This window comes from Diospyros lotus, chromosome 4 (genome assembly GCF_014633365.1).
Source record: "Diospyros lotus cultivar Yz01 chromosome 4, ASM1463336v1, whole genome shotgun sequence".
Taxonomy (NCBI): Eukaryota; Viridiplantae; Streptophyta; class Magnoliopsida; order Ericales; family Ebenaceae; genus Diospyros; species Diospyros lotus.
In genome coordinates this window covers 8303505-8421918 of record NC_068341.1, presented here as the reverse complement: position 1 = coordinate 8421918, position 118414 = coordinate 8303505, and the positions used below count along the sequence as shown (strand labels likewise).

The window sequence follows — 118414 nt, the reverse complement described above, 5'->3', positions numbered from 1 at the left end:
TATAACCACTAATCAACAAAACTTGAATCTCTTGATGCACTGAATAACACTAACTTCGTTCAATTAGTATTTGTTGGTTACCACCAGCAAGGAAAACATCCACATTCATAATTGATAATTATGATTGCTTCCATAACACAGTAACAAATTCGTCAACGTGCACCAGAAAGCACGGGTAGTGTGGGCAGTAGATAAATTTCAACTATTCTACATAATATCCCACGCGAAATAGTAGTCTTTCATTCAACTTTTATATTTTTCACAAAAGCAAGCATCATAAAGTTCCAAGGGCCACTTAGCAGGGGAAAAAATCCAAGGGGGCCTGATCCAGCATCCTTATTTGAAACAAGACAAAGGCACCCAAGTGACTTCAACCTTTCTGAGTGTAAGAAGAATTGGATAAGGAAACACAAGTCCAAACATTCTGTCATTGACTGAGGAGTTGTGGAGACCGTGGTTGACATGGTGGTTTGAAAATTTGAAATAATTGTGCACCCAGCACATTGAACTCAACATACAGACTAATAACCCTGAACCACCCCCCACAGAGTTGAAAAGCAGACCCCTAACATCTGAACCTTGAACAACTGTAAAATTTCTATTTCTGTAATAGCACCCATTTTTGCAAGGTATCCACCGCAACAGAAATTACAAGCATTCTTCTCTGGTTAGTATTTTATTCTCCTCTTCATTCCTTTCAAGTATTTTTGTCATAAAACAATGCATACATACTATAGAATCATTTAAAGTGAGCAGGGCAAAAGAATACAAAATATGCAGCCTGAAGAGACAATATGTCTTAATTGAATAGCCTAATAGATTCTATGTCTTAGCAGATGTAAATGGGCAGAGCTAAGGCATTAGACTACTAAGCCTAAGAGCATAATCTTACCAGGCAGGCAAGGCATTAGACTGCAGTTGGTAAAAGAAGAATCTCATTCTCTCTCAATTCAAAAGTAAGAATAGAAAGTGACATGGGCAAGCTTTAAACTTAAAGTATAAAACTAAATGGATTATTTTAATAAGTTATAGTCCTAATGGACATGAATTTATCGCCGGAAGCTTGATCAACTCCTTGGCATGTATGTTGTTATCACATGCCTCTCAATCTTTCATTCCAACTTCAGCCCATTCGATGTTGACTCTATAATATCATAGAAAGTATTTATTATAGGAAAAGCCCTGGGATCAGTTACAGGCATTTCAATTGTAAGTAATTTGACATCGGGTTTGGAAGTCTTATGAGCATATAATATCCAAAATCCAGTCGTCATTGCTGTCAGACTAATTAGAAGAACACTGTAATTTTCTCAAGAAAGTAAGAGATCAACTTATAGGGATGAAGTCCTTCATCCTATCTATGCTGCAACCTTTCCTCTACACTCTTGTTGATCTTTTTGGGGGTGAAGTGTAGCCGGTAGCCCTGTTGAATTTTAGGGGTTTTTACAGCGGATAGTTCAGTTGAAGTCGGGGAATGCACAAGGCTGCAACCCCCATATCCTCTTTTTGCTGCCTTCTAATATCCTTCACTTATAGAAAGAAGATAGAAGAACATAATAAAGGGCTACAATTGGAAAATAAAATATGTCTTGCTTAAAAAATATTTAAAAAAAATGCATATTTCCATCTATAAAAATATTATTGTAGGTTCCAACTACAACACATGCTTCGGAAATACAATGAAGAGTAAACATAAGGAGAAAATAAATAAAATATGGTTCCCTCATCAACAGGGAAATACTTTGAAGAGTAAATGCATACGCCATGATTCTGAACAGCCCCTATTTTTGTTTTTCTTTTCCGGAAAAAAGATAAAGAGCAAAAAAGGAAAAAACGAGACAAGTATCTCCGATTTCATCAACAGGGATAAAACAAATTTATCCCTCCCTGATATGCTTTCTAATGAAGGGGAAAAACTGTGTCTGTCTCTAAAATTTTAGTTCCTTGGAAAGGTCCCTCTCATGTCTAAACTTGGAAATACAATACATGACCACCTATCAACAATACTAACATCAGTCAGAAGTTCGTTATTGTTCACTCATCAATGCATGAAGATCCACCACTCCATTTCCCCTACTAGTGACAGATAAAATGACAAAACTATTTTGCAAAACCAGTGAAGTTGCACAATGGGAAGCTAACTTAGGCAGCTTAAGTTCATAAACAAAACTAGTAACTTAATGTTGCAGAATTGTAAGTTTAGATGCTCAGAGAGGAACCTTTTCTTTTCTTTTCTTTTTTTCCCAACAAGTCTCATCCAAGTGAATCATTGCAGCAAATTCCACCAATAAATTGCATAGATTTGCGATGGGGAGTTTAATACAGTGATATCATTGTGGCTGCTGCCCTGTTTGGCACTAGCCTTTTTCCATTTTTTGCTTAAGGAAAAAAAAAACAAAGGTATTTGGCTGCTACAAAACTTCATCCTTTTTTAGCCTTCTCCATTGAAATGCAACGGGCAATGATACAGACATCTCAGTCAAACGATGGGCATTCATATGCATATATGATGTAGAATAAAAGCAAATGCATATGAGAGAGAAAGAAAGGTGGACCATGGTGATCTGGTGGCTTGATTCAGATTTTCAATGGCTACCAATTCTTTAGATGTTGCAGTGGCTAGAATGTTAAGGCAACATTGGCCGCACCTCTCTCTTCTCCTCAACAGCAGCATGTTACAAGCATGAACTTTGTAGTGCTCTCCCTAGAAAATAATGGAAGAGATAAGAAAAAAGGTGCATCCAAAAACCAATGAGCGCCAGATGTCTGACAACCCAATTAAAATTATAACTGAAGTGCATCTAAGCATGGAATAAAGATAACAGTTGCTGAATTCAGTGTTAAATAGCATGACGCATGACTTGGCCAGTATTATAATAGTTAAAAAACAAATTCAGATGATCAATAGTCATTTTCTTGTCTCTCTTTACAGTTTGAAGATTGAATACTACACAGAAAAGTGACAAAACCCCAGGGAACATAAAATGAATCGAATCCAACAAAAGTCAAGTCACATTGATACCAAATGATTGCTGGAAATAATAGAACAATTCATGTAGAGACACTACTGCACCCTCACCCTCCAAAAATGTTTAGCCTAGCTTTAGAGTGGACTTGTCAATTACAAGCAACAATTTCTGGCATCACTCTGCCTTCAACAACCCACTAGGTGGGATGCCATCATCCTGCCCAAAGGAACAAAAAAAATTGAAAGAGTTCTCAACCACGAGGGAAAGCAGTGAATGGGCTGTTTAGTTAAGTGAAGAAATTTTAAATTGCGTACAAACTCTTTCTTAAATAAATAGAACTCATTGCCAAGATACAGAACTAAACAATTTACTTTTAGACGTTCTGGTATAAAAACACGACTGGTTCAAGGACACATGATGTTTGTGTTTCCATAGATAATAATATGGATATATTTGATAATTAACTCCTTTAGTAACTAGCAAGGAATTTTGGAATCTATTTTAACCTGAAATGCAGTTATCATATGCAGGAGTCCAAAATACAGCTATCAACAAACGCTTGAAGCTCATTTTCAACTGACAAGTCAAGGAAAAATTCAGGCCTAGAGAGAAAATAATTCTACTAATGTCAGAATGATGGGTAAGATGTTCAGAACATGCTTATCAAAACGGCCATTTTTTTAATAACTATCTTTTGGTAGTGTCCTAACAATGAATCCTTGGTATTAAAAGATTAGCATATTAATGCTAAGTCTGATCCATCAACAGGTATATTAAAGACAAGAAGAATATAACACTTAATAATTTCTTTCATTCTGATAAGAACAATAATAATAGAACAAACAATAAAAATGAACTTTGTCTCCATAATCCAAAAAGGGAAAGTAATGTTTTCGACAAAAAGGTGTCTCTACAAAAGGCTCCCCACTTTGCAGGGGTTGTTTTTTTACACAACCTTACCCTTGCTTGCGAAAAGACTGTTTCTACAACTTGAACTCGGGCGGATCCAGAGGCGGATCTGGGGGAGGGCTGGCCCCCAGATCCGCAGGTCATGCCAGCCCCCCTTCCCCCCAAATGGGCCAGATCCGCAGGCACATCCACGGACGAATTTGGGAGAGGACTGAGGCTGGCACAGGCTGCAACCTTACTATTGCTTACCAAGGCTTGCCCTCAAAGTAGTGATTTCCATAAGAAATAAAAAATAAAGTAAAAAGCAATGGTGGGATGCAATACTCATGCCATGAACAAAAAAGAAGTACAAATAACATCCTGATAACATGTTAAGGACACAGGTGAAATCACATTATAAAGGGCCAAACTACTTATTTTGCAACTGAGTATTAAAGAACACAGACTAAGCTTACATGCACAATTTATCTAGGGCAATTGCAGAAACATAAAAGGCAACTAATTTTGTCAACTAATTAAGGATCAATTTTGCATTGTGCATTTCTTTTGAGAATGTCCCAACATATGGCAGCGACCACATTGGACAACTCTCTTGGGACGCTTTAAACTCTCCACACGAAGAACCTTCTTTTTGGGCCTTCCAGGAGGTCGTCGGGTCTTGGGTGGGCGTATTGTAATATCAACTTTAGCACCTCCACCCTCAGCTCCCTCACCAGGCTCGTTCCATAGGCTTCTCTCTGGAATTGGATTTATCAATTGTGAATAGGTTTCACGGTAGCTAGCTATTGTGAAACAATGCTCAGCAAATAACTGGGTGTCTTGACCACAAGATATGAGTGCTGCAGCAGCATGTGCACACGGCAAACCATAGAGTTGCCAACGTCGACAAGAACATATTCTACTTCTTATGTCCACAATATTTGTCCGTTCAGTAGACACAATTTCAAATTCAACTTCATTTGCACGAAGTACTTGATAGCAACGAGAATCTGCAATTGCTTCTAAAATCCTCTTCTCAGCCGTTGGTACAAGAATTGAGGCCCATCTCAAGCCCATATTACGACGCTCAGTGAACCAAGATAACATCTGAAGGCGGATGTGTTCCATCATCTGTACAATGGGTAGTTCATGACACTCAAGGGCCCAGTTATACAATATTTCTGTCACCCCCAATGTGAAGTGCCCATATCGCACCCCCTCAAAATAGGCAACAGCCCACAGTTGGGGTGGAAATTGCTGAAACCATTGTATGACATCTTGTGATATTTCTACCATCTCAGATATCTTGCTTTCAAACTCAATTGCTGTAAGGGCATAAACAGCGTTCCAAAAGATGTTCACCAACTTGGAATTCTTAAATGTATCACGAAAATTCTCACTTATGTATCTCAAGCAAAAACCATGAAATGCACTTGGGAAATGAGTCTCAACTGCCTCAACGATTCCTGGTTGCCTTTCAGAAAGTATTGTAAGTCTTGGCATGTTGTCAGTATTTACTCCAAGAAGCTTTCGCAATTCAGACATAAACCACATCCAATTCTCATCGCTTTCCACATCAACAACAGCAACAGCCAACGGAAACAAGGCATCATCAGCATCAACAGCAGCAGCACAAAGTAATGCACCCAGATACTTCCCCTTCAGGTGTGCTTTGTCAAGTTCCAAAAGTGGTCTACAAGCATTTATAAAACCGTAGATTGATGCTCGGTAAGATATGAAGAGCCTTTGGAAGCAATTTTCTTGTCCAGTGGCAAAAACCGATGCAATGCTTCCTGGGTTAGTTTTCCTTATCTGTTCGCAGTATGCTGGAAGAAGGCGATATCCTTCTTCAAAAGTTCCATGTAATGCAGCCATGCTGCGCTCCTTGCCACGCCAAGCTTGCATGTAAGACACAGCAACTCCATGCTGATCACGAATATCTTGCAAAATTTCCTTGGGTTTATACCGCGGGTTGTCCCTCACCCGTGCTTCAACAGACCTGGCAACCCATCCAACCGAGGCTTGCTGATGATGAAGGTTGCGAACTCCTTCACATGTATGCTCTCCATTAAGGGTTCTAATTGAAAACGTAGGAACCCCCGGGCATTTTGCGACATGTACACGCCAGGGACAACCCTTCTTTGAGCATTTGGCAATAAACCGGCTACGATCAGATTTCACAATCCGAAGATCAAAATGCAATGCTATGGCAATGTCCTTTAGGGTTCTTCGGCAAGTCTCAACATCAGGGAATTCCTGCCCAATAACTAAAGAGTAATCTGTCAAATCAAGAGACGATGAATCAGGAAGTACGGTCATCGACTGATCAGCCATACATAAATATACCCAATACACCCCTACTCCAGCTCCTTATTATTCAAAACTTTTCATCCTGCCGCTGTCAAGTCCTCAACGGTACGGATTTCCAAATGTACAGGGGTGGTGTTGATTTGCTGCAACAGCAAGAAGTAAACGATTAAATCTTCGTTTCCCAAACAAAAGAGGAAATTGATGGAATTCATACGAGGACAACAGTAAGTGCTCATTCGAGTTAAAATTTGGCGTTCCAATTATAGGTTCTTAATTTCGGACCCTGTATCTGTATGAGAGATAGAGAGAGAAGATAGAATCACCTGGCCGCACGTATGAGCTCCGCGATCTTGGCCCGAGATCCGACACCCAATATGCGGCGGCGGAGATACAATTGGAAGCGCCGCTGCGACGAAAACGGGGGAGGCTTTGGGGTAAATATAAGAACAAAACACATGCAACAGAGTGAGATATAAGCGTTTTCGCCGTCAACAAGAGGCTCCGGTGACGATGGCCGGTTACAATTCAGATGGGCACGAGGCCGATGCTTCTTGCTCTGTGCCCTAATTTTCCACAACGACGAAGCTCGCTGTGTTTCCTAATGCCTTCCCCAATCTCATTAGTGTGCGATGACTCATACATTGCTTCCCCTGCTCATCGGCTCTTCTTCATTTTTTAATCTCGAAATGACAATTCTACCCTCCCTCCACCCCTCATTAGACCTGGGAAAAATGTAAATTCAGGTTATACACGAGGATAATGCTCGTAAAATTACCCTATTTAAATTGTCCTTTATCTTTCTGCTTTAAAGCTATGACGTTGGAGTTCTCTTTCTAATTCTAGTTTTTATTTTTAGTTTTTATAAAATATAAAACTAGTGTTTAATTACTATTTTTAATTTAAAAATCATGGGAAGGATTTGAAAAAAAAAATTAAAAGAATGTGATTTATTTTTTCTTTTATTTTTTTTCTCCCCTCAACCAATCTCTTAATAACGTTTAAGGTCTCTTACTAACATTAAAAAGAATAATTTTAAAATTTATAATTATTGTGATTCTCGATCTCTTTTTTATATTTTATGACTTTACATTGTGATTCTCCATCTCTTTTTTATATTTTATAACTTTATATTAGAAAAAATCATAAAAAAATACGAATGGGTGGAATCAAAGTTTATAAAACAACCATATACAAATTTGTTAAAAAAGATGTAGACCAAAAATCAAATTATGTCATACATTAAATTGAAAACTAATTATTAGGTTTGGAATTTGATATTAATTTGACACTAATACTATTTGTTCAATTTAACATGTTATTTAATATAACAAATATAACACACAACTAATAGAAGGTTATAAAATCATCAAATTCCACAACTATTTAAATTTTTTCTTTAGACAAATTAGTGGGTAGGTACTGCTAAAATTGAATCAACACGAAAAAGTTCACCTTTTTGACTAAATACTCATTCTTAATTTTCAATAATTGTATGGATATCATGAATGGGGTAAACTTAGATAAAAAAATTAAATATTGGATGAAATCAATGATATGATCTTGGAGTTTTTTTTGAATGGACATTCCCATTAAATAGCCCATATATATTGTTCTCTTGGTTGTCTCACAAATGAAAATAAACATTATCGAACAGTGATTATTCTAAACTAACGACAAAAAACTTAACGTTCTTCTTTTAAAATTCATTATGTAATTAACAGAGAAAAAAACACATATCTTCCAAATGAAGAGATAGATTTTGTCCAGATATAATATTTTTAGAAGAATAAATGAGTTTTTTTCCTATTAATTTTATAATGAATTTTGGAAGAAAAATATTAAGTTTTCTGCCGTTAATTTGAAATAATCAATATTTGGTGATGTGACTTATTTTTATTGGTGAGACAGTCGAGATGATAGAGATGTGGGACAAGAAATATGGGTTCCCCATTAAATGATCCAATAATTTATAATTTTTTTATACCTTTTCATGTGACACATAATTAAATATTGAAACGGATCTAGACCCATACATTTAATTATATCACTTTAATGGGTTTTCTCAGTCTTATCAAGTCATTCTTCACAATTCAAAATTTTAATGAGTGATAACTCATTTAGAATATGATATAAACAAATTCTAACAATGTGTACATGAACAATATATCTAGAGTTATACTCTATCAACTTGGGAGTGTGAACAAATTATGAAAAAAAATTAATGATGTAAATTTAGAGTTACTTACAGGCTACAAACTTGGCCAGTAGAATTATGATAAGTATATTCATAATACTTTAATCATTAGTTGTGGGTTACATTAATTAATTCTAAAATTTGTAATGATTATTTGATAAACAGGTAACCGCCTCTGTTAGTTGCCTTTGGCACCTTATAATGTCTTTGATGGCCACCTTAAAGTGGCTTATCTGTTAAAAAGGTTAATGGTGCTAAACGTGCACTTTGGCAACTTATATGTAATAATGTAGAGATACATGTGTGCTGTGGTGCTTACACATAAAAATGTTTAATAAACATACATGAAGAATACATTTGTTGTTTTGTTTTTTTATTTTAGTTTTGATGATTAAAAATAATATTATTTGAATAATAAAAATGATTGTCTAATTGATTCGTTTCTAGGTGCACCCGAATTGTTTTATAAGCACCTACATGAAAATCAATTTCGTCATGAAAAAAAATTCATCTAATGCCAAAATATTGTTCTCAAAATTCTTGATAGCATTTGAAAAAAAAAAAAAAGTTTTATCATTTAAAGTTGATTTATAAAAAATGGTATTTAAGCACTTGAAAAATAAAATAATTATTTTAAAATGTAAAAGCCAAGTTGTCAACTACATATGAGGTATAATCGACCGCTTGAGGCTTTGTTGTCGACTAGCTGTCCAAGACAGTCAACTAGGTAAATGCAAGCTCTCGATCATGTGCAATCGGCTACTACTGCATGAAATTCGGTCGATCGATTTCATTCTAGTCAATCATTTTGTCATGCTTGTCGACCGTTTATTGAGGGTTTGCTCAAATCGGTCGACTGTCTCTTAACCCTGTCGACCATTTTCGTCTCATGTGTCTTTAACGATTAGTTTTGCAGATTATTTATGACGAACAACGGCTCCATCAACAGCTATTAAATTCAAATAGTTGATGAATTTCATAAATACCAGCCTAATAGTGTATTTAAGGGATTAGAGAATCCATTGCAAGTTTGAAATTCTACAATCTCATTCAAGTGCTCAAGTGTTTTTAAATTTTCTCTCAAAAACTTTGTAAATCAGTTTGCATCTATTGTTCAAACATCTGTATTTATTTTTGAGAAACAATTATAATTGAGAGATTCATTTTTCATATTATCTCTTATTGTAAAATCATTATATATTGCATGGCAAAATTGTTAAAGAGCATACTTGAAATCAAGTAAGAGGTTTTAATGGATGCTTTAAAATCTTTATTGAGAAGTTAAGGTAGTGGATTGCATCGATTGAGCCGAACTACTACAAATCGATTGTGTGATTTTTGTATTTTTTATTTCATTCACTTTAGCATACTTATTATGTTTAACTTAGACTAATTGAGAAAGAGTCATTGGATAATTTTTATTATATTTGTAGTAGTAAGAATTTTCTTGTTGACAAATATAATAATGAAATTGACATTCTAACCACTGAATTAAATATACAATCTAGTAGTAAATTATTAACTTCTCTAAGAAACTTCAACTTAAACTTCACATTCAATGGATAATAGTTGAATGTCACATATTTTTTTTGGGGGGCAAATTTTAAATGATAACACCAGTAAATATAAGAACAAAGTTATTTTTGCTCAATTATAAGTGACATATTTCTTAATTGCAAGTGCTTACTTATATAATAGAATAAATAGATATTACCCCACGAGCATAGTCCAACAGTTGAGACCGTATATGTGTTGGTCTCAAAGAGTTTTGAATTCTAACTGTTATATAGTCAGTCACAGGTCCAGTGTTCAAATTTTATTGTTGGGTTCTGTGATTTACTTCTCCTGCAAAAATCTTGGAGCTGAACTGCGGGAGGCCCTTAAGATGAAGGATTTCACCTTTTGCTCTCAAAGAATAGATAGATATTAAAACTAAAAGTTTTAAATAATTAAATAAAAATAATAATATAAAAAAACTGAATTTGGTAAAATAATCAAGATTTCATCACATCATTCAAGATTATTTGATTTGGTTAAACAATTTTTTATTTTATGAATGGTACAATAAAATCAATACATTATAAATTTTAAATGACATAATTTAAATAAATACTCACCTTAAATGTAGATATCCAGTTATACATGCCTTGAATTAAGTATTTATTCATCTTCAAAATATAGATCAAATGATCGGACGGATAATATATCAAAGTTGTCAATTTAATGAATTACAACTTTAATTCTCGTCCTAAGTACAGTAAACAATTTATCTCGTAACATGAGCACCAGAAACCGGGTTCCAGTTACAGTATTTACTCGATTTAAACCTACATATCTTTCGCTTTCAATGAATGTGCGATGCAGCACGAAGCCGACATTAAGGCTGCTAGTAGCACGAGCACTGAGGAGCGCCAACTTGTTCAGTCTTCCACGCGGCAACTGCCGTACGTTTGGTGGTCTGCCGCAAACACCAAAGCACAGCCACTCACCGTTCATCCATTTATCTTCTTATCCCTTTGTGACTTCGTCTGGTAAATTTTCCCCACCTATGTTAGCTTTTTGGTTTCTTCAGTATTAGTTTTGTCAATTGAACGTCAATTTCGATTCTTGAAGCGTTGAGTACATGTAGTTTGCTGACGGGTGAATTAGCAGCAGCAGCGGGTGATAATATAAAAGCAAGGTGTCCATCAGTCTTGGAGAATCAAATGCACGAGATAGCTGCTTTTTCATCTGAAAATGGCTCATCTGCAAGCGAACTACTCACCAAACCTCACGTCCAGAGCAATCTGCCGAGAAATTTCATTCAGATTCAACGCGGGTAGCGACTGCTTCAGAGTGAGTCTCCTCAACCATGGAACTGTTCCCAGAGACAGAAGAAGCAGTAAGTTTCCGGTTCTCCGCTCTGCCGCATCGGCCGATCAGGGCGTGGAGTTGGGCGGAGGGAGAACGGACGAGAAGCAGGGAGATGAAGAGGATCAGTTTGGGTGTCTGGCGAAAGAGCATGGATGGAAGGTGAGGAGGTTGGCCGAGGACCCAGATGAAATGAGAATGGTTGCTCAAGTTCAGGCCGAAGCATTTCACGTCCCTATGTTTCTCTTCAATGATCTTTTCTTCCTGTTCTTTCAGGTCTGCCCGGCCGCCTTCGTCCATTCTGAACATTAATTAATGGCGGATTCACATTCCATGAATTGGGTTTCATTCAATCTCTCGTGCTGTTTCTTCTTTGCAGGCTGAAGTGCTTTCAGCACTTCTTTACAGACTCAGGAACTCACCCCCAGACAGGTAAATTAAGCATTAGCCACGGATTCTTCCTCCGTTATTGAAGAAATCAACACCTGACTGGTAGCTTCAAATCAACTGGATGATCTGGTCTTACGCAGATATGCTTGCTTGGTTGCCGAGCCCAACGCTGATTCGTCCGGCCAGCTCGTGGGAGTGGTAGATGTCACAGTCCTGAGAGACGACGCTGTTCTTGAACATCTCCCTGGAGCAGAAGAGTATCTCTACGTTTCCGGAATAGCAGTGCTAAACAATTTCAGGTGCAGCTAGTTAGTTAGATGCCTCTTATTATGATGTGATACATTAACAATTAAAGTAGAAACTGCTTATTTACAAGCTATAATATACCACTTTAACCGAGCTATATTTCCTATATCTATTACCATCTCCGGTTCACAATTGGACTAAAATTTACTTAAAAGACACCCAATTTCAATCATATCAATTTAAAAACTTAACAGATTACTTTTGAATATGGTGAGAGAGTTGTGTGAACATTGATTGATGAACAGGAGGAAGAAAGTGGCGACTGCATTGCTGAAAGCCTGCGACGTGCTGTCTGGTCTCTGGGGATTCGAGTATCTGGTGCTGAGGGCTTATGAAAATGATTGGGGAGCTCTCAAGCTGTACGGAAACGCGGGCTACAGAGTCGTTTCCGGTGATCCACCATGGATGACCACTTGGATCGGCCGCCGCCGCCGCGTTCTTATGATCAAACGCACCATTAATGATTGAGTTATCCGCGCATATTGTGTTGGGAAACAGGCCAAAGTGCACATAAATTTTTTTTTCACTTTTCTTTCATTTTTTTTTTTTTGATAGCAGCTGCTGTTGATTCCTTTTAGACTGTAATTGTAATTGTATTGTGAGGTTGAATTTTTGTATCTGCACTTCCACGAGTGATGGCAATGTGAAGCAGTTTGGAAGGAGGCAGGGGCGGATCAGGGGGAGGGCTGGCCCCCAGATCCGCAGGTCTCCCCCCCCCCAAAAAGAAAAAAAAATGGGTCAGATCTGCAGGGCAGATCCAGGGGAAGGAGGGAGAATAGCCCAAATGGTTGCATGATGCGTTCCGGGAGATGTCTTTTTGCCTTCGATGGCTTGGTTGGTTTCTTGACCAATACCATATCGATGATTAGTGTGATGATGGAGGAATTTATGCTATTATTAATGAGGTTCATAATAGGAGTTTTATCCATTGCACTTGAAATGGTCCGACGAATCTCCAATTCACTTCTCAATCATCAATCACATCTGCTCGTTAAATAAACACCATACTGCTGGTTCTTATTTTTTAATTTTTTGGTAGATGAAAATGGGAATAAACACCATACTGGCTAGTGCAAAATGAAAAGAACAACCTCGAAGCATAGTTCCGTCGTCAAAAGAAGGACATTTTGGGGTGTTACTTTTTGAGCCTTTAGATTCTATATTCGAGTCCTGACTAGGGGAAAAAACTCAGCAGTCAGAGCGATATTGAAAATTGAAAATCGCTTGCCGTCCTCACGTTTGTGGTGAAAGACTAGGGATTGAACTGGGTGCTGAGTCATCTAATTTACATCTTTTACTGATATCGTGGGGCCAAACAACAGAGGGCCTTCATGATGGTGCGTTAATAAAAAAAAAAAACTACCAAAAAGTTTCTCCATCTAAGAATGAAGACCGTCAATTAACAACAATATTGGGCCATTTGATGGGAGTAGTACTAATACTGGGCCTTTAAATCCAGGACGAGATGCAAGACGGGCCCCTAGGTGGGTCGTATAGCTCTCTGTTGGCTTGACCTGATTTATCGTATTTAGTGTCGTGTTGTGTCGTCTACTCGCGCGAGTGAAGTGTTTTTATTGGCTTTGCCCCTCTTAACGCGTGGGGCAATTGCTATTCAAGCCAAAATTTGAGGAGACAATTGTTAAAAATCATTTTCAACAGGGTCTCCCTATCTATCTTGTCACTTCTCAAATTTTTGTTGAGCTTCAAATGGCTCGCTAAAGTTGAGGATCGATAAATTGTTCTCTATTCTTATTGTCCCAACAACTCTCTCCTATAGATCTGGAATTAGAAAAAGACGCTAGTGACAAGTAGCAGCGACAGTGGCGATAAGCAACAGCAACGTTTACAAGCAAAACGGAGGCTGGGAGTGAAAGGCTAGAGTCAGATAATGAGGAAAAGAGCGATACAAATGTAGATGATGAAGAGAGTGATGTAGATGAAAAGGACGAAAAGAGTGATGCAGGTTTTCAGGGTGAGTGGAGGCCGAAATTTTTAGAAAATAGGTTTGTAAGATTTTGATATTTTATTTATTTATCAATGTATTGGATGATTCAGATTGTATATTTAGTTATTGATTTGTATATTTAATTATTAATTTTGTTTATGAGTATATTTAATTATTTTGTGTATTTTATTATTAATTTTTTGTATGTATGAAAATTATAGAAAATGTAAAAGAAATAAAATTGAAGTTTATTAAAATAAATAAATTAAATAGAATAAAATAATTGAAATATATATAGTTGAAATAAAAATAATTGAAATATATATAGTTTTTAAGATAAAATAAAAATAAAAAATAAATTATATTTATAATATAATAGGAAATGGGACGAGGAGATGGGCAAAAGCTCGCGCTTTTGTTGCTAAGCTTGGGAGGCTGGCTTGCGCTTGCGCTTGCTCTTGCTCTCCAACCTCTTCTGCCCTGCTGATTCCTCAAATCCTCTGCGCATCATCCTGCTTTCCAGTTCTCCTTCATTCATATTATATATAGACGTATTTATATATACGCATCTGAATTGGCGTGTTTGAGTTGCAAAAGTCGAATAATGGAAAACCTAGCCCTAGTTTGTGCTTCTTCCCCCAAAATTGCACTGGGGGCAAACCCTAACGATGGGGTATTCTTAGCGAACAACAGATGCTCCTCGTTTGGACTTCCCCTTCTACTTCGTAAGGTTGCCACCAGAAGAACCGTCACTTTGGCTCTCTCGCAACCCCAGTCTGACCGCGGTCCAGCTCCTCCTCCTCTGCGACTCCCCAAAGCCAATGGTGCATCTTCTGCCTCTCTCTCTTGATTTTTTGTGCGTATTTAACTGAACTAAAGTTTCTGGAAGACAAGAAAGTTGGCGTCTTTGAGTTGTTTTTTGTCTGTATGAATTATCCAATTTGAAAGTAAGATAGGTTAAAATTTGGTTATTTCCTGGTGCGAACTGAACGGGCTTGTAGGAAAAGGGATTAGTTGTTCTACACAGGTATTTGAGTTTTTATGGACCTGTTCAGTACATTTTTAGAGGAATTTAGTTCACAAGGAAGTTTCAAGCTACAGGAACTTAGAAGTTGGGAATGGGAAGCAGTTTAATAAATACACTTTGTAACTGATCGAGTTAATTAGGTGTTGGGAACGTTAATAGGATCCAAGCTTTTGGTTAATGCCCAAGTGTAGCTATAGCCAAGCATTACGACCACAGAATAGTGGTACATAATCAGATAAGCTCAAAGGCTTTTCTTAGGATGACACTTGAAATTGGAACCTGTGCTAGAAAGCCTACTTGATCTTGAGGCGGGGTTCCTTGTATAGGTTTGTTAAATTATTAATTACCAACTCATCTAAAAGTTTTAGCTTAGAGAAAAGGGGCAACTTTATCTTTTTGTTTTTTATTCTCAACATGTCTTTCATATTTGGCCAGCCTTCACTACATAATATGGCCAAATACGTGCAACTATTCAAATACCAGATTTGGTGAGGTTTGAATCCAGAAACTTTATTGCCTTTCATATCAATGATAAATTGTTAATTATCAACTTATTGAAAAGATTAAACTGGTTGAAAGATAGGTAACTTCTTCATTGTATTATTATTTTTACTCATGAGTCATGACAACATCATATTTGAAGTGGGGTCTAGCTTTCTATGTATAAGGCTTCCCTGCAATTCTAGCTCTTATAATAAAGCCAATATCTGCTTGGGTCTCTCTCTCTCTCTTCTTGATAGAAACAAGTCATAGAAAGAATAGGAGGTTGTCCTTTATGTATAGAACCCTAGGAAAAGCGATGCATTAAATATTCACAGTTGAGGCTCTTTAGGCCTCCCTCCTTAGAGCCTTGTTACTTTGTCTTTTTCCTTTCTCAACCAACCAAGATGACTCTATGTGTTGACCCTATGAAAAGATTTGTTCCCTTGAACACCTTATACATGCAGTTCGCAAGCAGCCATGATCAGTTTCAGGCCAGTAAGGAATCGATAAGCCTGATTCATGATGTGCATTCTAGGATTCAGGATTTTAGACACATCAGTTTGTTAGGTGCTGAACATGAGCAGATGGATGATGCTTGTGCTGTCTGAAAGTGGTTTCGTATTCCTAAAGAATTATTTTAGGAGGAAGATAAATTCTAGATGCAGTCCTAATGGTTAGTGAGGTCTTTGATTTTAGATAATGCACGGTAGGTTTCTGGGTTTCCTTCCTGAGTTGGACACAAAGCAGATGTATAATCATTTCAACTAGGATTTCCTTCTTGATATGCTGGATAGGATGAGTCAGTGGATCAAGCATTGCAATTCTACTGTTAAATTATGGTTCTTCCTGTGGTGCATCACTTTGTAAATATGTGCTGATGCATCTACTCATCAATTTCTTGACTTATCTTTTCCATTTCATTTTCTTGTGCTTCTGCTCCTTTGATACATACTTTCTTATACAGTGCTAGAGAAGGTAGGGAGGGAATGTTTTGCTAGTGTTACTTCTTCAAATAGCCAGGAAACATCTTCAGTTGGTGTTAACCCACAGCTTGCGGTGCCACCCCCATCTTCAAATTTGTAATGATATCCTTTGTCCTTTTCCTCTTTTATTCATTATGCTTTGATTATATGCATTAACTAGACACGCTAAATTTCTTTGGGCTTTTTGGATTCTGAGTACTTGCACTAATGTGATGTAATCTTTTGCTTGTTTTTCTAGTGGGTCTCCACTATTTTGGATTGGAGTTGGTGTGGGGCTCTCAGCACTTTTCTCGTGGGTAAGAATTAGATTTTACATAATCTTAGCATTTTTTTTCTTCCTCATTTCTATGTGTTTGTTCTGACAACCTGAATTACTTGGCAGGTTGCAACAAACTTAAAGGTGAGTGTCACACAACCTATCTAGAATTCCACTGCAGGTATTAGATCTTGGAAATTAATGGCATATGCAAGTGGGAAGAAAAATTTAGTGCCTTTCTTTAAACATCTCAACTCCTTGCATGGGTCCCATAAAGACTAGTTGGCTGATCTGTATTTTCTGCTTTAGCAAGAAAAGAAATATTGGATGAGGTAGGCAATGGTTACAGCAATTGATTATACATTTCAGAGGTTGAAATTTATTTCTTTTGCTTCCTACATCTGTGTTTCTGATGTCAGCAATTACAGCTTCTGTTAGCCACTTGTAATCTCCAATTACATCCAAAATCTCCTTGTTTAGCACCTAAATAACTGTTGATATTTACATCTAGGATGGTCACTTGGTGCTTGTTCTCAGTTCATATATTGCCAAGTGAGAAATTGAACAATGAAATAGCATTCTTCTACTTTTGATGCCAAACTGATATTAATAATGCAGCCTACAATTGGTTTCTAGTGGGATATGGTATGTAAAACTTTTAGTATTATAATTTAGAAAGGTAGAAAAAGTCTTGCAACTACATATTTGGCAACCAAGTGGTGGAATTTCTCAATCAGTACATTTTGCTCAAAGGCTAAGGGCCTGTTCTCTTTGCATTTCAATTTTTAATTTTGAGTTTTGAATTCATTTTCAATTTTTTGTTTTGGGAGTCTATTTTCAGAAAACTGAAAAAGCATTTGGTTTGTTATTCTGAAAAATTATTTCTTAAAACAGAAAAGTAGAAAACGTGTTATGTTTGGATTTTTGAGAATAATTTTTGTAACATTTTATTCAATGAATTTGATTATTCAGAGCCACTCTTGCTGCCCCTACCTCCATCTTCGCTGCTTCTCCAACCCTAACCCCTCCCTCCCTCTGCCACTCCCTTCTCGTCCCCCCCTTGATTCATTTGCCTTTGATCCCATCTTCTTGGCCTTCCTCTCCCTCGACTTTGACTCCGCCGCCCTCTCCTTTGGCTATGCCGCCCCCTGAGCCAAGAAGCTCAAAGACAACATCCGTCTCCTCGAGAAATAGCTCCGCTTCGAGGTCCTCTCCTACCACCCCAACCTCCTCTTGCAGCTCTCCTCCATCTGAGATGCCGATTCCTCCCTTTTTGCCATCTCTACGCTCTAATCTTTCGTACGTCGTGTGCGCTTCGAGATTGTCACTCCCCACCTCCAGATCCACGCCAAGACGCTCCAGCTCTCCAATCTTCATCAGTCCACTCACACTCCAGCTCTCTCTAAATTCTTCCCTATTTTTGTCTAATTCCCCTCTCCCATCATTCTGTTCTTGATCTTACTTCAATCGGATCCTTTCGATTCCCAATCCAACCCTAGGCTAAAAATTAGGTTCATGACAAATTGTATAAGAGTCAACGATTATCAGTTGTGATTCCGTTGATTCTAGTGGTGAATTTGGTTCAATCACGTATTGGAGGCAGATCCGAGCCATTAGGATCCTAACGATCGTGATCAAATAGGTGAATTGTGGTGACCTACCGCGATTGGTTGGGAATTGTGGACTGCCGATCCACAGCAGGTGGTGCGATTAGGGCCAATCTAGTTAGGAGGCGGTGTTAGAGGCGCTTCCTAGCAGCAACTCTGACAGCAGATTCAACAGAAATTATCAAGTGGCATGTGAAGGTGAAACAGATTCCAACGGATTTCATGATTACGACAGATCTGAGTCCTAAAGAAGAAGTTAGTGGTTGACTCGGGGTTGGAAATTCAGAGGTTGCCCGACTTTTGGAGGTTACTTGAATGATGTGATCTATTTTTCAGATCCGACCGTGACGTGTGAGGAGATTTCGGCTAACCTAGCGGCTGGATCCAAGTTGCTGCATGTGGTAAAGGCAAACAAACCTAGGCGATATTGGCTGTTGCTCCTTAGCGACGGACCTCAACCATTGCTCCATAAGTTTCGATCACTTCACGGTCGGCGATTCTAGAGCTGAATTTTAGCATGATTAAGGTCCAGATTGTGAAGGCGGTGCATACATTGTCCGATGGTGCTTTCGACAACTATAGAGTAGTCCTTAGCCTTTGGTTTCTTCTGTTTGTGCAAGTCTAACTTTCCTAGGGCAGAATTCAGAGAACTATCTGTCGAATTTGAAGGCAGTTTAGAGCCGGTGATCCTCGGCCATTGAGTTGTGGAAGCGTGACAAAGCAACGGAAGTGTGGTGAACCTTGCTAAAGTGACCGAGCAGTGGATTTTTCGCGCTTTAGATTTAAGTCGGAAGGAAACAAGGTTGATTGGAAATTGATAGCGAGCAGTCCAGGTGGTTCCAGGGTGCATTCCGATCAATTATTGGTTGTGATCTCTATTCGGAATCTGAAGGCAAATTCGATGAATTGATTATTCCAGAGATTGGTGAATTCAACGGATCTGGAAGTTCCACCAAGTGACCCTCGGCCACTAATTTTAGAGGTAACTGCAATTTGCCAATTATTGGGACAATTTTAGAGGTGATTGTGGTGAGGTAATCACAGAAGGGAAGTGTGGGATTTAGGATGAAAAGAGATTCGGTGACTTGGCCTGTGGCTTGTTCCAACCGTGAGATTTTTGCCATGACGAGCAGCGCACGTATGAGACCATTGGAATTTCAATTGCAGCAGAAGAATGTTGCATTTTCAGTAGGATGTCTTTCTCGTGAAGCCTTGGGAAGCAGTGCGCACATGAGATAGTCGGAACCTCAATGGCAACAGAAGAAGGTTGCATTTTCAGTTGGAAACAACTGGAATCATGAACAGTTTGGCCAGAAGAATCAGGCATGGGAAAAGTTGGATAATTAGTTCAGTCAAAGGTGCAAGGAAACAAGCATGGCACATGAATCGAGCAAGGAATTCAATCGTATGATACACGAGCAATTGTAGGAGTTTGCGATGATACTAACTAAGAAATAGCACTACAGCTTTCCTGCTAAATTCTTTGATGATTATCGCAAGAGTTTTAACAACGCGAAATTCCTAAAAATGGAGCCGCTGGAGGAGAAGTGCAACATCAGAGATGATACTAATGGTGAATGGTGTTATCCAAAGGGAATCAGTAACAATCAGATAGATAGGGCAACAAATGCAAAGGGACAATCTGATATATTTGAAAAAGAAGTTCATGTAGAGGGAAATTCTAGCAAACACAAGGAAGGAGTTGTTGAATTGTTTGCATGGAATCAGGAGGTTCCGACTAAAAATTCAGTCAATATTAAGGAAGTGCTGGAATTGAAGTAAACTTGTCAAGGGTAGCGCAAGGTCCTGAAAAAGAAAGGAAATTGGATAAAAAGATCTGTGCAGACCACATTTTGCAAGAGCAGGAAATTAAAAATTTGGATAAGGATCCTGACCATACCAAAATGGTTGGAGTTTCTTTAGATCGTACTAGCCAAGTTGGTACCTATTTTTACACTGCATCAGAAATTGAGGAGGGGTGGCCAAGGATCGATGAAGAGGCTGACATGCACAACTTAAAGGCTGTCTTCTTGGAGGTGTGGCAACCATTTGGAACAACTATGGAGATCTGTGAAGACAACATGTTACAAGTGCAAGAAAAGCAAAAGAGAAGGAACGCAAAGGCAAAGAGGAAGGTGCCTAGAAGGAGAAAGAGGGAAAAAGAGATTAAACAAACAGTGAGAATAAGAATTGGTTGAAGAAACAATGGCTTAGTAGTAATAAGTTTCTTAGGGACAAGAAATCTTTTTGAGGCGGGAAGAATTGTCATAACCTTAGGAGCAATAGAAGGGCAATATTGTAATAGACTTATAATAGTTTGTTAGGAGATATTTGCAATTTGTTAGGAGCACATGGATGCTGTTATGATTCAGTTAGTAGTCAAATTTGCCTATAAAAGGGCTACTGTAAGAAAAGGTGATTATGATTGAATTGATATTGAATCTCTCATTTTTTTTCTAGATTTTTCTCAAATCTCCCTCTCGTTTCTCTCTACTACTCTCCCTCATTTCTCTCTAAGGGTGTGCTTGATAGCATGGAAATTTCGTGGAAAATGTTACATCCGATGAATTGAATTCCATCTTTGCTATTTGACATACTGCATTTTTCATGAAATTGAATTCCATGGTACAACCATTTAAAGCACGTTTTGGCCTATTTTTCATGGAAAAATGCTTCTAGCGGGGGGGGGGGGGGGGGGTTGTTGTCCATGCAAGTTGGAAAATGTTTTATTTTCCAACTAAATGCTATCAAACACACTCTAAATTCATCCCCATTTATGTCCAATTTCCCTCTCCCATCATTCTGTTCTTGGTCTTACTTCAATTGGATCGTTTTGATTTCCAATCCAACCTTAGGCTAAACTCTAGGTTCATGACATAGTGTTTGTTAAAATGGATAAAATAAGGTTACATCAAGATAAGTTATCTTGGAGATAACTTATTTGTAAGGTCCAAGATAACTTATCCGGCGGGACCGGGGGGGGGGGGGCAAGGGATGATCGTCGCTAAGGTCGCTGACTTGCTTGCCCTCCTCAGTCACTCTTTCTTGTTGCCTCTCTCTAGTTCTTTTGCTCGCTGACGTCGCCTCGGCCTTGCCTGCTCGCCCCCCTGGCCCTCTCGCCCTCGGTTGTCGCTTGCCCTTGCCGGCTCTACTCTTGGTCTCTCGCTTGTTGCCTTTCTGGCTCTCTCGACTCTCTCGCTCCGTCGCTCGCCGGCGTTGCCGCCTCGGCCTTGCCCTCACCGGTTCGCCCCTTCAGGCTTCGGGCCTTCCGTCGCTCGCTAGTCGATCGTTGCCTGACTGACTCTCACTTCGTTGCTCACCCTCATTCAAAAATTTTTCTAGCTCCGCCCCTGGGGAGGGGGGGAGATATAAATTTATTTGGAAAGTTCAAGTTAAGAAGTCACATGATTTCTTTCCAGATAAATTTAACAAATATAATAGAAAACACTTTTGTCTGAAATGCTTTCCATATCTTACTTTTTCTGGTCTATATCTTGGTTAACAAACACTATCTCAATGAAAATCTCACAGTTCTCGAATGGCCAGCTGGTCACTCGGCTTTCATTTGAGACAAGTCCAGTGCCTTGGTTTGTGATAATTCTTTTTAGCATGGGTGGTTAATCTAATTTATAGTTTATCTTATTTCTTGATACCCCATCATCCAAATTCTCCAACTTTACCCTTCGTTCTTGGTTGGATTTCATAGGCTTTGGTTGTTGTCACGACCTAAAATTAGAGGCCGTGATCGGCACCAACCCCTAAGGAGCTATATGCTCCAATAGGAGATGGTAAGCCTTACCATATTCAAAACCTGCTGACATTAAAACATCTTAACTAAGTTACAATCCAATTCCATTACTCTAATAGAAACTGAAGTGCCCTCTGGGCCACATTCATCATGTAATTACAATATTCACAATTTACCAACTCACAAAAAGAATGAAACCTTCACTTCCCAATGCACAATTCCCATGAGATGAGGTGTATGTACTGCAATCGGAGCGTGTCTAGGGCATATGTAATAGAATTGTCACGATGACTCTTACCGTCAAAATTGATAGCAACCTATAAAATTTGAAATATCAATGGGTAAGCCAACCACCGGCTTAGTGAGGGGTAAAAAACATTATAATGGGGGAAAGCATAGTCTGTGCAACAAATTAGTCTCCATGCCATGTCAAGCTCAATATATATAACAACATAATAAGTGATGATGAATAAACATGCACATCTAGGAGTTAACCATTTAGAACCAAAATTCACATATTCCATTTTCTTGGGGTGGACCGTACTCTTACTCCCAGTATCACTTCTGCGGACCGTACTCTCGCCAGATATAAATATTGATGGTAGATCGTACTCTTGCCAACAAAGGATGGATCGTACTCTCAACCACGTGTATACGTGGTGCACCGACGACTAACATTTTCTGTGGTTAGCTACACAAGGTTCTAACAGTTACTCCATGTAATACACATTCCACACTATCATTTAACAATAATAAGTGCCATATGCACTGATAAAGGCTGGATATGTTGTTATTTTTTAAGTGCCATATGCAATATATATCCCATATAAGTATCAACATTTACAGTCCACAATATTGAGTCATAGTCTTCCCAAATGAAATTTTAAGGAAATGCAATCAACCACACGTGTAAATATGTGCAGATCAGACAAGATGGACTCTACTTTCCCAAATGCAGATAAAGAATGAATTCATGCATAGTATATAGAATACTAGGATAATGGAAGATATGAATGCAACAATTACCACCATAATAGTGAGGCCCATGTTTTCTATTTGGAAAACACCCTTATTGTGAAGAAAATAGTGAAAAATAATTTAGTAATGTTTTCTAATTATTAATGTAAATTTGGAAGATTTGAAAACTGAAATTTCATTTTCTATTTGGAAAATTTCTTATTTGAACACTATTTTTCAGTTTTTTGTTTCTTGAGGAAAAAAATTCTACAAAACAAGGGCTTGTTTTCTACAACTAAACTAAGATGTTTAAATGGAAGCTGTTTCCCTAACTTCACCAATTTGCCTTTTTCATTTTAGGATGTGTTACAACCCATTTTCCCACTACTTGATCATTGCTAGTAGAATTAGACACTCAAATTCAACCCTTGAACATTTCATTTTTATGATTCACTTAGGCACTCAGATTCAACCTTTGATATTTTGTTTTGTTGTCATTTCTATGATTCACTTCTAATTTAGAATTGGCTTTGTACTTTTAACATTGGCATTTTTTAAGTTGTTTGTAAAATTCCTTTTGGTGTCTATATATGGATTTATTTAACCTTGCTCTTTCTCATATTGTTGTGTAATTCACCTAGTTGTGGTTTGATTCTTCTTTCAGAAATATGCAATGCAACAAGCTTTCAAAACTCTGATGGGACAGATGGATTCACAGAATAAGCAAGTCAATAATGCTGCCTTTTCTCCTGGTTCCCCTTTTCCTTTCCCTTTTCCAACTCCCACGGCATCAAGTCCAGCAACCTCGCCTCCTTTTCCAACTTATCCACAGCCAGGGCCATCTACTTCACCTTCTCCAGCTACCTCTCCATCTGCTGTGACTGTAGATGTACCAGTGACCAAAGTGGAGGTACCTCCTCCTACGGATGCAGAAGAGGAACCAAAAGTGGAAGGCCCAAAGAAATATGGTATCAAATAATCTTTTTCTCTAGTTATTATTATCGTTTTTATTTTTGTTGTCTGCATGAAGAAAACAGTGCCAGCCATGACAATACTTTAGGGGCAGTGATTTGTGGCGAATGATCTTGTGTTAGTACTCTTGTTTCTTAATAGAGTGATGGTTTTGAGATTTTCTGTTGATGCTTTCTAAACTTTGTGATACTTGGTGCATACTTTAGAGGTGTAATTGATCAGGAGTTTTAGGTAGGATTTCTATCTTCTCTTGTGATATTTCTTATTATTATCATTTTCTCTCATAAAGATACATTGTGTATACTGTCCCATATGTCTACTTTCTGACAGAATCTTCAGAAATTCAGTAGAACCCTTGTAACTTAGGCTATAAAAAAATTGTATGGTCACTTATTATTGTATTTAGCCCAATTCTTGAATTGTTGTGGTTAGGTTGCTGAGCTATTCTATTCGGATGAAAAGCTACTTCTACCATGGAAAGTGGCTTATATCTGCACACCAGGAAATTGTCTACAAATACGCATACGACCTGCTAGTTGTTTGCGCCTGCTGGTCTGTAGGATATGGGCATGCTTGAATATTTTTTTTTCTTGTATGCCACCTTATTTACATGGAAGTCTAGAATTCATGTAGCCGATCTCACATAGTGGGATAAAGGCTGGATATGTTGTTGTTGTTGTTTATGCCACCTTATTGTCTATGGTAGAAATGTCATTGATAAGTAATAGATGTCATTTCAATTGTGTTTGGTCCAATTCTTATGTGAACTTTGAATATCTAGTTGCTATAGATTCTAAAGCTATTCATATTTTCAGCTTTTATAGATGTTTCTCCGGAAGAAACATTACCGAAGAGTCCTTTTGGAGGTTTTGAGGAAACAGCTACATTAGAATCATCAAAGAATGCTGAGCTTGTGGACCAAGTAAGAATTCAAGTTCAACATTCCTTGAGACTGAAATTGTTATAGATGGTATTTTGCCAATTAAATCATTCGAACAAGCAAGTAAATAATCTGAACGTTAAAATGAAGGTTTCTCAGAATGGAACTGCTTCTGCATCTGAGGTTGGTGTTTCTCAAGGTTCATCATCAACCCGTAAGTATAGGCTAAGTTACAAGGGTTTATGTATTATTTTCATTTACAAAAATATAAATATAGGCTTTTCCTCAATGTAGTTTATTGTTTGTACGTTGATTTCCAATACTAGCTGGTATTATCAGGCATGCTATCTCTTGAGTGTTTGTGACACTCATTTAATTTACTATCCAGAGCATTGTGGTCTCAGAATGATATTGTAATGATACATCTGACAGATGATATTCTGTTTCAGCTGTATAGCTATATGGAGAAGGAAATAAGCTAATGGGAAATAAAAAGAAATAGAAGTTTACTCTATGGATGGTCCATCCAATCAAAATCAGAACTGAAGTTCAATTATGTAGGGCAGATTAGTAAAATGTAAGACGTTGCTGCTTGCAATTAGGTTATGGTGGCTTAGGATCTTCAAAATTCTTTGGGAATTTGCCGACAGACATTTAGTTTGAAACTTTGTCTTCCTTCACGTCACAAATTCACTATTTCAGGCCTTAGTAAGAACCAAAAGTGCTTCATCAATTTCCTTATTCCATCTTTTGGTGACATCATTGTGATGGGACCTTAAGAAGCTAACAAGTTGTTTTGTAAGTTTATATTCACATTCTTGCAATAACTACTCTCTCAACTGTATCTGTTTTGCTTGGGGGTGTCAAAACAGGTAAATAGGTCAGGATTGGGTCAAGTCACTATCTGGTTGTGATCTGTTAAGGCTCAACCCTAATTTGATCTGTTAGCTTATTGGGTTAAGAACCGTCAACCCTAACTTGGACGTGCTAACATGTACAAAACAAGTTGACTCATTAATTTGTTTAAGTACCTATATAAATTTAAATACTAAGCAAAATATTAAAACTAAAAATAAAATAAAGCAACCCACAAATTACTAATTAAGCGATTAGTTTCGTTCTAATTCTTCTGAACAATCCAAAATAGTTAAGACAAAGCAAGAATAGTACATCCATTATCCATGACATCACTTGGAAAATAATCAAAATATTGCCTTGTTATTGGGTCGATTCCGGGTTTTTTCTAGTTGACTTGCTATCAATCCGAATCCAATAAGCTTTTATTGGGTCAACCCAATAATCACCCAAACCTGTTAAAGGTCAACCCAAACTCACTAATTTCGTGTCGAGTTTTGGTTGGATCATCGGGTTAGGTGATCTGTTGACAACTCTAGTTTTGCTTAGACATTCACCAATGAATTAGTATTGTTATGGTGCTTTAGTGCCCTTTTACAAGCTTTTTAATCATAGTGTTTTTGTAATATTTCACTTGGTACGCTAGGCAAAATTCTGATGCTACATTTGATAGTGGACATGATAGCATGTGCACTTTCAAAGCAATGGTAGCAATAGCAAATTTGCTCCTTCATGACTAGAAGTTTAGGGGTTTGAGTTGTGGAAGTAGGCCTCTTTGCATCTCAAGGGTAAAGCTGGAGCTTGGTGCACTAGGGATGCCCTTTAATTGTTTGTGGGTTTTGTTCAGACAGTCAAGCTTTCCCTTGATTGTATAATGTGTATGTGTTTTATACTAGTGTGCCAACATTTGCATTTTCCTATTCCATCAGTTTTATGCCTGGTCATGTGCTGTGTCATTCTTTTTGATTTGGAAGGGGAAAGAAAGAAATCCCTACAAAAATTTATGCTACTGATTAATGCAAAGACTAAAAGATTGTAATAACGGCTTATTCACTATTACTGTAATTGAAGTTGGAAATTCAGTGTGTCACCAGCCTTTCACCTTGCTTTATTAATTATATACATGATTTTTTAGTTCTTGTATTATTGTTACCTAACTTTGATATGTCTTGTTTTCTAGTTTTTACCTGAAGGGCTTATCTTTATTAATCTATTTTTTGATAGGGGAAAAAAGTTCTGTTTTGTCAGTGGAAGCTTTGGAAAAAATGATGGAAGATCCAACTGTGCAGAAGATGGTTTATCCGTAATATAACTTGTGCTTTTATATTTAATTTTTGCTCCTTGTGGCATTAATTTAAGTCCTGGCCTTGATATTATTTTTTTATGAAATGCAAATTTTTATTGCATTATTCTGTCAGTTATTGATGCTTGCACGATATTCTGGGTATATATGTAATACCGTTGATGTCTCTGGCTTGTGAAAGTGGCTCCTACTATGTTTCCATGTTTTCCCAGCATCAGTTTTTCTTATTATTACATATACATTGGGTACTTTTCTTGATCTAAAAAGCAAGGACTAGTTCTTCCCCACGAGGATGTACGTGTGCCCAACTTGTGTCACACGAGCATACATTGGTTTCGTCTGTCCTTATCCTATCAGATGTGTGGCAGATACGTTCCATCTCTGTGCCTTTTTTTGTAGTTTTTTCCCCAACCAGAAATGTTGGCAGGTACACTGTGGATGAGCATGTACAAGAAATAGGAATCCTCATAGATATTGTGCACAAATTCTGCCATTGTCTAGGATTTCAATGGAGGATCAATGTATAGAGCCATAAATTTGTGGATTTGAAAACAAAGGGAAATTAGATTGTGTTTATCAATCAGAGAACCAATCAGAGGGAGGGAGTTGGTGCTGCTGGTCTCTGTGGGGCAACTTCCTGAGAGATTTACATGTCTGAACGCTTAGACTCTTGACTGAGCCTGAATTGAATTCCATTAATAATTCAAAGTTTTTACTGTGTAAAATGCTAAAAATTTATAGAGGACCATGGAGCAGCATATTTGCTACTTTTTGGAATCTTGACACCTTTTTTGTTTTTTTCTGGTCTTCCCTCTTTCTGCATGCCCGTGGACATACACAAAAGGCTTAAACATGTTGCTATTATCTACATTACCTTATGGGAATTGATATCATGTTGCTTTCTGGGATAGACCACACCTGATAAGTGCTTGGTTACTGTTTCCTGACCTGGCTATTTTTGAGTAAAAGTATGCTGTTGGTCAGTCTTAAAAAATAAATTCAGTGCTGTTAGCTTCATGATAACAACATGATATTCAATAGATCCATAGCTAACCATCAAGGCTAGATCAATGGTCCGGAATATCCTGAGTTAAGATATCAATATTGATGTAACATGGGTGAAACAATTCTTTGTTTGATCTCTTTCCTATTCTGCTTCTGCCCACCTATTAAGGCAGGAATTCTCGTTGTTTAGGTCATTCATAAATTGTTTTCTTCAACATCCTCACATGAGATGTAGATTATTGGAGGTTATTCTCTTCTTTCTTATGACCATTTCTATTTTGAAGTTAATATTACTGAATTTTCTGGCCTCATAGGCTTGTTTTAAATTATTTCCATCTTTGCGCTGGCAATTCTTCCGCCCTTCTTGTGGACGAAGTTTGATCAGATCTTAATATTTTGAATAATATCATAATTCATTTTCTATCCTTGCAGATATCTACCAGAGGAGATGAGGAATCCTGATACATTTAAATGTTAGTCCAGCATTTCATTATCTCCATCACTTTTTTGTCTCTTTGGAAAATATGGATGTTGTTATGCTCTTTATAAGAAATGACTATTGGAAAAAAAAAAATCATTGAACACCTTGGGTCACTGCTAAAAACTATCTGAAATATTCCCGTTTGTTGCTACCAGTTTTCTGGAGCAACATATAAATGTCTTTACTGTTGCCTTTTTCTAAGTTAAGTTAAAGGATTTGTAAATTACCTTTGATTACAATGAATGCAAAATTTGGTGGTTTTCACATATATTCTTTACTTTTTACTGCAAGAGCTTGTTCCTGGGTTCTTGGTCTAGTTTGTCAGTGATGGAGGACCAAAATCTACAGAGTTGAGAATTTCGGGAAAGTCAACTCTTGGCACAAATTTACAAATAGAAGATTGGAAGATTTTCTGTTTCCTAGTTTTAGTAATTCCCTTTTTCCTAAATGGAGTTTGTTGATAACCTATACAAACGGTTCTTATTGTATTCTAAAGTCAGAAGAGATTTGTTCTCGGTAGTGTTTTAAGGCTTGAGATTTGTTCTTAGCCTTGTCCTATATCAGTCACTCTTCTGATTTATTTGATTTAGGTTTAAACCAGTCACAACATCTTCCCCGTAGGAAAAATTTATCTCTCATCTTTTACTCTGCCTTGTCCCATATCAGTCACTCTTATGATTTATTTGATTTAGGTTTAAACCAGTTACGACATCTTCCCTGTAGGAAAAATTAATCTCTCTCATATTTTCTTTTTCTTTTTTGCTAGTTGTTCTCATCTATTTAATACTGAGTGAAATTCTTCTATTAACTTTATCATTACTGAACCTATGTTTGTGACAGGGATGCTGCAGAATCCACAATACCGTCAACAGCTAGAAGACATGCTGTCAGTACCCTTTCCTCTTGTTTGAATCATTTTAAAGATTTTCTTGATATATCAAGTATGTGTATTTTGTACTTGCAGTTCTCCTCGTCAGTTGGAGGTGTAAATGCCTGATCACTGCCCCCCCTCCCCCCGCGCCCGTCCTGCCCACACACACACACTCTTTCAAACAACAACAAAAAAATAAAAGAAAACAGGAGAAGGGCTGATAGAAATCGGGAGGAATCTGTTGTGAGTTTTGATGGCAGTAGCAGAAACTTCAAGTTACTCGAGGAACTTGGCGTTTTAGCCAAGTAACAAAGACTGGGTTGAATAACAAGAACAGGACAATCGCGTACAGGGAATATTTAGTTGATTAATGAAAGGAGATACTTGACTAACTAAAGAGGGAAAATAAGAAACAAGCAACTCGCCACTAAGTGATAATGTGATGCAACCACACTTAGATAAAGAGCTAGGAATTCGGCACACTTGAACAACAAGTGATAAGAAAGAACTGAAGTCGAGAGACTATCAGAATTCAAGTCAAAAGTTTAATAATCCTAATGACCAGTCTTGTCTTCCCTTATATAGGATAGAAGCCCATGACTTACATTGATTGTTTCTGGGAAATACAGCAGATACCTTGGAACCTTGGATAATTTTAAATGTCTAGTTCCTGGGAAATCATGGGGAATATAGGATAGTTAATACTAGTGGCATGGGAAAGATGAGAACTTGTTAATGACAGGTTTCTAGAAACCAGGACCAGCTGCTTCTTTCAATTCTGCTCTGAGTGCTGATGAGCTGTCACCCACTGGAGAATGACCATGCTGTTGGCGAGGGAGATGCTGTCAGGTCTTGGGCCAGTCTTAGTTGGGTTGGTGAAGTCTGTGGGCCCATTTTTGCTTAGGGACAGATTTGGGCACAGTTTTGGTGATGGTCTGGGATATTGGGCCTTGATATGTATCAAGGGCATTCTTTTTGGCTTGTTATTCTTGGAGCATGCCAATATACTAACTCACCTATTTATTTCTTATCGTACTTTGATCCTTTTATGTGCTCCCTGTTTATTGAATTTTCCAATCATTTATCTTAAAGATATAGCATCCATGACTAGTACATCGCACCCCTGGCATTATAAAATTCACATCATCTTCCTATTTTATGCATATTGGTAAAGATCCCCCCCCCAAAAAAAAAAACAAAAAAAAAAAACCCCATAGCCTCCCACCATGAAAAATTAACTTATTTAAATACCCATCCTACCTTTACTCTCTCTCAGAAATGAGAAACCTAAGTTCTGTGAGCTCTTTCTTTATAATATGTACATATACCCCCCCCCACAAACCCAAAAAAAAAAAAAAATCCTGATGTGGAGGGTGGTCCTCATGGGTGGTGGAGTTAAAGGTTAAGTTATTTGTACAAAGCCTTAGGACATTTGAATTGGTGTGAGGGTGGTCCCCCTTAGGACACTTGAAAGTTCGCTGAAATGGACACCATTGAGATCTCTGATGTTTGGGGGTGAAATCCTACTACAGATTGCGTTGTGGAGATATTTCCTGGCAGGGCTTAGGATTTCCCACAAATTCCTTATAAGGTTTCTTTTTTCCTTTCTGTATGTGTGTGCATGTGCCCAAGCCAATTGCACACTCTCCATCTGATAAATTGATTATAGGGCGTCCTAATCCTTGTCTATTGTTGTGGGATGTTAGAAACACAGTGAATCTCTGAGCCATTTTCTTTTGAATCACTTGTTAAGAGTGGGTTGGAGAACTACAATTTACCTTTGATTAATGAAGGCTAAATTCAGGAAAGTATTACAGCAAAAGTCTCTCCGTCTTTCTTTTTTCGTTTGAAGGATATTAAATAAGGGTGAATTGCTAGATACATATTAATAGATAAGGTTTAAGTTGTCATCATAACTTTTTCCCCCCAAGAGTAGTAGTTGTGGAAACACCTTATTGCAAAGGGTGCAAAAATGACCTCACGAAATTGGTTACATTGGAATACTATATGGATAGTCTTTCCACTCTACTGATCTTTCTTGTAAGTCGAGTGGTATTTTGAACTCACAGTTCTTGTGCTGTCAATCTTGTTATGCTTGATAATATTTTAGAAACTCCGCAGCCATCATTTTTTTCATATATTTATGTCAGTCTTTTGGAACTAAAATTGCTGGCTTTTTTTTTTTTTCTTTTTTTTGGGGGGGGAGGGGGGTGTTGTGCTATTATCTTTCAAGTAGTCACCATATACCGATGCGGTTACAATTTTTTGCTAATGACCTAATACTGTTGTTACAATATGCACTGTTTGTTCCCTCCAACCAAATTTCTGTCTATCCATGGTTAAGTCTATGCATGTGAGGGGCAGTGTTAGAAATAACAACATAGCAAGCCTTAATCCCACTAGGTGGGGTTGGTGAGGGGCAGTGGGGTCAGTGTAATAAAATTTGAAATAAATTGTTGGTTCCATTTCCTAATAGCTGAAGTTTTTGGGACAAGTGGAAGTGTTAACTTAACTGTAATGAAATAAAAAGGAAAACCCTGCAAGAATAATTGATGGTCATTCATTCCATACATTTTATCCTGCATTCTTGACATGAACTTGTAATATTTTTTTTTGGCAGAAATAATATGGGGGGAAGCACTGAATGGGATAACCAGATGTTGGATTCCTTAAAAAACTTTGATCTATCCAGTCCTGAGGTGAAGCAGCAGTTTGGTAAGTTCCCAAATGATATTTTCTTTACCAGTTATGCTGATTTTGTATGTAATGTAGAAGTTAGTTGAGAATGCAGATGTATTTTTGTCCTAATGTACTTGCCAAAAGATAAGAAATTTGCTCCTTAAGGCTCTCTCTCTCTTCAAATTTGCTTTTTCCCATGCAATTTCTTTCTTATAGAGAATTTTTTTTTCCTCCAAAATCAAGTATTATATAAAACAGCAATCTCAGGTATTACTCCCACTATTAAACTCTTGATCTTCAACCATCTCTATATATGGCCATATCCTTTATAATAAGACCATTATATCCCATGTCATGTCTAATAGTTTTCTACCAAGATTGTCTAGTTTTCCTCTCTGTCTTTTGTTACAAGTTTTCTCCAGAAACAAGTGTTGAATATTGGAAAGAAATTCAACATTGTTTTGACAATTGGGGAGGAGGTTTATGTTTGGGATAAGGGTTGTACAAAAAGGGGTGGTATAGTAAATAAGCCAAGATGCATCAGTGCATTGCCATATAGAAACTCACTTTTCAAGTATATGGTCCTTCTGGTCCAACAGATTGGGGAAGGTGGGTTTGTTTCAGTTCTCTTGAAGCCCAAGTTAGTTCTTTCTGTATCTCAACGCAACATTTAGTTCTCTTTTATTTTTCTGGGTGGTAATTAAGTTCCTTCTACTCTTAGTTATCTACTTCAAGTCCAGTAACTGGCACAATATTTTACCATGTTTTGTGCACAAACCATGTAATTCCTTTTCTTGCTGAACCCCAAAAATATTGTACAATCTTTTTGTTATGGAAAATGATACAATTTTCACAATAACCCAGTTGGTTCAGCCATGCTGGAAGTACATTGGCCTATTTCCAGTTGGTTCCATTTCTGAGTAGTGTTCCATGAAATACATTTTTGAGTTGGGAAATGGAAGAGGTGGCACACATTGACCTTCAAGGCTTGGACACTGTGGCCAATTGGTGTCATGATGTAGTTCTCATTTGAAACATTTTATTTTCCTGAATGTATGGCAGGATTTTTCTGCTTGATGGTGTTGGACTTGGCTACCCGATATATATTTTTTATACTTTGAGCTAGTTTCTTTAGTAAAAATATCCGTGAATAGATTAGTCAAGTTTTATGGATGCCTCAGTAATTAATGATCTTGCATATTGCTAATTGCTGTTGAGAACTAAATTTATTTTGATGTACTTTATTCTTACATTTTAAATTTGCAGATCAAATTGGGCTTACACCTGAGGAAGTTATTTCAAAAATTATGGCCAACCCTGATGTTGCCATGGCATTTCAAAATCCCAGAGTTCAAGCAGCCATCATGGAGGTAATCCCGTAATTGATGCTCTTTAGTTTATTCAACATTGCTTTATCTAACATACACAATTTTTTGCAGTGTTCGCAGAACCCTTTGAGTATAGCCAAATACCAGAATGACAAGGAGGTACTGCTTAAACTTTTACTTGCATTCTTTTTGACACCAAAGTTTTGTTTATTGGCCAAGCAAAATTAGGTCGGAAAAAGACAGAAAAAAGTTGCTTTCTTTGTTCCAAGGATTTTTCATATTCATAAAAATTGATGACCATTGTTACATGTACAGAACTGGTTTGTCTAATGATCTAAGGTTTCACGGCTCGTACTTCCCTTGAGAAGGGGGAAGAAGGCAAAAATACCAATATATTTCTGTCATGTTTCTGTTCACGAGCTTTTGTTGCTTCTGCATACTCCTTAGCGTTGGTTGCTCTTGAAGTTTGATAGTACCTCATCATCTGCTTTTTAATTTCTCATCTCAGGTTATGGATGTTTTCAATAAAATTTCAGAGCTCTTCCCTGGGGTGACGGGTCCTTGATTCTCTTTAAGAGAGCCTGAATATTCTCCTCCTCCTCCTCCTTGTAATTTAGTCAGAAAATTTTGCAAAGCCACCGTATAAAGCATGCTTCTCATTCTCGTGGCCGCCACATATGCATATATGAAGATAAATGTATTAGGCTTTTGATCCCATCTCATGTGTTAAACAAAGCTGTAAGAAATGCTAGCACAGTTCTTTAAAAGGTAGGTGCTAAATTTCTAACCCTGGGTACTTAATTTTCAAACGTTACGAGGTTTTGGAATTAAGTGACTTTTTACAAGTGTTTGTTCGTCAGGTAACACTTAAACTTTCTATTCTTGTAATTTATTTTTTGTTGACTATAGAAGCATAGCTTTCAATAGTACGTCGGTCGAGCTGTGCTGAAACCGCCATGCAGTTCCAGATTTACATATATTTTATTGCTGTTTTTGCCCCGTGTCCGTCTTCTTTAGCTTATGATTGCATGGAGGGGGGGGGGGGGGGATGAGATTGACTTGACTCAATCATTTTACTGTTTCAGTGGGGGAGTTAATTTGATGAATTTGAAGTTTTAAATTTTTAAATAAGATTGACAAGATTAAATAATTCTAATTCAAACACAGCTTAAAGAATAATAGATGACAAGTACATTAAATTGTTTATGCATGTTATGATAGTCAAATATATACGAGAGGAAAGGACCCCAGATTGGATTGGATTGGATTGTTGTTCAAATGCCCAAATTAAAATAATTAACAAGCCCACTTGAGATAAAATACAAATAATGGTAAAGAATTGTAACAACTTTATAGGGTGAGTGCAAGCTATCATAATTTATTGTTCATGTGAAAAGGAGATAGCATGGCATTACAATAAGAACAGAGATTAAATAAGCAAGTAGTTGGCTAATATTGCAATTTGCAAAAGATATCGTCAACCTACAATTAGTTAATTGTGAGATCACCGGACATCTGGAATCTATGCGCAAATTTGGCATTTTTTGTATCGCACATGAATGTTGAGAGCTACGTTCGTTTTGTGAACACTACTACTACAACGTAGTGTGAACTATTATTTTGTTGCTTTGAACTTTTACTTTTGTCAATAAGCCTCATAAAAAATTTGTAAGGTCAACATAAATCGGTTGATAAAAGAGCATGATAGTTGGTAGTGGTACAAATTGAATATGAATATGGTAGTCAATTTTGGTATAGATTGGATGATCGATTCCATCCAACTCTAGCACTTGATTTTCAATCTAAATTTTTTGTGAATTTTGGTCTCCACCAGATCTAGGGCTGGCTGGCTGGCTGGTTGCCCAAACTAAATGAACATCCCTAAATATGTTAAGTCACTGAGAGAATTTGATATTGTGGATTGAATTAGTGTTAGAATTAAAAGGTCAAAAAATATAAGATACTAAATAAAAAAAAACAAACAAGGAAAATAAGTGAAAACAGAAAATAACAAGAAGACGCAGGAAAAATAAAAATAAAAACAGGGTTGGGCATCATTCGTTATCACAAAACAAATCCAAAAGAAGCTCTGAAATTTGATGGGTTGGAAGTATATTGGGATCCCATGGGCTTTACCAAATACCAAATATAGATCAGATGTGGTTGGACTAATAATATTTTCTGATAATAAATGGAAAATTAAATGGTCCACAGTGTGTTGAGATGAGATGTTTTCAGGCTGGCAAGCAATCATAATTCATAATTTATGGTGTTAATGTGAAAAGGAGGTTGGCAACTTAGCAGCATTACAACAAGAACAATATATAAGATTAAACAAACCTAATATATATAATATATATTATATATATTTTTGGCCAATATTTACAACTCAACCACACCCAAAGACTCCGTGAGTGGAACAATTTTGTATGGTCATCAATTAATGTCCAACGGCCACGTTGGTTTTGTGAATGTTAATGATTAGTTCAGTGCTTTAACTTTTTAAGGGTAAAATTTATTATTATTTTTTGAGGTTTTTTAAATTACATCATTTCTTTTTTTTATATATATATAAAATAGCATAAATTTTCTTTAACTAAGTATTAAAATTGATAATTTTACTTTTATATTTAAACAATTTTGTCTCTTTCTTTATCTTGTTTCATGATTCTTTTCTCTCTCTTCTCACTTGGCTTCCTTTTTTCGACAAGTCTCAAGTTATTTGATTTATTCCGCCCTTTCAATAGTTGGTCAATAACTGGATGACGACTCAAGTTAACTCTCTCTTTATTTTTATTTTTTTTACTCAAATTTGCAAAAAACGAAAAACACAAGAGCTCAATCGAATCTAGTTCTAGATTTGATATGATTTTCGTGTAATTGTGAAAGGTAAAAAAGAATACAAATTAAATATGATTCATTTAAACCCTTGATCTTGGTTTTGTGGAACAATGAAGAATGAAGAGAAAAACACAAACTATATCTAGGTTCATTTGAACTCTCGAATTGAGTTTGTCAAGTCATCTGAGTTCTTTCAAATCTACATCGAAGATTTGATTTATTAACAAGAAAGAATCTATGTCTTTATCATTGTCGTTATCATGTTTTTTGTTGCCATCATATAACCCTTCTGAAGGATCACGAAAAGGAAGAAACTCTCCTATAAAGACGAGGGTGAAAGGAGACAAAGTGAACTACTAGAGCTTTTTCTTACTGCTAAAATATGAAGAGACAAGGAAAGAAAGACAAGGCAAAAGTTGGTAACTTCTTCCATAAATGCAAGGGACAAAGAGATAGGGAGGGAGGGATTAAGGGTATTTTTGGTAATTGATAAAAATTAAGGAAAATTCTATTTGCAACCATAACTTTTGCTTTTCACAACTACTATAGATAAAATATTAAATTTTAATATTGGCAGCCACATTTATTACTTTATCCAATCATTTATATACCAAATATACCCTCCAAACAACCATCCCTCAAAAAACATACTCCACGCGCATCCAATCTGTTTTTTATAGCATCAAACTTTGGTCTTCTCCTTATTCTCCTTCTTCGCCCATCAAACCCTGTTATTCTTCTTCTTCAGACCACTCTCATAGACCACCACCGACCTCTCGTCGTCGCCCACTTCGCTTGCCTCGCCCACCTTAGAGTTCCCTGGAATCACAAAAAATGCCCTCCAGTTAGGGGTTCCTGAACCGTGGGGTTCGGGAAACCCTGTACCCCCTCGAACCTCGTTGTTCGGGAACCCCTAACCCCCCGAACAACGAGGTTCGGGGGTATGGGGTTCCCTGAATCTCGCCTTTCAGGGGTAAAGGTTCCCCTAACTTACCTAATTTGCATAGTAAAATTCGGATCAGATTATGTTGAGTTACTAATATCAAAAATTAAAATTATATATATATATATTATAACTATATTTTATAAAAAAAATTATTATATATATACATACATATTATACGTATAGTTATAGTTATAATTATATATATATAATTATGCATAATTATATTACATAAACTATTATAACTATAACTATTATAAAATATGTATACATATAACTATTATAAAATATAAAATATGTATAATACATATAAAATACATATAGTTTATATATCTAAAATATGTATGTATGTATATAATAGTTTATGTAATATAATTATGTATAATTATATATATATCATTATAACTATATATATAATTATAATTATAACTATATATTATAATATATAAAATATATATATATATATATCTCCTGAACCACACCCAAAGACTCCGTGAGTGGAACAATTTTGTATGGTCATCAATTAATGTCCAAAGGCCACGTTGGTTTTGTGAATGTTAATGATTAGTTCAGTGCTTTAACTTTTTAAGGGTAAAATTTATTATTATTTTTTGAGGTTTTTTAAATTACATCATTTCTTTTCTTTTTTTTTAAATAGCATAGATTTTCTTTAAGTATGTATTAAAATTGACAATTTTACTTTTATATTTAAACATTTTTGTCTCTTTCTTTTCTTGTTTCACGCATTTTTTCTCTCTTTTTGCTTGATTTTTTTTTTTTTACAGGTCTCGAGTTATTTCATTCGTTCCACTTTTTTAATAGTGGGCTAATAGTTGGATGGCAACTCAAGTTAACTTTCTCTCTATTTTTTTTTTTTTTACTTGAATTTGCAAAAGATAAAAAACACGAAAGCTAATTCGAATCTAGTTCTAGATTTGATTTGGTTCTTGGATAATTGTGAAGGGTAAAAAAGAACGCAAATTAGATATGGCTTATTTAAATCTTTGATTTAGGTTTTGTGGAACAACGAAGAATAAAGAAGAAAAACACAAACTAGATATAAGTTCATTTGAACTTTTGAACTGAATTTGCCAAATCATCTGAATTCTTTCAAATCTATATCGAATGTTTGATTTATTAACGTGAGAGAATCTCTATCTTTATCATTGTCGTTGTCATGCTTTTTATTGCTATTGCAGAACTTTTTTTTTTCTCTTGCTAACATAACCCTTCCAAAAGGATCATGAAAGGAAAGAAACCCCCTTGTAAAGGCAAGGGTGAGAGGAGACAAAGTGAGCTATTGAAACTTTTGCTTGTTGCTAGAATGTTGCTGGAAGAGACCAGGGAAGAAAGACACACAAAAGTTGGTAACTTCTTTCATAAGAGCAAGGGACAAAGAGATAGGGAGGGAGAGATTAAGGGTATTTTGGGTAATTAATAAAAATTAATAGCTATTATAATGGTAGAGGGCAATTGATCTGTGATTTTAAAAGTCGAGGAATATTGGTGTAATTTTTAAAAACAAAGAGATAGTTAATGTAATTTAGACAAATGTTAAATTCATACATGAAATTCATCAAATTTTTAACCTTTGCTAGTAAATGTTTGTCAACTAAATTGGCATCTAGCAATTGATGCAGGCTGAACGTATAGACTGAGATTGTTAACTTTGTTATGGCATGAATAACCCAAAATACAATAACTTACGAACTAAATCAAGTGAGGAAGAATGTTATTAGAGATGGTTTCTAACAAGATTTCGAGAACTAGAGGGTGGGGATGGAGGTGAAAAGAACTGTAACAAGGTGGGATTTGATTTCTTCATGCATATATATAACTATAAGAATAAATGGATATTCATATTCACCATACATCCATGAAATAGAAAACGTGAGAAGCAGGCAAAAAAGATGGAAGAGATAAAGCAGAAAATGGAGCGCGTCTCATTGCGTAGGAAGAAGCAGTCTTTCTTTGTCTCTGTCGTGGCTCTTGACCACACTGCTGCTGCTGCCGCCGCTGCCATTGACCTTCCAATCCAACCCAAAAAGAAAAGACCTTTCAAATGACTTGGTCTTTGGTCCTCAAAATCTCTCTTTCTATCAAACCGCGTTATCTCTCATCTTTGATTCTTCCTTCTCCCAGGACCTAACCCACCTTCAAATTGCCCTAAAACTCACCTTCTTCTTAATCACAAACTCATCTCACCTTTATCATCATCTGCTTATTCTTCTTCTTCTCTCTCTCTCTCTCTCTCTCACCATGAACTTTTCTTTCTTCAAGCTCTTCCCATGTCTCTTCTTCTCAGCCAAACCTTCTGTTTCCTTTCTCTAACTCTCTCCTTCCTTTCCCTTTTCCAGTCCGCCCATTCTCTCTCCACTGTAGCAATCTCTGAAACTGGCAGCCTAACACTGATCTGCGCATCAATTCATTCTTCAAACCGCCAGAATTACCTCAACTGTACCAGTTTTCCTGACAGAACACAAGTTCCTATCTCCTTCCTCAACACTTCAGTATCAGGACTTGTGGCCGGAAATGGCTTCCTTTGTGGCTTGAGCTCGCTGACCTCTCCTCGACCCACTTCAGTTCTGGTCTGTCGCAGAGCCTCCAACGCCAGCCATGGCAATATATCCTATAAGAGGATATACAAAGGGCCGCTTCTCAAAGATCTGGATGCCGGAAACTCTCACATTTGCGGCGTAGTGAACGAGACTAATCGCCTGGAGTGCTGGCAATGGCGAAGATTCAATTCCAGTGTGAGTAAACCTTGGAACTTCTCATCCATTGCCGTAGGAGAAAATTTTGTTTGTGGGTTATCCAAATTGGGAAACATCAAGTGCTTGACGGAGCAAAACAATGAAGTCAAGAGCACCGTCGCCGGCCACGAGCCCGCCGGAAACTACAGTGTGATTTCCGCCGGATTCCACCATGCTTGTGCCATTTCTCTGAATGGCAATTTGGATTGCTGGGGAGATATGGCGGCAGCAGAGAAGAGAAGGCCAGATGGCTACTTCACTTCCTTGGCCTTGGGAGATGGCCGGAGCTGCGCAATGAGAGATAATGGAACAGTGGTTTGCTGGGGAGTAGGCGATTTCAGTTTGCCGGAGAGTTTGCGAGCCACTGGCTTCATTGCCATCGAAGCCAAACGCAGGATTTTCTGTGGAATTGTTCTGTCGAACTATTCATTGTATTGCTGGGGTAGTGAGACTCTGGATTCAAATCCAATGGTGTTTGAGAAGGTGGTGCCGGGGCCTTGTACACCTTCATGCCCTTGCAGCCGCCCTTTGCCTAATTACGACGACTTTTGCAGCCAAGGCCTAATGGTCTGTGAGCCTTGCGCCAGCCGGCCTCCCGGTGGAAGTCCGCCCCCTCAGGGAACCACCAGTGGCGGCGGCGGCGGCGGCGATTGGACCAAGAAGAACGTTGCATTCCTAGTGGTGGGCTGTCTCGGGTCGACCATGTCATTGCTGATGATCTGCGGCTACTTGTTTTGTAAGTACTGCAAAGTAAGGGGCTCCCGGGTTCACGACTCTGGCCCGCTGGACGATCAAGAGGCCAACCCACCTCGGCAGGGCGGCCGATCTTCCAATTTTGAAGCTCCACCGCCGGCGGCAGCCACCGGCGGGCCTGTTCTAGACAAGCGGCTGAGCCATTTGGCCAGTATTGGAAGTGGGAGCCACTTGCAAGAATTCTCCCTGGAGGTTCTCCATCAAGCCACAAACACTTTCTCTGATGAGTACAAGATCGGCTCCGGCAGCTTTGGCTCAGTCTACCACGCCATACTAGACGACGGCCTCGAAGTGGCCATCAAAAGAGCCGAAGCATCTACCACTCAATTCCACTTAGCCAACACCAAACGCCAAGAAGAAGATAAAGACGATGCCTTCGTCAATGAGCTTGAAGCCTTGTCCCGCCTCAACCACAAGAACCTGGTAAGGCTATTTGGGTATTGTGAAGACAATAACGAGCGAATATTGGTCTATGAGTACATGAAAAACGGCACACTCCATGACCACTTACACAAGCTCAAAAGCTCACCTTTAATGTCATGGCCTAATCGGATCAAGGCGGCGCTCGACGCGGCCCGCGGGATCGAGTACCTCCACATGTACGCCACCCCGCAAATCATCCACCGCGACATCAAGTCATCCAACATATTGCTGGATGCCACGTGGACTGCCAAGGTGTCCGATTTCGGGCTGTCCTTGATGGGGCCATCGGATGAGGAGTCACACCTTTCGCTCAAGGCTGCCGGCACACTTGGATACATGGACCCAGAGTACTATAGGCTGCAACAATTAACAGCCAAGAGCGATGTGTATAGCTTTGGGGTGGTGCTGCTTGAGCTGCTATCTGGGTACAAAGCCATTCATCAGAATGAGAATGGGGTGCCTAGAAATGTGGTTGATTTTGTGGTTCCATACATAGTTCAGGATGAGATACACAGGGTTTTGGACCGGAATGTACCGCCGCCAACCCCGTTCGAGATCGAGGGGGTGGCTTATGTGGGCTATCTGGCTGCAGACTGTGTAATGCTTGGAGGGAGGGATAGGCCAACCATGACAGAGATTGTAAATAACTTAGACAGAGCTCTGGCTGCATGCTTGGCAGCTCCATGGCAGTCATCTCCGTCCACAACTGGGTCGCCTGCATAAAATTTGCAGTAGATATTGTATTGTTCGTGTAATTTCATCGTGGGTTCACATTAGATCCATTGTGAAGTGATTTAATGTTCTTGGGTGTCTATACAAAATCAAATTCACACGATGCAAATTAATTTGGTTTTGCAATATAATTTTGAACGTTTTTGAGGCACTTGGTTAGGCTCAAGGTTTTCCGTACCTACCCCGCCAAGAATGTATTCAAATGTGCATGACAGCCTTTTGTTAGTTTGAAAGGGAAATCATATTTTACTTGGTCATCTAAATGAAAAGTCAAAAGTGATGAATTCAAATCCAAGATTTAATTTAGAAATTGTCTTTGACCTTGATGAGTTGGCCCTTGATATTAACATGGTATAAGACCCCTTGCCCAAATTATAATTTAGAGGTCTAAGCATTAGTTGGAGGGAAGCAGGACCGTTAGACCAATTATTATTAAAACAAGTGGGTGAAAAGAACCCTACAAGTCTTGCTTGGCTTCTCAATACATTTCTTTACTATTAGTACCTTATTTAGCTTCTAGAAAGACATAAAAACATACCAGCTACTTCCAATCAAGCCAGTATGAAGTTCGATTCAAACAAAGGAACAATAATAAGCAAAAGATATTACAACTCTTGAGGAGCATACTTCTTTTCCTCTTCTTCTCGTCCTCCTTTGGCATCAACCCCTCCACCCCAATAAAAGAACATCAAAATATAAGAAAACGAAATGCAGAGGGTGAGTTCTAGATAAGGAAAAGTAAAAAAGCAAAACTACATGAGAAGATTAATACATCTGGTATTTGTTCATCCATAATCTTGGGAATGTACTTTGGTCTGATGGGTAAGACATATATGATGGCAATTGCCACATTCTCCTCTTATCTTTTTCCACTTTCCTCTATAGCATGTTAGCAAGCGGTGAAGAAGGTATTTTACTATTCTATCAAGCGTTCTTATCCTCAAGCTGCTACTGATCCTGATGTAGCCTTCTTTTGCTCAACAAGTTTTTTCAGCTCGATGTCAATTTGCGCAAACACATCATCTTTTGATGCATTTCCATTTACCTGAAATGAACAATGACCAACCAATTTAGGCTTCAGAATGAACACAGCCATTCATCCGAAGGAAGAAAATGAACACACAAAATCACATAAACACACAGTGTCAGGGTCACACACGGAAGGCTCAAACCCATATTCATAAAAGACACTCTGCTTGTCCCCTATTGAGTATTGCTCTACCTCCAGCTTCTGAGACCATGGATTTCAGTGAGAAGTAGAAACTTCATCAATAGTCAGAAGAAGCAAAGTGTTGGAAAAGTGACCATCTATTAGAGTGACCTTCCATGAACTCTTGTCCAAGAAAAGCGATTAAAATTCCTGAGTAGCAAGGCCACAGACAGATGGCACTGGATATAAAACATTACTTACAAGTCTTGATTTGTAATACTGATATCAGATCAACCCTCAACTCTAGAAATAATCTGTTTTTCATCCTTCTAAACAATATGGCAAAGAGAGCAACTTGGCATCAAGAAGACTGTCTGAGAAATCCTAGGTAGAAATAATCCAATTATCATTAAACTACTAAATGGTATGCCATAATAGCGAACATATCAGTATATATTCTAGCTTATTAAATTGCAAAACATGCCTCAGACTTCAAGAATGAAGTGAGTGCTTTCAAAAAATAGCTCAAAGAAGTTTCCCTTGCTCCATTTTTTCTCTTTGTTTCTATCCTTTCCTGTGGACATACAAGGAGAGAGAGAAAAAAAAAAATAACATACCCGGACAGTTATGTCCTCATACATGGAGAGTACAGATTCTACATTTCGATGATGAGTTTGCAATCGCAACTTTACCTGAATAAGATCAGTATCAACAATAAAACACATTGCGAATATAGATAGGCAAACCAAAAAGAATTGGAAATGTTGTCAAATAAACACTAATGCTATGTCTGGAACTAGGATTTATGGAAGAAAAAGAAAAGGAAAAAGAATTTTCTAATGCACATGTAAAGTTGCATATTTATATTATTTTCCTTCCATCAAAAACTTCTTGTTTCTAACAGAAAGTAGAGTTCTCCACAGTACACAAATTCAAACTAAGGGAAGAAGTGTTGTATTTGCCTTTTCCTCTGTGTCATCAAAGCGCTGGGTAAGTCGTGCAGCAATTTCTTCAGTCTCTGGTGGAGAATACTTCAAGTGGTATATCCTACCGGTGACAGGATCTAACCTACGCCCAACCACTCGCTCAACAAGATTGTCCTCAGAAACCTGCAAATGAGTTATTTATATGAATTATCGTTTGTCACAGACAAAAGCTAAAGAATAAGTTGAGCAACTAAATCAAGGTAAAGGATAACCAGATCCTGACATCACAAACTAAAACTTGCGCAGACCAGATCAATTCTAGTAGCTTATGAGAACATATACTCTACAAATTAGTCAGATATTGTTTTTGGATACAATGATTCTTGGTGTCCCTTCATGACGTGATAATTCAATGTAGCTGCCTTGTTATCAAGTAGAAAAATAACAATAATGAAACCTCACTTCAAGAAGGATGAATATGTCTGGCTGAAATCCAAATCCTTTAAGAGCAGTTGCTTGGGATAAGCTCCTTGGGTATCCATCCAAAAGCCAGCCATTTTCTTGAGAATCTGATTGTGAAAGGCGGTCCTTCACCATCTAAATGATCCATAGGTAAGTAAAGGATTTATAAAGAAAGAGCTATAAAATCAACCCCAAAAGAGGAAAAGTCTACCATAACAACTATTTCATCTGGGACCAATTGCCCCTTCTCCATGAATTCCTTTGCTTGCTTCCCATTTTCACTCCCAGCTGAAACTTCAGCCCTCAGTAAATCTCCAGCCGCAATATGCACCAAACCATACTGCATATAAGAGCATGGTTTGTTCAATCAGTTTTCTTCATCAGTCAATTCTATGGTGAGAAAATCATGCAATACCAAAACTTCACCACACAGGCTGGTGAGAGAAAACAGATTATCACCTTCAAAGAAGAAAACCAAGAAGATATTGCTGACTAATTGAGACACAGAAAAAAAATGAATTAATGTTTTGTTATGGATGCTATGCTGTCTACATGAAACTTGGAGTATTTTATACTTTGCTAAAAATTAAAGGTTTGAGTGTAGGGCGAATCCTCTATAAATTTAGGTAAAATGTAGAGCAAATCCTCCATAAATTTAGGTAAAATACACCATGCACTCCTGTGGTTTTATATAAAAACAAAAGTACCACTTGCATTTCAAAAACTACACTGAATACCACTACTGTTCAAAAGTTGCAACAGATCAGATTGCCCCCTATTGTTAGATAGTTGTTAGTCAGATGCAACAGAAAATGATGGTGTCACCAATTTTTTGAATGAACTGCCCAAAATGCCCTTAGTGTAGGTTAAATGCCCATCATACCCTTCTAAAGCCCCAGAACCACCTGCAACACATCCATGGTGACAGGCTCAAGCTGAAGGCGAGATTGAAGGCATGGTGTGACAAGCTGAAAGCATGAGGGATGAGAACCATGATAATGATGTTTTAACAAGCCAACTTTTACAATGTCACAGTGACAATGAAGACTAATAACTTTGTAGGTCATGATTGAAGAGAAATCAATCAAAATTTTGGTGCTGAATTAAATTTGCAGCTTTCTTTTTTTTTTTCTTTTCTAAAGTTGCAAATAGTTGTTGAGCTTCACATCAATAAAATGTAAGATACAAGGTTCAATTCAACATCAGAATAAATAAATTATTGGTTTCAACAAGGTTCACAAAATGGGTATGTTAGTCCGTTGTTGCACAAATTGCAGAGACAAGTGATAAACACATAAATAAAAGGTGTGAAAGAAATAAATGAGAAACAAATAACAAGACTAGAAAAATAAACAGAAGCAAAAAGGGTGTCTTGATGTTGCGGATCACAGGGTGACTGGGTGCTCATAAGTTGTGAAGTGTGAATTTCTTCAACTAAAACTAACTGCCAGAAATAATGACAATCTTAAACCAAACCAGTTTGGATTATCAAGTGATATGTTTTAACCTTTGAAACTTGTTGCCCAGATGTTAACCCGAGAGAAGGGGGGGGGATCTATTATGTTTGTAAGATATGAAAATAAAACACATATATAACCAAGAAAAAGAGAGATTATAGAGATTCAACTCTTTCAAGCCTACATCCATCTCTTCAAGGTAAACCTTGAAGATTCTATTAAGTGGAATCCCTAGCTTGTAACGAAACTAGAAACCAATACAATCCCTTGTCAAACCAAGAAAACCTTCTTGTAGGCAAGAACAAGTCCTCACACCAAGGTGTGAATCCCCTCACTTAAGAGAATAAATACACCAACAAAAAATCACTATAACTTACAGAGCTTTGATTACAAGAGAAACAAAGAAGGTGTAAATGAAGATCTCATTCAATCAATGCTCCAACTTCAACAACACACTTTTTTGGCCTTGAGATAATTAAATGTTCTCACAAGTGTTTCCAGATTTTTGTACATCTTTGTGGCTCTACAAATTTCTTCATTTATTGGGAAAACGAAACTGCCATAAATCAATCACACAATAAAAACAAACACAAGATTTTACGTGGTTCAACTTCACGACAAGCCTATGTCCACCATCCCAAACTCCATGGGATGTCTTATTAGATTCACCAAGAATTACAAGTTTTGATGGACAAACTTGACAAAACCCTCCCTCTCACACACCACCCTTGTACCCAAGTACACCCCTTTGTTACCCAAGCCTCTCTCTAGAATGATGTGTTTCTCTCACATAAAACAAACTCCATGGGATGTCTTATTAGATTCACCAAGAATTACAAGTTTTGATGGACAAACTTGACAAAACCCTCCCTCTCACACACCACCCTTGTACCCAAGTACACCCCTTTGTTACCCAAGCCTCTCTCTAGAATGATGTGTCTCTCTCACATATGAAATAAAGTAGGATAGGACCTATTTATAAGAGGGAGCCACCTCCCTATTTTCTATTCCTACTTGATGTGGGTTTCTGTTAATTCCTTTTCCGTTTGGGATTTGGGGAGCCCCACGACAATTCCTCCCTTAACCCAAATCTCCAAACACCTCAACAACATCACAAAAGGAAACCTTCTTCTTCACTTTTTCAATCTTGTCACTCTCGGCTCTTTCTTGCAAATGGTTGCCATCCAAGTAACAAATATTATTCCTATCTCTTTTTCCACAAAGAATCAAGTTGCTACCCTTGTATACTTTGCATCATTTTCCAACTCTAAGGCTATGTTTGATTGCATTACCTAGAAAACAAAAACCACCCAATCTCCTTAGAAAATGAATTCCATGGAAAGAAACTTTAAATGCTTGTACCATACACATATTTTCTATAAAAAAGTTAAGGGTGTTTGATTATTTCTATAGAAAACATGTGTAATATCACACATGATTAGAAAATTTCTATGGCAAATGTGTGCTATCAAACACAGCCTAACATACTTGTACCTATGCATTGTCAACTTGCCCAATGAGACAATGTTGACACTTGCCATAGGTACGTGCCTCACGTTATAGAATGTCATGACTTTATCATTGTGGAGTTTGAGACTAACACTTCCCATGCTCTCAATCTTCAACTTTTGATTGTTCCCCACATTAATAGAGCCAAAATCTTCATTGGTGCACAAAGTCTCAAACATACTTAATCCTTACATATGTGCACAAAACAGTAGAATCCAACACTCATCACAAACAATCACATTATTCTCAATATAATCATTAACAACATCATCACTGTTAGCACTCTTTGCTAAATAGAAATCTCCATTTTCACTAACAATCACATTATTCTCATCCTCATCCTCAACCATTGTCTTGCCCTTCATCTTCGCCTACAACAATTTCAAACTCTTCAAGTCTTCCTTCAATTTCTAACAACGGCTTTGGATATGGCCTAATTGGTTATAATAGTAGCATTGTACATTGCTCATATTCTCTTTGTGTCTCTCAACCGAGAATTTGATCTTCTGCTTAAGCCACTCTTAGATTGAGTCCTCCCTTGCTCAAAACTCTCCACAACTAGTACACAATCTCCTATAGGCAAGCTGTCGCTCCTCATTATCCTCTCATTCTCCCTTAAGTTGGCAGTTGCCTCATGCAGCTTCAAAGTAGTTCTGCCCACCATCATTGCCTGTACCAAGGACTTGTGCAAAGTGGGCAGTGAGGATAATAAAAGTAGTGCCTGTTCTTCATCCTTCAACGTCTCATTTGCATTCAACAATTGACAAACTAGTTGGTTGAACAAATTAATGTGATCATGGAGATTACCACCTTCATCCATCTTTAATGAATACAATTTCATCTTCAAGCACAAACGGTTGGTAAGCAACTTCGATGCATAGATACTCTCAAGCTTGTTCCATAATGCATTTGGTGTGGTCTCCTTCAACACACTATACTTAATCTCAGGAACAGAGCCAACAGAATTGTACTCGCAACCTTTTTTTGTATTGCTGTCCAATCAGACTCCTTCATTTCTTTCGGTCTTTCATCCTCTAAAGCAACATCGAGACCCTGTTGAACCAACACATCTTGGATGGTGCTCTGCCACAAGGGAAAATTCATCTTCCCATCAAACAGCGAAATCTCAAATTTTCCTGCTGTGGCACTTGAAAACTCCTGCCTTGCTCAAAATACCATCATAAAAGCTGAATTTGAGAAAACAAACCCCAAAATCGAAAGCAGCTCATCAAAATTAGGGGGAAGGGCTGTTTGACTTTTTTTGCTGATGTGGTGTTTGACCAATGAAGCGGCAGTTTAACCTTCAACCAGTTGACTTGAGGGGTGACATGCATACTGACTGGATGATGATGTGTCTAGGGCTGATGTCCGCAAGCTGTCCCCTTCCTCTAGCAACTGAATTCAACGGCTGAGAATGCTTTGAATTCAAACGGCGATATCTCACAATCCAACCGTCCGATTGACCTGAAACTTTGCAGACTACTAAAACCAAACCTAGAGAATCTAAATTTGAGATTTGATTGATCTAATCTCACTCTAGTGATGACAAACGGACAAATTGGCTGAAAAACTCCTCCCCGCAACATTTCCCTATCTAGCGGTCTGATCTACAAAAAAATTGGGTTTGCAACTAATACCACTTGTTGGGAAAACAAAAGCACAATAAATCAATCACACAATAAAAACAAACACAAGATTTTATGTGGTTTGGCTTCACGACAAGCCTGTCCACGATCTCAAACTCCGTTGGCTGTTTTATTAGATTATAAGTTTTATGGACAAATTTGAAAAAACCCTCCCTTTCACACACCACCCTCATACACAAGTACACCCCTTTGTTACCCAAGCCTCTCTCTAGAATGACGTGTCTCTATCTCATATAAAATAAAGTAAGATATGACCTATTTATAAGAGGGAGCCAGCTCCCTATTGTCAAATCCACAAGGAACTGGCAATGCTTGAGAATTGATCTCTCCCTGTTGGTAGAGATCTCAATGAAAACGAGAAGAATCTTGTGAAGTAGAGGGAAAGAGAATTAGATAAATAGAGAGAGATAGAGAAGGATAGAAGAATTGAGAGGGAATCAAGATTTCATTCAAATTCTGGATGATTCCAATAGTAGGGTCGGCCATACTTTATAGCCTTCCCTCACATGCTACATCACCCGCCAAAATAACCGCCTAAGAATCACACATCGTTACTGCCCATATACAATGGTTTATAGCGCCTATTACCACTAAATTCTATAACCCCCTAGGTACATGACAAATACCCTCCTCTTGAGACATTTCTTGTCCTCCAGAAATGGTTAAGTGACTAGCAGCTTTGGAAAACTGCTTAAGTAAGTCCGAGAGGTACTCCCAAGTGCTATTATCTGGAGGCATGCTGGACTATTGCACCAACACCTACATTATTGGGGCCCCATGTTGATAGATGACTTTGTGATCTACAATGGCAGTCGGTACTAGAGGCAATTCAAAGTCTAGGGGTCTCTAAGGTAACTGGGCATTGGCCGATTGGTTCCCTATCAACTTCTTCAACAACGATACGTTAAATACAGGGTGGATTTGAGTTCCCTCCGGTAGCAACAATTTGTAAGCTACATTTCCCAATTTGGCCACAATGAGAAAGGGACCAAAGTACCTGAGACTCAACTTAGAGATAGGGCCGGGAGGTAAGGATCTGAGATAGGGTCCCTTCAGCTTCAAATAGACTGTCTCTCCCACATTGAATGTTCTCTCACTCCTTCCCTTGTCCGCCATTTATTTCATTTGATTCCGGGGCATGGCTAAGTCCTTCTTCAGTTGCTGAAGGACTTGTTGCCTCTGCTACAAGTGTTCATCCAGCGCAACCACACTGGTAGGGCCAGGTAGCTGGAAATAAGGGGGTTGATAACCAAAAAGGGTCTCGAAGGGTGGCATTTTAATGGCACTATGGTAGGTGGAATTATACCTCCATTGTGCTACTGAAATCCACTTGTGCCAGCTCTTTGGTGTGCAAAACACAAGCACTTGAGGTAGGTGTCATGTACTAACAAGATAAGGGGGGTGCTATTGTAATTACAATACACTAGAGGTAGGAAGTAGCATATTAGAAAGTATGCAGTAGAGAGTTGTATTTTTTTTGTTACCGCATTAGGTAGCTAGTACATTCCCAGCAACGGTAATCTGTTACCGCACATGGGGAGGGATTGGGTCAGCTATATATACAAGCTGATCATTCCCCCATCATTATTGAATGAATGAATACTCTCTCTCTCTCTCTCTCTCCCTCTTCCTTCCTAAACTTCTCTGTTCTTGCTCTTGATCATTCAAACAATCGAGTAATTTCAGTTAGACCATCGGGAGCTAACATTTGGTATTAGAGAAGTGCTCTTAGGCGTCGATCGAATAGGAAAAAATTATCACCATGGCCAATGGAACGAGGATGAAGCAAATGGAGTCCCTGCTACAGCAAGTAACTGTAGCAATGGTGGAGATGCAAACAAGAATGGGGACTCTCGAATCCTCTGTTGGAGCAAGGGTTGATGCTCGGATTGATTAGGCGATAGAAAGGTGGCGAGGGGAGAACCGAGAACAGAGTGCTCTACTTCGAAAGCAGATGATGGAGCAGATGCACTAGTTCATAAGGATGTTTGCATCCCAACAACCGGTAAGACTCTCACTTGTGTTTCCTCATAGGGAGAGATTGGAGCCTATTCTTCTCAGAGTGGGAACAAAGCACCAACCAGTGGGGACGTCAAAGTTTGAGTTTTAAGTGACAAGAGAAAACATACGAGAGATGAGGGTAGGAGCTCAAGCTAATCGTAACCAATCGAGCTTTCCTATGCCCAAATTGGAGATCCCACTTTGGGACAAAGAAGATCCGAGATGGCGGGTAAGGAGGTGTGAGCGGATGTTTGCCCTACGGAGGAGGGCAAGTTGCTAATGACTTATGTGAGAGATTTGGAGACAGGAGTATGAGGGATATAATTGAGGAGTTCAACAAACTCAAGCAAAATGGTACAGTGCAAACCTATCAACTCAAGTTTGAGGAGCTAATGTCCTTAATGATGGTGCACAATCCCCATCTGTCAGAAGAATACTTTGTATCAAGTTTTATTAATGGCCTCGGGGATGAAGTGAGGCCCATGGTGAAGATGATGCAACCTGTGACAATCAAGCAGGCTACAGAGAGTGCAAGATTGCAAGAAATGATTATTGAGGCACTGTTACATAAGCAGAGTTGTCAAGTGAAAGGCGTGATCTCCGAGGGTTGGTAGTCCAGAAAAAAGGCATTAAGAAAGGAGAATAGGGCACAGTGGCAAGGGTGTCCTAGCATTACCCCCCTGTAGCCCCTAATCCAACAGATGGGGGGAGGTTAATAGAACAAAGACGTCAGGCGGGCCTATGCTATAGATGCAGAGACAGATACTTCCCAAGACATAGGTGTAGACTCCAACTCTTGTTACTGGAAGGGGAAGATGATGAAGAAGTAGTAGCAGAAGAAAACTTCGAGGCTAAAGGGGAGGATAAAGGAGAAATCTCCTTACATGCACTAAAGGGATTGACACACAATAAGATTATTAAGGTGGAAGGAAGGGCCCGCAATTGTCCCTTAATGGTACTCATCGATAATGGGAGTACCCATAGCTTTTTGGATGAAAGCATGGCAAAGAAGTTAGGGTGTGAGGTCTCGAATTCTCACCCTCTTTCAGTGATAGTGGCAAATGGTAATAAGGTTTTAAGTCAATCCTCATGCTTGGGGTTTTGTTGGGAGATGAATGGGGAAGAATTCGTGACAGATTTGAGATTATTGAAGTTAGGGAGATGTGATGTGGTGCATAGAGTGGACTGGATGAGAGGGGTGAACCCTATTAGCTTTGATTTCAATAAAATGGAGGTGACCTTTGAGAAAAAGGGGAAGAGAAGGTTCTAACTGGCAGCCAAGAATCAGGAATGTGAAAGATGATATCAGGGAAGAGGCTACAAAGAATGCTCAAGAGCAAGTTCTCCCAAGTGGCACATCTGTTCTCCATCCATGCCTTGGGAACCACCGAGGGAGGGTAAGAGCAAGAAGGACAATTGGCAATAACTATGAGCAGCCATTGACATGATCAGTGGAAGGTACACAAAACTAACTCTCTCAACATGTTGTTAATTGAGTTTAGGGACCTCTTTTCTGAGCTTAACTCCCTTCCCCCTAAGAGACCCTGTGACCATACTATATCAACCTTAAGCCCAACTCCAAGCCAATTAATGTGAGATCCTAGTCATAGCCCATTTGCATCACTCGTGTTACTTGTCAAAAGAAAGATGGTTCATGGAGATTTTGTGTTGACTATCATCAACTCAATGTCATAACCATCAAGGATGAGTTTCCCATACCCATTGTGGAAGACTTACTTGATGAGTTGAAACATGCATCCGTTTTCACTAAGCTAGACCTCAGATCAAGGTATCACCAAATTCGGATGGAGCCTCAAGATATTCCTAAAACTGCTTTTAACACTCACTGAGGGCACTAAGAATTCAAGGTAATGCCATTTGAACTCACCAACGCTCCAGCTACCTTTCAGGTGTTGATGGACCAAATCTTTAAACCCTACTTGCGTAAATTTATTCTAGTATTTTTTGATGATATTCTAATTTACAATCCCTCATTTTCTAAGCACCTAGACTGCTTGAAAACCACCTTTGAGGTCCTTAGACTTGATAAATTGTATGCTAAGGAGTCAAAATGTGCCTTTGCACAGAGACATGTGAAGTATTTAGGCCATATAATAACTAATGCAGGGATGCATAGACCCTAGTAAGGTAGCAACAATGGTGAAATGGCCAAGGCCTCAAAATGTTAAGGGATTAAGGGAGTTTTTGGGTTTGACTGGTTACTATCGCCAGTTTGTCAAAGATTATGTAGTAATCAGCCAGCCATTAACAGAACTACTGAAGAAGGATGGGTTTCAGTGGAATGATAAGGCAGAAGAGGCGTTCTATAAACTTAAGCGGGCTATGAGTGAGGTTTGTGATCAAAACAAACCACAAGAGCCTGAAGTTTTTTACTACAGTAGAAGTTACATACACAGTTGTAGAGTAAGAAAATGATCAAGTTAATGAGCTTGGATTATGTAATGCAATACCGGAAGGGGAAGGTAAATCTGGCTACAGATGCATTATCTAGGTGCTATGAAGAAGGAAACTCTGTTGCCCTTACAATAGAGTAGTTCCAGATTGGTATCGGGAAGTGGTCTCAAGCTATGAGACCGATGAGAACATTCAGGAGCTTCTACAGCAACTGGTGGTGGATCCTAATGTCAAGCAGGGATATACCTTAACCAATGGCCTTATCAGGAACCAAGGAAGGTTGGTGATAGGGAAGGATGAGAATTTGAAAGAGGAAGATTGTAGAGGCACTGCACAATTCATTGATAGGAGGACACTCAGGCATAGTTAATACCTATCACAGGGTCAAGCAACTCTTTCACTGGCTAGGGTTAAAAATGTATGTGGTGGAATTTACGTTGAGTTGTGATGTTTGTAGAAGGTGCAAATCAGAAACTATGGCCACTCCAGGGTAGTTACAACCCTTAGATGTACCAGGAGGACCTTGGGAAAGTATCTCAATGGATTTCATTGAGGACTTACCCAAGTCAAAAAGGCGAGACTGCATTATGGTGATAGTGAATAGGTTAAAATATGTCCATTTCATAGGCCTGACCCACCCTTACACAGCTTAGGAGATAGCTAAGGTGTTCTTGGATCAAGTGGTAAAATTACATGGAGTCCCTAAAGCTATAGTATCTGATCGGAACAAAATTTTTACCAGCCTATTGTGGAAGGAATTGATGAGCTTGTTAGAGATCAAACTCAATATGTCAACGGTCTATCATCCGGAATCTGATGGCCAGACCGAAAGAGTAAACCAATGCTTGGAGACATATTTGCATTGTGCTTGTTTCCTACAACCAAAGACTTGGCATAAGTGGCTTGTGATGGCTCAATGGTGGTATAACTCCAACTACCACATCTCCATCAAGGGATCCCCTTTTGAAGCCATGTATGGGTACAAACCACCCTTGCTGCCAGAATTGAAAAGCTCCTCTACAGTGGCAGCTCCAGATGCTTACCTGTAACAAAGGCAATAGTCCTTTCAAGTGCTCAAGACGGAATTAGCCAATTCAAGGAATTGTATGAAACAATTTGCAGACAAAAGGAGAAGTGAAAGCGAATTCCAAGTGGGAGACTTGGTATATTTGAAGCTTAAGCCAGGCCATCTGAAAGCCCTACTTCAGAAGCCTAACTCAAAAGCTCAACCTGAAGTTTTATAGGCCATTTCCAATTTTAGCACACGTGGGAAGTGTGGCTTATCAACTACAGATACTGGAAAACTTCAACATATATCCGGTCTTCCATGTGTCATTCCTTAAGAAGCTAGTGGGGGCGCAACAAGTCGGTCCAACTCTACCCTACTTTCCAGAATTCTGATGGCAATGCAAGGGGGCCTAAGGCTATAATTGATAGAAGGGTCATCTACAGACAAGGGGCTCCCATCGTTCAAGTTCCCGTCCAATGGTCTAACCTCCATCCCGACAACAACACTTGAGAATATCTCCCAGATATTCTCAAGCAATTTCCTCAAGCAGGAGGTCTTCTTAGCATTTCTTGAGGACAAGAAGATTTTGAAGGGAGGGGTAATTGTCATGTACTAACGAGATAGGGGGGTGCTATTGTAATTACAATACACTAGAGGTAGGAAGTAGCATATTAGAAAGTATGCAGTAGGGAGTTGTATTTTTTTTGTTACCGCATTAGGCAGTTGGTACATTCCTACCAACGATAATCTGTAACCGTACATAGGGAGGGATTGGGTCAGCTATATATATGAGCTGATCATTCCCCCATCATTATCGAATGAATGAATATTCTCTCTCTCTTCCTTCCTAAACTTCTCTGTTCTCGCTCTCGATTATTCAAACGATCAAGTAATTTCAGTCAAACCCTCAGGAGCTGACAGTAGGTTTCGAGGCATTAGTTGACTCTCTAGGTTTGCCCATCAGTTTGAGGATGATAGGCAGAGGAGAGGTTTAGCTTAGCTCCCAGAGATTTCATTAGTGATTGCCATAGGAGGCTGGTGAAAACCTTGTCTCAGTCTAACATTATAGTCTTCGGCACCCCATGCACTTTCACCACTTGGTCTAATAAGACCCAAGCTACTTTTTGTGTTGTGTAAGGGTGAATGAGGCCCATAAAACAAACAAATTTGGAGAATCTATCCACCACTACAAATATGCAATCCTTCTCTTACACACATCACATGCAAGGACAAACTTCATCACCTCCTCTTTCAACTTAGGCTAGCTAAACAGTTGCTTCACCTTGTGATAAGTATTTTGGACTCCTAAATGGCCACCAAGAGGGGATTCATGTAAGGCCTGTAGTATCCTCTTCTTCAGTTCTGTGATGTTTCCTACCACTAGCCTACCCTTGAATCTTATCACCCCATGTGCCAGTGTATACCCCACCTTACTTGTAGGAGCAATTATCAATTGCTCCAAGAGAGCCTTGCCTTGCTCATCCCCCTCGTAACTATTGGCCACCTCCTGACACCACTCTAGAACTAAAGTTGAGATGGAAACAATTGTTCCCTCTTCATGGCATCTAGACAAAGCATCTGTTGCAATGTTCTCCTCCTCTTTCTTGTATTGGATTGCATAATCCAGGCCCATTAATTTAGTTATTCCCTTTCTCTGCAAGTGAGTGTTAAGTTTCTGTTGTAGTAGAAACTTCAAACTCTCATGATCGATTTTTATGATAAATTTGTTCCCCTCAAGGTCATGTCTCCATTTATCCACTGTAAAAATAACTACTAACAACTCCTTTTCATACACACTGAGGCCCATATGTTTTGGGGCCAATGCCTAACTTATAAATGCTAATGGTTAGCCTTTTTGCATGAGGACCACCCCTATGCCCATTCCAGTAGCATCTATCTCCACCACAACTGTCTTGCCAAAGTCTGGCAAGCCGAGCATTAGGGTTTCACTCATAGCCTTCTTCAATGACTCAAAGGCTGCCTTTACCTTATGATCCCACCCAAAGTTGTCTTTCTTCAACAAGTCCGTAAGTGGCCTACTTATGCCCCCATACCTCTTTACAAATCTTCTATAACAATCGTCATCCCCAAGAAACCCCTCAAGGCCTTAACAGTTGTCGATCTCGGCCAGTTGGTCATGGCAACCACTTTTTTAGGGTCAGTACTCACTCCTTGACTCGATATGATATATCCCAAATATTCCACTTGACTTTGTACGAAGGCACACTTTGATCTCTTAATCTACAGCTTGTTGAGCTTAAGAATTTCAAATGTAGTCCTCAAATGTTTTAGGTGGAGGTCAAAAATAGGGCTATATATCAGAATATCATCAAAGAATACAAGAATAAAATCTCTGAGGTATGGCTCAAAAATATAGTTTATTAGGGATTGAAAGGTGGTCGGAGCATTGTTTAAGCCAAAGGACATGACAAGGAATTCATAGTGGCTCTGGTGAGTTCTAAATGCGGTTTTGGAAATGTCAATAGGATTCATTCAGATCTGGTGGTATCCGAATCTCAAGTCCAACTTAGAAAAAATAGTAGCATGTTTCAATTCATCTAGTAGGTCATCAATGAGTGGGATGGGGAATTTGTTCTTGATGGTTATGTCGTTTAATTGACAATAATCAATACAAAATCGCTAAAAATCATCTCTTTTTTTTTTTACCAACAGCATTGGGGATGCAAAAGGGCTGTGGTTGGTCTTATAAGGGACTTGTGGAACATCTCCTTAACCAATTTTTTGATCTCTGTTTTCTAGTTAGAAGGGTAACGGTAGGCACGAATGTTAATGGGTTCTATGTGGGGCTTAAGGTTGATGGCGTGATCAATGGTTTGAGTTGGGGGTAGAGACTTAGGCTCTACAAATAAATTCTCAAATTCAACTAGGAGCATATTAAGTAGATCAGAATGATGTACCTTAGTGTGGGATTGTGGGGAACTTCTGATGGTTAAAATGAACTATAACATCTCGCATTGAGTGATAAGAAGGACCGTAACAACTTATCCTGATGGATCTACGCAAACTTCCTAGGGGTCACCCATCCTTAAGCTTCCCCAGTTTAAGCACGCTTAATCCGGGAGTTCTTTGCCTACATTCAACCCAAAAGGTATCCTGCTAATGTTGTTTCCTTCCTTACTTATCCTCAATATATACTACCCTTCTCTAGGCTCTTGGGGTATTACATTCTCCCCCCCCCCCTTGAGCACATGACGTTTTCGTCATGCAACCTTACAACTGGTCCCAAATCTTCTCCCTTTTGGGGGTTACCATCCTAGAAGCTTGCTAGAAACCGCTCCTTATATAAACCCTCGAGTCCCGACGCCACTCCCCGCCCTCACCGAACCGCCTTCACCAAGGGTTGGCTCTGATACCACCTATAACATCCTGTATCGAGCGATAGGAAGGACCAGAACAACTTACCCTGAAGGGCCTACGCAAACTTCTCAAGAGTCACCAATCCTTAAACTTCCCCAGCTTAAGCACGCTTACCCCGGGAATTCTTTACCTACATTCAACCCAAAAGGTATCCGGCTAGTGTTGTTTCCTTTCTTACTTATTCTCAATATATACTACCCTTCTCTGAGCTCTTGGGGTATTACATGAACTCCCCTTTGATGCCCAGCTCCTCCTCTCCTTCCTCGGTGGCTTGGACAGAGAACAACTGAGCCATTTGGTTCATCTTGTGCTTGAATAGCTTCTATAACCCCCTGCTCGTAATCATCTTGCATATTCCCAATTCATTGCTACCTCTTAGTGTCATCTTCCTTCCCTCCTTTGCGAAGGTCACCTCCATTTTGTTAAAGTTCAAGCAGATTGGGCTAACATTTTTCATCCAATCGACCTCCAATACTACATCACATCCCCCTAATTTTAGTAGCCTCGAATCCCTCTCCTTGCATATCCCAACAAAACCCTACACAAGCAGACCTGTTCATCACACCGTCACTGTCAATGGCTGAGTGAGAATTAAGGGGCATTTCAACCTCTAAGTCGTACCCTCATCCAAAAAACTGTGGGTACTCCCACTATCAATTAAGATCATTAGCTTACTCTCCTCCACCTGCCCCTCTATCTTAATTATCTTGTTGTTGGCGAGTCCCTTTAGGGCGTGTAGGGAGATCTCACCATTGTCTTCATCTTTTTCTTTTTACATGTGTGATGCTTCCCCCTCTTCCACCAAATCTCTTTCTTCCCCTTCTAATAGCAAGAGTTGTTTCTTGCATTGATGACCCACGTAATACTTTGTCTCCACACTTAAAACAGAGGCTCGCCTGTCTCCTCTATTCCAAGGTCTTCCCTCTTTGGGGGTTGGGGGCCGTTAGCGCCAAATTCTTCATGCCCAGAGATCCCCTTTCCCATTCCTTGGTATAACTCTTGTCAGGCAATGAATTCATGGGACAACACTCTTATTCACTACCCTCTGCTTCTTCATCAATGCTTCCACTGCCATCTCATGCATCCTAGCACTATCAACAATGTGCTTGAGGGTCCGAAGTCTTAGCACCTTCACCAGGGGTCTCAATTCCTCATTCAAGCCACTTATAAAGCTTGAAACCAAATAAGCCTCTGTTAAGAATGGGTTGTGGTTGAGCATTAAGGCCTTCAACTCCTCAAATCTTAGTTGGTACTCCATCACCGTTCCCATTTGCTTGATTTTGTTAAATTCTGCAACCAAGTCCGATAGCCCCGATCCCCGAACCTTTCACAGAATTCTTATACGAAATCTTCCCATCTACAGAATTCCTGGACCTTGGACCACCCCTGGTACCAAGCGTCGCCTGCATCGTTAAGGTAAGCTGTTGCTATTGCCACATTTTGCCTCTCGACCACTCCATACCACTCGAACACCCTTTCACATCTCCTAACCTACCAGCGGGGTTTACCCCATTGAACAAGAGAATTTCCAATCGTGGCATGGGTAAACCATGCAGATTGTAGCCTATTGGCACCTCCTACTGCCATTCCCATCTAGCCTCCCCTGGCTCCCCTTGATCTTCTCCTCTCACCGAAGTCTCGGTGGTCCTCTGATTCCTTCCTCTCCCTGGCATAATTGGATCCGTTCTGCCTTGCCTTGGCAGAATCGACTCTGCTCTCTCTCAAGGGGGAAAATCAGGTGAAATGCTTACTTGATGTTGCCTTGCGAACATCACCATAAATCCTTGCAACTCCTCTCAAATCTGCGTTACCGCCACATCCAACTTCCTATCAATGGCGACGATTGCCTCATGGTTCCTATCGGATCCCAACTCCAATTGGTCTACCCTGGCCTGCAAATCCGCCATCGTGGATCCGCATTGTTGCACTTGAGCCTCCAAGTTCTTCATCCGCGTGCCTTTAGCCATTGTCATTTCCTTCGTTCGTGAGTCCCAGAATTTGGCTCTAATACCAAATTGTTAGATCCACAATGATCTAGCAATGCTTGAGAATTGATCTCTCCCAGTTGGTAGAGATCTCAGTGAGAACGAGAAGAATCTCGTGAAGTAGAGGGAAAGAGAATTAGAGAAATAGAGAGAGATAGAGACGAGTAGAAGAATTGAGAAGGGAATTGAGAGGGAATCAAGATTGCATTCAAATTCTGGATGATTCCAATAGTAGGGTCGACCACAATTTATAGCCTTCTCTCACATGCTACATCTCCTGCCAAAATAACCGCCTAAGTATCACACATCATTACTGCCCATATAAAATGGTTTATAGCGCCTATTACCACTAAATTATATTTATTATAGTATGCCCCCCAGGTACATGACACCTATTTTCGATTCTTACTTGATGTGTGTGGGATTCTATTAATTCCTTTTCCACTTGGGATTTGGGGAGCCCCACAACATCATTTATAGACCTCAATTCTAAAACTAGCTATTAGAGATAATGGAGTGGAGGAGACATCTATGAGTACTTCAACAAGGACCACCTCTTTTTCATTAATGATTTTCCAAAAACCTATAGCCATATATCTAAAAGAGAAGACAACACTCTAGAGAATTTGATCTTACGTTTGGCAATGGATACAAATAAAAGTGGGTGGTAAACTGTTGATATTTTGGGAACCATATTACTTTTTAGACAATCGTAGGGAAAAAAGGTTATTTAACTAAAATGGGAAAGATTTGGCATGGTGTGAAGAAAAGTTTGGTCAAACGATAATTCTTTGCAAAGGAGATGTTAATATATGTATATGTAAACAAAAGTGCGAGATAGGTTAGCATTCAAAGTTCTCTTTTGGATATAAGATCCTTTGGATCATTTATAGAAAATCAACTGCATTCAAACGTCTAAAAACGAGTGTTTAGACTTCTGAGTGTAGCACTACCTAGGTTTGGACTTTTGAGGTTGAGATTGAGGAAAAATCTGAAATTTTCTATCTTTGTTCAAAGGTTTGTAGGTTATGCTTCAAACGTCGGAATCACTGCTGTAATCAGGGATTGTCATTCTGCCCTAGTTTGGACATTTGAAGAGCATGTTTCAAACATCTAAACTTTGACTGAGACCAAGCCATGTTTCTACCCTTGTTCAGTTGTTTGAGGGATGCTTCTCAAGCATCTGAACGAAAATACTTCTTCTAGACTTTAAGAGTTTTTATCCCTATTCAATTTCAGTTTTGTTATCATCAAAATTTATTTAATTTATTAAGTACCCTTGAGTCTATCACATCTAATACCAAATAGAATTGAAACAGCTGTCTTTCTCATAGTCAAGTTGGCCGCCTAGAACTAGACTCTCTGTGACATGCCATGACAAATCCTCTTTTTAAAATTTAGAGCCACATAATCCCAAAATTCCTAATAAACTCTATACTGAGGTTTATAATGTTACTACCAGGGTAGTGGTTACTCTCACTCTTTCTCAAGCAGGGTTATTTGGCTTCCTAGCAAACTACAACACTGACCAAGTGTCCTACTTGTCCACAATCTGATTTGGATTGCTATGAACCCATGATCATTCGAAGAACCCAAAGAAGTGTTCCCAATGCAAGTAGACACATTTAATACTTGTGAGGACCGTGTGATTCACACGAACCTAGGCAATCAATTGCCTATCGCAAGAATCTGGATGGAACTTTTAATTGAAAGAATCCAGTATAGGATACAACAGGGCCAGCAAACAAAAGGTAACGGGTTGGTTTTGGCAGCGCTGAAATGAGCATATATTTATCATTTACTTTGTGCTCCCTCGTGGAAATTAATTTATGCATAAAATAACAGGTACGGGCGGACCTAGATGTAAAGAAAGAATGGAATCAAATGAATCAATGGGGAAAGACTGTAATGGAATGAAATGAATCAATGAGGAAAGACTATCTTAAGTTACAAGAGGAATAATTTGTACACCAGTCAATTTATCAGCACAAGCTCAGCTCATTTTCCTTCACTGAAGAGGAAAAAAAGGGTAAAATATTTTGTATCAGGATACCATCTTTTTGTTGCTCAGATACCAAAGGTAATATATGGGAAGAATAACCTACCTTCTTAGATATGAGCTCGCATTGAGTCCCTTTACCTGAAGCAGGAGCCCCAGATATCATCACCTTCAGAGGTTCTGGCTTATTGCCGAGGGATGAGACGACCTGTCCTCAAAAGTAATTGAGAAGAGAGATGTCACATTGCTGTTTGGTTACCAAGAAAATCGAGGAAAATATTAGTTTTTCAGTTGGTAAGAGGATTGGTCTAACAAGGGACAACTTCCTAGTACTTCGAATTACTTTTCTTTTACTTCTCCTTCTCTTGAATGTCAGCAGCAGAAGCAAACACAGACAGGACACAAAGCCAATTCGAAAAATTCTTCAATTTAGCAGGGGCAAAAATAATCATTACCAGGAAATTAGGGGGCTTCCTCGAGAGACGACGCGGGATTAGGTTTAGATCGTAACGGAGAGACAGAGACGGACGTGAGGAGGACAGGAACAACTGTGAGCATTGATTGGATCTCGAACTCGAAGAATGCAACGAAGAAGAGGGAGACACTGCAGCAGCAGCAACAGCGCTTGAAGGAGACGATTTTGCGTGAGAACTTGGCTTTTTTGCCGTCACTGGGAAACTCAATGACGAGCAAGCCATCTCTTCGTCTCCCTCTCTCTCTCTCTCTCTAGCTGTTGCTGCTGTTGTTTAGCGTTTATTAAGAGATCGGCGGCGGGGACAAATCATCTCCCCAAAATGTGGCGCACGACGGATTATACTACTACTGCTACTACTGCTGCCCGAAATAAAGATTGATTGGATAGTAAAAGGGTAAGTGATGTGCGGGTATAATTTAATAGGGTGTGAGTTTTATTTTTTCATGGTCAAATATTAAATGTTTAATATGTAATTTATTTTTTTTTATAATTAAAAACACGAATATTTAGGTCATATAAGGATAATCATCTTAAAAAATAATATTATTCATCTTTATTATAAATATAATAATATAATAATTCATATAAAATTATTTATTTAAAATAAATAAAAGACGTGTAACAGATTTTAAAATAATATTATTTATATATCTAATTTTATGTTTATATTGACTCTCTATTAATTAATTATCAATACACCTTTTATTTTAATAATTTAATAAAAAATATATTGATAATTAATTAATAATATATCAATCTAAATGTGTAAATAATATTACTTTAAATTTTATTTTTATATTTTTTAAATAGGTATATAATATCAATTAAATACTCATCTCTAGTAAAAATAAATAGCATTACTCAAGATAGAATTATCTTTTTATCAAGATCAACCATGAACCATGGAAGCAACATGGAACTGCCTTTTAACCTTACTAATATTTTTTTAACTTTTTTTATGTTAATGTATAAGAATTCTTTTTTAAATGGTTAGAATTTAAACATTCTAATTCTTATTATACGAACTTTTAGATCAAAAACTCTCTAATTCTATTCAAATGTCTTAGGATTTTTTTGTTTAAATATCTCAATAATTTTTTAATTTTTGATAAGGTTCAAAAATTAATCTTCACATGCTTGAATAAAGTTTGAAGTTATCTCTTTAATAGTCTAATTGGCATTAAATTGTTCTTGTCATATTTTTATTTAAGATGTAGATATATATGACTTTTATCTTATTTGTTTTATATTTAAAATTAAAAATTATCTTGTTAGTATGAAAATATTTTAATCATACATCTTTAAGCCAACATATCACAATTAACAAGGGCGTTTTTTTTATTTTTAGTTGAGAGATAGTTAAAAAAGTTAATGAGATTTTAATTAATTTACTTAACAATAACTAAATTTATTGTTTAGTGACTATATGAAAGTTTAAACTATAAAAAACATAGGTGTTATTTATTTGTAGAGCTCTGATGATTGGTGACAAAATGTTTGCGAAGTTGAAGAGAAAAGTTTGACAACTCATGGTGGCAATGGATTTGTGACGATCAACAAAGGACTTGTGATAATCAATGACAACAAGTTTGCAAAGTTGAAGAAGAATGATTGTTGGATGAAGTTGAAAGGTCTACGATAATTGATGAAAGACCTGTAATGATGGTGACAAAAAACTTGTGAATCTAAATAAGAGAGATCAATAGAGAAATAGAAGAAGAAAACAACGATCAATGACTTAGTGATGGTGACGACATTTGATTTGGCAATGGTGGACATGAACGAGACAATTGCAAATAATGTGAAGAATTAGACTGCAACAAGAAGAAGTGAAAAAATATGTGTTTGATTTTGTGGATAAACCAACTTCAATATTGGGACATTCTATGGAAAAATCGTGTTTATTCCTTGAAAAAACTTTGGAAAACACGATAAATTTTAACAAAGAAAAATATCAAAAAATATATATATATTTTTTATTTTCAATATAAATTTGGAAAATAGGAAACTAATTTAAAAAAAAATCAATTTAAATATAGTTTCTAATTTTTTATTTTTTTAAAAAACTACTTCAGTTTTCTATAAATGAACAATATGTAATTTTCATGAGAGGTCGATTTATCAATTTATGAAAACTCAAATTTTGAATCAAATTCCATTTTAAATGATTCTTAAAATTATTAAATCATAACCACCGACCACTCTTTTTCGATTTAATGATTTAAGTTGGTTTGGTTTTTTTCTCACTTATTGTTAATAGGTATAAATTAAAAAATAACTTATTTAATTATTAATTTTTTTAAAAAAATATAAAAGACATACTGAAAAGTAAACTAAGTTTTGAACACCAAATTCAGTTTTTGAATAAATAATGGAATAGATTGATAAATTATTTAAACAATTAAGAGATAAATTAATAAAAAAGAAATTCACAAGCGTGGTTAGGACGGGATTATAAAACTGCCAGACCACCACAAAGTAGAAGACGATACGAACCGTGGTTGCTTACTCCCGTAGAATGAATGTTGTTTGACCGCGATAGACTTTTGCTCCCGCCAGAGCAACCTCGAGACCTTCCAGTACCGATCGCGGGGCCGGTAATTGCTAATGCCACACCCACGCCCACACGCGCCATCTCCGTCTCCATCCCCAGTGAATCCCAGTCCCTTCTCGAAAGATCCGAACCCCCGGATAAGTTCACAAAGCCTCTAGAAGCCCTGTCTGGTCCACAGCGGTTATGCTTATATATGCATATACATACATGACAAAGGAAGAAGAGAAATAGAAGATCAAGCAATAATTAAGCGGCCTTTCAACGAAGAGATCAGTATTCTATGGCGTCTTCTGCAACACAAGTGTACGTGCTCGGACAATCCACTTTTCCTTCATTTTCCCGGCTTCCAAACGGGCGATGCTCCTCATCCAGCACCGTGTTCTTCGGGACTAAGTTGAATCCGAGCGCGGGTTTTGTGAAGTCGAATGGTATTGCAAGGAGGGGGCTGAGGGTTGTGAGCGAGAAGGTGGTGGGGATCGATTTAGGGACAACAAACTCGGCCGTGGCGGCGATGGAGGGCGGGAAGCCGACGATAGTGACGAACGCTGAGGGGCAGAGGACAACGCCGTCGGTGGTGGCGTACACCAAGAACGGGGATCGGCTTGTGGGGCAGATCGCCAAGAGGCAGGCCGTCGTCAACCCCGAGAACACGTTCTTCTCCGTGAAGAGGTTCATCGGCAGGAAGATGTGGGAGGTGGACGAGGAGGCCAAACAGGTGTCGTACAAGCTCGTTAGGGACGACAATGGCAATGTCAAGCTCGACTGCCCTGCCATTGGCAAGCAGTTCGCTGCCGAGGAAATCTCAGCACAGGTAGACCCCCATATTTCTTGTAATTTTGTTTTTTTTTTTTTTTTTATCTCTGAGGCATCACATTAGTACAAAAATTGAATTAAAGAGCCATAAGTTTTGCGACTTCATCACGTAACTTATCATATCATATTTTAGGCTCCCTTTGTTTGGGAGCAGGAAAAAACACGAAAGTCAATTGAAAATAATTTCCAGTCGGTCAACTAAAAACCCAGCCTTTAAAGCTGAGGTAATTTGCGCAAAATGATTTTTCATTTGCAAAAGAGAAGTTGTTTATCGAAACCCTAACTCAAGGCCGCCACGCACTTGTTTTGGCTCTCTCGACATATAGTTCTTCGCTCTCCCTCTCTTAGTCTGCGTCACCATCTGCCTTGCTGTCGCTGTCGTGTTTGCGTTTTCATTTGCGTCGCTGTCTGCGTCATTGTCTGGTTCTCTCTTTGTTTGGCAAAACTTTCTCAAGGGAGATTGTGCATTGGGATCGACACCATAAGAAGCCTGTTGTCAAGACGTTATTTAAATTTAAACTCGTGTTTTTTTTTTATCTTTATGTAAATATTTTGAGAACGATAATATTATAGAATTTATTTATGATTATTGTCGAACTTGTTTGGATGATATATGATATTTTTATGTTTGATCTTTATTATTATTATTATTTTTTTTTATGTTATACATTTGATGATAAAGGAAAAAACATTATAATTTTTAAGTGCCAGCCAAACACTTTTTTAGCAAAATTTTTGGATTACAGTTAAAACAACAAAAAAACTCATTTTTAGAAAAAATATTTTTAGGAAATTATTTCCTTTAAAAATTGTTTTTCTTCAAGGAAGCATTTGCTCCCAAATAAACAGAGCCTTAATAAAAACATCTAACCGGAGCATTCGGAAGTTCATAACTGAAATATGTGAAAAAATTTTGCAGCTTGTTTCTTACATGAGTTAATTGATGTATTTAGGCCCTTTTAAGGTATTATCCCGCTGAATTCCTCTCTCTTTTGGATTTTTGATTCAGTTATTTTCAGTTCCTCTGTTTTCAGTTAATTGATATCTTCTACCTGGTCGGGCTAGCTGTATTTAATGCCATGCGGATGGGTTCATCTGTATTCCACATACAAATTTCATAATACTTAATGCTTGCAAGGTTTTATCTTCTAGAGCCTCTACTCCAATCTTATTAAGTATAATCATGGTTCTTATTGCCTTTTTTTTTAATTTATTTTGTAATGTATACAAATTTCCTTATTGATTTTGTAATTTGTTCCTCTCTGTATCCTAGAATAATTGGAGAAATTTCGTTCTTGATTTTGTTTCAAGTTCCATTGAGGCCGAAAAATGTTTTGTTGTTAGGTTCTTAGAAAGCTTGTGGATGATGCATCAAAATTCTTGAACGATAAAGTTACCAAAGCCGTGATTACGGTACCAGCATATTTCAACGACTCTCAGCGAACGGCAACAAAAGATGCTGGCCGTATTGCTGGGTTAGAAGTCCTGCGCATTATCAACGAACCTACAGCAGCTTCATTGGCGTATGGGTTTGAGAAGAAGAATAATGAAACCATTCTAGTATTTGACCTTGGAGGTGGTACATTTGATGTTTCAGGTATGATGCAAATTTATGAACTACTTGGATGGGTCCTCTTGTATTTTACATTAATTTCTGTGAATCTTCTGTTGTGCAGTTCTGGAGGTTGGAGATGGAGTGTTTGAGGTTTTGTCTACCTCTGGGGATACCCATTTAGGAGGAGATGACTTTGACAAGGTCTGAGCCGCAATCCAAAGTTATAGCCTCCTTTCCTGTTGCTTTCAAAGTTGCTAAATTGCAATAATGCATGTCATGCAGAGAATTGTTGATTGGCTTGCTGAAAATTTTAAGAGGGATGAAGGCATAGATCTTTTGAAAGATAAACAAGCTCTTCAACGGCTCACAGAGGCGGCTGAGAAAGCAAAGATTGAATTGTCATCTCTGACGCAGACCAGTATTAGGTATATTTATTTCTTCTTCTTCTTTTTTTTTTGCATTATTTGGGATGCCTAATATCTTTCTTCAGGATCACTGACTAATCTGTTGGTTTTGCCAGCTTGCCGTTCATTACTGCTACTGCTGATGGACCGAAGCACATTGATACGACCCTTACAAGGGCCAAGTTTGAAGAAATATGCTCAGATTTGTTTGACAGGTATATTGTGTGCCGATGTATTTGGAAATGGAATCTCTGTTGAGTTCAATAATATAAATTTGCTAATATTTTAAGATGATATTTATAATCACTATGAGCTGGAGTTGGGAGACAAATGGTTTGCACTTAAGATTGTCCACTAAATTTCATATCAATGCAGTTGATATATATTTTTCTCAATTCAAGTTGTTCATAAATGGCATTCAATTTCGCAGGCTTCGCACACCAGTGGAAACTGCACTTAAGGATGCTAAACTCTCCTTCAAAGATATAGATGAAGTGATTTTGGTTGGTGGATCGACACGTATTCCTGCTGTTCAAGATCTAGTCAGGAAGCTGACTGGAAAAGAACCTAATGTGACAGTCAATCCAGATGAAGTTGTTGCTCTTGGGGCTGCCGTTCAGGTTTGTTCTTTCTTGACAAGATCGCTTTTGGTTCCTCATTCCCCTTCCCCCTGGAATGCTATTCATCTTATTTCTTCAGGTTTTAGACTCTTCTTATTTATTGTTATGAAGTGACACTTCAGCATTTTAGCATTCTAACAATCCTGTATCCTGTTTTCAATCCAGGCTGGTGTCTTAGCTGGAGATGTTAGCAACATTGTGCTCTTGGATGTGACTCCACTGTCTCTAGGTTTGGAAACCTTGGGTGGTGTTATGACAAAGATTATTCCAAGGAATACAACCCTGCCAACCTCCAAATCAGAGGTCTTCTCCACGGCTGCTGATGGGCAGACCAGTGTCGAGATCAATGTCCTTCAAGGAGAAAGAGAGTTTGTGAGGGACAATAAATCTTTGGGAAGCTTCCGCTTGGATGGCATCCCTCCAGCTCCTCGCGGTGTGCCCCAGATTGAAGTCAGATTTGACATTGATGCCAATGGCATCCTTTCTGTCACAGCTGTTGACAAGGGGACAGGAAAGAAGCAGGACATCACAATAACTGGTGCTAGCACATTGCCTAAAGATGAGGTATGACTCGTGGGACTCTTATTGTGATACTGATACTGATACTGAATGATAAAAGGTTCACAGGATGAGTAGATTTAATGTGGTTATGGATGTTGCTAGAGTAATTGGTGTTAAATAGGGGGTGTGAATATATTGCTCGTTTATTAGGTTTTTAACTTTGCCCTGCTAGTACTAATGGCTGAAAATGCAAATCTGGCGCTGCTTACCATAAAATTGTTTCCCAAATTCATTTTCCTTAATTTATAACAATTTTTGGAGAACAAGGAATTTGAATAAGTACATTGCTAGGTAAATGCATGTTTTTTATTTTTATTATTATTTTTTTATTTTTGATGAAGTTGCTTATCAAACATCTACTAAATGTGCATTCTCTGTTCTTTTTAAATGTTAGCTGTAAGGGGCAATTCCTGAATGTTATATTGACATTTCAGCCATCATAAGCCATTGCATTTTTTTTTTTTTTTTTTAACATTGTTCAACCCCGTGGGCACTGAGGCAACCTAGGTTGCACCCCTTAAAAAACAAGAAAAAACGAAAAAGCTAGTCTTGTTAACTTGCCTGTGGCTGTGAGAAAAGAATAATTTTAATGTTGAACAAAAGTATTAAAAGGACTGAATATTATGTAAAGAAAGAGAATGAACATCAATTAGCTGTAGCATTGTCCCATTATGCCCCAGTTCCTATTATGTAATTAATGTATGTCCCTAAAATGTTTACGGTGTTAGGTTTTGTTTTAAACTCGAGTGAGACAAACAGCTATATCTTCTTTTTGAGTTGTTTTATGGCAATTGTGTTCATATAGGACTGCCTTGCTTTTTTAGCGATAAAAGGGTTAAGTTACTTTTGAAACCCTTGTGAGAATTTCAATATTTTTGCGCATATTTGGCTTGTTGAATGTATATGTTGGGTCACTGTGTTGCCTCATGAACACACCTTTATTTGTTTCTATGCGATTGTGACGCCTGTCTCTGTATTTCAATTCTTTTACTCCCCCTTTTCAATTGGTTTGTGGGGATTAGACTATTAGGTGTTAGTATTAGTGTTCGTTGAGAGACGTTCACAAGTTTTATGGGTCTCTCTGTTATAAAGATTTATGAGTCTCTTCAGTACAATTCAATTACCTAAATGGAAAATCTAAGTGGAAGGTTGAATGACTTGGTCTGCTAATTAGTAAAATTCACCGGGGTCACCCCCTTTTTTTATTGTGTTGTATAAAATTGTTAAGTGGTGCTCATTTATACTATATATGGGTGAACGTTGCAGGTGGATAGGATGGTTAAGGAGGCCGAAAAGTTCGCAAGGGAGGACAAAGAGAAAAGGGATGCTATAGACACAAAGAACCAGGCAGATTCTGTTGTGTACCAAACAGAAAAGCAGCTTAAAGAACTGGGAGACAAGGTACCCGCGCCAGTTAAGGATAAGGTGGAGGCCAAGCTGAAAGAACTTAAGGATGCCATGTCTGGTTCTTCGACTCAAGCCATCAAGGACGCGATGGCCGCACTGAACCAGGAAGTTATGCAACTGGGACAGTCCCTTTACAGGCAGCCGGGGGCTCCTGCCCCCGGCGGCGATAATGCTGGATCGTCTGCCTCAACCAGTAAGTCAACAGATGGAGACGGCGATGGGGATGTGATCGATGCAGATTTCAGCGAAAGCAAGTGAGACGGGCCAAGGGTGGGCCTTTTTGTCTGATTTTCATTGGTAAATAGTGTGAAATTTTGTGGGGGGAGGGCATACAAAGATGTAGAATATGTGTATATAGTTGGCATGTGGAATAGTTTTGTGGCATTGATCCAAAGGATTAGCTGTTTAATTTCTATCAATTCCCCCAAAGACATATCATGCAACTTGGTGACTTTTTTTAAGCTTTTGTTTATTTCCCGCCCCTCCTTTTATCTCAAATCGTTTTGTATTGTCCTAATACGTTGGAAACTTGGGCGTTAGATGTGGGACTCCTGTCTATCATCATCTCCTCCCATCATATCTTAATTTCTCCTTTAAAAATCGGTTTAAATCAACATTACCTTTGTAAATTGGTTGGTTGGCTCATTCTATATATTTAATAAAATTTACATAAAAATTACGAATACGAGAGTTGTTAGGGGATAAAAATGCTTTTTGATCTCTCATCAGCCATCAATTACCTTCATTTACTAATAATGCAACCCTCATCATTATTCTTCTTAATATCTCACTTAATTCAGATTGAAAATAAAAATTTTAAGAATTCATATTATTTGATATCAAGGTGATATGTTTTTTTTTAAATTTTTTTGGGATATATAATACTAAATGCAAGTTAATAAAAATAGTTATTTTTATAAATTATAAATATAATTTCTTAACAATTAATTATACTGGTATTGTAAATTTGAATACTTTGGACATATTGTAAAAAACTATTTTCTCAAAACCCAAAAAACACAAATTATGAACATTTTATGTTTTAATTTTTTAAAAAATAATATTACAAATTTATAGTTTTGTTTTGAGATTATGCTATTTGTATATTAAAGTTTATATTTTAAATTATATATGCTCATAAATGATTAAAATATTTTTTAACTTTCATAATAAACATTTTAGTCATACCTCGAGTGACCTCGGCCATCATTTAAACAGTATTTTTATTTTGGAAAATACTATTGGTATACCTTGAACTACACCTTAGGCTACATAAAGGTATTTTAATGACAAAAAAGACCTTGACCTACATCTTAGACTACATAAAGATATTCCAGTGACAAAAAAGTCCTCATGAGACCCATAGAGGCGCGTGAGACGCATGTGAAGCGAGTGATATTTTAGTGAGTCTAAAATATACAAAAGTGATGTATATATAACATGATTCTTTTATTTTATTATTCTAAGAGTAGAAATAGCATTTTCATTTGTTTTGACTTTGAGGTTACCGTACGGCATGGGGTTGATGGCGAAGCAGGAAATTTACGCAGACGAGTGTGTGTAGGACAGGGGAGCAGGTGGGGGAGCGTAGATCATTCATTCATTCATTCAAAGTCGCAACGGACTGTGTGTTTCCATTTGACCGAAAGAAGAAAAACATATAAAACAGAAGGTTCCAAATCCAAGGGTGAAAAAAGCCAAGTCAAAGGTCGCGGCTCGGGAGTGGAGTCCTGTCAGGACTCAGGAGTGAAGCCGCAAGCAAGCAAGCCAGCCAGCCGGCATTTGCTAACTGCTGAGCGTTGAAAAGAAGCAGCATTAAATTGATGCTCGCAAATTCTGGTTTTTTTTTAGGGGATTGGGTTTCTGCTCCTCCCACATTTGTCTCCTTCCCCATTTAAATTCCACTTCACATCCTTCCTTTCTCCCCTCCTACTCTATCCTCCACCGCCTACGAATGCTAATCGCCAAGCCCTAGCACAGCTTCCCCATCTCAAGCCTTGCCCCCCCCTCTTTTCCGCTCTAATGGGTAATAAGTTCATTTGCATGATGAAGAAGGACGGCAGAGACGGCAACGGATCCAAGAGCAAGAGGATGTCTGACCGATCGCAGCGCAAACTGCGCGCAGAAGAGGAGTTGCTTCACAGGCAAGCTCTTTCCATGGCGATTCAGCAGCACCAGTTGTCTCAGAGGTTTGAGGGCTCAATGTCTCGCCGCATCGGAGGCTCCACCAGTTCTCGCCGCCGCAAACTCTCCGATCCCTTCTCTAACGGCAAACAACAGGTGCGGGGTCCACTTTTGGGGGAATGATCACTTTTTCTTTCCCCTCTTTTCTCTTGATTGATTAATTGATTTTCTGTTTGTTGTTCTTTTCGATGGTCGGATCTGTGATGATGAGAAAGAGAGAAAGGGCTTCCAACCGTTTGTTAAAAATTCCAAAAGGGCGATCTGCTAAAATTTTGATTTTTATCATTGAAGCTCTTTTGCAATTTTTAAATTTAGTTTTATTGTCAAGTGAATTTGCACTTTTCGTTACATCTGTAAAGAGAGAGTGGGGAAAAAGAGCACGAAAAGGTACTTGGAGATGCACCTTTTCATAGTAGCCACATAACTTCATTCTCGTAGGGTCCATATGCACATACATAGCGGATTTTTGATGAGCTCTTATCTACCGACCTATTTGGCACCATGAGAGAAATCTTCTGAACTCTCTAATTAGGTTCTGGCATGTCAATGTCGATTAAATTCAGGGTCAATCAATCTTGGTCAACAGGTGGTTGGTGGATTGCATTCTTTTCCTTTCCTTTTTCTTTTTCCTTTTGTTGGTTCCTTGTGCAAATGTCATGATGTGGAGCAGATGTGAAAATTGTGCTAAAGTGCATTTACGTTGGATCCCATCCTTGTGGTTGAATCCACAAGATCACACGCTTCCCCTCTTGTTTGAAAAAAATTATACTGATGGGGTTGTTGAACCAGACTTGTTTTGGAGAAAAAAATAAGAGAGAGAAACTGAAACTGGGTTTATTAGATTTATCAAATAAGTGAAAAAATAATTAGTTCTGGGTGGTGGTGTTACCTATATAGCCCAAATTATACAGATAATGGTTCTGAAATTAGATAGAGAAATTTAGAGAGGGGGCCTTGCATAATAGGCAGAGATAGTATTGGGTTAGTGATGGTTAAAGTAGATGTTTGACAATTGACAGCAGATGGAATAGAAAAGGGCTGTGCCAATTGAATGACAAGGTGATGGTTGATGATTGTGGTCATTAGAGTGCGAATTATTTTTGTAAGACGTTCTTGCTTCTGTTAGGCAGCACTTAAAGTTTTGGTTTAATGGTTGATGTGATCGAGGCTTTGTGTGACATGTTCCCAGCTCATTTTTGATTAATTTGGGATGAGGAATTGTTGAAGGTAGATTTTTCTCTCCCTTTTAGAGGAAGCTGTTTGGTCCCCTTAATTTAGGTGAAATTTTCGTGACTCTGAACTTTTCTCCTCATTAGCATCTTTTGCCATGCTATATGGTCAAATCTTTATATAGGGATTTATTGCTTTAAGACCAAGAAAAACTTGGTAGAACCTTTTAGGCATGACATGGGTTGTGATGGGCTTCCAAAAGATATGATCACAGAATCAATGTAGCTGACCCCATCTAATGGCTCATCCCAAACAATTTGTAAAGAATTCCCAGTGAAGTTTCACTCACTTTTATTGGTTTTAATGTTTTATACAAAACTCTGCGTGTATTACATGCTTCTGTTGATTTCGCACAAAATTCAGTCTGAAAACATCACAGCCTGGAAAATGTACCACATCCTATTTCTTTATGGGTTCTGTAACGTGCAGTGATGGTTCTTTACAATGTAAAACAGTTGGTCTTGTCTTGCATTCTGGATTTTGTTGTGTAAGTTATTGTTTCTACATGTTCATTCAATGTCTAAACTGCATCCTTACAGCTACCAGAATTTTTGGATAGTCTAAAAGCGAAGAGATTTGTTTTAGTACATGGAGAGGGCTTTGGAGCATGGTGCTGGTACAGAACTATTGCTCTGATGGAAGAATCAGGATTAATTCCAACTGCCTTAGATCTCACTGGATCTGGTATTGATCTGACGGATACAAACAATGTCACTACACTTGTGGATTACTCAAAACCATTAATAAAATTTTTGGAGGATCTGCCAGAGGATGAAAAGGTATAGAATTCCTGTGGAATTTCTCCGATTTCTTTCATTTTCTTGACAACTGTCATACTTATATTGAAGTACAATGTATTTACTGCTTGTGTAGGTTATCTTGGTTGGGCACAGTAGTGGAGGTGCATGCATTTCATATGCTTTGGAACATTTCACAAGTAAAATCTCAAAAGCAGTTTTCCTCTGTGCTACAATGGTGTCTGATGGGCAAAGGCCGTTTGATGTTTTCGCTGAAGAGGTATGATGTCAATGTTTAAATGAGCCTTAAATATTGAAATAAATTCTAGAAAATCTTGGAGGGTGGTGGGCTAGAGGAAAGGAAACAAACTTACAACTTTCACGAGAGGAGAGGAAGGAAATGCTTAGATATATATTTCACATTCAATGTTTGTCTTACATTCAAATGATGCAGTACATAGGTATTTATAGAACTCAAAACATCCCTGCTTAAATGAGATACTTCTCCTATACACTTAAAAGAGTTCTAGTTGTTATATGTTCAGCCTTCCAACAGAGAACAGTTGACCTCATTATCAAAATTAAATAACTCTAGATTATGCCTTTAGATGTTTTTGAATAATAGGTATATTTTCAACGTTTGAACATGCCTTAAATATTAAAATAAGTTGACCTTATTATTGAACTAATGATTTGTATTCTTATCATGCTAGGGTGCCTCAGAAGAAACATTTTCATTTATCAAAAATATGCAGTTGACCCTATAGTTTCTAAAGTTCATAGCCTCAAAATTTCAACTACAATAATTCATGAAGAAACCAACTCCATTCAACAGACAATGGTTGATAATCTTATTTCTTAACTTTAAGAAGAGTTTTGAAAGATTTGTGCAATACCACATATTTAATATAAAAAACACACATATACATAGGCATACGATCATATAATAATCTTTTTAGTAATTAAGTGATTTTCCATAAATTAAATATTTCAACATTTTCAATATATGTACAACCAATGCTACAGTTGTCCTCCTAGGATACTTCTTGGCTCCTCCATGCATCTGAAATTGGATTAGCCTTCCTTACAACAGCTGCTGAGAGTGCATTGTGAATGAACAAATTTTCTTTAACCATCTTATTGTTTATGTAATTTTTCTGCCTGCCATGGCCAAAATCTCCTTCCTTGTTCTCTATCTTCTCTGCCTTTGCTGAAAAATTTGCTTCTACCATCTTATCCTTTCTGTAATTCTATTGCCATGATTCCCCCACCCCACCCCACATCTCCTCCCTTACTCTCTACATTCTTTGTACCCTAAGAAGCACTAACACGTCCATAAAGGCATTTTATTATTTCAACACATGCTTTAGACACCACCATTTAACAGGACTTTTTAAATGCGGGTGGGCACTCATCCAAACTTGACTTGCCCTGTTGTTGTTATTTTTTACTACTAGACATTTAATGGACACTTGGGAGACTTGCATTTGCATCATCTTAAACAAGGTAGAGCCTCTTTATAAGTTGACAATCAGATTTTAAAATAAAACAATATGAATCTGCATTTCTTATACCTTTCTCCTTTTAACCCTTTGATTTTAAGAATTTTGATTTATATAGCTTTTCTTTGAATAAAATTTTCTAAAACATGTATATGCTTTTTATCATTCTTATTTCTTGTTATATGGAATGTGTGCATTCTCATGTACATTTATAAGATATGTAATTTGTTATCTGATGTGTCCATTGATTTCATAATTTTTGAGAAATTTATTGTGTTTTTGTGCTGGTGCAGTGTCATGTCCTTATCCCATGTTTGCAACCACGCCTCATAGTTTGCCTCTCTTTAACATCTCCGACTCAACCCCAGTAAACAGCCACTGTCAGTTGCCATCATCTATGAATTATCATCCTGCATTGCCTATCAGTTATCATTGCCCAACAACCACCTAGACATAGACAACAAGAACAACATATCAAAAATTGATCAATAATCAAATCAAATTCTTCAGACATGGATCACAATTCCGTCATCATTATCCATTTTTTTAGCATTAAACCAGAAGCAAGACTCCACATTCTTAAGGTTTTGCCCTTCTCTCTCTAACTGCACCTCTCAATCACATGCGCAACCAGTTATTTACATGTTACAAATTACATAAACTTGAAGTTATTAGGATAGAAGTCACTGGAGTGTTAAAGTTTCCTTGGTGACACTAATGTGGGACATGACGGGTATTGCTTGCCCTGTAGTTACATGGTGGAGTTGTACCAGGCTGCCACTGTGGGGGTGGGTGTCAGTCATGTAGTTGGTCAGTGGATGATAGATATGATGTTTTCTATTCTATTTTTTTTTTTTTTTTTGGGGGGGGGGGGGGTGGGGGGGGGGTTGTGTTGGGGGGTCTGCCAGTTACTTAGTTTTGTTATGGGGCTGTTTATGGTGTTGGTCACCACTGTTGGGCTGTGATTGTATTGAACAGAAGAAAGCAGTGGCAGCAACAGGAAGTGTTTAGACTGACATTTGCGATCTGATGGTGGTGCTATTTGATTTAATAGCAATGACAGTTCAATATACTGGTGATGACAACCGTTGGGGTGGTGGATGGTGTTCCTTGTTCAAGTGCTAGGGTTCCATTCTCCATGTATTGTCAAAAGTGTTTGTTACAGACGGTGATTGTGTTCTTTTGGTTGTGGCAATGGTAGTGCTCGATTAGTAATCTGGCTGAGGTTTGCGGGGCTAAATTGGCTCCAGAGATTAGGTTAAAAAATGTTGTATCCCACTGAATTAACATACTATTTCAAATCAGCACAAAATCAACATTTGAAGAATCCATAAAAACAAAACCGGATAATCAGCCACAAGCTTAGTGACTGATTTATGAGGGCGATAATCATTAATGAACAACAAAACAGAGGGGAGTTCAATGCAATTTCATGCGAGGGGAGTATATAAAATAGTTTGGATGTTATCCTCCATTTTCATATGAGAAAAAGAAATCATTTAGCTTTAAAAAAGTATGCAAGTATTGTATTTTGCTTTATCTGTTTTCTTTTTTCTGAACAGATATGATCTTCAGCAAGTATTTTAATCAATGAGAATCATAAAAAAACTTGTTCCTAGGCTTCCTGGCAATTACAACTTTATGATCTCCCCAGGTTATTTAGTTTCTGGAGGTTGTACTGTCTGAACTTTTTCCCTCGAGTACAGAACAGTATGCTTTTCCTGTAATGTGTTTTAGATCTGCATCATCATTATTAAAGTTTCCACCCTGTTTTCCACTCTCTCTGAAATAAGAATAAACTGGTCTGTGATTCATTTCCCATCAGAATGTGCCACACTTGGACCGTCGTTCAAATCAACTTAGGAAAGTTCTTTTGGCCCGTTAAGAATATCTTTGCCAATAGCGGTCCCTTTGAGGCAATTGTTTTTCCTTGAATTTCTCTGATCTACACATTCTGAGAAGCAAATTCTGTCTGCAGCTTGGCTCTGCTGAACTGTTCATGCAGGATTCAAAGTTCATAATTCATGGGAATGGCAAAGACAACCCTCCTACTGGCTTCATGTTTGAGAAACAGCAATTGAAAGGGTTATATTTCAACCAGTCCCTTGGAAAGGTATTTTACAACTCGAGCCTGTTAATTTTGCAGTAGTTAGTCAACGTAGAGAGTGTAGATCTGCATAAGCATATGTATCTCTTACTTGCATAAAAGAACAATCGCAATCTTATTATTTGTTTGGGAATATTATTTATGAAATATTTGATGTAGATTGCCTTCAAAATTCTTAGCGTGCATGTTGTCCTTGAATGTAGGCCATTTTACCCAAAAGATAAACAAAAAAATAAAAATAAAACTACTTGTACGTTACAGAGTTACAGTAATGTTTTTCAGGTCAATGGAATTAGTAGCATGCGACTCTTGGGTACGAGAGTTTGATTAAGCTGCTGTATTGATAAAGAGTCTGATGGCCAGGGGTAGAGATTAATCACCTACCCTAGATGATCCCCTCCACAATTGGAACTCTTATTTCCATATATAATAGGATGAGAGAGGATTTTCCTTATTTTAAAGCCATTCATTGGCGATTGAAAATTGATTGACTGATAAGCAGATACTACAACAACTAGCAATAATGAAATGATGGGCAAAAAGATGGTGCATTAACTCGATCTCATTATATTTAGGCCACACGAGCATCAGGAAAAAGAACAGTGCATTTGACAGAATTCTTGCATCTTTAGGTTTGATTCACTACCATATCAGGAGAAAGCTGGATAAATTTGTTATTTACTGTGATTGTTTTCAGGATATTGCTTTGGCCATGTTGTCCATGAGACCGATCCCTCTGGGTCCGATGATGGAGAAATTGTCACTATCGCCAGAAAAATATGGATCCGCTCGTCGATTCTTCATTCAAACGCTGGATGATCATGCCCTTTCACCTGATGTTCAAGAAAAAATGGTGAGAGAAAACCCGCCAGAAGGAGTCTTTAAGATCAAAGGCAGTGACCATTGCCCTTTCTTTTCGAAGCCACAGTCGCTGCACAAAATTCTGCTTGAAATTGCTCAAATTCCGTAGCTAATCAAAACTTCATAAGTTTTCCAGTTTTTTGTTTTTTTGTTTTTTTTTTTCCAGAGATAAATTAAATACCTAGATTAAATTGCTGTAAAATGTTGAAGGCCAATGCTTGTAGGATAGCTATAGGTGCTGCTATATTCCTTGTAGTTTGTTCTTTAATTCCAAACGTGGTGAATGCAACTGGTGAATGGCAAATGTATTCCATTTGTTGAAAATATCCTTTAAAATTAAACTCTACATAATCATAGAGTGAGTGTTTAAACCTTTGTATACTCAAGGAAATGGTTTTATTATGGCAACATATTTGGTTTGCCATTTGTCTCTTGATTTAGAGAAACGGCTTTTTTATTGGAGGCATAATACTGGAGAGGGCCTAATATATTTGGCATGAACATAAAACTTAGATTCTTCAGCTACAAAGGGAAACTCTTAATGGTCTGTTTGGCTGCGATAATGTGGTGTCAGAAAAGTGTTTCCGCGTAAACTAATAACAATTTTTCATGTTATATGGTCATTCGTAAAAATCAATTGTTTGCAGATCCCCGGTAGGTATGGAATATCTCAAATTGAAATATTCATCCATCTATCATCTTAATTATATGCAAAATGGAAAGAAGTTGAACCCTAATTAAAAATTAGAATTAGATGTAGATTCTTACCAAGTAAAAGGTATAAATGCATAACAAACATAACAGTGATTTTTTGGGGCATTTTAATCCTAAATATCAAATAAATATCAGTATTCTTATAACATTTTAATAATCCTAAAAAGATAAAGAAAGAAATGACAAGAGGGAAGCCAGCAGGCAGTCAACCTCCAAAAAAAAAAATGCCAACAGACCACAATTATTGTGTAATTACTACTGCAGAAGATTACAAGCAAATATGTATGCACTAATTAACTCCCTTCTTCTTAACCAGCAACCACCCTCCCCTATTTAATCTGATAAACTCCCTCTCCTCTCTTCGCCCCCAATTCATTCACATCTCTCTCTCTCTCTCTCTCTCTCTCCACACAAACAAATTAAAAGGCCAGAGTGCTTGGCAGCCATGGTTCATGAGATCGTGAGGTTTTGTTTCCTGGGCATTTTGGTGATGCAAAATGCAGTTTCGGGTACTCATCATCATCACATGTCCCTGCAGCAGGAAGCAGCTTCGCCTTCGCCTTCGCCTTCGCCGGCGCCGTCAAGAAAGGTGGTGCCGGCCATGTTCATCTTCGGAGACTCCCTCATCGACAACGGCAACAACAACAACATCGCTTCCTTCGCCAAAGCCAATTATTTCCCCTATGGCATCGACTTCCAAGGCGGCCCTACCGGCCGCTTCTCCAACGGCTTCACTATGGTCGACACGATCGGTGAGATATATCTCCCCCCCTCTGTCTATATATATATATATATATATGCTGGGATTAAACCAAACTTAATAATATAGGGTGGTTGGGACACATTCTTCTTCAGCTATTGTTTGTCTTTTCCTTTCAGTTTAAATCTGATTCATCTCCGGATGGAAATATGCATCCATGCTATGTGATGACTGATGACAAGCAAGCAAGAAACTCTATTAATCCTGTAAATGAACTTTTGCCTTCTAAATTTATCTAGACAGATATATATGCATGGGCTGACTACAATGTTTTGAAATAATTTTTTTGAAATAGGTTTGAGAATGAGAATCCATTATGATTATTATGTTGGAGGACTTTTGCTTGAGAATATATCCAATTAATGAAGCATTATATTAGGTTGAATAAAGATTTAAATGTTATATTGAACTGCGTTTAATTAATAATAATTTTTTTTAACTGCGTTTAGTTATAAATTCTTATAAATTAACTTTGTTGGATATTTATTATAGCCCCTTTTAATTTAATATGTTGAAAATATCAATTCGTGATATAATAAACAATATAATATTTTAGGAGGTGCCAAGCATTAATTTTTTTTTTTTTGGTAGAATCTATAATAATGAATGTACTATTTACATGTTGATTTAAACTTTTTAGACCTTATACAAAAAAAAATAGTTCTCCTATTCACAATAAATATGAAAAATATGAAAAGTGAAAAATTCGAATATATTCACAATAAAAGCACCAAAGTTGTGAAAAATATGTGTGTTTCTAAGTTATTTAGATGGATTATTTTAGAAATGTTAAAATTGTGAACTTCCTTTTTTTAATTTTTTATTTGGGAACATTACATTTAAACATTAAATCAAAATTAGCTTAATTACGAAAAATTTCAAAGTATTTCATAGACGAGGTTGGGAGGATATATATGGATTAGAATCATATAAAAGATGTGAAATAAAGTTAATTAATGCTTGATACAAGTAATACATGCCTTCTTTTTTATTAATATATACTAATTTAAAAATGCACATTAATTAATTCGTCAGCTCAACTGTTGGGACTGCGTCTAATCCCTGCTTACTCCGAAGCTTCTCCTGCCCAAGTCCTTCACGGCGTCAATTACGCCTCCGCCGCCGCCGGAATCCTTGATGACACCGGAATGAACTTTGTAAGCCCTTCAACTTAATTACACCAATGCCAGACGTCTACTTAATATAATGATATGCTTGATAATTATAGCATGCAATAAAATCATCGTGTATATACGTACGTACCATACTTAATTACAAAGTGATGTTAATTGATATCTGTGTATCTGGTAATTAAACAAACCAACGTGCAGCTGGGTCGAATCCCATTCAACCAGCAGATCAAGAACTTTGAGGACACTCTGCACCAAATAACAACAGAAGACCGAGTTCCGGCGGCTGTATTGGCCCGGGATCTAGCCGGCTCCATCTTCTTTGTGGGCATAGGTAGCAATGACTACCTCAACAACTATCTCATGCCCAATTACGAGACCAGCAAGCAGTACAATCCTAAGAAATTCGCCCGCCTCTTGACTGAACAGTACTCCCAACAGCTCACGGTACATACAACTCAATCTCATACTGGTAGTTTAGGTCTTGGATATATTACAATCCGACAGTGACAGTCACCTTCAGCTACGTAACATTGCAGAGGTTGTACAATCTTGGTGCCCGGAAATTTGTGCTTACTGGGATAGGGAAGATGGGGTGCATCCCCAGCATGCTGGCCCGAACTGCCAATGGCAGCTGCTTTGAAGAAGTGAACCAGTTGGTGCAGCCTTTTAATGCCAATGTCAAAGCCATGGCGGATGGCCTCACCTCTTGCCTCGCTGATTCTCAGTTTATTTTCATGGACGTTCGAAACATTTTCGAAGATATCGTGGCCAAGAAGGACTCCTACGGTACAAAATTGAATGATGATGATGGTATCATACAAATTTTTTTTACCCAAACTATTGATTTTGACGATTGTTGTAATCCTTGCAGGATTTAGGGTGACAAACTACGGGTGCTGTGGAATAGGGCGATTCGGGGGCCAGATTACATGTCTCCCATTTCAAATGCCATGTGCAAACAGAAAACAGTATATGTTTTGGGATGCCTTCCACCCAACTGAGGCAGTGAACATTCTGATGGGGATAAAGGCTTTCAATGGAAGTATCCATGAAGTTTATCCTATGAACATAGAGCAGCTTGCCGCCATCTAATCAACCACCTGCCTGTATTAATAATAATAATAATATATATGTGGGAATTTAATTTGTGTTCATCAGACGGGGTCCGTTTGCTCCTCGCCCTCTTCAGTTTCCTTGCTCTGTTCTAGATGTTGAAGGTAGGAACTTTTTACATATTTGTAGTGCTTAAGCCAACAATTATAAACCCATAACCTCGAAATTATAATGTAGCAAGCATTAATTACTAGCATCCTAATCCTAGAAATATAAATAATGTTGAATTAAGCTCAGAATCCACGAAAAAGATAATGTTTCATATAAATAAATTATGCACAAGTCAAAATAGTAATGAAAATGAAAGAAAACGAATATAGCAAAATTTATTGTGGTTCACCTTTTAAATTAGGGTTACGTCCATGTTAAACTTCAGTGAAAAATATTTATTGCACTAGTTAGAAAAAAATTTAAATTACACCCTTATTATACAAACAATAATCCTCACTACACATTCACTGGTTTCCTAACAAAACTTGCCCAAAGATTACATACAAATCAAAAGGTAGTCCTATGAAATCAAAAAAATAATAATGAACATATACAAACGAGAGAGAAAATCCTAAATGAAAAATCGATTCTATCTCTTGCTTTTTGTTCTATTCCAATGCACCAATCTCGAGGAATTGGTTGGAATTAATAAGTAGAAGAAGCGATGAAGATGAAATTTGAGAATCAGATCAACGACCTCAAATTTATTAGGTTAAATGACAAGATAGTATAAAATAAATCAAACGAGCCATGAAACGACGAGAGGGGTTGCCGTTTGGCCTTCCGAGCTCATTGGGCTCCAAAACGACATCGTTTTGGAGCAGGCAATGAGCGGTTGTAAGATGACCCTCCATCCCCTTATCAAAACGGCAGCATTTAAGGGTTGATGCTTCACTCTACACAACATAGAGACATAGGGTTTACAAAAAGTTTATAGAATGCTCAAAATGTAAAGAGAGGAGAGAGACAATCGTTGTCATGACCGGCTCTTTTTTACCTGAAAATACCTGGACTATAGAATAGAAGACTGGAAACCCAAATGGGAATTATATTTAAATGAGATTCATATGATGTGCACCCTTCCTTATCTACGTGAACTAAATGTACAAATGTCATGCAGTACCACTAAATTTAGAGTGATAGTACTGAAGTTACCGAAGGCCAATAACCCTTACAATTTCTGTTATACATCGACCCAAGCAGGAATCAATAAGAACAACGACAATGTTAATGAAGCAGACGTTTGTGTTGGATCTGGACCTTTGCTTATGCATTTTCTAATTTGATACACTAATATATATTTTCTTGGTCATGCAAACAACTAAAATGATGAAAACATAGATGGAGATGGTCAGCCAGGCCTAGGAGAATAACTTGGAAGTTCTGGCAGAAAGGATGATAGTTCGTAATCCTCCGATAGGGGCCAGGAAGGTTATCAGAAGGCCCACAACAATTGAAATCTGCATTCATTAAACAAAAGGTCCATTTAGTGGTACTGTATGTATATATTTACTTGCATTCGTTTTGTTGAATATTCATTTTTTAATTTAATTAAATTAGATCCTGGACACGAGTTACGCAGTGAGAGTGAGACTGAGTGTGAACATAACTAGTAACCAACAGTCAGTTTTGGAGTATAAGTAGATAAGCTTGATAGTATATGCATATTGATTAGAAAATATACATTGATTAAAATAAGCAGCTCTCAAATTCATCCAATACCACGTAGAATTGAATAAAAATAAATAATATCCCAGCCAGCCCTGTGGACAATTGTTTTGGTATGCTGTACTTACCCCTGATGCAGTCCAATGACATCTCTCAGGTTTCTCAAAGGCCAGCTGATGGGTTCCAGCCTAATGTTAAACAACTTCACATTAGATAATTAGGCTACCTAACATGGCTAATGTTAGTCTATCTATCTATTTTCCTAACTTAAGCCTTTTGGGGGTAAGCCTTTAAGTATAAATACCCCCCTCTCATAAGGTTTGATTCATCCCATTTGCATCCATTTGTGAGAACATTCAAAGTTTGAGCATTTAAGTTCAAGTTAGAGAAGAGAGGCAAGGAAGTAAAGGCTTCAAAGTGAAGGTGTTTTGTGAGTGCCACTATATTGTTGTATCACTTGAAAAAGAGTAGAGTGTGTGATGATATTTTTATAATTATCCTTATTATAGTGGAATATTGCTCGGATTTTGCCCTGTGATTTTTCCCTCAATATTGGAGGGTTTTCCACGTTAAATTTCCGTTTCTTGTATTTTCTGCTTGTGTTCTATTCCGTGGTGGGAAAATGTGATGATTCTGAGAAGCTTCCGCGATTGTTCGAATCTCTGTCCGATTTTTCCCAACAAGTGGTATCAGAGCTCTTAGTTACGAAAATATAAGTCTTTTCAGGAAATTCTTAGTATGCTCTGTGGTCGCAACTTTGTTTGATCTTCCACATCAGAAAAGAATTGTCTTGGCTAAAAGCATCTTTCTTGTATGTCCGGTTATTGGATTTAAGTGTGGTATAGTGGAAGTGCATATCTAGGAAAGTTCTGGCTAAGGAAAGACTTGGTACTTAAGTGTGTCCGTTTGTGACCCACCTCTCTTTCTTGGGAACTTACCTAGTGTACTATTCACGTACAAACACTATTCTAATATCCGGTTACTATTCATAGTGAATAGTAAGAGCCTGATGGAAGCTAGTACAAGCAGAATGATTAGTCTGAATGGAACCATCTATCACATATGGAGGGGAAAAATGAAAGATCTTATTTATGTGAAAAGTTGGCATCTACCGGTATTTGCTATACAAAAGCCCGAATCGAAGACCGATGAAGAGTGAGAATTCGAACATGCCCAAGTATGTGGTTTTATTCGGTAATGGGTAGATGACAATGTGCTCAATCATATTTGTGATGAGACACATGCCAAATTGTTGTGGGAGAAACTTGAATCTTTATATGCTCGAAAGACCGGCAACAACAAGCTCTTCTTGATTAAGAAGATGATGAGTTTACACTACAAGGAGGATAGTACTATCTTTGATCACTTGAGTGATTTTCAAAGAGTTTTGCAGCAGTTATCTTCTATGGGTGTAAAGTTTGATAATGAGATTCAAGCTTTATGGTTGCTCGGTACTTTACCTGACTCTTGGGAGACATTCAGAATGTCTCTTTGTAACTCCGTTCCTAATGGTGTAGTGACGATGGAACTTGTTAAGGGTGCTGTTTTGAACGAAGAGATGAGGAGAAGATCTCAAGTTTCGTCTTTGCAATCCGAAGTTTTCATCACTGAAGATAGAGGGAGAAGTAAAAGCAAAGGTTCTAAAGGTAAAGATAAGGCCGAAACAAGTCAAGGCTTAATTACAAAGATGTCAAGTGTCACTATTATGGCAAATTGGGACACATTAAAAAGAAGTGTTTCCAGTTCAAGAAAGACATGAAAAAGGGCAATGAAGAAAAGAAAGATTGTGACCACAACGATACAGTTGCTGCTGCTGAGCTTGTCATAGTTTGTGATAAAGAGGTCATTAATTTTGCCTGTCAAGAGACAAGCTGGGTCATTGATAGTGGAGCTGCCTTGCATGTTACATCAAAGAAGGAACTCTTTTCATCTTATACGCCCAGTAATTTTGGGGTGGTAAAGATGGGTAATGAGAATTATTCAAAGGTTGCTGGCATGAGAGATATCCACTTGGAGACCAATAAAGGAGCACGACTGATTCTCAAGGATGTTAGGCATGTGCCTGATATTCGCTTTAATCTAATCTCAGTGAGAAGGCTTGATGATGAGGGCTATTGCAACACCTTTGGCAATGGACAATGAAAACTTACTAAAGGTTCCGTGATTGTGGCTCGAGGAGAGAAGAGTCCTAGCTTGTATATGACACAAGCTAACATCGCTGGTGATTCTATTAATGCTGTGGAAGATGAGAAGACAATTGAGATGTGGCACAAGAGACTTAGCCACATAAGTGAGAAGGGGCTAAATTGCTTGGCCAAGAAGGATCTACTCTCGGGTGTAAAGAGAGAAAATTTGAAGAAATATGTGCATTGCATGGTCGGGAAGCAAAACAGAGTTGCTTTCAATAGTCACTCTCCTTCAAGACAATCGGATTTGCTAGAATTGGTGCATTCCGATGTTTGTGGTCCCTTAAAGGTAAAATCCTTTAGTGGAGGGATTTATTTTGTGACGTTTATTGACGACCATTCAAGGAAGCTTTGGGCTTATGTTTTGAAGACCAAAGATCGGGTGCTTGATGTTTTCAAGCAATTTCATGTTTCTGTTGAAAGGGAAACTGGTAAGAAGTTGAAGTGTATTCGTACTGATAATGGAGGCAAATACAGTGGTCCTTTTGATGAGTACTGTAGAAAGATGGGCATCAGACATCAAAAGACGCCTCCAAAGACTCCACAGTTGAACGGTTTATCTGAAAGGATGAACTGGACCCTAATGGAGAAAGTCAGATGTTTGCTTTCAGAAGCAAAATTGCCAAAATCTTTTTGGGGGGAGGCTTTGCTCACAGCAGTACATGTTATCAACCTATCTCTAGCAGTTGCTCTAAATGGTGATGTCCTGAACAAAGTTTGGTATGGTAGAGAAGTCTCCTATGATCATCTACGAGTTTTCGGATGTAAGGCGTTTGTTCACATTCCAAATGATGAGAGGTCAAAGCTTGATGCTAAGACACGACAGTACATCTTTATCAGTTATGGTCTTGATGAATTTGGCTATAGATTATATGATCCGATTGAGAAGAAACTCGTTCGAAGTCGCGATGTAGTATTTATGGAAGATCAAACCATTGATGATATTGAAAAATCTGAGAAGAAAGTGTCTAGTGACAGTGAAGGCTTGGTTGATCTAAATCCAACTCCTATAGTGAACTTGCCCAATCCAGTTGACAATGGTACTCATGATGATAATTAGACTGATGGCCAGCCGGGGGTAGATGATGTAGGAAATGATGATGGGGTTGTTGAGCAGGGGGAGCAGTCTACTCCACCACCACTTAGAAGATCAGAGAGAGAGCAATGACTTTCTTCTAGATACTCTAGTTCAGAGTATATACTTCTTACTGATGAGGGGGAGCCAGAGGGCTTTGATGAAGTTCAAATTCATAAGGATAGAACCTAGTGGATGAGAGCCATGCAGGACGAGATGGATTCCTTGCAGAAAAATAATACTTATGAGCTTGTGGAACTTCCGGAAGGCAGGAAAGCCTTAAAGAACAAGTGGGTGTTCAAACTTAAGAGAGATTGTAACAAGCTAGTGAAGTTTAAAGCTCGCTTAGTCGTGAAAGGTTTTGGACAAAAGCGAGGGATTGATTTTGATGAGATTTTCTCTCCGGTTGTCAAAATTAGCTCTATTAGAGCAATACTGGGTTTGACAGCTAGCTTGGATCTAGAGCTTGAGCAACTTGACGTGAAGATTGCATTTCTCCATGGTGATTTGGAGGAAGAAATCTACATGGATCAACCAGAAGGATTTGAAAAGAAAGAGAATGAACACATGGTTTGCAGATTGAAGAAAAGCTTGTATGGACTGAAGCAAGCTCTGAGACAGTGGTATAAGAAGTTTGACTCTTTCATGATGAGTCACACTTATACCAGAACTAACACAGACCATTGTGCGTACTTTAAAAGTTTCCTAGGTAACAAGTTCATTATTCTTCTGCTATATGTAGATGATATGTTGATAGTGGGGCAAGATAGGGAGATGATTGGCAATCTGAAAAAGGAGTTGTCAAAGGTGTTTGACATGAAAGATCTAGGACCAGCAAGGCAAATTCTGGGAATGCAGATTTTTCGAGACCGGAAAGCTAAAAAGCTATGGTTATCACAGGAAAAATATGTGGAGCGGGTTCTTGAAAGATTCAACATGCAGAGTGTTAAACTAGTTAGCACGCCGTTGGCCAGTCACTTTAATCTCAGTAGAAAGAGTTGTCCCACCAGTTAAGAAGAAATGGAAGACATGGCTAGGATTCCTTATTCCTCTGCAATCGGAAGTTTGATGTACGCCATGGTCAGTACTCGTCCGGATATCGCTCATGCGGTAGGAGTAGTCAGCAGGTTTCTTTCCAACCCAAGTAGAGACCATTGGGAAGTTGTGAAGTGAATCTTGAGATATCTCAGAGGTAGTACAAAAATGTGCTTGTGTTTTGGAGGATCTGAACCAATTTTGAAGGGATATGCAGATGCAGATATGGCAGGTGACCTGGATAGTAGGAAATATACTTCAGGATTCTTATTTACTTTTGCAGGTGGAGCTGTATCATGGCAGTCTAAATTGCAGAAGTGTGTTGCCTTATCTACAACAGAGGTAGAATACATTGCCATGACCGAAGCAAGAAAAGAAATGCTTTGGTTGACAAGATTCCTTCAACAATTGGGGGTGAAGCTGGAAAAGACAGTAATTTACTGTGATAGTCAGAGTGCTCTAGATTTGAGCAAGAACGTGATGTATCACTCGCGCACAAAGCACATTGATATCAGATACCATTGGCTACGATTAGCAGTGGAGGAGCATCAATTCATATTAGAGAAGATCCACACTGATAAAAATCCTGCTGATATGATGACAAAGGTTGTAACTCGGGAGAAGCTACAACTAAGTGCCAGGTTAGCCGGCATGGACTCCGCTTAATTGCTTCCGGCATTATTCTCCTTGCTCTTAGGCTGGAGGGGGAGAATTGATGGGTTCCAGTCTAATGTTAGGCAACTTCACATTACATAATTAGGCTACTTAACATGCCTAATGTTGGGCTACCTATCTATTTGCCTAATTTATGCCTTTTTTGGGGGGAGGGGGTAAGCCTCAAGTATAAATACCCCCACTCTCATAAGGTTTGATTCATCCCATTTGCATCCATTTGTGAGAACATTCAAAACTTGAGCATTTAAGTTCAAGTTAGAGAAAAGAGGCAAGGAAGCAAAGGCTTCAAAGTGAGGTGACTGTACTCTCACCCTGCAATTAAAACACAATAAAAACAAATCATAATAAAACTTTTATATTTTTTTTATTTTAGTGAGAGGTTTATACTCGCCAGTGTACGAGTGCAGTTGTAGTCCAAATTTAAATTTATATTTTCTGGATGAATCCAGGTCGTCCACTGAGAGATTTATTTATGGCAAAAGAAAAAGAATGTCACACACACACACACGCATTTGGACAAATTGACAACAAGATTTTTTATGGTTTTGTTTTTAGACAACAGATACTAGAAAATAAAGTAAGGCAAAAATTGAAATAAACATTAAACGTAAAAATATGAATTTGGATAGTGCTTGAGTTAAGACAATTTCAGTACCAACCCGTTGATTCCCAAATTTTAGCATATAAGATTAGCAACATTAATTTAATTTCAGATATGAGGATTTGTTATTAAATGCAATTAAAGATAATGATAGCTCTAGTTTAAGCAATCCCCATACATGATATGCGGGATTCTAATTTAAGAAACTACCATAAATTCAATTACAATTAATACACAAAACAACTAAATTAATCATCCGGGTTTGGGTATGATAGCGTTTCCAGTTCTAGTAACTCTCATGCGTGACATGAAAGCTCTAAGTTAGGCTTACGCTCCAATCCAAACCTAGTGATTTTTCAATAATCAAAACACACTCATATTGAAGTTTAAACCAATGTTACTCATTTAAAGCGTAGCTTTCTTTGGGAATCATTGGCGTTAGACACTGTCCTTGCCTTAACCCAAGATTAGATTTAGCTACTCATCTCTATTAAATTAATTGACAACAATTTAAATGACATAATTTAAATAACAGAATTTAAATGACAGGAATTAAAATAGAAGAAACTAACCGGCCATTTAGGCGGTAGATAATTAAAATACAAGAATTAAAATTGCAAGAATTTAAAGGCAAGAAACTAACCGTCCATTTAGGCGGTGAACAATTAAAATACAAGAATGAAAATTACAGAAATTTAAAGGCACAAATTAACCGGCCATTTAGGCGGTGAATAATAAAGTAATAATAAATGACATAAGAATTTAAAAGAAGAAAGGAAGGAAGTAAGATCACAAGAGAGAATACTAAAGAAAAGGGGAAAGAACAAGAACAATTCTCAAAGAGAGAATTATAAGGAAACAACTAAACTTTGATTCAAGAATAATAATCACTCTTACAAATGCAATCAAGTGATCTATTTATAGGCCACAAGATGCAATACAAACCACACAATTTCAATTATTCAACTAGACATAATTATATCTAATGGGCACTCACACACTTAAAGTTAAATGGATTTTAGCTATAATACACATCTAATATTAAATGGATTTTAGCTAAAATACATACCTAATAAAGCATTCATAAAGTTAAATGGATTTTAGCTATAATATCCACCTAATAGTTAAGTGAATTTTAGCTAAAAAACACACCTAATAAAGCTCTCACATAAAAAATAAAAATAGATTTCTATAAATTGGTTTTTAATCTCATTAGGATTAAAAATAATCCTTGGGCCTTCTCCAAATAATATTTTCCATGGGTTGCTCAAATTGGGCCTTAATTCTTCATGGGCTTGAATTCTTCATGGACTTTAATTTTTCATGGGTTTGATTTCTTCATGGACTTGATTTCTCCATGGCTTTGATTTCTTTATGGACTTGAATTCTTCATGGACTTTAAGTCTTCATGGGCTTGAATTCTTCATGCCTAAAAAAAATAAAAATAATTTAATGTTATTAATAAATTATATATTATATATATGTATTACACATGGCACATATATATATTAGATTATATTATATATATATTACATGCATGCATATAATGATATATATGTATTATATATAATTTTATATATTATTATTATTTACTTTAGAACTTCATTTCATTCATCTTTCAATTTAAATTTACATATAACCATAAAATATATATTAATATCTAATTTAAACCATATTTAAGATCGAAAGAAGGGTATAATTATAACAAAATTTTTACAAAATTAACCACTAATCATACCCCCCAACTTAAACATTGCTAGTCCCTTAGCAAGCAGATTATACACCTGCCAAACTTTATTCACAATAACTGTATGAATGTAAAAATTTCAAATTCGAAACCGAAATGCATAAAATTAAATAAATTATTTAGCATTCTAAATCAGATTTTTGGTTAAAGGTCATACAATCTCAGGAATGGAAATTAGGATAACCAACACACAGACTTACTCCCTCGAAGTTTTGACTTCAAATCTTACTATGGATTTTCTCTCCAATAAAAAGGATTCCTCAGGTGTACACACAAGGGGGTGCACCGTTATAAGAGTAAATGCAGAACAAGTTCAAAACTCGGTGCCATCCCAAATACAAGGAACGTATTTTCATGAAAGAATAAGGAAATTGACATAGCTTCATGATTGGAATAATGCTCTAGATGAGTAACTTCTGAATTTAAACATGATTCCCTACTCCAAACTCGAATTCTGAGATCACATGATTTATAGCATCAAAAGGGACCAGACTGGGTTGTAATGGGGCTATAAGGTTAATACGGGTTGTCAAAGAAAAGGTAGAGTGTGCAAAGGGTGTGTCGGGAATTTTTTTTTTTTTTTTAGCATTCATTTTGAAACAGTTATGTTGAATAACTAAGAGAATTTGCCCTTTTTTTTTTCACTTTTTTTTTCTTTTTTTTTTTCTTTTTCTTTCTTTTTCTTTTTAAATATGAAAATAGATAAACAGACTAATTCCCAAAATCACACCAGATTGGATAAAATTCATATGGTTATGGGTTAAACAAGGGTAACGAAAGAAGTTGTACTACAAATGGCTCAAATGGGCTAACAAGATGTTGATTTAAAGAAAAAAAAAATAAAATAAAATAGGCTCAAAATGAAAGAAATTGATCCCCCTATCATGCTTCTCAGTCATCTAATTCATAGTTTGAAACCAGTCAAATTCATCCGCTATCATACTAGACATTCAAAGCGAATTGATATTTTGAAGCCATTGAAAAGATAAGATAAACAAGAGAGCATATTTAGAGTAAGTGTTATTTCACTCAGAATTAACGGTTATTAGGCTCAAACACTTGCTTGGGTAATAGTCTCCACTTCTGTTGAGGGATCATACAGTGTACTAATCAGCTAATTACTGTTACCTTTGACTTTATGACCGATAACCAATTTCTAAATTTTGAATCCCTGATGAATGTAAATTACTTATTCTCATGCATAAACGTTTTCAAATGAGAAATCAATGCATTCATGTTTCGTATTGCAAACTTAACCGGCTATCAGTGCATAACTTTAAAGCTTTAGGAATAACATTATTTAAAACACATAATAATTTTTTTTTTTTTTTTTTATAAGAGTAGATAAAGACAATCAATTCCCACAAGACTACAAACTAGTAATTACAAACTCACAGTTAAATATAAACCAGATGATTCATGACTAGACCTTACACCCCCCCAACTTGAATTGCAGTAATAAATCAGGGTTGTTAGGAATACCTGTAACTCCACAAGTCCATAGATTTGCTGTGAACTGCTAAAACTTAAACAACAAATGAGCACACCATATAGATATATATTTATATTTTCACACCAAAATAAAAATTTCATGCAAGTCATAAGATAAGCAAAATGCGTCTCAAGAGTACAAAAAGTACTCCTTACTCAGCCATCTTATCAAAGACTTTGCTAACAACATTCCACAATTTTGTTTTTTTTTGTTTTTTTTTTGTTTTTGTTTTTTGTTTTTTTTTAAAAGAAACACAATCAAGAAAAATTCTGCGAGTTGTACAATAACTAGATGCGTCTCAAGAGTACAAAAAGTACTCCTTACTCAGCCATCTTAATAAAGAGCATTTCTCACAGTGATAAATCTAAATTAATCGGACCCCTTTGGCGCTTGTTACTAATTGCCTTAGACCAGTCTATCCGAGGCTCATGAGGATCGTACTGTGGAACATAAGCATGTAATTTCTCTAACAGCTTATCAATGGTGGATGCAGAAATGAGAATCTTTCTTGCTAAACGAGAAATGAACTGTTGGTCCACAGCCTGATCAAGAAAAGAGAGTAACCCATCGAAAAAATGGTTAACATTTGAAAGTCCAATGGGTTTGGTATGGAGATTACTCTTGGCCCAGGAGATTATACAAAAGATTTCTTCAAGTGTTCCAAAACCTCCTGGTAAAGCAATGAAGGCATCTGACTGATAAATCTTACAAGCCATGCGCTCAGACATAGAAGTCGTTTCTATAAGTTGACCGCGTGTAATCCCGGAAATATGTGGTTCAGCTAAAGGGATTGGCATTATACCTACCACAGATGAATTTCCAAGATGTACAGCTTGTGAAACATAACTATTCAATCCACGACTTCCCCCTCCATATACCAAATTAATTTTTTTCTCTCCTAATTTTTTACCAAGTTCGCTCGCTGCAAGTGCATAACAAATATCGCTCCCAAGTTGAGAGCCACAAAGTACACATATGGTATTGATTCGACGAACTAACTGGCCTTCCATGTTTGTTCCTTTTGTATGTCCTGAAAAGAAGTTTGGCGATCAAAAGTAGCTATACAACAATTCAACAAGAAATAAATACAAACAAAAATCATGCGTATGTATAAGTAGTTGTGATTGTGGCTCACATCTTCCTCTGGTTTTACGTCCAGAAACGGTTTAAACACTTTCTATGAAGCGGGGATAAGCTTCCCATCCAATTTTCTTATAGATTGGCAAACAGGGTCTTTTTTAGTCAGATTCCCAAGACTATAGCGTTGGTGGTCACTTCTGAACTGGGTCCATAAAGCAAGAAGTTCTCTTTGCACTATTCCACATGGATGCGTCTCAAGAGTCAATCGGATATCATCCAGAGACTCCTTACTCAGTCCATCCTTTATGAAACTAATTTTATCTTCTCGATTTATGGACGTAAACCCCACAGATTTGCATCGTGTGTTACAGGTCCATCGAGCACATTTGTAACAACCATTCACTCTTTTCGCTCTTCTTTTCTTCGCAAAACTACTCTTCCCTAAGCCTGAAAAATGCTTAAAACTAGGTGAAGTTTCACCAGCTAATCGAACTTTTGCTTCGATCAGCCAACGAATATCTTCAGGGATGTTATTAAGCATCAACAACCTAAGTCTTTCACACCTAGCAACATAAATTTTTTTCAAATCATTCTGCGGGAGAGATGGATAGTACTTGTGAATTTTTGAGAGATAAAGATCCATTTTTTTTTTTTTTAACTATACTAAGAAAAAAAAAAAAAGTAAAGAACTATAAACTTTACAAAAGGGATGAGAGTACCTGATCGGAGAATAACACAAAAGAGAGAAGACTGAGCTCAAGAAGGGTGGCTTGCCTTATACAGATATGGAGTCTCTTATAGAGCAATGACCATCACTATTTTACACTCGGCTCGAGACATGCCATAATTACAGGGTTATGCTTGGCGTCTCTTTTTCAACGCTTGGTGCCTCATTTTTCAACATTTGGCAGTGTGCCTTATCCTTTATAGGGCAGTGTGATTGCACTGCCCAAGAAAAGATAGCTACCACCAGCGTCAATTATGTCTCTCTCAATTCAAATTTTTTTTTATTATTATTTTATTATTTTTTTAATTTTTTTTATTCTTATTCTTATTATTATTATTATTTTTTTTATTTTTTTTTTAAATAAATGTTTTGTTTTAGGGGCCCAATAAAATCATACATACCACACAAGATAATATTATCGAGTCTAACAAAATTATTTGCACAATAGATCAGTTTCAAACACCAATAAAATCAAGTACACCTTACCCCCCAACTTAAATTGCGCATTGTCCTCAATCGACAATAAAAGGATAGAAGATAGGCATACTTGGTGGTCTTCAATGCATGAACTCGTATGCAAAAATTTTTTTATTTAGACTGCACACAGAGAAACACTATTTGAATCAAAGTTAATTAAGTAATGCAGAAAATGAACAACTTATATATATAATTCTTTATTATTTTATTTTATTTTTTTCTTTTTTTATTTAATTTTATTATTATTATTATTTTTTTTTTTTCAGATCTATAAACATCCATTTAACCTAAATGGAAAGGTGGTCTTTTAACGTCAGATTCCCAGACGATAGGAAACTTTCCCTACTCATCAGATGATGATGGATCATCTAAATCCACAACTCCTTCATTCTCCTCAACACTACCCTGATATGGTTTCAACCTATGACCATTGACTGTTAGAAGCTGTCCTGACTCCGGATTTTCTATCTCAAATGCCCCATATCCTGAGATGGACTTGATTACAAAGGGGCCGACCCATCGAGACTTCAATTTTCCTGGGAATAGATGCAATCGAGAATCATACAAGAGTACCCGTTGCCCTACCTGAAAGCTTTTTCGAATGATGTGCCGATCATGTAACTCTTTCATGCGAACCTTGGCCAATCGTGCATTTTCAAATGCTTCATTCCGAATTTCCTCAAGTTCATTCAATTGGAGCTTCCTGGATAAGCCTGCTTCAGTTAGACTCTTGTTGATCTTATGAATTGCCCAATATGCTTTATGCTCAATTTCCACCGGCAGATGACAAGATTTACCGTATACTAGCCTATAGGGAGACATTCCCAAAATTGTTTTGTAAGCTGTTCTGTATGCCCAAAGAGCGTCTACTAGTCTTAAGGACCAATCCTTACGATTAGCAGCAACAGTCTTTTCCAATATGCGCTTTATCTCCCTATTGGCTAGCTCGGCTTGACCATTGGTTTGGGGATGGTATGGTGTTGCAACTTTATGCAGTACACCATATTTCTTCATTAATCCTGCCATTACTTTATTACAAAAATGGGAACCCCCATCACTGATGATTGCTCGTGGCATCCCAAATCGACTGAATATATTTTCTTTCAAAAATTTCACGACAGTCCTATGGTCATTTGTTCTGGCCGGGATTGCTTCTACCCATTTGGACACATAGTCAACAGCAAGTAAGATGTATTCATGACCAAATGAATTGACAAATGGGCCCATAAAATCCATACCCCAACAGTCAAAAACTTCTAACACTTGGATCGGATGTAATGGCATCATGTTTCTCCTTGACAGACTTCCTAACCTTTGACATCGATCACAATTTGAACAGAACTTGTACACATCCTTGAACAGTGTCGGCCAATAAAATCCACTCTGAAAAATTTTTGCAACTGTTTTCTTGACAGAAAAATGGCCTCCACATGCAAGAGTATGACTGAAATTGATGACACTTTGTTGCTCATGATCGGGTATGCATCTACGGATGATTTGGTCAGGACAATACTTGAAGAGGTAGGGCTCATCCCAAAAGAATGTTCTGACTTTTCTGAAGAATTTATGCCTATCTTGCTTACTCCAATGGTCTGGGATCAGACCAGTTGCCAGGTAGTTCGCAATGTCGGCATACCAAGGGACAACAGATGATGCACGAATAACATTCACTTTAAACAGTTGCTCATCAGGGAAATTGTCATGAATTGGTTCATCAAATTGTGTGAGATCTTGACTTGGAATCCTTGACAAATGGTCAGCCACCACATTTTCTACTCCCTTCTTGTCTCTGATTTCAATGTTGAACTCTTGCAGGAGTAAGATCCATCGGAGCAGACGGGGTTTTGCATCTTGCTTTGTGAACAAATACTTCAGAGCAGCGTGATCAGTAAAAATGATCACTAGTGACCCTACGAGGTAAGATCGAAACTTGTCCAGGGCAAAGACAACTGCTAGTAACTCTTTCTCTGTAGTGGTGTAATTCTTTTGTGCCTCATTAAGAGTTTTGCTAGCATAATATATCACATGAGGTTTCTTATCCTTCCTCTGCCCTAACACAGCTCCTACCGCATAATCACTAGCATCGCACATAAGTTCAAACGGGAGGGACCAATCAGGGGACTGAATGATAGGTGCTGAAATGAGTGCATCTTTCAATTTATCAAAAGCATTTTGACAGGCAGGACTCCATTCAAACGGAACTTCTTGAGACAACAAATGGCACAAGGGTCTTGTTATGGTGCTAAAGGAAGCAATGAATCTCCTATAAAACCCTGCATGTCCCAAAAAACTTCTGATGTCTTTCACATTCCTAGGGATGGGGAGTTTTTGAATTGTTTCAATTTTTGACCTGTCTACCTCCATCCCCCTAGATGAAACGATGTGCCCCAAGACTATGCCCTGTTTCACCATGAAGTGACATTTTTCCCAATTGAGTATCAGATTTGTTTCCTCACATCTTGCTAAAACCTTTTTCAGATTCTCCAAACAGGCCTCAAAGTTACTTCCATAAACAGAAAAGTCATCCATAAATACTTCAACAATCTGCTCAACCATTTCACTGAAAATGCTCATCATACACCTTTGAAAGGTGGCTAGAGCATTGCATAACCCAAATGGCATGCGCCTGTATGCAAATGTCCCAAATGGACATGTGAAAGTTGTCTTCTCTTGATCTTCTAGTGCAATTTCTATCTGATTGTACCCTGAGTAGCCATCTAAGAAACAATAGTAGGCTTGGCCTGTTATTCTCTCCAGAACTTGATCCAAGAAAGGCAAAGGAAAATGATCTTTCCTTGTCACAGAATTGAGCTTTCTATAATCAATGCACATACGCCATCCTGTCTGGATGCGCGTGGGAATCAGTTCATTGTTCTCATTTTTTACAACAGTGACTCCAGACTTTTTGGGTACTACCTGTGTTGGACTTACCCACTTAGAATCAGAGATTGGGTAAATTATTTCAGCATCCAATAGCTTAAGCACTTCTTTTCTGACAACTTCTTTCATGTTGGGATTTAATCTCCTTTGCATTTGCCTAACTGGTTTTGCTCCTTCTTCCAAGAATATCTTATGAGTACAGATCAAAGGGCTAATACCTTGCAAATCTGAAATGGTCCATCCTAATGACTTCCTGTGTGCTTTTAGAACTTTTATCAGTTGTTGCTCTTGCTGAGGTGTCAAACTTGAAGAGATCACCACTGGGAATGCTTCCCCTTCTCCTAGAAAGACATATTTCAAATCACTGGGCAATGGCTTTCTCTCAGGCGTGGACTGATGGCTATCAGGAGCCATGAGCTTACTGTCCAAGTTCCTTAATGGCTCTAAACCAGGCATCCATGTAGGCTTCTCACTTTCTTTGCTTATGACTTCCACTTCTTTTATTTCTTCGAGATCTTGATTTCCTTCTTTGGGTCTTCTCATGAACTCTTCAAAACAGTCATTGGTCAGTGTTTGGATCAAGTCTACCTCCTCCACTTCACTCTCAGTGTCCTGATGTTTGGCTACCCTAAAGATATTCATTTCTACAGTCATGTTCCCAAAAGATAGCTTTAACACACCATTCCTACAGTTGATGATGGCATTTGATGTGGCAAGGAATGGTCGACCTAAGATGACTGGCACAGGAGGTTGAGGCCCCTGATGCGGCTGGGTGTCCAAAACGATGAAGTCCACTGGAAAGTAGAACTTATCGATTTGTACCAGAACATCCTCCACAATTCCTCGTGGAACTTTGACTGATCGATCAGCCAGCTGAAGGGTCACTCTAGTGGGTTTAAGCTCACCTAATCCCAACTGTTGATACACACTGTATGGCAACAAATTGACACTAGCTCCTAAATCCAAGAGTGCCCGATCAACCTTTTGACTTCCTATGATGCATGTAATGGTTGGACAGCCTGGATCTTTGTATTTGGGAGGAGTTTTCAATTGGAGAATGGCGCTGACTTGTTCAGTCAAGAATGCCTTTTCATGCACATTTGTTTTCCTTTTGACAGTGCACAGATCTTTCAAAAACTTTGCATATGAAGGTGTTTGTTTGATTGCATCCAACAGCGGGATGTTGATTCTCACTTGCTTAAACACTTCATATATATCTGCATTTTGTTGCTCTTTTTTCAAATGATTCAACCTTTGTGGAAAAGGTGGTTTGGGCCTGTATTGAATTTCTTTCTCATCTTCTTTTTGTTTTTCATTTTTCTCATTTTTTTCATTTTTCTCATTTTTTTCATCGGTGGATTCATGATCTTTTGGTTCTTTTTCTTCATCAACATGTTGGTTTATCCTAGGATCAGTTGGTTTCTCAATTATTCTTCCACTTCTTAGGGCAGTCACTGCTTGCACTTGTTCATGAGTGTTGGTTTCACTATTTGAAGCTTCTACCTGGTTGGTTTGCCTAATTGGGTTAGGATTAGTTTGGGATGGAAACCTCCCGGGTTCTCTCACACTCAATGTTTGTGTTATCTTGGTCAACTGGCTCCTAATGTCTTCTATGGCTCTGTTTGTTTGGTCTTGATTTTTGACAAGCTGAGCAACCTGATTATTGATACCTGTTTGACTTTGGATGAACTGGTGCAAGGTATCTTCCAAAGATCTCCTATGAGGAGGTTGGTAAGTATTGGATGAAGAACCTTGATTTTGTTGGAAGGTATGTTGTTGTGTAGGGAAGGGAGGTTGAGAATGATTTCCAGAATCATTTCTCCAAGAAAAATTGGGGTGATTTCTATTATTGGGATGGTATGAATTGTAGTTCTGATTATTCCCATAATAGGCTCCACTCTGATTTTGATTTTGTCTCCCCTCAAAGTTGTGTGAATGATTGTTATTAGTCTGCCCATACAATACCTCCTTGAAAGCAGGTAGGGTAGGACATTCTTCAGTTGAATGATCTGTTGCATCACACACAGCATACTTTACTTCCACTTGATTAACAGATTGCACCTTTTTGGGTTGCATGTTTTCAACTTTCTTTGTTAAAGCAGTTAATCTTGCATTTAAATCGTCACTCTCACTCAGTTGGTATCTCCCTCTAGGTTGTGGATTTTCTCTTGAATCAAGAGCAGATGTTGGACCAACTTCCCAGTTCCTTGTATTCTCAGCCAATGTGTCAAAGAAGTGGAAAGCTTCTTCTGGAGTCTTCTCATAGAATTCTCCATTGCACATTGTAGAAACTAGCATTTTCAATTGGGGAGTGAGTGAATCATGAAAGAAACTAACCACTCTCCATTGCTCAAAAGCATGGTGCGGACAAGTGTGAAGAAGGTCTTTAAACCTTTCCCACGCTTGCGCAAAATTCTCATTTGGTTTACAGGCAAAGTTCATGATTTGTCTTTGAAGAGTAGCAGTTCTGTTGGCAGGGAAGTATTTTTTTAAGAAAGTTGTTTGCATTTCTCTCCAAGTTCCTATAGATCTAGGTGGGAGAGTGCTTAACCATATTTTTGCCTTATCTTTCAGTGAGAATGGAAAGAGTTTTAATCTTATGACATCCTCATTTGCTGTATGGTCCATGCAAGTGCTACATACTTCCTCAAATTCTTTCATATGAGTATATGGATTTTCAGAATCCATGCCATGAAAAGTTGGCAACAATTGGATTGTGCCAGGTTTGAAGTTAAACCTATGATGATTGATGGGAAGAATAATGCATGAGGGGGTTGTCTGCCTAGGAGGATGAAGATACTCCCTAAGGGGTCTGATCATCTCTTGATCAATGGGATCAGGGTCACCGTGGTCACTACCACGTGCAGACATGTTCTGTGGAAGTGGCATGTTCTCATTGTGTTGAGACATGAGTGACTGATTTTCTACAGTTTTACCTGACCTAAGTATCATACACTATGCAAAAATAAAAATAAAGTAAAAAGAAACAGAGTTACCGAATTTATCAGGAGATGCTTCTTCTTATATTTTGTTTTTCCTTTTTGTTTTTGCCTCAATCTCCCCGGCAACGGCGCCAAAATTTGACTGTACTCTCACCCTGCAATTAAAACACAATAAAAACAAATCATAATAAAACTTTTATATTTTTTTTATTTTAGTGAGAGGTTTATACTCGCCAGTGTACGAGTGCAGTTGTAGTCCAAATTTAAATTTATATTTTCTGGATGAATCCAGGTCGTCCACTGAGAGATTTATTTATGGCAAAAGAAAAAGAATGTCACACACACACACACGCATTTGGACAAATTGACAACAAGATTTTTTATGGTTTTGTTTTTAGACAACAGATACTAGAAAATAAAGTAAGGCAAAAATTGAAATAAACATTAAACGTAAAAATATGAATTTGGATAGTGCTTGAGTTAAGACAATTTCAGTACCAACCCGTTGAATCCCAAATTTTAGCATATAAGATTAGCAACATTAATTTAATTTCAGATATGAGGATTTGTTATTAAATGCAATTAAAGATAATGATAGCTCTAGTTTAAGCAATCCCCATACATGATATGCGGGATTCTAATTTAAGAAACTACCATAAATTCAATTACAATTAATACACAAAACAACTAAATTAATCATCCGGGTTTGGGTATGATAGCGTTTCCAGTTCTAGTAACTCTCATGCGTGACATGAAAGCTCTAAGTTAGGCTTACGCTCCAATCCAAACCTAGTGATTTTTCAATAATCAAAACACACTCATATTGAAGTTTAAACCAATGTTACTCATTTAAAGCGTAGCTTTCTTTGGGAATCATTGGCGTTAGACACTGTCCTTGCCTTAACCCAAGATTAGATTTAGCTACTCATCTCTATTAAATTAATTGACAACAATTTAAATGACATAATTTAAATAACAGAATTTAAATGACAGGAATTAAAATAGAAGAAACTAACCGGCCATTTAGGCGGTAGATAATTAAAATACAAGAATTAAAATTGCAAGAATTTAAAGGCAAGAAACTAACCGTCCATTTAGGCGGTGAACAATTAAAATACAAGAATGAAAATTACAGAAATTTAAAGGCACAAATTAACCGGCCATTTAGGCGGTGAATAATAAAGTAATAATAAATGACATAAGAATTTAAAAGAAGAAAGGAAGGAAGTAAGATCACAAGAGAGAATACTAAAGAAAAGGGGAAAGAACAAGAACAATTCTCAAAGAGAGAATTATAAGGAAACAACTAAACTTTGATTCAAGAATAATAATCACTCTTACAAATGCAATCAAGTGATCTATTTATAGGCCACAAGATGCAATACAAACCACACAATTTCAATTATTCAACTAGACATAATTATATCTAATGGGCACTCACACACTTAAAGTTAAATGGATTTTAGCTATAATACACACCTAATATTAAATGGATTTTAGCTAAAATACATACCTAATAAAGTATTCATAAAGTTAAATGGATTTTAGCTATAATATCCACCTAATAGTTAAGTGGATTTTAGCTAAAAAACACACCTAATAAAGTTCTCACATAAAAAATAAAAATAGATTTCTATAAATTGGTTTTTAATCTTCACTAGGATTAAAAATAATTCTTGGGCCTTCTCCAAATAATATTTTCCATGGGTTGCTCAAATTGGGCCTTAATTCTTCATGGGCTTGAATTCTTCATGGACTTTAATTTTTCATGGGTTTGATTTCTTCGTGGACTTGATTTCTCCATGGCTTTGATTTCTTCATGGACTTGAATTCTTCATGGACTTTAAGTCTTCATGGGCTTGAATTCTTCATGCCTAAAAAAAATAAAAATAATTTAATGTTATTAATAAATTATATATTATATATATGTATTACACATGGCACATATATATATTAGATTATATTATATATATATTACATGCATGCATATAATGATATATATGTATTATATATAATTTTATATATTATTATTATTTACTTTAGAACTTCATTTCATTCATCTTTCAATTTAAATTTACATATAACCATAAAATATATATTAATATCTAATTTAAACCATATTTAAGATCGAAAGAAGGGTATAATTATAACAAAATTTTTACAAAATTAATCACTAATCATGAGGGTGTTTTGTGAGTGTCACTATATTGTTGTATCACTTGAAAGAGAGTAGAGTATGTGAGGATATTTTTGTAATTATCCTTATTATAGTGGAATATTGCTCGGATCTTGCCCCGTGGTTTTTCCTTCAATATTGGAGGGTTTTTCACATTAAATTTTTGTCTCCTGTATTTTTTGCTCGTGTTCTATTTCGTGGTGGGAAAAGATGAGTCTGAGAAGCTTCCGCGATTGTTCGAATCTCTGTCCTATTTTTCCCAACACTAGCCATATAAAAGCAAGAATCTACATGAATTGAAACATATTCCTTGGGTTAATTTTGAGACACCAGTCACCAGTCACCATGAAACTAATTAAGGGAAATTCTATTTGCAACCATAAATTTTGCTTTTCGTAACCATTACACGTAAAATATTAAATTTTACTATTCGCAGCCACATTTATTACTTTGTTCAACCATTTATATACCAAATATACCCTCTAAACACTCATCCCTCAAAAAACACACCCCACGCGCATCCAAATTATTCTTCTTCGCATCAAACCCTGGTCTTCTACCTATTCTCCTTCTTTGCGCATCAAACCCTGTTCTTCTTCTTCTTTTTCTTTAGACTATTCTCATCGACCACCGCCCTCTCGTCGTCGCCCACTTCGCTTGTCTCGCCCACCTTTTTCATTAGTGTTCCCCGAAATCTCAGAAATAGGTAATGCCCATCTTTCGGGGGAGGGGTTCCCCGAACCTGCGAGATTCGGGAAACCCCATACCCCCGAATCTCGTTGTTCAGGGGGTTAAGGGTTCCCCGAACCATAAGATTCGGGGAACCCCTCATCCCCCGAATCTCGCTGTTCGGGGGGTGACGCTTCCCCGAAATATGAGATTCGAGGAACCCTATACCTCCCGAATCTCGTTGTTCGGGGGGTTAGGGATTCCCCGAACAGCGGTGTTTGGGGAACCCCTAACCCCCCGAACAATGAGATTCGGGGGTATGGGGTTCCCCGAATCTCGCCCTTCGGGGATAAGGGATTTCTCGAAAAATATGAAAGCAATGATACCAATTATATAAAATATGAAAGTAAATGATGTACAAAACTGAAACCGAACTTACCTAATTTCGCACAGTGAAATTTGGATCAGATTAGGTTGATTTATTGATATCAAAAATTAAAATTAACTCAAAAGAAAAATTAAGATTAAAGCAACATTAATTCAAAAAAAAATAAATATAATATTAATCCAAAGAACCGAGAAACAATAATTCGGAATAATTTATATACATTTGAAATAATTTATATACAAAATCATTATATATATGTATATAGTTATAATATACATACTATATAATAATATAATATGTAATAATAGTATCCATTCTCCCGAACTTATAAGTTCGGGAGAATGGATACCATTGCATTCTATGTACATATTATATAGTATAATATTATAGCATTCTATATACATATTATATAATTTAATATTATATAATTAAATTAGGAGAATTACATTCTCCTGAATCTATGATTTCGGGAAAAATGATTTTTCCCGAACTCATAGGTTCGGGAGAATTGATTTTTCTCGAATCTATGGATTCTGGGTGCTTATCGAAACATGAGGTTCGGGGTCCCTCAAACACCCAGAACGCTAGGGTTCGGGCGATTAGGGGTTCCCCGAACCTCAGGATTCGGGGCATCCCAAATCGCCCGAATCTCGGGGTTCAGGGCATCTCCCAAGCCCCGAACCCCGAGGTTCGGGGCATCCCCTACCCTCCAAGGCAGTGTATTTTTTATTTTTTAATTAATCTTATTTTTTAATTCATTCGTTGTGTATGTATATATAAATTATGTGATTGAACTAGTGATAGATGTTATAAATTGTGTTTTTTCTCGCCGAAACATGAATACTCGTTATCTTCTTTGTCAAACTCGGCTAAACATTTGCAGATAATAATCATCCATCACTGATAGTAATGGTTATGGCGATGAGAACTCGGCTGAGCAATGTTTGGTGTTCAATAATAGTGGCTGCTGCTCGGTGTTAAATAATAATGGTTACGCGATGTTCAGTTGTGTGTGAGAAAGTGACTGTGACAATAATGGTCGAGAAAGTGAGTGCACGCGCTTGAAGAGTACTGATGGGTGGTTGAGCGTTAAATATTTAAATGAAGGGCAAATATGAGTTTTCATCTCAAGGTATTTTAAGAATATTAAAAGTGGGTTACATAGAACAAAACGTATGGTTGCAAATAGAATTTCCCACTAATTAAATGATTAAATTCAAATACCCAAAAACTCACAAAATATGAAGTCGAGAAGAATGATAGCCCTCCGAAAAACCCCAACGATCCACCGAAAAATGGAAGACAAATTCCAACTAACACTGTCAAAGCTGTCAAATACAAATATATCCATTCGTAAATATTCCTCTTATTCTTCCTGCCTCTGAGGAGTTTAAATAGACCCTCTTTTATGTACCAGTTCCCTTTCAATCAATTTTAGGGAGCCCAACAAAAAGAAATTAATTTGAATGGATGATATGTAAGATCTACGAACTGCCTCTTAGGTTTTTTTTATTTTATTTTTTTCGGTTTATACAAATTTCTAGTGCTCATGGCTCACCATTATCTGAAAGATTACACATCCTCTATGAAATATATAGGAAAGTTTAGAGATAGAATAGCACTGATATCAACGAGGTTAAAGACTTTATTGCAACGTTTAGCCAAATTATCACGTTAAACAGCCATCTTAAGAATACAAAATACTCTTAACACTTTACAAATCCTCAGCTAGAGAAAAGAAAACATGAAGCACCTTGTATTCAAATATTTAAGTATTCTCAAAATTTGTTTTACGGCCAACCGAAAAAGGTTTATATAAAACAGATCAAGGAAGCAAGACTTTCCATTTTTATATTGTCGGATAAAATAACTTATAAAGCTTAACAAGAGACTCATCTTAATTTGGCCTATGTGGGGCTATATGATCATATACATGGTTGAAACCTTAAACATAGTGGAATTTGTGAGCTTACCAACATATGAACTACGAGCAGTTATGCGAGGAGGTAGTCCCGGAGTGAAATTTCGATTCTGAATTAAGATTCCAATGTATCAAACACGGACATTGCAAAAACCTTAAAAAGAAAAAGGACACAAATATGTCATTTAAGAAAAGAATTCTTATAGTATTGATTAATTAAGTATATAATTAACTAACGAGTGGTATTTAAATATTTTTGGGTAATTTTTGATTGAAATTAATGTACCTGATAACTGCCGAGGACATGGGGGAAGACCATGAAATTGGCAAGGGCAATGAGCCAAGCAGGCTTTTCTAGTGAAACAAGGACATCATCCTCCACAAGATCGCCGATAGCCCAGAATCCAGAGATTGCCACAGCACAGAAAAATAGCAGATGGCAACAATGATATAAGCAAATCTGGCTCCTCGCCACATGGGCATCTTCGATGGCTTCTCCGGTGTTGAAGGGATCGTCGCCTGAATCTCCAGCACCACACCGTGCCCGGCGAAAGCAAAGGCAATGGTGCCGAGGGCATTCATGATATCGAACACTATGCTCGCCGTAGAATGGGACCGGATTCCATGTCTAACATGCTGGTGGTGCGTGACGCCCCTCGCTGTTGAAGCCACTGTAGCCACTGCTGAATAGCTTCGACCAATAAAAGGAAAATGCTAGAAAGCCCGACAGGGTTACCGAAAGGGGGCAAAAAGATGATTTTGCTGCCATGCCTGCTCTCTCCCTTCCCCTTCCATGGATTCCCCCCTGCTCTGTGCATTTCCCCTGCCATGGCCACCGCCTCGCCTCGTCGCCGTTGTCTTGCCTTGTCTCTCTATCATCGCTGCTTTGCCTCGCCTCACCTGAGACGAGGCGGCGGCCATGGCAGGGGAGATGCATAGAGCAGGGGGGCAGTGGGCCGCTTTGCAAAATTACAAAGTGGGCGGGGGCAAAATCATCTTTTTGTCCCTTTTCTGTGAGCCGTTCAGTAGACTTGTCGGGTCCTGTAGAACGACTCCCCAAAAAAAGTGTCAGTAATTGTTAGAAGGGACATCGGATTCTAACATCATAGTTAAGGGTTTGTTTGGTTATGTTTAAAAATTTGTCAAACACTAATTTTAAAATTAGTAATTAGCATTTTGAAAAAATTAGAATTGTTTTGCCAAGTTTAACTAATAGGAATGCTACCTAATTAAAAAGCTTTCAATACAACATTTTTATTTTTAAATATTAAAACAATACCAAAAGTTTTTTTTTTTCTGTCAATAAACATTCATTGAAAAAAATCTCAAAGCATCTACAATTTTAGTTATGGCACATTTCGATCATCACAAAAAAAAAATAAAAATTGAATCAAAAGCAAAGTATATGTATCTAAACTACCAAATGAGATGATACATTTCTCGTAATATAGTTTATGTATAATCATTTCGAAAGAAGATTTCAAAAAAGCTGCACTTGTAATCTTGAAATTATGGACCACACTTTGTCTCAACTCTCTTAATATTATCAGGCTTTTTACGCCAATACCAATATTTTATGAGAAAGATATCCGATTGCTCTTCTAAAAAAATATTTTGCGAATACAACAACTACACTTTCTTTGTTCCTTTTTCTCTTTTACCTCCCTAAATATTATTTGACTTTTGTTTTATCAAACACATATACATAACTAATAATTTAAGCAAATTTTATTATTACAAAAAAATTAATTTTTTACGACGATTTTTTAGCAATAATTTTAAAAATTGCTGCAAAACATGGTATTTTGTGGCAATTTTTCAAAATTGCCGCAAAGTTTTAGCAACGATTTTCAAATAATCGTCACTAAATTTAGAAAATAATTAAATAAATAAAAAAATTAAATTAAATTTTGTGGCAATTTTTGCAAAACCGTCGTTAAATTCAAAATATAATTAAATAATAAAAAAATAAAATTAAATTAACATTTGCTTCGATTTTTCAAAATTACCACAAAATTCATTACAAAATTGAATTTTGCGGCGATTTATGAGAAATTGTCGCTAAATTCATAAAATAAAAAAATAATTAAAAATTAAAATTAATTTAACATTTGCGACTGTTTTTTAAAACCATTACAAAATTCATTATAAAATTAAAAAATAATTAAATAATTAAAAATTAAAATTAATTTAACATTTGCGGCTTTTTACAACCGTTACAAAATTTATTATAAAATTAAAAAAATAATTAAATAATTAAAAATTAAAATTAATTTAAATTAAAAAAATAATTAAAATTAATTTAACATTTGTGACGATTTTGAAAAATCGCCGCTAAATTCAAAAAATAAAGAAAATGTTAAAAATTAATTTAACATTTGCGACAAAATTCATTAAAAAATGTAATTTTAAAAAAATAAAAATAAATTTAGCAAAATTTTAATATATAATATTTTTATAATTTTAAAAAGAAATTTTTAAAAAATATATAAAATCTTCTTTTTATTTTTTAATCAATTAATTTATTTAATTTAATTCAATTAATTTATTTTTAATTTATTCCATTATCCTTTTAAAAAATAATCAATTAATTTATGTTTTTTTAAATTTATATTAAAAAATATAAAATATAATTATAAAAAATAGTGATTGAATTAGTATATAATTTATATGCACGAATATATAACAAGGAGACTTTGCAGATCAGATGATTTCGAGTGTGTACGTGTGTATGGGAAGTCTTGGGTTCGAAAATGGGAAAGAGAGAGGATGTTGAAATTAAATTTTCAGCATTGCGACGTGGCACGAGGGCACTAGTGTGCGAGCTATCACACCCGCAAACGAGGCTAGGCGCGGGTGAGGGAGACAACGGCAGTACCGCTGCTAAAATTCAAATATTTTGAAATTTTTTTAATTCAATATTTTAAGAACCGTTGCTAAATATTTTAAAAATCACTGCTAAATTTCTTATTTTGTAGCAGTTTTTAAATCGTTACAAAAAATATAATTTGCGGCAATTACTCTAGCGGTTGTTGAAAATTGCTGTTAAATGCTTCGCGACGCTTGATTTAGCGGTGATTTTCAAAATTATCGTTAAATCACTTTGTGGCGATTAAAACTGCCACAAAATGCCAAAAAAATCGCCGCTAAATACCCATTTTTTTGTAGTGTATCTAAATATTCTTTTGAAAGCTTGAGGATAAAGATAACTTAAAACTCTTTTAAGGCAAATAAAAAGGCATGGTTAAATAGTATCTATATTATATTATTTGGTCAAATCCATATTTTCTCGAATTTTGTTACTTGTACCCACAGGTTCACATCCATGAAATATCACAATATTTTGATAATTAAAATATTGTAATATATCGTGAAATTTTGTTCACCTCTTCTCTTTCTCCGTTTCTCTTGCTCAAGCAATCGACTCTTTCGTCGTTGACCTTTTCATTCTCATTCTTCATTTCTCGTCGCCTCGCCTCTTGCCACCGCTGCACATCCATCCTTTTGTTGAGGTTGCTACAATAGATCGAGGGGTATGCAGCCGCGGCGAGAAGGAGAATGCAGCGATGAGATGCGAGGCAATGACGAGAGAGGGTTGACAACAAGAGGGTCAACGGCAAGAGGCGATTTCTGGAGCAAGGGAAGAGGGAGATAAATGTATTTTGCAATTGAGTGAGAGATATTTTCGTCATTCAAGTTTTGTGTGCAAGAACTTGTGAGTAAGAGTGTGGGTACAAGTAGAAAAGTCCTATTTCCCCTCTTAAACTTTACATGAAAAGTCTATTACTTCATTGAATTTCAAATTTGACCTATTGAATACTTTAACTTTTATAATTTATACATATTGACTATTTAATTATTTAGTTAGCATTGAATGTGTAACGAACGTGTCATTAATCACGCAAAATAGTGACCAAATATCCGACTAAAAAAATTGAAATATATATATATACACACATGGACTGACATGTGCATAGACACACACTTTTATACACGGACTATGAGTTGTTAGTCAGAACAAAGAGGATAAGAAATGGTGAGTCAGTCGTGGGTCGCTAGCGAGAGCAAAGAGGACGGAGAATGGTGGGTTGGTCATGGGTTGCCAGTTGGGGCAAAGAGGAAAGGTTAGGTTCGGTCAAGATGACGACAACTAATAGGATACTTGATTTTTCCATTTGGGTTGATAGAAGACGAGAAACGGGAGCAAAGACGACAGTCAAAGACAAAAAGTAAGGTAGAATGAAGGATTGGTTCAATAAGTTCTTCTTCTATTTTTCTTTTCTTCTATTTTTCTTAATTCAAGCATTATTTTAAAATCAGATTAGATAGTCAGTGTAAATTAAAAAGATTAATGGGTTAGATTTAAATTTCAGGTTTGATGGACTTTTGGGAGGAAAAATATGAGGTTAGCCTTATATTTTGAAAGAGTTCCATGGTTACGAAGAAATGGCCAAGCATTAAAGATTGTTGATTCCCAGAAAGACATGAGTGCAGCAAGCAAGAGGAAACCAGTTTCAAGGAATTGAAATTGGGGCTTTGTGACAATATCAGTTGCATAGCCGCGAAAAAGACGATGAAAAATGTCTGCCTAATCGAGCCGATCTTCGGAGAGAGCAGAACGGCGCATTTCTTCGGTGACTTCCCGCCGGTGACCATGTACACAATGTCGGAGGCCACCTGAACCATCAGCTGCTGGGGCATCACGATCCAGTAGCCAAGTTTCTCGCCGAAGGCATGCTGCCCCAGTTCGTGGTATCGATCGAAACGCTTTCCCGGCACATGTTCGTGCAGCTCAACCATCTGCCACAATGTGTAATAGGTGACCACCCAGGAAATTGCAATCGACGCGATCCCGGGAACTCCGCAAATTGCCACCAACAGTTGGTAACATGGCGTTATTAATTACTGAATTTATGGGACTACGTAATATAAAACATATACCAGCCGAGCTGGGACATGGCGAATGGTAAGCCGAAGACACCGGCGCCAACCATATGGCTGTCACGTTGTGGAAGGCTAAGTACCACCATTTTCCTTTCCTGGATGCTGTCACGGGCAACCAATTATTCAATTCCTCGGGGTTTTGGGTTCTTGTAGTGTCGACATTAGCCGAAGTATTTGTGCCCGTTTCCTGACAGAACATGACCGGATCATCGTAAAAACAAAAAAGGAACATATATATTGGGAAGACAAGATTAACAGTCGTGCACAAACTGAGATCAAACTAGCTAGTTTTAGTTTCAACCTCGATACTTTACCATGATGGCCTCTGAGTTGGGCATCTCTTCTGCCTCCTAGAATATATGACTACAGAATCTTGTTCCCCTGATATATAGAACTTGATCATCGATCCTCTTAAAAGAAAACAGAAGAAAGAAAACTGATTGGTGGTTTTTCAGTTCTTGTAAGCATAGGCTAAGAGATTTAACTTTTGGGGGTATACATCCAAAGATCCTAATTTGGTGGGATTTTGAATTATTCTTGGAATCTCACATCTACAGTTTGAAGACACGTAATGTAAATATATATATATATCCTTTTCAAATTTCCGCCAAGAATTATACATGAGATGACCGGATGGGACAGTTTCCTAAGTTTTAGTTATCAGTACTAGTACTGCTGAACATGGAAGAACTTAAATAAAGCCATACGCGTGTGAAAATCAAATGCCATTTCTAATGACGATGGAACAGGTACTTTAACCTAAGAACATGGGACGAGTCAGTTTCCTACGCAGTATCATTCAAAGTGGACGACAACACCACCATAGATGTGTGTATTGAGTAAACTAGAGAGAGTGCTACATAGGTTGGCATCTTCCAAAATTAGCATATACACTCCATGTTAGGTATCAGAGAGAGAGAGATAGTTCCAAGGAAATTAAAAGTTATAAACGAGTTTCCAAGATTAATCAATCAGGAATTAGTTGGACTACAAACTGACTTGGGAGTATTAACTTAATTGACCGGCTCTCTGAAATGGTGCTGCTGGTTGGCTCTTTCCTCTCGATAAATGAGTAATGTAGGTGTTCTTGTAATGCAATAATTGAAATTTATTTGTCTCAAGGAAGCTCATTAGAAAGTTAATTAGCAAGACCAGACAAAAGGACAAGGTCTGCTTAATTAGAAGAGATCAACTCAAGGTGTCCCGAGGAAGGGTGGCTCCGAAAGGGTCTTCGAACATCTGAAGCTGCTAAAGGGTCTTTTGAGGGAGCTGTAATAGGATCTTTTGAAGGGGTTTTCTAGAGCTTTGGGTTTTCCGGTCTTTCGATTTGCAAGACAAAAAACAATCAAAAGATATGTGGGGATCTTTTTTGTGTAGACTTTTCAATGCCTAAGTCAAGTATAGTCATGATGCGTAAGAGGTTATGTAAATGCAATGCAATACAGATGGTGCCTTCAGAAGAATAGGAACTCTTTGGATGAGGTGTGCGTGGAAGAGTTATAAGGGGGTTTTCTAGTTTTTTGAAAGGATTGGGAAGGTGAAAGGTCGGGGGGGTATTTATACCCCTCAAAGAATTGGGATACGTGGCAATTCAAGACATGTGGCATGCATGCACAACGTTGCGTAGCACGACCTTTTGGAGAAGAGTGTTTGGCTATCACTGGGTTAGGCTTCAAGAGAACCAGCCATTCGAGGGAGTTAGAGGGTCCTCAAGAGGAAGTAATACTTGAAAGGTTTTCGAAAGATTACCTAAACTTTCGGGAAGGTTGGTTCCCAAAGAGTCTTCAAAAGGGCTTGAAATGGCTTTTTTTGAGAGAACTTTAAGTAACATAGTGGAAGATATGATATAATAGTATGTGATGATACGGAGCCGATCACCTTCTTCTGTCTCGGACCAAGTACCTACAAAAAGGGTGGGGACTCGCTCCCCGTGATCCCTCCGACGCTCAAGTCAGTTCATAGGATTTTTGAGGAGTATAATAGTAATGAAAAAATAATATATGAGTCCCTTAGAAGTTAGATCAGATACCTGTAGAGGTTGTCCTCTATTTATAGATGTCCGTTAGCCTTTCCCTTAGGAGATAAGATATATTTCAAAAAGAGATGTCGATCCCCTTTCTATGGGGAGAAAAGATAATCTTCCCTAATAGAGATAATTCTTGAGATATTTAAAGATATCATTGGTTGACTTAATCTTCCTCTTTATCTCTTTCCAGTTCAAAATCATAATAAATATTATAAAGATAAGCGGAGCTCCTAAGTCTTGACACGTGGCGATCGCCCATTGGCCTTTACTAGCACACATGGCTCCAAGTTAATAGTAACTTCTAGGGGTAGCACAGTAAAATTGCCCCCTATAAATATTGCCTCATCACTTGCCCCTCACTCCTTGAGCTGATCGAGCGAGGAGTTTGAGTAGCTGAAGGAGTAGTCATCATTGTTTTTCTGAGCCTCTGTAAAAAATTCTGCTAAAAATTTGGGTTAGCAGTCTTGGATGTTGAATTCGCTTCTTAAGTCTCCCGATGCCTTTTCAGTCTTCCCATGCAAAGGGTGATTAGGTCGCTCGAGGTGATAGTGACGTTCGAGAATTTTCCTGTAGTAGAAAAGGGGCCAGCTCTTAAATTAGTACATATATATATTTTTATTGTTATTTTTGGCCTAGGACCGAGGCTATGCTAGTTGAGGCCGCATTCCTCATCTTCGGGGGCCGCTGGCTAAGGCTGTGGGGGCCGAGGCCGCTTGCCTTATCTTCGGGGCCGTTTGGCCGAAGCTGTGTTGTTCGAGGCTGCGTGCCTTGCCTTCGGGGCCATTGGCCGAAGCTGTGTTGGTCGAGGCCGCGTGCCTTGCCTTCGGGGCCATTGGCCGAGGCTATGGTCCCCTTTGGTCTTCGTTTGGCGGAGGTTCGTAATCTTCGAACTGGTGCCTTAATTAGTAGGGGTGGTCCCCTTTGGTCTTCATTTGACGGAGGTTCGTAGCCTCCGAACTGGTACCTTAATTAGTAGGGGTGGTCCTCTCTGGTCTTCATTTGGCGGAGGTTCGTAGCCTCCGAACTGGTACCTTAATTAGTAGGGGTGGTCCCCTTTGGTCTTCATTTGGCGGAGGTTCGTAGCCTCCGAACTGATGCCTTAATTAGTAGGGGTGGTCCTCTCTGGTCTTCATTTGGCGGAGGTTCGTAGCCTCCGAACTGGTACCTTAATTAGTAGGGGTGGTCCCCTTTGGTCTTCATTTGGCGGAGGTTCGTAGCCTCTGAACTGATGCCTTAATTAGTAGGGGTGGTCCTCTCTGGTCTTCATTTGGCGGAGGTTCGTAGCCTCCGAACTGGTACCTTAATTAGTAGGGGTGGTCCCATTTGGTCTTCATTTGGCGGAGGTTCGTAGCCTCCGAACTGGTACCTTAATTAGTAGGGGTGGTCCCCTTTGGTCTTCGTTTGCACATGCTGGCTTGGATTTGTAGTTGATGACAAGATTTTAAAGAATATCCATATTTTATTTTCGCGGTTCGGCGAAATGCCTACGTCCGCAATTAGAAATAATGTTCATACTTTGTCTCCGCGGTTCGGTCTTGATGCCTACATCCGCAGTCAGAGATAATGTGTGTTCGGGGGTTCGGGGCCCTGCGAGGATCATATTTAATCCTTTCATCTTGAGTGTTTGGGGGTTCGAGGCCCCCCGAGGATCATATCTGATCCTTTGTTTTTCAGTGTTCGGGGGTTCGGGGCCCCCCGAGGATCACATCTGATCCTTTGCTTTTTAGTGTTCGGGGGTTCGGGGCCCCCCGAGGATCACATCTGATCCTTTGCTTTTGAGTGCTCGGGGGTTCGAGGCCCCCCGGGGATCATATCTGATCCTTTACTCTTACGTTGTCGAGGCCTTTCGGACCTTCGATTTTCATGCGCACATAATGGCTTGGATTATAGTTGATGACGGGATTTCAAATAATATCCTTATTTTATTTTCGCGGTTCGGTGAAATGCCTACGTCCGCAATTAAAGAATAATAATATTTTGTCTTCGCGGTTCGGCGTAACGCCTACATCCGCAATTAAAGAATAACAAATATTTTGTTTTCGCGGTTCGGCGTAACGCCTACATCCCCAATTAAAGAATAACAAATATTTTGTTTTCGCGGTTCGGCGTAACGCCTACATCCGCAATTAAAGAATAACAAATATTTTGTTTTCGCGGTTCGGCGTAATGCCTACGTCCGCAATTAAATAGAGTATTTTATTTTTGCGGTTCGGCATAACGCCTACATCCGCAGGTGTTCGGGGCAAGCCTTTCGTCTGCTAACGTTATTAATCCCGAACATTTTAACAGAATCAATTAAAATTCAAGTCATTAGAGCATATCTATCAAGCAATTCAAATTAAAACCTTTTGCATATATCTAGCAATTCTCCAATAAATAGTAGTTAAAACACTAGAATGATAAAACAAGGGAAATAAGTTTTAACCAAAGCGATATTAACGGAGCTTCCGTCGCAACCATTATCGCTGCTTGCTGCGGCCATCGCCTGGCTCATCCATGGTGGTTTCTGGGTATACACCACTTTTCCAGGAAGTCTTCCCCTTTAATATTATAATATAACACCTCTTTTCTTATTTACTCCACTAGGCTTCCATGATAAGCTTTTCTCCAACATATATATATATTCATATAATATGAATGTAATGGCAGAATTACGCTTCTTTTATGTGATTGAACATATATATATATATATATATATGGATCTTTTGGCCTTCTCTTTCAATTATTTTTACATAAAACAATAATTGAAAAATAAAATCGTAGGAGGCACAAAAAATATTAAAAGAGAAACAAGCGTACCCATGATGCGATCAGCAAATACGTGTAATTGAGTTGAATAGATTTCCTACGGCTTGAAATTGTACTTGGAAAACAGAAGGAAAAGACGAAGGCCCCACGGTGGGCGCCAATTGATGATACGGAGCCGATCACCTTCTTCTGTCTCGGACCAAGTACCTACAAAAAGGGTGGGGACTCGCTCCCCGTGATCCCTCCGACGCTCAAGTCAGTTCATAGGATTTTTGAGGAGTATAATAGTAATGAAAAAATAATATATGAGTCCCTTAGAAGTTAGATCAGATACCTGTAGAGGTTGTCCTCTATTTATAGATGTCCGTTAGCCTTTCCCTTAGGAGATAAGATATATTTCAAAAAGAGATGTCGATCCCCTTTCCATGGGGAGAAAAGATAATCTTCCCTAATAGAGATAATTCTTGAGATATTTAAAGATATCATTGGTTGACTTAATCTTCCTCTTTATCTCTTTCCAGTTCAAAATCATAATAAATATTATAAAGATAAGCGGAGCTCCTAAGTCTTGACACGTGGCGATCGCCCATTGGCCTTTACTAGCACACATGGCTCCAAGTTAATAGTAACTTCTAGGGGTAGCACAGTAAAATTGCCCCCTATAAATATTGCCTCATCAGTATGGGAACACAAGTCTTCCTTGATCAAAATATTGGGAAGACATTGGATTAATGGACTCTTCTTTTTGCTTAGATAAACTAGGGATTTCCTATAATTAATCGGTTGGTTTAGAGAATAGCATGGTTCCCTTCAACACTATATTGGTGTTGCAAGAAGGGTGAAGATATTAACGCAACTTAAATTAATGTTAACATATTAAAATACCTAAATCCAAAACTAGTCAGGGCAGCAGGTAGAGTTTTTGAATTTTAGTATTTCTGTCTTTCAAATTTTTTTTAGCATGTTAACATCAATTTGTGGTGTGCTAATTAATATATACTAAGGCCCTTATGATATATATATATATATTATTCAAGCAAAATATCTAATTTGGTGTATATATAAACCTTTTTTTTATTTTTTAAAAGTATCCTCTATATTTATTGCAGGTCATAATAAAATAATTAAGAATAACTTTGTACCATGATTTAAGATTGAATGATTAGTTATTTAGACTTATTAGAATTGAGATGATTTATAATTTTTCAATTCAAAATTCTATATCATTAATATTGTTTATTTAGATTGATCTCATTATCATGAGATGGTGTATGTACGTAGATTAATTGAAATTGAATCACCTTGAATTTTCGTGCATTTCTCTTAAATTTTTATGTGTGATATGGTCCCTAATAATTATAATACGAGATTATTTAATAGGGTTATGAAAAAAATTATTTTTTTATGCAAAGGAATATTTTGACTTTATTTTAATTAAAATTTTATTATATTTCAGTGTCCAACCATTAGTTTTGTTGTTTTTAGTCATTCAGTTAACAACTGAATTAATGGTGACACATAAGGCAAAATTTTTATTACACATCAAGTTCATTTTTTTAGATTGAATAAATAAAATATTTCTAAACTATTAAAATTTATAATCTTTAACTCCCCAATTAAAATTTAGCATATTCTATTTTTCAACCATTTATTTTTGTTTCCTTTAGTGTTTTAGTTAACTTTGAGTTAAATGTTGAATTAAGGGTGATAAGTAAAATGAAATCTCTATAACACATGAGGCTAACTTTAACAATTATTTTTCTCTACCATTATATTTACATACTCAAATTGTTAATATATATTGTGTACAATCAATCAAATTTGTCTTACAATTTTATTAAGTAAAAAAGAATTTATCAAAATTAATCTCATGTGTTATAGAAGTTTCGTCTTATTTATCACTATAAATTTATTCGTTAACTCTTAGAGTGTGTTTGATTGCACATATTTTTCATGAAAAATATGTAATTATTATACATTTTTTATGAAAAACAATCAAATACTCTTAATTTTTTCATAAAAAAGTATGTATGGTATAACTATTTAAAGTTTCTTTCTATAGAATTCATTTTTCAAGGGGGTGAGATAGTTTTTGTTTTTTAGGCAATATTACCTAGAATTTAATTCTAGATAATCTAATCAAATACACCTTTAGTTAAATAATGAACTAAGGGAATGAAAACAAATGGTTAAAGAAAAGAATATATCAAAATTTTAGTTGATGGGCTAAATAGTATACTTTTAATAATCCAGTAAACTCTTATGTATTTAGTATAAACAACGTTAATCTAACATGTAATAAATATTTTATTTTACGTTAATTCAGTCGTTAAATTTTAATTAATCGAATGACTAAAGAGAATAAAAATAAATAGTTAAAGGATGAAATATAATACAATTTTATTTGAACGACTAAATATCATATTTTTTAATAGTTCAAGGATCTCATATATAAAAATTATCTTTTTATTATAAAAAAAATTACTCGGGATGATATTTTTGCGTGATCTTAGTCGCTTGTGCCCTCAATTTTGACAGAAGGGATAAATCACAGATACAAAGTTTTG

The 118414-nt window shown here is 37.5% G+C and overlaps 9 protein-coding genes across 12 annotated transcripts; 6 read left to right on the top strand and 3 right to left on the bottom strand.

Moving 5' to 3' along the window:
* Positions 1-4242: 4242 nt before the first annotated feature.
* LOC127800464 (uncharacterized) lies at positions 4243-6817 on the bottom strand. The gene is made up of 2 exons (XM_052335081.1): positions 6491-6817; positions 4243-6310 (listed from the first exon to the last, which is right to left on the bottom strand). The coding sequence occupies exon 2, from the start codon at positions 6189-6191 to the stop codon at positions 4401-4403; it is 1791 nt and encodes a 596-aa protein (XP_052191041.1). The 5' UTR covers positions 6192-6310; positions 6491-6817; the 3' UTR covers positions 4243-4400.
* A 3916-nt stretch (positions 6818-10733) lies between these two features.
* LOC127798959 (uncharacterized) lies at positions 10734-12907 on the top strand. 2 transcript variants are annotated; one of them, XM_052332619.1, is made up of 5 exons: positions 10734-10892; positions 10975-11487; positions 11591-11643; positions 11742-11900; positions 12153-12907. In XM_052332619.1, exons 2-5 carry the CDS (start codon positions 11098-11100, stop codon positions 12373-12375), a joined length of 825 nt encoding a protein of 274 aa, XP_052188579.1. In that variant the 5' UTR covers positions 10734-10892; positions 10975-11097; the 3' UTR covers positions 12376-12907. The 2 variants fall into 2 exon arrangements, with proteins under 2 accessions (XP_052188579.1, XP_052188578.1); XM_052332618.1 differs by lacking the exon at positions 10734-10892 and having other exon boundaries at positions 10899-11487.
* Positions 12908-14240: 1333 nt separating this feature from the next.
* On the top strand, positions 14241-34286 carry LOC127799574 (protein TIC 40, chloroplastic). Of its 2 annotated transcripts, XM_052333721.1 has the most exons (14): positions 14241-14676; positions 16327-16441; positions 16584-16641; positions 16728-16745; positions 23578-23881; positions 24701-24807; positions 24916-24979; positions 26845-26923; positions 28361-28401; positions 29250-29295; positions 31901-31995; positions 33226-33329; positions 33399-33446; positions 33796-34286. In XM_052333721.1, the coding sequence occupies exons 1-14, from the start codon at positions 14457-14459 to the stop codon at positions 33850-33852; spliced, it is 1356 nt and encodes a 451-aa protein (XP_052189681.1). In that variant the 5' UTR covers positions 14241-14456; the 3' UTR covers positions 33853-34286. The 2 variants fall into 2 exon arrangements, with proteins under 2 accessions (XP_052189681.1, XP_052189682.1); XM_052333722.1 differs by lacking the exons at positions 24701-24807; positions 24916-24979.
* Positions 34287-39172: 4886 nt separating this feature from the next.
* On the top strand, positions 39173-41798 carry LOC127799928 (serine/threonine-protein kinase-like protein CCR4). The gene has a single exon (XM_052334222.1). It carries the CDS (start codon positions 39360-39362, stop codon positions 41721-41723), a length of 2364 nt encoding a protein of 787 aa, XP_052190182.1. The 5' UTR covers positions 39173-39359; the 3' UTR covers positions 41724-41798.
* A 461-nt stretch (positions 41799-42259) lies between these two features.
* Positions 42260-62510, bottom strand: LOC127799929 (adenylate kinase, chloroplastic). 2 transcript variants are annotated; one of them, XM_052334223.1, is made up of 7 exons: positions 62125-62509; positions 61776-61877; positions 44482-44610; positions 44271-44405; positions 43845-43991; positions 43500-43574; positions 42260-42777 (listed from the first exon to the last, which is right to left on the bottom strand). In XM_052334223.1, exons 1-7 carry the CDS (start codon positions 62365-62367, stop codon positions 42673-42675), a joined length of 936 nt encoding a protein of 311 aa, XP_052190183.1. In that variant the 5' UTR covers positions 62368-62509; the 3' UTR covers positions 42260-42672. The 2 variants fall into 2 exon arrangements, with proteins under 2 accessions (XP_052190183.1, XP_052190184.1); XM_052334224.1 differs by lacking the exon at positions 43500-43574 and having other exon boundaries at positions 62125-62510.
* A 2233-nt stretch (positions 62511-64743) lies between these two features.
* Positions 64744-70501, top strand: LOC127798704 (stromal 70 kDa heat shock-related protein, chloroplastic-like). The gene is made up of 8 exons (XM_052332252.1): positions 64744-65509; positions 66856-67108; positions 67188-67267; positions 67349-67491; positions 67587-67685; positions 67901-68090; positions 68256-68654; positions 69918-70501. Exons 1-8 carry the CDS (start codon positions 64979-64981, stop codon positions 70314-70316), a joined length of 2094 nt encoding a protein of 697 aa, XP_052188212.1. The 5' UTR covers positions 64744-64978; the 3' UTR covers positions 70317-70501.
* A 1241-nt stretch (positions 70502-71742) lies between these two features.
* LOC127800748 (putative methylesterase 14, chloroplastic) lies at positions 71743-79020 on the top strand. Its single transcript, XM_052335539.1, has 5 exons — positions 71743-72338; positions 74012-74251; positions 74346-74489; positions 77690-77824; positions 78516-79020. The coding sequence occupies exons 1-5, from the start codon at positions 72081-72083 to the stop codon at positions 78786-78788; spliced, it is 1050 nt and encodes a 349-aa protein (XP_052191499.1). The 5' UTR covers positions 71743-72080; the 3' UTR covers positions 78789-79020.
* An 818-nt stretch (positions 79021-79838) lies between these two features.
* Positions 79839-82378, top strand: LOC127799230 (GDSL esterase/lipase At1g71691). Its single transcript, XM_052333049.1, has 5 exons — positions 79839-80145; positions 81189-81310; positions 81485-81730; positions 81823-82072; positions 82158-82378. Exons 1-5 carry the CDS (start codon positions 79839-79841, stop codon positions 82376-82378), a joined length of 1146 nt encoding a protein of 381 aa, XP_052189009.1.
* An 11170-nt stretch (positions 82379-93548) lies between these two features.
* LOC127799229 (lysine histidine transporter-like 5) lies at positions 93549-111411 on the bottom strand (the record flags this gene model as incomplete). The annotated part of the gene is given in 10 exon segments (XM_052333047.1): positions 93549-93560; positions 105445-105536; positions 106182-106250; positions 106253-106283; positions 106416-106553; positions 106556-106843; positions 110639-110989; positions 111070-111123; positions 111126-111260; positions 111388-111411. Coding segments are annotated over 10 exon segments (1194 nt in total), but the record flags the coding sequence as incomplete, so codon positions are not given.
* Positions 111412-118414: the final 7003 nt, after the last annotated feature.

Bases quoted from the DNA above. Each gene is read 5' to 3' on its own strand.
- LOC127799230 (XM_052333049.1), top strand. From the start codon at position 79,839: ATGGTTCATGAGATCGTGAGGTTTTGTTTCCTGGGCATTTTGGTGATG. The intron at 81,311-81,484 runs GTAAGCCCTTCA...ACCAACGTGCAG, and splicing joins ATGACACCGGAATGAACTTT to CTGGGTCGAATCCCATTCAA. The intron at 82,073-82,157 runs GTACAAAATTGA...TAATCCTTGCAG, and splicing joins GGCCAAGAAGGACTCCTACG to GATTTAGGGTGACAAACTAC.
- LOC127799928 (XM_052334222.1), top strand. From the start codon at position 39,360: ATGTCTCTTCTTCTCAGCCAAACCTTCTGTTTCCTTTCTCTAACTCTC.
- LOC127798704 (XM_052332252.1), top strand. From the start codon at position 64,979: ATGGCGTCTTCTGCAACACAAGTGTACGTGCTCGGACAATCCACTTTT. The intron at 67,492-67,586 runs GTATATTTATTT...TGGTTTTGCCAG, and splicing joins CTGACGCAGACCAGTATTAG to CTTGCCGTTCATTACTGCTA. The intron at 68,655-69,917 runs GTATGACTCGTG...TGAACGTTGCAG, and splicing joins GCACATTGCCTAAAGATGAG to GTGGATAGGATGGTTAAGGA.
- LOC127799574 (XM_052333721.1), top strand. From the start codon at position 14,457: ATGGAAAACCTAGCCCTAGTTTGTGCTTCTTCCCCCAAAATTGCACTG. The intron at 23,882-24,700 runs GTATCAAATAAT...TCATATTTTCAG, and splicing joins GGAAGGCCCAAAGAAATATG to CTTTTATAGATGTTTCTCCG. The intron at 33,447-33,795 runs GTACTGCTTAAA...TTCTCATCTCAG, and splicing joins AATACCAGAATGACAAGGAG to GTTATGGATGTTTTCAATAA.
- LOC127798959 (XM_052332619.1), top strand. From the start codon at position 11,098: ATGGCTCATCTGCAAGCGAACTACTCACCAAACCTCACGTCCAGAGCA. The intron at 11,488-11,590 runs GTCTGCCCGGCC...TCTTCTTTGCAG, and splicing joins TTTTCTTCCTGTTCTTTCAG to GCTGAAGTGCTTTCAGCACT. The intron at 11,901-12,152 runs GTGCAGCTAGTT...ATTGATGAACAG, and splicing joins GCAGTGCTAAACAATTTCAG to GAGGAAGAAAGTGGCGACTG.
- LOC127799929 (XM_052334223.1), bottom strand. From the start codon at position 62,367: ATGGCTTGCTCGTCATTGAGTTTCCCAGTGACGGCAAAAAAGCCAAGT. The intron at 61,878-62,124 runs GTAATGATTATT...TTTTGAGGACAG, and splicing joins GGAAGCCCCCTAATTTCCTG to GTCGTCTCATCCCTCGGCAA. The intron at 43,992-44,270 runs GTGAGGTTTCAT...ACTCATTTGCAG, and splicing joins ACATATTCATCCTTCTTGAA to GTTTCTGAGGACAATCTTGT.
- LOC127800464 (XM_052335081.1), bottom strand. From the start codon at position 6,191: ATGGCTGATCAGTCGATGACCGTACTTCCTGATTCATCGTCTCTTGAT.
- LOC127800748 (XM_052335539.1), top strand. From the start codon at position 72,081: ATGGGTAATAAGTTCATTTGCATGATGAAGAAGGACGGCAGAGACGGC. The intron at 72,339-74,011 runs GTGCGGGGTCCA...GCATCCTTACAG, and splicing joins TCTCTAACGGCAAACAACAG to CTACCAGAATTTTTGGATAG. The intron at 74,490-77,689 runs GTATGATGTCAA...TTCTGTCTGCAG, and splicing joins TTGATGTTTTCGCTGAAGAG to CTTGGCTCTGCTGAACTGTT.